The sequence below is a fragment of the Somniosus microcephalus genome, chromosome 8 (genome assembly GCF_052327205.1).
Source record: "Somniosus microcephalus isolate GS21.2 chromosome 8, FLI_Smic_1.0, whole genome shotgun sequence".
In the NCBI taxonomy this organism is placed as follows: Eukaryota; Metazoa; Chordata; class Chondrichthyes; order Squaliformes; family Somniosidae; genus Somniosus; species Somniosus microcephalus.
Genome location: NC_140994.1, coordinates 163,312,512 through 163,456,690, shown reverse-complemented (window position 1 = coordinate 163,456,690; position 144,179 = coordinate 163,312,512). Strand labels below are relative to the sequence as shown.

General features: G+C 44.1%; 1 protein-coding gene and 1 pseudogene across 3 annotated transcripts; one reads left to right on the top strand and one right to left on the bottom strand.

The window, feature by feature from the left end:
• The first annotated feature begins 48,385 nt into the window (after positions 1-48,385).
• Positions 48,386-116,361, top strand: csnk1a1 (casein kinase 1, alpha 1). Of its 3 annotated transcripts, XR_015079306.1 has the most exons (12): positions 48,386-48,702; positions 48,868-48,974; positions 62,745-62,871; positions 66,441-66,539; positions 72,142-72,225; positions 82,875-83,014; positions 88,715-88,793; positions 94,712-94,786; positions 95,507-95,613; positions 99,926-100,074; positions 101,320-101,447; positions 113,037-116,361. XR_015079306.1 is itself a non-coding variant. In XM_085995300.1 (11 exons), the coding sequence occupies exons 1-11, from the start codon at positions 48,580-48,582 to the stop codon at positions 113,042-113,044; spliced, it is 1,098 nt and encodes a 365-aa protein (XP_085851426.1). In that variant the 5' UTR covers positions 48,388-48,579; the 3' UTR covers positions 113,045-116,361. The 3 variants fall into 3 exon arrangements, 2 of the variants coding, with proteins under 2 accessions (XP_085851426.1, XP_085851427.1); XM_085995300.1 differs by lacking the exon at positions 101,320-101,447 and having other exon boundaries at positions 48,388-48,702; XM_085995301.1 differs by lacking the exons at positions 72,142-72,225; positions 101,320-101,447 and having other exon boundaries at positions 48,393-48,702.
• On the bottom strand, positions 56,045-56,164 carry LOC147113904 (5S ribosomal RNA; annotated as a pseudogene).
• Positions 116,362-144,179: the final 27,818 nt, after the last annotated feature.

Below are 144,179 nucleotides of genomic sequence, written 5' to 3'. Positions count from 1 at the left end.
CTGAAACTGCCGGTTCTCCACGTCCCTTCGGATGTTGGGCTTGACCAAATCCAGCCGGCATCTTAGGTTTCTATTGTAGAACATCATGGCGGGAGTTTGGTTTGTAACCATATGTGTTGCATTCCTATATGCAAATAAGAAGTTATCTACCTTGTGCTGAAGTTTTATGTCTTCATTACCCATGGCCTTTATGGCCTTCTTAAAGGTCTGGACAAACCTTTCAGCCAATCCATTGGTGGCGGGATGGTATGGGGCGGACGTGTAGTGCTTTACCCCATTGTTCTTTAAGAACTTTCTGAATTCTTCGGACACAAATTGCGGTCCATTATCAGAACATATCTGTTCCGGCAGCCCATTCCTGGCAAATATGGTCCTTAATACTGTGATGGTTTTTTCCGTGGTGGTGGAGGACATCTTTATTACCTCCGGCCACTTGGAGTGTGCATCAACTGCGATTAAGAACATTGAGTCCATAAATGGACCAGCAAAGTCGATGTGCACCCTTTGCCAGGGAGATGAGGGCCACTCCCATGGATGTAGAGGGGCCTGTGGCGGAGCATTTTGGACCTTCTGGCATCCTAGGCAGCTCTTGGTCATGTCTTCGATGTCTCCATCGATACCTGGCCACCATACAAACGCCCTAGCTAGGTTCTTCATTTTCACTCCACCCAGATGCCCCTCGTGAAGCTCCTTTAGCACTTTATCCTGGAGTTTGGGTGGAATCACCACTCTGGATCCACACATCAAGGTTCCTCGGCACACTGACAGCTGTTCTCTTCTTTGCGAGAATGCTGGCAACAGTGGTTCGCCATGTGCTGGCCATCCCTTCATTGTTAAATCGTAGACCCGTGAGAGAGTAGGGTCATTTCTTGTCTCCCTTTCAATGGCAGAATTTGTCACCGGTAGACATTCCACTATGGTAGAGTGGAATATGTCTACTGGGTCTACTGTAGGTGCCTCTTCTATCGTTGGCAACGGCAGGCGCGATAAACCGTCAGCATTCCCATGCTGTTTTGACCCTTTGTATTCAATGTTGTATTGGTGTGCCCCTAGAAAAAGGGACCACCTCTGTAGTCTTTGTGCCGTCATAATGGGGACACCTTTCTTAGGGTTGAATATGGAGATGAGGGGTTGATGGTCAGTCAGCAAGGTAAATTTTTGTCCGTGTAGGTAATGGTTGAATTTCTTCACTCCCCATACCAGGCTGAGTGCTTCCCTGTCTATCTGGGAATAGTTACGCTCAGCTGAGTTCAATGAGCGTGATGCAAAAGCTATCGGCCGTTCCGAGCCATCAGGGAATCTATGGGACAATACCGCTCCTATGCCGTAAGGGGATGTATCGCACGCCAGTCTGATTGGTAGTGATGGGTTGTAATGAGCCAAAACTTTCTCGGATGTGATTAAGTCTTTACATTTATGGAAGGCACGTTTACAGTCTTCGTTCCATTTCCAAATCACTCCTGTGTGTAGAAGATCATTAAGAGGGTGTAGAATAGTTGATAAGTTCGGTAAAAATTTATGATAGTAATTTATTAATCCCAGGAATGACCTCAATTGTGAAACATTTTCAGGTGCTGGGGCTTTTATAACTGCTTCAATTTTTTCAGGTGACTTATGCAACCCTTCCTTATTAATTATGTGGCCACAATATGATATCTGATTTTGGAAAAATTCGCACTTGGGGCGATTTGCTCGTAGGCCCCGTTCTTTCAGCCTAGTGAGCACCTGCTCCAAATTGGCAAGGTGCTCGTTGTCGTTTTCTCCTGTTATAAGGATGTCGTCTAGGTAGCACTGAGTCCCCGGAATCCCTTGCAGGACTTGCTCCATAGCTCTTTGCCAGATAGCTGGAGCTGATGCTACTCCAAAAACCAGTCGATTGTACTGGTACAGGCCTTTGTGTGTGTTTATTGTGAGATACTTTTTAGAGGTCTCCTCAACCTCCATCTGTAGATATGCCTGTGCCAAGTCAATTTTTGTGAAACGTTTCCCTCCGGATAGTGAGGCGAAAATATCTTCTATCCTCGGAAGAGGATACTGTACCGTGTGAAGGACCGGGTTTACAGTCACCTTAAAGTCCCCACAGATGCGAATTTTTCTCTGTTCCTCAGAGTTATTTTTCAATGCTTTTTTCATGACTGGAACGATGGGTGTTGCCCATTCGCTCCAATCTATTTTGGATAATATGCCTGCCTTTTCCAAATTCTCCAGCTCTGCCTCGACTGCCGGACGTATTGCGTATGGCACCGGTCTTGCCTTAAAAAATTTTGGAATTGCTGCATCTTCCACTTTTATTGAGGCGGTGATGCCTTTCAAGGTTCCTAGTTTCTCTTGAAACACTTCTTTGGCGTTGGCCAAGATGTCTTTTAATCGTTCAGGTATGATGTCATCATTGTTTTTTTCCTTACTGGTCACCGTCAGTGCCTGAATGGAGTGCCAGTCTAAACGTATCTTCCTTATCCATTCACGTCCCAACAACGGTGGACCACCATCTTGTAGAATGTATAAATACAACTTTTGTATTTCTTTGCCGTTGTATACCACAGGCACCTTTATTTTTCCTTTGGGGTATACTTTCTGCCCCGTATATGTTTTTAAGATAATGGATGTGTCTTTTAGAGGTATATGCGAAAATAGCCTCTCGTAATCTCGTCGATTTATTACGGTTAGAGCTGATCCTGTATCTAGCTCCATTTTAACTGGGGACCCTGCTATTATGAGGGTAACCCAAATGGTCTGGTAATCCTCATTGGCAATTACATTATGTAATTTGAGAGAGCTTAGTCTCTTGTTCCCGGAGTCGCTATCGCTCTTCTGGTCTTTGGAGCTACTGTCCGTCATCATTTGTACCTTTCTGTGCTTTTCCTTATTGATTCTTTTCCCATTAGTGGATTTTTTATTTTCAGATCGGCATACACGTGGAATGTGTCCCATCTTTCCACATCGCCTGCATGCTTTTTCTTTGAACCGGCAATCCCTCCGGTCATGGTTGGATCTGCCGCAGCGATAACATCTCTCGAAACCCCGTGTCATTTCATGGGTGCCGAAGTTCTGTGGCCTTTGCTGTATCTTTGCCGCTCCTATTGCACTGAAAGCCTTGTCCAGTGTTAAATCTTTTCCAGAAGATATCTTTTTCTGTGTTTCTACACTTAGGGGATCGCAGATGAATTTGTCTTGCAGAGAATCTGCCAGTCCTGCCTCGAATTGGCAGTGTAGGGTATCAACAATCTCCTCAAAATTCTTGTCCATCGGTTCAGCTGGAGTGATTAAGTTGCGTAACAGCTTGTATGTTTCTGCGCCCATTAGATCCAGAAGCACTGAAGCTATTTTTTCATCTTCTATTCCATTTGCGGTGCAAAACACCTCCACTCTTTCTACATATGTGGTCCAATCCTCTATCTTGTTATCAAAAACAACAATATTGCCAAAGTTAGGCTCTGTTTCGTTATCAAAAGCATCAATATTGCCAGACTTAGGCATTTCAAAAAAAGATATGGCGCTTCCCGCGCTTTTTTTTTTCTGTAGCAACGATATGGCGCTTCCCGCGCTTTCCCGCCGCTGCTACCGATAACAAGGCTGTTTTACTGTGGTTTCCGTTTATTCACTGTTGGAGACTCGTTCCCGACGGAGGTCTAAACGCTGACCTGCTTGCCGCGCCGGCCGTCTCCCGAGTGCACCCTCCCAGTCCGTTATTGCTTGCCTCCGATTTCGCTGCCTGTCTCAGCTGTAGAGCCCGCTGCTGGAGCCCCAGCCTGACGCCCAGGAAGGATTAGCGCAGTACCTGCCACCAGCTTGGCCAGCTGGTGAAACCACAGTTTCTAGTACTTCCTTGAGTCTTCTGGACGCTGGAGGAATCGATGTCCTTGAGGTGCTGCCGAATTGCAGGTAAGTCCGTTTCCACTTCGTCGCCACTGTCGTGTCTGTGTGTAGATAAAGACACTGAAGACAGGAGTTGGTTCATAGGTATTTACTAAGCAAGTCTGCGGGGGCGTTCTAAAGGATATACACAATACACAGGCTTATATAGCCCAAGTGGCAATTACCGGCATTACGCACACCTGGGACTCTTAAAGGCACATACACCACAGTATTGTGGCCACGTTATCGATAAAGAGGGGTTACATAAGTCCCCAGAGAAGATTGAGGCAGTAGTCAAGGCTCCAGCACCGGAAAATGTGTCACAACTGAGGTTGTTCCTCGGGCTGGTAAACTACTACCATAAGTTCTTGCCAAATTTGTCTACAATACTACACCCACTGAACACCCTACTGCAAACTGGGGTGCCATGGAAGTGGAGTGACGAATGTAGACGAGCTTTCCAGAAGAGCAAAACACTAATCACATCGAAAGAGGTATTGTCCCATTACAACCCGGCATTAACAATTCGGTTGGCATGTGATGAGTCACCCTACGGCATTGGAGCAGTGCTGTCGCACAAATTCTCGGACGGCTCAGAGAGGCCAATAGCCTTTGCGTCACGATCACTAACCTCAGCCGAGCCTAACTACGCCCAGATTGACAGGGAGGCCCTCAGCCTAGTGTGGGGAGTGAAAAAGTTCAATCACTATCTGCACGGGCAGAAATTCACCATGCTGACTGATCACCAGCCTCTTGTCTCCATTTTTAATCCGAAGAAGGGCGTTCCGGTGATGACTGCGCAACGGCTACAAAGATGGTCACTTTTTCTAGGGGCGCACCACTATGAGATTGAATATAAGGGCACGAAACAGCATGGAAATGCTGATGGGCTATCACGCCTGCCACTGCCTACTGCGGAGGAAGCGCCAGCAGTGGATCCTGTCGAAATATTCCATTCGACTATAGTTGAATACCTACAGGTAACTAACGCTTGTATCGAAAAGGAAACCCGAAATGACCTGACACTGTCTCGGGTATATGATTTCACGGCGAAGGGATGGCCAGCACATGGTGACTCACTCTTGCCAGCATTCTCGACAAGGAGAGAACAGCTGTCAGTGTGCCGGGGGACCTTGATGTGTGGATCCCGAGTGGTAATTCCACCCAAGTTAAGGGATAGAGTGCTCAATGAGCTTCATGAGGGTCATCTGGGAGGGGTAAAAATGGAAAGCCTAGCCAGGGCTTATGTGTGGTGGCCGGGAATCGATAAACAAATCGAGGACCTGACCAAGAGCTGCTCAGCATGCCAGAAAGTCCAAAATGCACCACCACAGGCCCCTCTACACCCATGGGAGTGGCCCTCATCTCCATGGCAATGGGTGCATATTGATTTTGCTGGTCCATTCATGGACTCAATGTTTTTAATAGCCATGGATGCGCACTCGAAATGGCCTGAGGTCATCAAAATGTCCTCCACCACCATGGAGAAAACTATTGCAATCCTACGGACCATTTTTGCCAGGAATGGCTTGCCAGAACAGATTTGCTCCGACAACGGACCACAGATTGTGTCTGAAGAGTTCCGGAGGTTCTTGAAAAAGAATGGGGTAAGGCATTACACATCCGCCCCGTATCATCCAGCCACAAATGGATTGGCTGAGAGGTTCGTACAAACCTTTAAGAAGGCAATAAAGGCTATGTACAATGACAACATTCCACTGCAGCACAAGGTGGACAATTTCCTGTTCGCCTACCGGAATGCGACACATGCAGTCACCAACCAGGCCCCAGCCATGATGTTCTTTAACTGAAGGTTAAGATCTCGCCTGGATTTGCTCAGACCAAACGTACGAAGAGATGTTGAGAGTAAGCAATTCCAGCACATCCATGAGAAGCCAACAAGGAGCTTCAATGTAGGGCAACCAGTCTTGGCCCGCGACTACCGAACAGAAAAATGGCAGCCAGGAACGATATGCACGCGGCAGGGCCCACTAATGTACACAGTGGACGTTGGGGAGAGCATCGTTAGATGCCATGCTGACCAGATCCTAAAGTCACAGGAACAAGTCAACCCCATGCCTCGCCCATACGCACCTGGTGATGAACCCGACGTACAGGTTGCATCTACCCCAGAAACAGTAGCATCGGAAGCTGATGAACCAACCGACGACAGGGGGCCAGAATCGCCTCCGCACCAAGAGCAAGACACTCGGGAAAGGCGCTATCCAGAAAGGATCAGGAAGCCTCCCCAAAGACTGAATTTATATATAGACCATTTTCAGCTAATGTTGCATGTTAAAAGTGTTAATTGTAATTAGTTTGATATTTAATTGTTAAATGAGTGTTATGGTACTGTTAATCTAAAAGGGGAGGAATTGTAATGTATGTACCTTTAAGGGGGGAACTACTTTTTACAGCTCATGTATACTGCAGTACCGGCAGTGACCACACCTGTATATAGCACTGAGTAGTAATCTGTACAGACCAGTTCCACTGTGAGCCACGTTGAGTAAACACCTGTTGTCCCGTTTCTCCTGCAGTCTGTGTCTTATTATACACAGACACAACAATAATGACCAGATAATCCGTTTTAGTGATGTTGGTTGAGAGATAAATGCTGACCAGGACACTGGGGAGAACTCTCTGCTCCTCTCAAAATAGTGCCATGGAATCTTTTACATCCACTTGAGAGGGCAGAAGGGGCCTCGGTTTAATGTCTCATCTGAAAGACAGCACATCCCTCAGTACTGCGTTGAAGTGTCATCCTGGATTATATGCTCGAGTTTCTGGAGTAGAGCTTGAACCCACAATCTTCTGACGGAAGCAGATAATAACTAAACTTGCTGTTTTTTGGAGTTTTGTTTTTGTTAATTTTATGTATTTTTTGTTGTAACCAAACTCGATTTAATCTATCTATCTATCTATATATATAAAAGGATCGTGGTGTCTGTCTGTCTGTCTGTCTGTCTGTTTGTCTGTCTGTCTGTCTGTATGTCCGGACTAAACTCAAAAGTTATAGCGCGTACCTATACATATGTTATATCAAAAGAAAGCTTATGATTAGGGGAGTGTCATAGGTATATTTACTTTTTGGTCAGACAGAAATTGTTCGGACAGTATACAAAAACATTCAAAAATCCGCTCATTAGCGGTTGGCCAATCATACGGGGGAATCCGCTCATTACCATTGAGTGACGTGAAGGTTGACCAATCCGACAGGGGGAGCGCACTGCGTCACGGGGGGCATTTCATGGCATGTGTGGGCAGGGCCTAATCTTTCAAACTGCCGTTAGTGCGGGAGCACGAAAAACCACAGACAACCACGTGGCGATAAACTAATAAACTGCGACCATACAACAGCCAGAAAAACATCGACCAAAATAAATCCAGCAGCGGAGCAGCGTCGGAGGCCCGCAGCGGGAGCTCATCTGGGCTCACTCGGGCCAGACCTGAGGCGATACTCTGCGCATGGGGGCTCCGGTTCACCGGAGCGGCAGGGGTCCATCGGGCTGGGCCTGAGGCGCTCCTTCCCCCCCCCTCTCTCCAGGCTAATCCTGAAATAAATCCAGCAGCAGAGCGGCGTCGGAGGCCCGCAGCGGGAGCTCATCAGGGCTCACTCGGGCCGGGCCTGACGTGATACGCTGCGCGCAGGGGCTCCGGTTCACCGGAGCGGCAAGGGTCCATAGGGCCGGGCCTGAGGCGCTCCTTCACCCCCCTCTCTATCCAGGTTAATCCCGAAATAAGTCCAGCAGCGGAGCGGCGTCGGTGGCCCGCAGCGGGAGCTCATAAGGGCTCACGCGGGCCGGGCCTGAGACGATACGCTGCGCGCGGGGGCTCCGGTTCACCGGAGCGGCAGGGGTCCATCCGGCCGGGTCTGAGGCGCTCCTTCCCCCCAGTCTCTCTCTCTCTCTTCCCCCCAGTCTCTCTCTCTCTCTCTTCCCCCCAGCCTCTCTCTCCTCCCCAGTCTCTCTCTCTCTCTCTTCCCCCCAGTCCCTCTCTCCCCCCCAGTCTCTCTCTCCCCCGTCTCTCTCTTCTCCCCCAGTCTCTCTCTCACTCTCTTCCCCCAGTCTCTCTCTCTCTCTCCCCGTCTCTCTCTTCTCCCCCAGTCTTGCTCCCTCTCTCTCTTCCCCCCATCTCTCTCTTCTCCCCCCAGTCTCTCTCTCTCTCTCTCCCCCCAGTCTCTCTCTCTCTCTCTTCCCCCAGTCTCTCTCTCTCTCGCTCCCCCGTCTCTCTCTCTCTCTCTTCCCCCAGTCTCTCTCTCTCTCTCTCCTCCCCAGTCTCTCTCTCTCTCTTCCCCCCAGTCTCTCTCTCTCTCTCTCCCCCCGCAGTCTCTCTCTCTCTCTCCCCGCAGTCTCAGACAAACTCATTTATATATCTAAAAATTATTTCTACTTTTTTCATAACAACATGCCCTCAAAAAACCCTCGGCACCGCCGGGCACTCCAGCTAGTTTAATATAATTAAAAAGGAGAAAATTGAAATAAAATAAGGTGAAAATTAGAAATCCTGAACATCAGATCTACCCTGTACAGCTGGGAAAGCAACATTAAAATGAAGCAGGGAGGTGGAGTGGGGAGCTTGAATTTTGTTGCTGTACTCGGCTTTTATTTTGCAGAATCTTCCTACCAAAATTAAAAGCTTATGATAGCTACATCAACAAATAATCATTGTATGGAGCATTTTAGTTTATTATGTGTACTGTATACACCATAAAAATTTAATCAGGGGAATTTTATCAAGTTTTATTGGCTTGGTGCAAAAACTGGAAACTCTAAGTAATAAATGTAACCTCCTGATATGGAGAGAAGATTTCTGCAGTTTGGTATTTATAACAAAACTGTAAATGCATTCTTTATACTCATATTTGTGATTTTTCTGTAACTGACAACAGTGGAAACCTTCCTCCCTGCTGAACAATTAAAAATTGACATTGTCAGAGACATATATAAGCAGGCCACCAATTTTGACTGAAATTGATGTCTAGCCTGGACGAAGCTAAAGATGTGAAAGAAAATAGCTTACAAAATTGGAGAAAGTGGAATACTTTAAGAATCAAAAGCAACAATGATTTATACAACGCTCCTTACAAGCAAAGCGATGTCTCATGGCACTTTATAGGGTGGTAGACAAAGGGTAGATACCAAGCAGTAGGATAAAAGGGATAAAGGGATAAAAGAGTGATTGGGGTGATAGGATGGTTAAAGAGATAAGTATTAAGGAGCCGTTTGAAGAGAGGAAGGGAAATTACAAAGCAAAGATGCTGGGGGAGAGAGTTCCAGAGCAGCTGAAAGAATGGTTTTCATGGTAAAACAGAAGGAACAGAGAACGAAGAGTAAACTGGTGGAGGGTATGTGCAGGGTGGGTGAGGCCATGGAGGGATTTGAAGGCAGGGAGGAGGATCTTAAAGTCAATTTGCTAGGGCACGGGTAGGTGGTAGGCATTAGCAAGGTTTAGGTAATGGGGATGTGGGCTTTGATGCGGAGGAAGCTACGTGCCGCAGCATTTAGGATGAACTGTAGCTTGGTGGAGGCAGGGAATTTGGTAAGGAGAACGTTGATACATAGATACATAGAAGATAGGAGCAGGAGTAGGCCATTCGGCCCTTCGAGCCTGCTCCGCCATTCAATGAGATCATGGCTGATCATCCAAATTCAGTACCCGGTCCCTGCCTTCTCCCCATATCCCTTGATCCCTTTAGCCTTAAGAAATATATCCAACTCTTTCGTGAATATACTTAATGAACTGGCCTCCACCGCCCTCTGTGGCAGAGAATTCCACAGGTTCACCACACTCTGGGTGAAGAAATTCCTCCTCATTTCAGTCCTAAATGGCTTACCTCTTATCCTTAGACTATGACCCCTGGTTCTGGACTCCCCGGCCATCAGAAACATCCTTCCTGCATCTAGTCTGTCCAGGCCTGACAGAATTGTATAGGTTTCGATGAGATCCCCTCTCAATCTTCTAAACTCCAGTGAGTATAAGCCCAATCGACACAATCTCTCCTCAAACATCATTCCTGCCATCCCAGGTATCAGCCTGGTGAATCTTCGCTGCACTCCTTCCATGGCAAGAACGTCCTTCCTCAGGTAAGGTGACCAAAACTGCACACAATACTCAAGGTGTGGTCTCACCAAGGCCCTGTACAACTGCAGCAAGACATCCTTGTTCTTGTACTCGAACCCTCTTGCTACAAAGGCCAACATACCATTTGCCTTCTTAACCGCCTGCTGCACCTGCATGCTTACCTTCAGCGACTGGTGTACAAGAACACCCAGGTCTCTTTGCACTTCCCCTTCTCCCAATCTATTACCATTCAAATAATAATCTGCCTTCCTGTTTTTGCCACCAAAGTGGATAACCTCACATTTATCCACATTATAGTGCATTTGCCATGTTTCTGCCCAATCACCCAACCTGTCCAAATCGTGCTGGAGTTTCACGACATCCTCCTCACAGCATACCCTCCCCCGCAGCTTTGTGTCGTCTGCAAATTTGGAGATATTACATCCAATTCCCTCGTCCAGATCATTAATATATATTGTGAACAGCTGGGGTCCTAGGACCGATCCTTGCGGTACCCCACTAGTCACTGCCTCCCAATCGGAAAACGACCCGTTCATTCCAACTCTTTGCTTTCTGTCCGCCAACCAGTTCTCTATCCAAGTCAATACCTTGCCCCCAATCCCATGTGCCTTAATTTTGCACGCTAATCTCTTATGCGGGACCTTATCGAAAGCCTTCTGAAAGTCCAAATACACCACATCCACTGGTTCTCCCTTATCTATTTTACCAGTTACATCCTCAAAAAATTCCAGTAGATTAGTCAAGCATGATTTACCTTTTGTAAATCCATGTTGACTTTGTCCGATCCTGTCACTGCTTTCCAAGTGCTCTGCTATTACATCTTTTATAATGGACTCTAGCATTTTCCCCACTACCGATGTCAAGCTTACCGGTCTATAATTCCCCGCCTTTTCTCTACCACCTTTTTTGAATAGTGGGGTAACATTAGCTACCCGCCAATCCATGGGTACCGCTCCTGTTAAGTCTGTGTGTCCCAGTTAAGCTTATTATAAATCACTGGACACAGACCACAAGAATAACTTTAACAGGTCTTTACTATTCGGAGGTCAGGGCTGAACTGCCCAGCAAATCCCTACACAACACTTATATACCGGTGTGGTCGCCACCGGTATTACAGTATACAGCAGCCAAGAGAAAGTAGTACATCTCATAAGGTAGTTCTCTTAAGGTGGAACAGGTTACATACACCACAATCCTCCCTTTTTAGCTTAACAGTTATATCCCCATTTAACATAACATAATAACATATATATATACAACTTCATGCAAAACAGTTCAAAGATTCAGTCTCTGAGGAGGCCTCCTGATTCGAGTTGGATAACGCCTTTCAGGGGTCTCTGATTCTCGTTGCTGGGTTGACTCATCTAGTTGGTCTCTTATGGGTTGGACATCATCATCAGGTACATTCACTTCTGAGGTAGATGCTTCAGGTTCACTAACTTCTTCCACGGTTGTCTCTGCCGTAACCATAGGTTCGACCCTTGTTCTCGATTCTACCAGTTGGTCAGCATGACGCCGTATTACATTTTCACCAATATCTACCGTGTACATCAGGGGTCCTTGTCTGGCCCGAATTGTTCCAGATTGCCATTTCTCGTTTTTATAGTCCCGGGCTAACACTGGTTGTCCTATTTCGAAACTCCGAGTGGTCTTGTTATTTATATGCTGGAACTGTTTGTTTTCAACTTCCCTCCGCACATTTGGTTTTAACAAGTCCAACCTGGACCGCAACCTCCTGTTATAGAACATCATGGCAGGACTTTGGTTTGTCACTGCATGAGTGGCGTTTCGATATGCCAGTAGGAATTTGTCCACCTTGTGTTGTAGTGGTATCTGATCTTCGCTCATGGCCTTTATTGCTTTTTTGAACGTTTGTACAAATCTCTCGGCCAACCCGTATGTAGCCGGATGATATGGGGCAGAGGTATGATGTTTCACCCCATTCTTCTTCATGAATTTCTGGAATTCTTCTGACACGAACTGCGGTCCGTTGTCTGAACATATTTGTTCTGGCAATTCATTTCTTGCAAATATCGTTCTTAGCACCGCGATCGTCTTTTCCGAGGTAGTGGTAGTCATCTTAATCACTTCTGGCCATTTAGAATGTGCGTCCACCGCAATTAAAAACATGGAGTCCATGAATGGACCAGCAAAGTCAATATGTACACGTTGCCATGGGGTTGAAGGCCATTCCCATGGATGCAGCAGTGCAATCGGAGGTGCATTTTGCACTTTTTGGCACCCTGAGCAGCTTTTCGTCAGATTCTCTATCTGTTGGTCGATACCCGGCCACCACACATAAGCCCTAGCAAGGCTTTTCATCTTGACTCCCCCCAGATGACCTTCATGCAGTTCCTTTAGAACTCTCTCTCTTAACTTAGGAGGAATAATCACCCTTGTTCCATACATCAATGTTCCTTGACAGACGGACAGCTGGTCTCGTCTTGCTGAGAATGCCGGTAACAGTGGATCACCATGTGCTGGCCATCCCTTCACTGTCACTTCGTAGACCCGGGACAGTGTCGGGTCGTTCCTGGTTTCTCTTTCAATACTTGCATTGGTGACTGGTAAACATTCGATGATGGTCGAGTGAAATAACTCAACAGGGTCAACCGTCGGTGCTTCCTCCTCTGTAGGTAGTGGCAGGCGCGACAGCCCATCAGCATTACCATGCTGCTTTGTACCTTTGAATTCAATCTGATATTGATGTGCCCCTAGGAAAAGGGACCATCTCTGGAGTCTCTGTGCTGTCATCACCGAAACACCCTGCTTAGGGTTAAAAATGGATACCAACGGCTGGTGGTCTGTCAGAAGCGTAAACTTTTGGCCCTGCAGGTAATGATTAAACTTCTTTACTCCCCACACAAGGCTGAGAGCCTCCCTATCTATCTGAGCATAGCTGCGCTCAGCGGAGGTCAATGATCTGGATGCGAACGCGAATGGCCTCTCCAGGCCATTTGGCAACTTGTGTGAGAGTACTGCCCCAATACCATATGGAGAAGCATCACAAGCCAAACGAATAGGCAGCGTTGGGTTGAAGTGAGCCAACACTTCCTCTGAGGTGATCAATACCTTGCTTTTGCGAAAGGCCCTCTTACAGTCCTCGCTCCACTTCCATGGTACTCCCTTCTGCAAAAGAGCGTTCAGCGGGTGCAGCACCGTGGATAAATTTGGCAGAAACTTATGGTAATAGTTAATCAACCCTAGGAACGACCTCAACTGGGATACATTATCCGGAGCGGGAGCCTTCACAACAGCTTCGATCTTGTCAGGAGACTTATGAAGCCCCTCCTGGTCAATGACATGACCACAGTACGAGATCCGCTTCTGAAAGAACTCACATTTCTGGCGATTAACTCGAAGTCCATATTCTTTCAATCTGGTGAGCACCAGTTCCAAATTTGCAAGGTGTTCCTCGTCATCATCTCCTGTAATCAAAATATCATCCAGGTAACATTGTGTGCCTGGAATTCCCTGTAATACCTGCTCCATGGCCCTCTGCCAAATTGCTGGAGCCGATGCCACTCCAAAAACCAGTCTATTATACTGGTACAAGCCTCTATGCGTGTTGATCGTGAGATACTGGCGTGACTCTTCCTCAACTTCCATCTGTAAGTACGCCTGCGCCAGGTCTATCTTGGTGAAGTGTTTCCCGCCAGACAACGAAGCGAAGATATCCTCAATCCACGGAAGCGGATACTGCACCGTGTGAAGCACCGGATTAACAGTGATCTTGAAATCTCCACAGATGCGAACCTTCCCCGGTTCCCCCGGCTTGTTGCTCGATGAACGCTTCATGACGGGAACAATGGGTGTGGCCCACTCACTCCAGTCTACCTTAGACAGTACTCCTGAATGTTCTAGCCCTTTCAGCTCAGCTTCCACAGCAGGTCGTATCGCATAAGGTACCGGTCTGGCTTTGAAAAATTTCGGGTTTGCATGTTCTTCAACCTTGATGTTTGTTGTAATTCCTCTCAGTGTTCCCAGTCCCTGTTGGAACACCTCTTTAGCATCGTCCAATATTCTGGACAATCGTTTAGGTTTGACATCTTTTTTACCGGAATCTACCGTTAGTGCTTTTAAGGAATGCCAGTCCATATTTATTTTCCTAATCCACTCCCGTCCCAGTAGTGGTGGACCTCCCTCAGGTAGCACATATAAGTCCATTCCTCGGCTTTCTTTGCCCTTGTGGACCACCTTTACCTCTATCTTCCCGATGGGGTATACTCTTTGCCCCGTGTATGTTTTCAATACAATCTCCGTATCCCGTAGGGGAATATGTGGGAATAACCTTTTGTAATCTTGCTTATTCATGACCGTCAATGCCGATCCAGTGTCCAATTCCATCTTCACTTGGACTCCTGCTATCTGAAGTGTGACCCAAATTGTTTGGAGGTCTGCTTCCTTACCAACATTGTGTACTCTTAGACTACCCAGTTCATTACTGCTGGAGTCTGAATCTGACTTCTGTTCGTTTGAACTGTTCTCTGTCACCTTGTGTACCTTTCTGTACTTTTCCTGCGGTGACTTTTTGTTGCTGGTCTTCTTTCCTGAACGGCATACTTTAGCTATGTGACCAAGCCTGCCACATTTTCTGCATTCCTGATTTTTGAACCAGCACTGGTTCTGATCGTGCGTTGTCTTTCCACAACAATAACATTTTACTGTACCCAAGACCATTTGATTGGTGCTGAGTTCCGGTGACCGTAGCTGCATTTCACCGTGCCTCTCGCTGCGGCTTCATGCGATGCTGCAATAGTGACAGCTTTATCAAGCGTAAGATCATTCTCCTCAAGCAGTCGCTTTTGTGTTCCTTCTTTTAACAATCCACACACAAATTTATCTCTCAGCGCATCTGCTAGTCCTGCTCCAAACTGACAGTGCTTTGCTAGCTTACGCAGTTCAATTAAAAATTCAGCGTTGCTTTCGTCTTTCAGCTGCGTTCTTCTGTAAAATTTAAAAATCGTTCCGCTATCATCAGCGGCGTGGGGTTTAAATGATTTTTCAGGACAGTAACAATATTCGCGAAAGTCTGATCCGCCGGTTTATTTGGTGATAGAAGGTGCTTCAATAGCCCGTATGTCTTCTCACCCATTGAGCTTAATAAGGTTAGTGCTTTCTCATCATCTGGTACCTTATTTGCTTTACAATAAACTTCCATGCATTCTACATACGTGGTCCAATCTTCGATATCGCTATCAAAGGTATTAATGTTCCCATGTTTAGGCATCCTTGCAAGTTTTTTAAATTTTTCTTTTTCTCAAAATGGCGGCTTCCCGCACTTGTCTTCTTCCCCCGCCTGCTAAGATGGCGGCTTCCCGCGCTTGGCGGTCTTTCCCGCGCTCGTCTTCTTCCCCCGCCGACTACAATGGCGGATTCCCGCGTTTGCCTTCTTCCCCCGCTGGCTGCAATGGCGATTGCCGTGCTGCTGCCGTTCTCGCCTCCCCAGCGGTTCTCAATTCCCCGACGCTGCTTTGCCTCACAGCCCCGCTTGCAGCCCGGTCCTTTACACCGGCTGCTTTTGAGTTCTCCGCGGCTCTCATGCCTTAAGCTGCCCCAGTCGCTGCGCCTCTCGGCCTCGATTGCAGCCCGGCCCTTTTTACCGGCCGTGGTCGAGTTCTCCGCCCTTTTTCCTCCGTTTTCCCTCCCCCACTCCACAGTCAACGCGGCCGACTTTCTGCTCGTGTCGCTGATCGGCTTACCCACCACCGTGGTAGAAGGGATGATCACTGCCTGTCGCTGATGGAGGGCTTCGTGGTCAGAATTTTCTTTTTAACCTGGGTTCTCGATGCCTCCCGTGCGATGGTGCTCAGCAGGAGGATGAGGGCGGATGCCTCTTCTCGACGCCCGTTCTGAGGATGAAGCTGCCTTGGATGTAAAACTGCCGCAGGGTAAGATCGGACTCGTCACCACTGTTAAGTCTGTGTGTCCCAGTTAAGCTTATTATAAATCACTGGACACAGACCACAAGAATAACTTTAACAGGTCTTTACTATTCGGAGGTCAGGGCTGAACTGCCCAGCAAATCCCTACACAACACTTATATACCGGTGTGGTCGCCACCGGTATTGCAGTATACAGCAGCCAAGAGAAAGTAGTACATCTCTTAAGGTAGTTCTCTTAAGGTGGAACAGGTTACATATACCACAGTTCCAGAGTCTATCGAGCTCTGGAAGATGACCAGCAATGCATCTACTATTTCTAGGGCCACTTCCTTAAGTACCCTGGGATGTAGATTATCAGGCCCTGGGGATTTATCGGCCTTCAGTCCCATCAATTTTCCTAACACCATTTCCCTACAAATACTGATTTCTTTCAGTTCCACCCTTTCATCAGAACCTATGTTCCCCGGCATCTCTGGGAGGTTATTTGTGTCCTCCTTTGTGAAGACAGAGCCAAAATATGTATTTAGTTGGTCTGCCATTTCTTTGTTCCCCATTATAAATTCCCCTGATTCTGACTGCAAGGGACCTATGCTTGACTTCGCCAATCTTTTTCTCTTCACATATCTATAAAAGCTTTTACAGTCAGTTTTTATGTTCTCTGCAAGCTTACTCTCATATTCTATTTACCCTTTCTTAATTAATCCCTTTGTCCTCCTTTGTTGAATCCTAAACTGCTCCCAATCCTCAGGATTATTGCTTTTTCTGGCCAATTTATATGCCCTCTCCTTGGACCTTATGCTATCCCTAATTTCCCTTGTTAGCCACGGTTGGGTCACCTTTTTTGTTTTATTTTTATGCCAAACTGGGATGAACAAATTCCGTAGTTCATCCATTCGGTCTTTGAATGTTTGCCATTGCCTATCCACCGTCAACCCTTTGAGTGCCATTCCCCAATCAATCCTACCCAACTCGCTCCTCAGACCATCATAGTTTCCTTTATTTAAATTGAGGACCTTAGTCTCCGAGTCAACTACTTCATTCTCCATCTTAATGAAGAATTCGGTCATATTATGATCGCTCCGACCCAAGGGGCCTCTTACAACAAGATTGCTAATTAATCCTTTCTCGTTACATAATACCCAGTCTAAGATGGCCTGATCTCTGGTTGGTTCCTCGACATATTGGTCCAGGAAACCATCCCGTAAACACTCCAGGAATTCCTCCTCCACAGTATTGTTACTCATTTGGTTGGCCCAATCTATATGTAGATTAAAGTCACCCATGATGACTGCTGTTCCCTTATTGCACGCTTCTTTAATTTCTCTTTTAATGCCATCCCCAACTTCCGCCTTACTGTTTGGAGGTCTATAAACCACTCCCACTAACGTTTTTTTCCCCTTAGTATTTCTCAATTCTACCCATACAGATTCCACCTCATCAGAGCTAATATCCTTCATTACAATTGTGTTAATCCCTTCTTTAACCAGTAATGCTACCCCACCTCCCTTTCCTTTTTGCCTATCTTTCCTGAATATCGAATACCCCTGGATGTTGAGTTCCCAGTCCTGGCCTTCCTTGAGCCATGTTTCAGTAATCCCAACCAAATCGTATTTGTTTACTTCTATTTGCGCAGCCAATTCATCCACCTTATTACAAATGCTCCTCGCATTAAGACACAAAGCCTTCAGGCTTGCTTTTTTAACACTCTTAGACCTATTAGAATTATTATTTACTGTGGCCACGTTTGATTTAAACCGTTGATTTCTCTGACTGCCACTTTTGTTTTTCTCCTTCCTATCTTTTGCTTTTATCCTTGTTTCCCTTTCCTCTGTCTCCCTGCTCAGGTTCCCAACCCCTGCCATTTTAGTTTAAACCCTCCCCCACAGCACTAGCAAACACTCCCCCTAGGACATTGGTTCCAGCCCTGCCCAGGTGCAAACCGTCCGGTTTGAACTGGTCCCACCTCCCCCAGAACCGGTTCCAATGTCCCAGGAACTTGAATCCCTCCCCCTGGCACCATTCCTCTAGCTACGTATTCATCTGAAGTATCCTTCTATTTCTACTCTGACTAGCACGTGGCACTGGTAGCAATCCTGAGATTACTACCTTTGAGGTCCTGTTTTTTAATTTATTTCCTAACTCCCTATACTCCGCTTTTAGGACCTCATCCCGCTTTTTACCTATATCGTTGGTGCCTATATGCACCACGACAACTCGCTGTTCACCCTCCCCTTCCAAGATGTTCTGGAGTCGCTCGGAGACATCCTTGACCCTTGCACCAGGGAGGCAACACACCATCCTGGAGTCTCGTTTGCGGCCGCAGAAATGCCTATCTATTCCCCTTACAATTGAATCCCCTATTACTATAGCTCTACCCCTCTTTTTCCTCCCATTCTGTGCAGCAGAGCCACCCCTGGTGCCAGGAAGTTGGCTGCTGCTGCCTTCCTCTGAGAAGCCATCCCCCCCAACAGTACTCAAAGTGGTGTATCTGTTGGAGAGGGGGATGGCCACAGGGGACCCCTGCACTACCTGCCTGCGCCTCGTACTCTGCCTGTTGGTCACCCATTCCCTTTCTTCCTGTCCAACCTCTACCTGCGGTGTGTCCAACTCCGTAAATGTGCTATTCACATTGTCCTGAGCATCGTGAATGCTCCAGTATGTGTCCAATCGCAGCTCCAGCGCCGCAATGTGGTCTGTCAGTAGCTGCAGCTGGATGCACTTCCTGCACATGTAGTTGTCAGGGACACAGGAAGTGTCCCTGAGTTCCCACATATCGCAGGAGGAGCAGATCACGGGGCCTGGCTGTCCTGCCATGACTTACCCTTTAATTAATTGAATTTAAATTAAATCAATCAATCCCACTAATTCCACTACAGTTAACTGGTTTACCAACAGTCCCTGCTACACCAGAGGGACCTTAGAAACCATAAACCAAAGTTAAAGTTTAAAAAAAAGAGATATACTCACCAACCAAATACTCACCAACCAATCACTTACCTGCTTCCTGGTGACGTCACACTTTGATTACTTTTAACCTCTCTCCCCTGCTGTTGAACTGGTATGCTGCTCCTGACTCACTGCCGCCGGTGTAACTGCCGCCGATGCTGTGTTCTCACACAGGCCCGCTCTAGTCGGGCTGCTCCTGACTCACTGCCGCCGGTGTAACTGCCGCCGATGCTGTGTTCTCACACAGGCCCGCTCTAGTCGGGCTGCTCCTGACTCACTGCCGCCGGTGTAACTGCCGCCGATGCTGTGTTCCCACACAGGCCCGCTCTAGTCGGGCTGCTCCTGACTCACTGCCGCCGGTGTAACTGCCGCCGATGAAATCAAGCCTCATCATGATAATAAAAGGATAGATATAGGGTTTTTGGCAGAATGGGGGGAGATGGAGGGGCAGAAGCAGGTGATGTTGCAGGTCATTACTCTTCCACAGTAGATGTTCCACTGTAAATTATTTTTGTCACTGGTCAAATGTCCATTGTGCGATTTTTAGGAGTTAAACTAATAGTGTTTTTTTTTATTTGTTCTCGGGATATGGGTGATGCTGGCAAGGCCACATTTATTGTCCATCCCTAGTTGCCCTGAGAACATAGTAGTGGGCCTTCTCCGTGTACCACTTCAGTCCACGTGGTGATCATGCTCCCACAATGGTGTTAGGTAGGGAAGTTCAGGATATTGATCCAACAATGATGAAGTAAGAAAGAACTTGCATTTATATATCGCCTTTCATGACCTCAGGATGTCCCAATGCTCTTTACAGCCAATTAAGAACTTTTGAAGTGTCGTCACCGTTGTAATTCAGGAAATGCAACAACCAATTTGAGCACAGCAAGCCCCCACAAACAGCAATGTGTTAATGACTACACAATCTGTTTTAATGATGTTGGTTGAGGAATAAATGTTGGCCAGGACACCGGGGAGAACTCCCCTGCTTCTTCAAAAAAATAGTGCCGTGGGATCTTTTACATCCACTTGAGGGCAGACGGGTAATGTTCCCCTAAGGTGCGTGGGCACACGACCACGCATCAATCGGGAGGTCCCATGCAGCTGCTCACAAGCTGTTGCCGCTGGAAGATACCGCGCATGCACGGCCACAGCAAATTTAAAGGGACTGCGCACGAAAAAAAATTAGAGGGAGCATTGCAGGCAGGGCCTTGGTTTAATGTCTCCTCTGAAAGACAGCACCTCCAACAGTGCAGCGCTCCCTCAGTACTGCACTGGAGTGTCAGCCTAGATTTTGTTCTCAAGTCTCAGGAGTGGGACTATGAACCCATGACTTTCTGGCTCAGAGGTGAGAGTGCTACCCACTTGTTGTGTATGTAATAGGTATGTTACTTTAAACCTATGGCCAGGGCAGCACTACTTTGTAGGGCGTAGTGATACCGTAGTACCACTCCTGGCCATAGGGGTATAAATAGTACTGTGGGTACTGATCTCCCCTCAGTTTCCCGCCTGTTGGTATTAAGTAAAGACCTACGTTGAATCTTCCAAGCTGTCTCGTCATTATTGCATTAAGTATAGACACATACTTTATACTGGCGACGAGTAAGGTTCGAACTCATCAGTACACGGTGCAACAAAGGAACGGTAGCAGTACGGAGAGAGAAGGAGAGAGGCTTCTTACCAGCCAGCCTGCAGAGTCCAGCGTCGACCGAAGGAGGCCGCCCAGCACTCCGGGTTCGGGAGGAGCGGCAGCAACGGAGCGAGAGAGAGAGGTTTCCAGCGGAGGTTGCGGCAGCTGAGAGAAGAGGCTGAACGGGCGCTCCAGCCATGGGGCAAAAGTCCACCCAGGGCCAGGTAAACTGAAATCCTTCCCGGGGAACGGGAGCTGCAAGGGCCAGAACGGGCAGGCGATCTGGGGAACAAACGGAGCCACAAAGACAAGCGGGCCACGAGAGGGGAAGGTCATTGTTAATAGCGGCGGTGGCAATAACAGGAGTTGCAAGGGCCAAAAATAACGACGCTGGAGAGAGGTCATTGACAGCAGAGGGAGAAAAGGCGGGAAAAACGCCATCTAGTGGAGAAAGCGGGAAAAGTTTTTTTTTCTCTTCAAAAGTTTAAAATGGCTAAAGAAGGTTGTTTGTCAGCATTTGTTGAGGACACAGAAGAGTGGGATGCCTATATCAAAAGGCATGAACGTTATTGCATAGTAAACAAGGTGGAAGATGACCAAAAGGTAGCAACCTTATTAAATTTTATGGAGGCAAAAGCATACGGTCTGCTGAGGAATCTTCTTACTCCAGAAAAGCCAGCAGACAAAACGTACGCCCAAATTGTTGATACGTTAAGGGAACATTTAAACCCTAAGCCACCATTTATAGCGGAAAGGTACCGCTTCTACAGACGCGACCAAAGGAATGATGAGTCGCAGGCAGCCTATTTAGCTGAGCTCAGAAGGTTGTCCAAACATTGCCAGTTTGGAGCCACATTGGCAGACGCGATCAGAGACAGATTTGTCTGTGGCATGTTAAATGAGAATACACGTAAACGGTTGCTAGCCAAGAAACAGCTCAGCCTAGATCAGGCGATTGAAATAGCATCGGTCCACGAAGCAGCAGCACAGGGTGCTGCTCAAATACGACAAAACACAACCGGCTATGACACCCATGAGGTGACATTTCACAAAGGTAAATGCTACCGTTGTAGCAAAACCACCCACAACCAAAGTAATTGTTGGTTTCGTGATAAAATATGCCGGCAGTGTGGGAAAAAGGGGCATATAGCGAAAGTTTGTCGGTCTGGTACGAAACCCAATCATGGGGGCAATCCGAGCAGTACCAAGGCAAGGACAAAAATACATAAGATGTCTGACAGTAGCTCAGACGAGTCACAGGAAGGCACAAAAGCAGAGCCTAAAGGTCTGGGATGTCTCAAGTTATATGGTGTAGACAAAACGGAGGACCACAGCACAATGTGGGTTAAAATGAAGATAGCAGGCATCGAAGTTAATATGGAGCTGGACACGGGTTCAGCCCTATCAGTAATTAATGAACAAGATTATAACAGGCTGTTCAAACGCATTCCCTTAAAGGATACGGAAATTAAATTAAAAACATATACGGGACAAAAAGTTTACCCGAAGGGAAAAATGCAAGTAACAGTTAAATACAACGGCAGAAAAGTGCCAGGACTTTATTTATACGTCCTACCAAACGGTGGACCACCACTTTTGGGTAGGGAATGGATAAGAAAAATTCATTTCGACTGTAAGTCGATACACGAGTTAAAAGTAGAGACCACCACGGATGATACAACCATTACAAGCAGGCTGTCGAAACTATTGGCAAAAATGCCAGAGGTGTTCCAACAAGGGCTGGGGACCTTAAAGGACATTAGAGCAATAATAACTATTGCTCAAGACGCAAACCCCAAGTTTTGTAAGGCCAGACCGGTGCCTTATGCCATTCGGCCAGCGGTGGAAGCAGAACTGGATGCCTTAGAGAGTGCAGGTGTCCTTACAAAGATTGAGTGGAGCGAGTGGGCCACGCCCATCGTCCCAGTTATAAAGAAATCTGCAAATAACACACCGGGGGAACCAAAGAAGGTTCGCATTTGCGGGGATTTTAAGATAACTATTAACCCAGTCCTGCACACGGTACAGTATCCGCTGCCGCGGATAGAGGACATATTCGCATCGTTAGCTGGGGGTAGACACTTTACGAAGATTGACCTTTGTCAAGCTTATTTACAGATGGAGGTGGAGCAGGACTCGAAAAAGCTCCTAACGATTAACACACACAAGGGATTGTACCAGTACAATCGCCTGGTATTTGGTGTGGCGTCCGCCCCGGCAATATGGCAGAGGACCATGGAACAGGTCCTACAGGGCATTCCAGGAACGCAATGCTACCTGGATGACATCCTGGTGACAGGACAAATGGATAACGACCACCTCGCTAACCTGGAGCGAGTACTTCTGCAGTTACAACAATACGGACTCAGGGCGAACAAGCAGAAATGTGAGTTTTTCCAGGAACGTATCTCATACTGTGGTCACATTATAGATAAGGAAGGCCTGCATAAGTCCCCGGAAAAGATCGAGTCAGTAGTGAAGGCCCCGCCCCCTGAGAATGTATCTCAGTTACGATCATTCTTAGGCCTTATAAACTATTACCATAAGTTCCTCCCGAACTTATCGTCCATTTAACATCCACTAAATTCATTGCTGCAAAAGGGAGTCTCCTGGAATTGGGACGAAGCGTGTAAGGCTGCTTTTAAAAAGGGTAAACAACTCATTACATCAAAGGAAGTGCTCGCACACTTTGACCCAAAAATGCCAATGAGGTTGGCATGTGACGCCTCCCCGTACGGTATAGGGGCAGTGTTTTCACACAAATTTCCCAACGGGACGGAGAGGCCAATAGCATTTGCCTCAAGGTCATTAACTACAGCCGAAAGAAACTATGCGCAAATCGACAGGGAGGCCCTCAGTCTGGTGTGGGGTGTAAAAAAATTCCACCACTACCTGCATGGGCAACGTTTCACACTACTGACAGATCATCAACCGTTGGTGTCAATATTTAATCCAACAAAAGGGGTGCCCCTGATGACGGCCCAAAGGCTACAGAGATGGTCACTGTTCTTAGGAGCACACCAGTACCTTATCGAATATAAGGGCACCAAACAGCATGGCAATGCGGATGGCCTGTCGCGGCTACCCTTGCCTGCCAAGATCGAAGAGATAGTACAGGAACCCGTGGAAATATATCATACGGCTGTTATGGAACACTTGCCCATCACCAGCCAATGTATTGAGCGGGAAACACGGAACGACCCGACATTGGCAAGGGTTTACGAATTAACCGTGAAAGGCTGGCCGGCGCAGGGTGACGCATCATTGCCGGCGTTTTCGGCAAGGAAGGACCAGTTGTCCGTCTGCTGGGGCACATTGATGTGCGGAGCCAGGGTGGTGGTCCCTCAAAAAGTACAACATAAAGTGTTGCAGGACTTACACGAAGGTCATCTGGGGGGTGTCAAAATGAAAAGCCTTGCCAGAGCCTACGTCTGGTGGCCCGGCATTGACAGGGACATTGAGGAAGTAGCAAAAGCGTGCCAAGGGTGCCAGATGGTACAGAACGTACCACCACAAGCCCCACTACATCCGTGGGAGTGGCCCTCAACGCCGTGGCAAAGGATCCACGTGGACTTCGCTGGCCCCTTCCTGGATGCGATGTTCCTTATTGTAGTGGACGCCCATTCAAAATGGCCGGAGGTCATAAAGATGTCATCAACGACAGCCGAAAAGACGGTCGCAGTCTTAAGGACCATATTTGCCCAAAACGGGGTGCCCGAGCAAGTCTGTTCGGACAATGGGCCACAATTTGTGGCAGAAGAATTTCAAGCATTCCTAAAAAGGAATGGAATGCAACATTATACGTCCACACCATATCATCCGGCTACAAATGGGCAGGCAGAGCGATTTGTGCAGACTTTTAAAAAGGCCAGCAAGGCGATGGGGGAGGAAAGGTTGCCACTACAACACAAGGTGGACAACTTCCTATTCACATACCGTAATGCTGCACATACGGTGACCAACCAGGCCCCCGCCGTCATGTTCTTTAATAGAAGGTTAAGGTCTCGCCTTGAATTGCTCAGACCAAACATTCGGAGAGATGTGGAAAACCGAGTATTTCGTAGGGCTCCTGACAGACAGACACGGAGCTTCGAGGTGGGGCAGCAAGTGTTGGCCCGTGATTATAGGAATGAAAAGTGGCGGTCTGGTGCGATAACGGCCCGCCAGGGATCCTTGATGTACACAGTTGAGACAGGGGAAGGCATAATCAGACGACATGCTGATCAACTTGTGGAGTCCAGAAACCCAACTGATTCACTACCTCAAACGTCTCAGCACATTGTTACAGCGGAATCATGGCCCAGCTCGTCGTTACAGAGGTCTCAGGATTGCGAGGAGTTCAGCACTCCAGTGATCTCCACGGCACAGGATGTGCCATCAGACACCGACGAGTCCAGCGATGAAGGGGTGACGGAAGTACCGCCGCCTACACCGAGACCGACTAGAGAAAGACGTTATCCTAGTCGAGACAGGAGGCCTCCTCAGAGACTGAATCTATAACATGTTTCTGTTTATATATATATAAGTAGACAACTCTTGATGTAAATATGTTATGTATATTGTGTTACCAAATGTTATTAGCCCTAGTTATGGGGCATCTATTGACATAATTGCACGGGTACGTTTTAATTAAAAGGGGAGGAATGTTGTGTATGTAATAGGTATGTTACTTTAAACCTATGGCCAGGGCAGCACTACTTTGTAGGGCGTAGTGATACCGTAGTACCACTCCTGGCCATAGGGGTATAAATAGTACTGTGGGTACTGATCTCCCCTCAGTTTCCCGCCTGTTGGTATTAACTAAAGACCTACGTTGAATCTTCCAAGCTGTCTCGTCATTATTGCATTAAGTATGGACACATACTTTATACCACTGAGCTACAGCTAACAGGAATGCGGATATTTGTCCAAATCAGGGTGGTGCATAACTTTGTGGGAACTTGGAGGTGATGGCATTCCCATGACATTGCTGCTCTTGTCCATCTCAATGCTCAAGGTCACAGAGGAGGTAGGTGCTGTCGAAGTAACCTTAGACTTGCTAAAAGTGCATCCTGTAGATTATACACACTGCAACCATACTGTGCCGATGATGGAGAGGGTGGATATTAAGTCCAGTGGCACCAATCAAGCAAACTGCTCCCTCCTGGATGATGTTGAGTTTCTTGAGTGTTGCGGCTATCCCCATCCAGGTGAGTGGTGAGTATTCCATCGCACTTGAGCCTTGCAGATGATGGAGTGAAGGTTTACGAATGACACAGCTGAAGATGGTTGGGCTGAGGTCGATTCCCTGAAGAATTCCTGTAATGATGTCCTAGGGCTATGATGACTGGCTTATGCCAACCACAACTATCTTCCTTTGTGTCAAGTATGCTGCCAGCCATTGGATGGTTTTCCCCTTGTCCTCCTTTGACTTCAGTTTTCCTTGGCTTCCTTCATGCTGTATTCGATCATTGCTGCCTTGATGTCGAGCTATTCTCGCCTCTCCTCTGGCATTCAGTGATTGTGTGCATATCTTGATCAAGGCTGCACACAAGATGAGGCCTGGCATCAAATGATTCTGGCAGAACACAAGCTTATATAAGTTGTTCATACTTTGTGCTCTTGTTTTATTTATTTTGGTTTCCATGTCTTGTTTTTCTTATTTTTAGTCCAACTTCTACATTCTCAAAAGAAGCATGGGGAGATGAGAAATAAAAACAGAAAGTGCTGGGGAATACTCAGCAGGTCAGGCAGCACCTGTGGAGAGAGAAACAGAGTGAACGTTTCAGGTCGATGACCCTTCGTCAGAACCCGGAAATACGGATTTCTCTCAGGTCCTGTCGAATTTAGCACAGGATCTGATTACCATTTTTGGAATCCATTTCCTCCTGCAGCCGGCTAGATTGAGAGGCTGGGTGCGAGAAACATGGGGGGTGCGGGGATCATCGGGGGGTGGGGGCTGGGTGCAAGGAAGATCGAGGGCTGGGTGCGAGGAACATGGAGGGTGCGAGGATCATCGGGGGGTGGGGGCTGGGTGCGAGGAAGATCGGGGGCCGGGTCCGAGGAAGATCGGGTGGGGGCTGAGCGCAAGGAAGATCGGGGTGGGGTGGGGGGGGGCGTGCAAGGAAGATCGGGGGCTGGGTGTGAGGAAGATTGGGGGCACGGTGGGGTCGGGGGGGGCATGTGAGGAAGATCAGGGGGCTGAGTGCGAAGCAGATCAGGGGCCATGTGCAAGGAAGACCTGGAGCCGGGTGGCGGCCGGAGAAGCGGGGGAGTGGTCGGAACCTCCAGAAGATTGGGTCTGGGAGGAGCCTGGGGAAGGCTGGAGCAGCGGGGGGAGGTCTCGTGGAGGCATTGGAGGCGGGGAGGTGTGATCGGAGGCCTTGTGAGGAGGGGATGGGTTAGGCAGGGACCAATGATCCAGGAGGTACACTTACCTTCTGGATGCAGCAGCCCTCGCCTTGCTGTTGTAATGATCAGTAACATGTCATTCTAGAATGGTACACTAGGTGGAGCTGTATGTTTAATAGTGGGCTACCCACAAGGCAGTAGTCAAGATGGATGCCTGTACACTAGTCCACATGGCTGAATAAATGACTAGCTCAAGCTAGCTGTTCATAATGAAAACGTCTATTTATTTATGAACATAACAGCTGTAACTGGCGGGTTTTACGAGGTGTGTAAAACTCAACCAGCTACAGTTAAACACAAAATGGAGGTTAAAGAAGAGACTTCTGTATTGATTTCTTTGTGGGTTCAATGACGAGACATTTATGAAAGAGAATGTCTTTTAATCTAAAGTTTGTTCAACTCATTTTAACAGCATTACAGGAGACACCATGCTAGTGATCCATTTAAACAAAAACAAAACTAAACTGCTTGTCTCTGTCACATGCCCTCTGCTGGTCAGACATAAGTAATCAATCAGGCAAACATGCTGGTAAAGCATCATAATCAAACAGGCAAATACCATCACTATTTGCTGATATCATTACATCTCCCTTTCTTAAAACAAAAGTATTTTACTTTTAACTAACAACATGTTTTCTTTGTATTAATCTGCATTTTAACTGTAACACTTAATGAACTTACATCAACATTATCATTATCAAGGTTTTTTAACCTTGCTTTGTGTGTTCACATGAAATATGTAAATACACTAGAACTTGAAGAAAGAATAAGATAACATTACTTCCTTCTATAACAAGAGTCCTTAAATTTGCTCAATGAGTCTCTCAGGAGGCTTCACGTGTCTTGAGGATTTTCTGATTGATTGTCCTTGAATCTGAGTTGTTGCCTCAGATGATGGTTTCTCAGCTGTGTAATCAGGTTGTTCAACAGTATCAGTCTTTTGACCTGCTGTGGCTGGTCCCATGAGAAGATCTCGACGATTTCTTCACAGAACAGCACCCTCATCTGTCTGAATGGTGTATGATCTTGGTTGAACTTCACTCAGGACAGTTCCCTTCTGAGTCCATATGTTTGTTTTGTCTTTGAACCTTACTTGGTCACCTATGTGGAGTTCAGGTAGGTTTTGTGTTCCTCTGTCATAGTAGTACTTTTGCTTTTCTTTCTGTTGTTCTTTGAACTTCCTCACTTTCTCCCCCTCTTTTGTTTTCAGGAGTTTCTCCGGGATGGGTAGGTTTGACCTTAGCCGACGTCCCATAAGGAGTTGGGCTGGTGACATACCACACTCGAGCGGCGTTGTGCGGTATACAAGCATGCTCTGGTAGAAGTCAGTTCCACTCTCTTTTGCCTTGTACATCAGTCTTTTCACTGTCTGGACCGATTTTTCCACTAGTCCATTGGACTGTGGAAAGTGAGGACTTGACGTTGTGTGGACAAAGTCCCACTCTTTGGCAAAGTGTCGGAAACTTGCATTGTAAAACTGGGGTCCGTTGTCTGTGAAGACCTCGCTTGCCACGCCATGTCTGGAGAATATGGCTTTCATACATCTTATCACAGCATCTGCAGTGGTGGTGTACAGTCTACTAACCTCTGGATACAGGGAGTAACAGTCTGTGACTACAAGATAGTCCTTCCCTTGACATACGAATAGGTCAGCGCCTACCTTCTGGTAAGGTCTGTCTGGCACTGGGTGTGGCTTTAGTGGTTCTACCGGATTGCTTGCTCGATATTTCAGGCATATTGTGCAGTTTGACACCTCATTTGTCACATCTTGGTTGATTCGTGGCCAGTACATCACCTCTCGTGCTCTTTTCTTACACTTTTCGATTCCCAGATGTCCTCCATGGATCCTTTTTAGCATCTCTTTTTTCAGACTCTTTGGGATAACTATTTTACTTCCTTTGTAGATGATGGCCTAGAAATTCAGTCGCGCCACTTTTGGGGCGCTAAAGTCGGGCGGTCGCTAAAGTTAGCGCCCGCCGGAAAGTGTAGGCCACTTCGCCGAAATTCAGTAGATTTGGCCAAGGAGTTTGGGCGAGCGCTGAAACTGGCGTTGCACTCCTATCTTTAGGCGCTAAGCCGGCGGTGCGGACTGATAACGCCGAGGCCGGGCGCAGCGCAGGTGCGGTCATGTTTTGACTGACAGCAGACACCCTGACGCCGGCCAGCTCTTAAAGGGGGAAGGGTCGACTTTGTCTGCTGCCACGCCCTGGATAGTGGAGCCCTGCAGCTAGGCCTCAACACTGCTGGTGGACCCAAATAGCGCCTGAAGCCATGCAGAAGGCCCGTGAACGAGCACAGCGCTTCTCAGAGCCTGCTTTGTGGGTGCTGCTTAAGGGTTTGGAAAAGAGAAGAGAGATCTTGTGCCCGGACAGTGGCAAGAAGGCTCCCAGGAGGCAGTTCAGGAGAGCCTGGAGGGAAATCGCCCACAGGGTGTCAGCCACCAGCGATGTCCCCAGGACTGGTGACCAATGCCGCAAGAAGTACAACAACCTCACTCAGTTGGTCAAGGTGAGTAGCCTTTCCAGTGTCCTCCTCATCCTTGCATGTGCACCTCGCATTATGGACAAAGGGACCTCAAAGGCCTAATGGCCATCCCTCCTCCCACAGCTATGGCACTGGCATGATCATCAATAGCACTTTCTGCACTTTACACACTGGCCAAGCTATTCGACCATGGGAGGCAGTGCACACAACAACAGGGCACCACACTGGCCAAGCTATTCCACCATGGGAGGCAGTGCACACAACAACAGGGCACCACACTGTACTTAGAGGCCGTCCTTTCTCTTGCAGGCCAAGCTGGCCCAGAATATGAAGAGCCGGAATGTCACCGGGGGAGGCCGTGCCCAGTTCCAGGAGCTCAGTGAGCTGGAGGAGCGCGTGGCTCGACTCATGCGTGGCCGGGTGGTTGGCCCCGTTGCTATTGGTGATGCGGACCCTGTGCTGGGCCCCAATGGTAAGGACATGACCGTTTGGACCTCTCTCGTTCCCCTTGCGCTTCAGATCTACATCCTTTGCCACTGTCCGACCAATGCGCATAATGCCACCACTCATGCCTCCCTCGCTGATGCCCTGTCCTCACTCTAAAGCTACTCTTGTGCCTTCCTGCTTTCAGCTGGTGAGGAGGAGGTCCATGAAGCTGAGAGTGCCAGTCCCTCGGAAGAGGAGGACGACGAGGACCAAGAGGAAGGCGGCACATCGGGGGAACCCTCATCCGCGCCAGGGGATGGCAATGGAGGGGAGACGTCTTGCCTGGAGGAGAGCCAGGGGGAAGTGTTGCAGGGGGGTGTAGCTCCTGGGCCCAGTGGCGTCCAGGCACGCGGGAAGGGTCGGGCAGCACGGCTGCCTTCTCCCCAGAGGGGGGAAGTGTTGCAGGGGAGGGCAGTTGCTGGGCCCAGTGGCGTCCAGGCACGCGGGAAGGGTCGGGCAGCACGGCTGCCTTCTCCCCAGAGGGGGGAAGTGTTGCAGGGGAGGGCAGTTGCTGGGCCCAGTGGCGTCCAGGCACGCGGGAAGGGTCGGGCAGCTCGGCGGCCTTCTCCCCAGAGGGAGAGTCCGCCCTCCAGTCCGGAGACGGTCCTCGCCCAGGAGGTGCGCCTCCTTGATGAAATGTCCGCGGCCTCGGAGAGGCGCCACAACGAGTTCATGGGGGTTGTGGGACAGATGCCTCAGGCCATTGAGTCCCTGGCTCATAGTGTGGCCGCTTTCGGGGACTCACAGGCCAGGGGTGTCGACCAACTCGCGGCAGCACAGGCCAGGGGTGTCGACCAACTCGCGGCAGCACAGGACGCGAGTCGCGAGTTCATGAGTGGTGCCGTGCAGACACTGGCTGATCTGATGCGGGCACAGACCAGGGCAGTTCGGGCACTCACTTCTGCCACACTCGCGGTGTCACGGAAGCATCGCCAGGGCACCCGCCGCCCTGCTGCAGCACAGCGGTCTGGCCTCCACCAGATTGCTGCGCTTGCTGCAGTGCCAGCCCGGCCGAGTGCCAGTGTCTCTGGCGACCAGCGAGCGCCTGGCATCAGCCAGCTTGCCCCCATTGCTGCAGCCGCCACTGCCACTCCCCCAGCCAAGGTGCGACGAGCTGATGCAGAGACTGATGCTGCCCAGCCACAGCTGCAGCAGTCAGCAGCCGGCCCCTCCAGGGCCGGACCTCGTCTAGGCCGACCCCCAAGGGCATCTGCCGTCACGCAGTGTGCCCCTCAGGCGCCTTCCCCCAGCCTTGCCACACCCACAGGGCCCAGGTTGAGGCGGAGCAACAGGTCGGGCAGGGGCCGGAGAAGCCTGCACAAGGACTCGCCCTCTCGGCACACCAAGTAGGGGGTGTTGCCAACTGTTTATTTTATATGGGGGTGTTTGTGTTCTGGGGGGGGGGGCTTATTTTGGGAAGGCCGAAGATGAAGGCAAATGTTTTTTTATATGGGGGTGGTTGTGTTCTGGGGGGGGGGGCTTATTTTGGGAAGGCCGAGGATGAAGGCAAATGTTATTGACAAGTTTTGTTATTCCTCCCCAGGTTGTGGGAGTGAGGTATGTTTTTGACTGTTTTTTGGGGGTCTTGTCTGTTTCTCTGTTTCATGTGGGAAGGGCCCTGAGTTTGTTAAATAAAGCTTTTTATTTATTCAGCTTGTCCAGGTGTCGTGTTTCAAGTGGTTGTTGCGTTAACCGGCTGAGGGCTTGCGGAGCGGCTGCATTCAGGTGCGTTCATTGCCACAAGCCATTCCCTGACAGGGGGCCTAGAAGTGCCGTTCAATAAGCCGCCGGCGGACTGCCCTTGGACCTTGTGGCTCCCTCCTGGGCTGGTACTCCTCCTCCTCCTCATGGTCCTCCTGCTCGTCCTCCTGAGGTGGTGGTCCAACGTGAGGTGGCAGTGCCTGAGTCCTGCGGATAGCCAGGTTGTGCAGCATGCAGCAAACGACGACGAACTGGGAGACTCTATCCGGCGAATACTGTAGAGATCCGCTGGAACAATCCAGGCAGCGGAACCATTGCTTGAAGACACCAATCGTTTGCTCTATGATGTTCCTTGTGGCTTGATGGCTTTCGTTGTATGCCTCCTCCGCAGGGGTCCTGGGCGCGCGGAGCGGGGTCATGAGCCATGTACACAAAGGGTAGCCCTTGTCCCCAATAAGCCATCCCCTTGGTGGAGGCTGTGCCTCGAACATGTCAGCCACAGTAGTCTGGCACAGGATAAATGCATCGTGGCTGCTTCCTGGAAAGCGGGCATTGACAGCTAGGATGCGCTGCCTGTGGTCACACACCAGCTGTACATTGAGGGAATGGTAGCCCTTCCGGTTGCGGTAATCCTCGGCATTGTCGATAGGTGCCCGCATAGCCACATGCGTGCAATCAATGGCGCCCTGCACCATGGGGAAGTCGGCGATCCTGGCAAATCCGACTGCACGCTGCTCCTGCCTCTCTAGGGTCATGGGGAAGGAGATGAATTGGTGTCTCCTTGCGAAAAGGGCATCGGTGACCTGCCGGATGCAGCGATGCACGGCGAACTGGGAGATGTTCGCTATGTCCCCAGCAGCGGCTTGGAAGGAGCCGCTTGCATAAAAGCTCAGAGCCACCGTGACCTTCACTTCCACCGACAGAGAGGTCCTGCACATCAGCTGTGGACGCAGATCTCTGTGAAGCAGCTGGCAGATCTCTGCAACCACCTCCCTTCTGAAGCGCAGCCTCTTAACACAATGCGCGGCAGTCATGGTGAGATAGGACACCTGCTGCCGGTATTCCCTGAGTGGGTAAGGCCTACGTTGCCGACGCCTGATGGCCCCTCTGCGTCTAGGCATGGCTGCCCCTCTCACACAGCGTCTGCGAGCCCTTCGCACATAATGCTGGAACTGAGGGTTGTAACCCCATGCAGCCCCCATAATAAACTTGCAAATAGTGAAATCACAAGAGTCAAATTTCCAAGCTCTGGCCAGAAGCCAAAAATACCTCTCCTATGTTGTCCCAAATCAGTAAGCTCTGTTCCTTGGTCTCTGTACAGAAATCCAAAGCACTGACGTCATTGCAGCAAAATGGCTGGCCTTTATAGTTCAGTGTAAGTACCCTTTAATTAGCGCTCCCCGAGGCCCGCAGGGCCTCTGCTGCATTCCACTTCACAGTTCTTAACAGCGCCACGCCCACATTGGGCGGGTGCCACTGAATTTCCGGTTTGGGGCGCACAAACAGCGTTGCACGACGAAATGACGTCATAAGCTGCGCGCGCAGCTGAGCGGGCGCAAACACTTTGCGCCGGCGCTAAATATCAACTGAAGTTGGGCGTAGGCGTAGATCGGCCTGCGCCCGGGCGCTAAGTGCCTAGCGCTGCAAATCTACCCCTCTTACGGCGTTAACGGCTGGCGAACGCAACTGAATTTCTAGGCCGATGTCTTCGACCACTGATAGTTCCTCCCTGCAGTTCCAGTACTCTGCTATGTCAGGTGAGCAGTCTTGCTTCATGTTGGGCCATCCATCCAAGATGCTTTTCCTCAGTCGTCTCATTGTTTCATCTTTGTTTGTCTCAGTCTTTATGAGCTCCATTTTTGCATCTGCTATGGGCAGTGCACTTGTGATCATGTCCACGTAGGCGTTCACTTTTTCATCCATTTTGGTGTTTGCGGGCTCCCTTGGGTCAACAGCTCTGGACAACGTGTCTGCTGTATACATCAGCTTACCCGGTGTGTACGCAACATTTAGTGTATAGCGTTGCAGCCTGATCATCATTCTTTGTATTCTAAGCGGACAGCTATTTAGTGGCTTTTGGAACAATGCAATCAAGGGCTTATGGTCAGTCTCTACACTGATTGCTTGTCCTGCCACAAACTGGTGAAATCTTTCACAGGCATATGTGATGCTGAGCAGCTCCTTTTCTATTTGAGCATATCGCGTCTCCGCGTCTGTCATTGAGCGCGATGCATATGCAATAGGTTGCCAGCAGTCATATTAGTGCAGAAGAACGGCACCGAGCCCACTCTGTGATGCATCTGATGATATCTTGATGGGTCTCGATGGGTCATAAAACCTCAGAACTGGTTCCTCTGTGAGCAGTTCCTTTAGATCGCTCCATGATTTCTCATGCTCATGATTCCATTCCCATTCTATGTTCTTTTCAGTTAGTCTTCTCAGTGGCGCCATCTTTTCTGAGAGGTTGGATATGAATTTACCCATGTAGTTGATCATTCCATTAAACCTCTGCACGTCCTTTTTGCATTGTGGCTTTGGCATATTCTCAATGGCGGACACCTTTCTGGGATCTGGTCTGATGCCCTCAATGCTAAGGATATCTCCCACGAATGTCAGTTCTGTCACCCCGAGCTGGCATTTCTCTTTATTCAGCTTCAGGTTTGTTTTCCTTGTTGCTTCCAGCACTTTTTTCAGTCTCTCGTCATGCTCAGTTCTCGTGGCTCCCCATACTATGATGTCATCCATTGATGTATCAACTCCCTCCGGGTGCTCATAGATCATATGGATAGTTTTGTGATACATTTCAGGAGCTGAGGCAATGCCAAATGGTAACCTTAGGAATCTGTATCTGCCAAATGGACTGTTGAACGTGCACAGTCTTGAACTTGCCTCATCCAGCTTCATCTGCCAAAATCCTGATGATGCATCTAACTTGCTGAAATACTTTGCATTTGCAAACTGTGACATGATTTCCTCACGTGTAGGAAGCTTGAAGTGCTCTCTCTTTATTGCTCTGTTTAGATCTCTTGGATCCAGGCAAATTCTGAGCTTTCCATTCTTTTTGTCCACAACGACGAGGGAACTCACCCACTCAGTTGGCTCATCTATCTTCTGAATCATGTTCAGGCTTTCCATCCTGTCCAACTCTGCCTTCAGTTGCTTTTGAAGAGCAAACGGAACTTTTCTGCATGGATGTATGACCGTTGGCATACTTTTATCTACTCTGATCGTGTGTTCTCCTGGCAGGCAGCCTAGACCCTTAAATAGGTCGTTGTACTCTTTCATGAGTTCATCATAGACTGTCTCTCCTTCGCTTTCCACAACGAGGACTCTCTTTACCAGGTTCAGTCTCTCACAGGCTATTAAACCTAGTATGGCCTGCATATCCTTTGGCACCACGATTAATGCTAGCGTGTGCTCTCTGTCCTTGTGTGTTACTTTGACAATGCATTTTCCTTTCACTGGTATATCAGTACCTGAGTATCCTGTCACTTTCACTTTTATTCCATGTATCTTTGGTCTGGGTCTAATTTTCTTAAAATCAGTCTCTGATATCACATTAACTTGTGCTCCAGTATCCAATTTAAATGGAATGTGTATGTCATTCACTTTTAGTGTCAACATCCAGTCTCTTTTTTCTTTTTTGTTTTCAAACACAACATCCACATTGAACTCCTCTATCTCTCTTTCATCTACTGTATGGACCTTACTTTGTTGCGCTTGGTTCTTGCAGCAACGGGCATAATGGTTGTTTTTGTTGCAACTATTGCATGTTTTACCATATGCTGGACACTTTTTTGGTGGATGCTGTGTACCGCATCGACTACATGACTTTCGATTGCCCCTTTCATTTTTGTTCGCTGGCCACGCCTCTTTTTTCACACTGGCGCTCTTTTTTTAAACGGTTTGTATCCGTTCTTTCTCACTGCATCCACGTTGCAGCTACTGTCACTGAACAGCTCCTTTGCCTGCGACTTCACAATCTCTGTAGCCCTACAGAGTGCTATGGCTTTTCCCAGGTCTAGATTTTGCTCTCTTAGCAGTCTTTCCCTTAGACCATTATCTGGAATACCACACACCAGTCTGTCTTTTATCAGCGAGTCTGTCAGTCCCCCAAATTCACACGATTTGCTTCTGTTTTTCAGTTCAGTCACATACTGATCAATTGTCTCTCCTGTTTTCTGTACGCATGTGATAAATCTGTGCCTCTCAAACGTCACATTACTTTTAGATATGCAGTAGGCCTCAAACTGTTCCATTATTTTATCTAGCTTCATTTTGTCTCCATCAGCAGCGAATGTGAAGTTATTATACACCTCCAGCGCTTCATCACCCACGACATGTAAGAACACTGACGCTTTCATTTTATCACTTTTCTCGTCAGCTCCGATTGCCGCTAAATACAACTCCAAACGTTGTTTAAACCTTCTCCAATTTTCAGCCACATTACCTGTCAACTGAAGCTTCACCGGTGGGTGTAATCCTACCATTTTTTCACTTCGTTAGCTATTCTCCAATGGTAAGTAACGATGTTCTCTTTTGGCTTGCTAATATGTGGAGAGCTGATTTAACTTCAGATTTTTCCTCTTCATCTCTTTCAATTACTTCTGACACCATGTATTGATTTCTTTGTGGGTTCAATGATGAGACATTTATGAAAGAGAATGTCTTTTAATCTAAAGTTTGTTCAACTCATTTTAACAGCATTACAGGAGACACCATGCTAGTGATCCATCTAAAACGAAACCAAAACTAAACTGCTTGTCTCTGTCACATGCCCTCTGCTGGTCAGGCATAAGTAATCAATCAGGCAAACATGCTGGTAAGGCATCATAATCAAACAGGCAAATACCATCACTATTTGCTGATATCATTACAGCTTCCAGTCTCATTATAATATTTAAATTAACATCCCACCTCCTGGCAGTGGGTTGGCTGCCAGCCCCTGCCCTGCCTCATATCCTGCCTCTGTTAAAACCGGAAGTGGTCGGGTTGGAGGCAGTTCCAGGTTGGGATTCCAATTTTTAACAATTTAACTACCTCTACCCATTTTTTTAGGTTAAAATTCCCCCCTATGCTTCTGAGTCATAGACAAGAGTGTTACAAACTAAATTAATTTGACACTTTAGTTCATCATTTTCTTTCTTTCTTCTGTTTTTATGTTATTTAATTTTCTCTATCATTTCTTTTTTTAATTTTCTTTGGATACAGAAACCCCTGGATTGAGTACTGTATTCAGTTGCTGCAATCAAACACAGGAGAAATATCCAAGCCCTGGAGGCAATGCAGGAAATGGCTAGGAGATTGAGCCCTGGTGACAGAGTACTAAGTTGTAAGAAACAGAAACAGAAAATGCTGGAAATACACAGCAGGTCAGGCAGCATCTGTGGAGAGAGAAACAGGGTCAATGGCCGGAATTTTCCCTACCTGGGCGAGTCTGGTGCGGGTGGTAGCCATGACGGGTCGTGACCCCGTTGCTGTCTCCATTCCGCTCCACAGAACAACTTTATGTTAATAGGGCCTATTAAGCCCGCTCTGCGCGTTACCCGGCCCAATTAAATGGTACGGGTCTGGTGACGTCATTCATGACGCGTTTTCAGCTGGGATCTTTAAAGGGGCCATGGCCACATTACATTTGAAGGTTAATATAACACTGTGCTGTCAGTGCACGACAGCATTGGAGTGCTACAAACACTTTGACAATGACTGCACAGAGGCAGAGGTCTGCACCCAGGTTCTCCGATGACTCTCTCCATATGCTTATGGAGGGAATCCGAGCAGGCAGGGCGGTCCTCTTCCCTTCCAATGGGCAGAAGAGACCTCCTCAGGAGAGCAAAACAGCCTGGTTGGAGATTGCAGAGGAGGTGACCAGCAGGGATGTGGTCAGGAGGACCTGGGTGCACTGCCGTAAATGTTTCAATTATCTCATTAGATCAGGAAACGTGAGTTCAAAGCCACACTCAACTTCATCCTGCTTTCATCACATCCCCATCACTCTGCCTTCCTTACCCTACTCCTGCACATCTTCACTCACACCAATATACCTTGCACGTCCACCTATCCCTCTCTCTCTATCTACACTATCACATCCCCATCTCACTAGCCACCTCTCACACTTACCCTCATCCTTGTGCAATCATACCAACTAACAACACACAAGGAGGCCACTTGGCTTTGGCACCCCACTCCATCATAGTCTCCCTCTAAAGATCTAACCCATCCATTCCTTACACTCAATCCATCATTCTCACTCAACCTTCTCTTCTTTCCCTCCTTGCAGGAAAAGAGTGCCCAAAATAAGAGGGAAAGGGAGAGAACTGGCAGTGGCCCTCCATCATTTGCAAACCTTACAACAGCAGAGGAGGCTGCTTTAGAAATATCTGGAGTTGCCGAGCAGCTGGAGGTGGGAGACGGAGAGATGAGGGACATCTCAGCAACCTGGTGCCAGAATTACATATCATACAGCTACATGGCATACATCAGTCACTCATATGGGGACTGATGTCAGCATCCAGTGAATGGTCATCATGTGCATAATGGTATCTGTACCCATTCTTCACATGGTATATCTAACTCATCTCTTTACTCTCCCACAGGTCCATCAACAGGCCCCTCCCCCCACCCCCCACTGTCCAGGAGGAAGAGGAAGATGACTCCTCAGAGGAGCCTCCAGCCTCTGAGGGCACACGGTCACCAGACATAAGTGCACCCAGCACCAGCGCAGAGACGCACACCTCGGTGGGTGCTACGCAAGATAGAGTAGTGTTGTCACCTGGTGTCTCACAACTCACAAGTGAGCAAAAGCAGATGGTGGAGACAGGGACAGCAGTGGAGACTCCTCGCTGGAGGGCGGAGGACACTCCTAGCTCTGCTCAGCTGCCATCCAGAAAGAGGGCAATCCTGGATGTATAGGAAGAAGTACTCTGATAGGTTTTGTGAGCGTGATGTCTGCAGATGTTCAGAGAATGGAGGAGTCCATCTCCAACATGAGCACCACCATGTTGCAGGCGATGGCAACTGTAGGCTCTTCCATGGATAGGATGGCCACCTACATGGAGCAGCTAATGCGCCACTCACAGGAGTGCATGGTCTCTATGGAGAATAGATGGCTATCTATGGAGGATAGATGGCTATGTATGGAGAATAGATGGCAGAGGCTCATACACCTCCTCTCTAGGTGGGATGTCAGCCTAGAAGTGGGTCCTCATGGCCCCACTGATGTGCAGCAAGGTGCTCTCCAGCTCCTTGGCAGCAGGGAAGTGAGTAGGCTGCCTCTATCTCTGCTGAAGGTACAGGGCTAGCATCCGGTAGAAGCATGCGGAAGAGAAAGATGGCACACAAGTAGATTCACAAGGATAGCCATTTGGGTGTTTCATCCAATGTTTATCTAAAGTTTCCATTAATGTGCTGTCAAACATAAAATTCTTTATTTTCAACACTTTCCGGTCTTGGACAGATTTGTGTGCACCTTTGGAAGTGGCTTAGTGAGTTGCAGTGCATGGTGAAACATAATGTTACCTCCAGCAATGGTGGTAAGTGTGAAAGGAATGGCTTGGTCATTGTAGGGATGCTTTATGGTGTTGCTGTGGGGTGGTGCCAACCTGGCGCATCATGTGGCATCATGTACAGCGTCAAGTTAAGTAAATCTGGCCATGATGAGGCCATCCCTGGCCTCCCTGGTAGCAGTGTGCTCAGGTGCTGATGCCCTCTGTCCTATGCAGCATCAGGTGATTGCGGAGAAGGTTGGTGATGTTGTTGTTTGTGCTGCTGTTGTGCCTGGTGCTGCTGGTGTTGGGGCTCATCGTGGTCTGATTCTGAGGACCAAGGTGAGACAATATAAATGGCACCTGTTATAAATCTCATCATTTATCAAGAAACTTCTCGTGAAATAACGCTGGACGGCCAGCTGGTGGCACTGTCCAAGGAGTATAAATACTCGGGCGTCGGCCTCAGCTTGCCAGGGACGTTTTGTAAGACAAGGAACTAGTGAAGTACAACTAGACCTCCATGTTCTGAAACAAGTTGATTAAAGCCTTGCTTTATGCTCAAACCAAGTGCGTAGTGAGTTTTATTATGTCAGCACCCATGTTGATGGAATAAATGGCAGGTGAAGTTGAGATGACAGAAGCATTCTGTCAATGGTGAGAGAGGTTCTTCCAATGAGGTGATACTGGATGGAGACTTTGCTGGAAAGACTTGCAGCCTGCAGAATCTGTGCTGGTAATGCAGTGAGCAACAGCTTCTGCCTGAGGAAAGTGATCAGCTGTCAGGTGGGAGCTTTTATAGTACATTTCATGCTGTCAACTAATCAGCTGGAGCAATGGCCACTGAACTCCCACCTGAGGTTGACAGATGTGGTTCCCGAGCAGCGTGGTTCCTGTGGCCATCCAGGTAACTTTAAAATGTAGGGGGGGAAAGGTTCTTAAATGTCTGTAAAGAAAGTTATAATGATTTCAATTAGGTCACCCACCTCTGGCGGTCAGGTCGCTGCTGCACCGGCAAATGTGCTCAAGGGAAAGGTGCGTGGGGGCGGGATGACGATGAGTTCCCAACCCGCTCCCACTTTATTCAAATTTTACACCCGACCCGCCTCCATTCCTGCCCGCATGGACCCCAGAAAATTCTGGCTAATGTTTCAGGTCGGTGACCTATCGTCAGAATTTTTGTCAGGTCACCGACCTGAAATGTTAACTCTGTTTCTCTTTCTGCAGATGCTGCCTGACCTGCTATGTATTTCCAGCATTTTCTGTTTATATTTCAGATTTCTAGCAGCTGCAGTATTTTGCCCTTGTACTAAGTTATAATGATTGGCTAGAAAAACTTGAACACTTTGAGGAGGTGATTGAGCAGGCACACTATAGAGGTAAAGGTACTAAGCAATATAGAAAAGTTTATACTATTTTAAATTAAACTTGAACTGAAGGAGACATGGACCTAGATATAAACTATTATGTCCGTGTATAATTGAGACACGGACTGCAGGAGTTGGTTATAACAGGTCTTTACTGAATGGAGGCAACCTGGAGCTACTATGCAAATGTTACTACACAGGCTTATATACAGGGGTGGTCACTACTGGTACTGCAGTATACAGGGGCTGCAGAATATAGTTCCTTCTGCAAAGTACATACACTACAATTCCTCCCCTTTTAGCTAAACAGTACATAACATTCAATTAACAATGAAATAACATATTTACAATTACAGTTGCGAGATACATTAGTTGAAGTTAAGCAATTATAAGTTCAGTCTTTGAGGAGGCTTCCTGATTCTGTCTGGATAACGCCTCTTTGGGGTATCAGGTTCTTCTGGCAACGTTGAGTCGGGATCAACGTCGTTGTTTGGTTCGTCTGCTTCCAATATCACCGATTCTGAGGTAGATGCAATTGGTACTTCGGTTTCATCGCCAGGCGTATCAGATCGTTGTGTGGAGTTGACGTTTCCCAGTGACTCTAGAATCTGGTCAGCATGGCGTCTTACAATGCTCTCTCCAACGTCCATGGTATACATTAGAGGTCCTTGCCGTGTACAGATCGTTCCTGGCTGCCATTTCTCTCTGCGGTAGTCCCGGGCCAAAACTGGTTGACCTATCTTAAAACTCCTGGTCGGCCTTTCATTCATATTCTGAAACTACCTGTTCTCCACATCTCTTCTGATGTTTGGCTTAGCCAAATCCAAGCGGCATCGTAGCCTTCGATTGAAGAACATCATGGCTGGAGTTTGGTTGGTAACCGCATGTGTCGCATTCCGGTAGGCAAACAAGAAGTTATCCACCTTGTGCTGTAGAGGTATATCTTCATTACACATTGCCTTGATAGCCTTCTTGAATGTTTGAACGAACCTCTCGGCCAATCCATTAGTGGCCGAATGATATGGGGCAGATGTGTAATGCTTAACACCATTGTTCTTTAAGAACCTCCGGAACTCTTCAGACACAAACTGTGGTCCATTGTCGGAGCAAATCTGTTCAGGCAGCCCATTCCTGGCGAATATGGTTCGTAAGACTGTGATAGTTTTTTCTGTGGTGGTTGAGGACATTTTTATTACCTCTGGCCACTTTGAATGTGCATCCACCGCAATTAAAAACATCGAGTCCATAAATGGACCAGCAAAATCAATGTGCACCCTTTGCCATGGAGATGAGGGCCACTCCCATGGATGTAGAGGGGCTTGTGGTGGGGCGTTTTGGATCTTCTGGCATCCTGTACAGCTCTTGGTCATCTCTTCGATTTCTCTATCGATTCCCGGCCACCACACAAACGCTCTGGCTAAGTTCTTCATTTTTACCCCTCCCAGATGACCCTCATGAAGCTCATTGAGCACTCTATCCTTCAATTTGGGTGGAATTACTACTCTGGATCCACACATCAAGGTTCCTCTGCACACTGACAGCTGTTCTCTTCTCGGCGAGAATGCTGGCAGCAGTGGTTCGCCATTTGCTGGCCATCCCTTCACCGTTAAATCATAGACCCAGGAGAGTGTCGGGTCATTTCGTGTTTCCTTTTCTATGTTTGCATTCGTCACAGGGAGACATTCGACTATGGTCGAGTGGAATATCTCCACTGGATTCACTGCAAGTTCTTCTTCCACCGTCGGCAACGGTAGGCCGACAATCCATCAGCATTCCCATGCTGTTTAGTTCCTTTGTACTCGATGTCATATTGGTGTGCCCCTAGGAAAAGGGACCACCTCTGTAGCTGTTGTGCTGTCATTATCAGTACGCCCTTCTGAGGGTTGAAAATGGAGACAAGAGGTTGATGATCAGTAAGTAGAGTAAATTTCTGACCGTGCAGGTAGTGATTGAACTTCTTCACCCCCCCCCCTCCACACCAGGCTGAGGGCCTCTCTGTCAATCTGGGCGTAGTTACGCTTGGCTGAAGTTAACGAGCGTGATGCAAAAGCTATCGGCCTCTCTGAACCATCAAGGAATTTATGTGACAGTACCGCCCCAATGCCGTAGGGAGACGCATCACACGCCAGTCTTATCGGTAGTGATGGGTTGTAGTGAGCCAATACTTCTCTTGAAGTGATTAGGTCCTTACTCTTCTGAAAGGCCCGCTTACATTCATCGCTCCATTTCCATGCTACTCCCGTTTGTAGTAGGGCGTTCAGTGGGTGCAGAATTGTGGACAAATTCGGCAAAAACTTATGGTAGTAATTCACCAATCTGAGGTATGACCTCAGTTGCGACACATTTTCAGGCGCTGGAGCTTTAACTACCGCTTCAATTTTGTCAGGGGACTTATGTAACCCCTCTTCATCAATCACGTGGCCACAATACGATACCTGTTTCTTAAAAAACTCGCACTTGGGGCGATTGGCCCGTAGCGCATGTTCACGTAGTCTAGTGAGCACCTGCTCTAGGTTGGCAAGGTGTTCACTGTCATCTTCACCTGTCACTAGGATGTCGTCCAAGTAACACTGAGTCCCCGGAATACCTTGCAGGACTTGTTCCATCGCTCTTTGCCATATCGCCGGAGCTGATGCTACTCTGAATACCAGTCGATTATACTGGTAAAGACCTTTGTGAGTGTTTATCGTGAGATACTTCCTAGAGGATTCTTGAACCTCCATCTGCAAATATGCTTGTGCTAGGTCAATTTTTGTAAAACGCTTCCCTCCAGATAGTGAGGTGAAGATATCTTCTATCCTTGGAAGAGGATATTGTACTGTGTGAAGGATTGGGTTCACCATCACCTTGAAGTCCCCACAGATGCGAACCTTCCTTGGCTCCTCAGACTTATTGTTTAACGTTTTCTTCATGACAGGAACGATGGGTGTCGCCCACTCGCTCCAGTCTACCTTAGATAACACGCCTGCATTCTCCAGATTCTCCAGCTCTGCCTCGACGGATGGGCGAATTGCATATGGTACCGGTGTTGCTTTGAAAAACTTGGGAATTGCATTCTCTTCTATTTTTATCGAGGCGGTTACGCCTTTAAGAGTTCCCAGTTCTTGTTGAAATACCTCTTTGGCGTTAGCTAAGATTGTTGACAATCGTCCAGGAGTGACGTCGTCATCCTTTTTACCAGCCACCGTCAGTGCCTGAATGGAGTGCCAGTCTAAACTTATCTTTCTGATCCATTCATGTCCTAATAACGGTGGTCCACCATCTTGCAGTATGTACAGATACAATTTCTGTCTTTCCTTGCGGTTGTATTCAACAGGCACCCTTATTTTTCCTCTGGGTTATACTTTTTGCCCCGTATACGTCTTCAAGACAATGGATGTCTCTTTCAAGGGTATGTGTGAGAATAGCCGCTCGTAGTCTCGTCGATTCATGACGGTTAGAGCTGATCCTGTATCCAATTCCATTTTGACTTGGGACCCTGCTATCATGAGGGTGACCCAAATGGTTCGGTGATCCTCTTTTGCGATTACGTTGTGAAGTTTGAGACAGCTTAGTCTCTTGTTCCTGGATTCACTATCGCTCATCTGGTCTTTGGAACTACTGTCCGTCATCTTTTGTACTTTCCTGTACGGTTCCTTAGTAGCCTTTTTGTTGTCGTTGGTCTTCTTCCCAGACCTGCAAACTCATGCAATGTGTCCCATCTTTCCGCATTGCCTGCATATTTTGTCCTTGGACCAGCAGTCCTTCTGGTCATGGTTTGTTCTGCCGCAGCGGTAACATTTTGCAAATTCCCGTGTCATTTCATGGGTGCCGTATTCCTGTGGCTTTTGCTGTATTTCCGCAGCTCCCCTTGCTGCTGCTTCGTACAATACTGCCATGCTGAAAGCCTTATCTAGCGTCAGCTCTTTCTCTGAGAGTAACCTCTTCTGGGTTCCTTCACTCAGGAGTCCACAGACAAATTTGTTCCGTAAGGTATCTGCCAGTCCTGCTCTGAACTGGCAGTGCTTTGATAGCTTGCGTAGTTCTGTAAGGTAATCAGCATTGCTCTCATCTTTATGCTGATTTCTCCTGTGGAATTTAAATCTTTCTGCTATCAGCAGCAGTGTAGGATTTAGGTGTTCCTGTAGGATAGCAACAATTTCGTTAAAACTCTTCGCCTTCGGTTTGGCTGGAGTAATCAGGTCCCGCAATAGGCCATACGTTCTTGCACCCATTAAGTTTAGCAGTACCGATGCCTTTTTCTCATCGGCTACTTCGTTTGCCTCGCAATATACCTCGACTCTTTCCACATACGTGGTCCAGTCTTCTATTGCCTTATCGAAGGCAGTGATATTGCCAGTCTTTGGCATCTTGGAAATCTAAGATGGCGCCTCCCGCGCTTCGCCTTCTTCCCCGCTGGATTAAGATGGCGCCTCCCGCATTTTCTGTCTTCTCCGCTGTTGCTAGCGCTGTTGCTGGCATTTTATGCCTTGATGGCGATGCCCTATGGTCTTCGCGCACTTCCCCCCGCGCTGCTGCTAACGCCGCTCTCCGCAGTTCCCGTGGCAAACTGCAGCTCCTCGCGGCTTTCTGCGCGTTTAATTTTTATTATTTCCCCATCGTCGGAACAACCCTGCGGACTCTTGCCTCCCTCTTCTCGGGTCTGTGCGCTGCCCGGCTTCGTAGCACCGGCCGCGCCCTGTGTGCTCCACCCTCTCTCTCTCTCTCCTCTTCCCGACAACGCTGCTCGGCCCCGTTGCAAAGCCACCCGCTCGAGCTCTAGACCGCCGCAGCCCAGGAAGGATCAGTGTACTACCTGCCACCAGCCCGATTAGCTGAAGCACCATCGACAGGATAACCAAGCCCTGCTCTCGACAGCCTCTCCTGCAATTCTTCAACTCCGCTGACTCAGAGGCGGATGCCCACGGTCGACGCCCGTTTCTTCTGTTTCTTTCTTCCTTCTGGCCTCGACCTCTGATAACTTCGCTTCAGGGATGGATCCCCATGAGATGGTGCAGACTGTAGGTAAGTTCGTATCTGCTCGTCGCCAGTATTATGTCCATGTATAATTGAGACACGGACTGCAGGAGTTGGTTATAACAGGCCTTTACTGAATGGAGGCAACCTGGAACTACTATGCAAATGTTACTACACAGGCTTATATACAGGGGTGGTCACTACTGGTACTGCAGTATACAGGGGCTGCAGAATATAGTTCCTTCTGCAAAGTACATACATTACATAAACTGTTAAAATAAATTCAGGGCTGATGTCTGGAAAAACTTCTTCACCAAGTGATCAATATCGGGATATGTCTTCGGGAAGGGTTTGAAATTATTCAAGATGCATGTAGATGCTGTAATGTTGCGCACATGGGTTTCTGTGGAAGGATGAGATTGTGGGTTCAAACCAGATTCATAATACAAGCTGACACTGCATTGAAATACTGAGGGGGTGCTGCATTGTTGGAGGTGCTGTCTTTCGAAAGAAAAGTTAAAGCAAGGCCCCTTCTGCATATTCAGGTGAACGTAAAATATCTCATGGCAATTTTTTGAAGTAGAGCAGAGTTCTCCTGGTGTCCTGGCCAATATTTGTCCCTCAAACAACACCACCAAAAACAGATTAACTAGTCATTCGTCATAGTGTTTGTGGGACCTTGCCCCATACAAATTGTCTACAATGTTTGCTTATATAAGTGATTACACTTCAAAAAGTAATTCACTTGCTGTGAAATGCTTTGGGATTTCCTGAGGGCATCCAAAGTATTATTTAAATGCAAGTCTTTATTTTTGTATAGGCTGAATGGCTAATCTGATCCGTAAAAGATTCATGAGAATTTTAGAACCTTCATCTCAATTATTGAGATTATGGACCAATGAGCAGTGTCACTGGTCCATTTCATTAAATCCTATGAAGTTTAATATTTCTCAACTTTGAAGAGCTGCAGTGATGTTTTGGAATTCTGATGCATTGTGTCTTAGAATGATGGAATACAGGTCCATGTATTAAGTTCCAGATTCACCTACAGTCACAGAGAGGTATCCAGGACACTCTTTCAAATGTCAAAGTGCAAGGAAGCCCAAGAAAGGAAAAAAACCTTTAACTAAGTAAGTGTCGCTGTAAACAACCCAAAATTTTCATTACAATAGTTCCCACTATGGGGTAGGAATAATAGGGCTCTTGTTAAAGGAACACTGCCTTCGTGAAAAATTTTGAACTTTTTGTTGGAGTTGTTACAAACGCAACACAATTAAGTAAATCTTATCAAAATTGCCTCTCTTGGGTGTGATATAAAACAATATGGATGCCAGTGCTGTTGTCCCTTTCCAACAACAACAATTTGCATTTATATAGTGCCATTAATGCAAGAATACATCCTAGGGTGCTTCACAGGAGCGTAAAGTAGACACAAATTGACATCAAGCCAAAGAAGGAGATATTATGATGGATGATTAAAAGCTTGTTCAAAGAGGACAATTTTAAGGAGGGTCTTAAAGGAGGGGCAGGTGGAGTGATGGAGTGCTTAGGACCTAGATGGCTGAAGGCATAGCAGCCAATGGTGGGTGAGGGGACTGGGGGATGCACAAGAGACCAGAGTTTGAGAAATGCAGAGTTCCCGGAGGGTTGTAGGGCTGGAGGACATAATAGATATAGTGAGGGGTGAGGCCATGAAGAGGTTTGAACACGAGGATGAGAATTTTAAAATTGAGGTGTTTATATTAGGAGTGCATAGGGGTGAGGGGGACTTAGCGCGCGTTAGAATACGGGCAGGAGAGCTTTTGGATGAGCTGAGATTTAAGCAGGGCAGAAGATGGGTGACCAGTCAGGAGAGCATTGGAACAGTCATGCCTGGAGGTAGCAAAAGTATGGATGGGAGTTTCAGCAGCAGATGGGCTCAGGCAGGCTGGGGTGATGCTTCCAGCTAAAATAAAGAATCATAGAATGGTTACAGAACAGAAGGAGGCCATTCGGCCTGTCGAGCCCGTGCCTGCTCTCTGCAAGAGCACTTCAGCTAGTCCCACTCCCCCACCCTTTCCCCATAGCCCTGCAATTTTTTTTCCTTCAGATACTTATCCAATTCCCTTTTGAAAGCTACAATTGAGTCTGCCTCCACCACCCTTTCAGGCAGTGCATTCCAGATCCTAACCACTTTTTTTCCCATGAAGTCAGCAACCCTTTAAAAGATGAGCATAGGAATATAGGAACATGAGTATGCCATTTAGCCCCTCGAGCCTGTTCTGCCATTCAATGAGATCAAGGCTGATCTGCGACCGAACTCCATATACCCGCCTTTGCCTTTAATACCTTTGGTTAACAAAAATCTATCGATCTGAGATTTTAAATTAACAATTGATCTAGCATCAATTGTCATTTGTGTGTAGAAGTGTTTCCTAATTTCACTCCTGAAAGGTCTGGCTCTAATTTTTAGATTATGCCCCCCTAGTCCTGGAAACCCCAACCAGCAAAAATAGTTTCTATTTACCCTATCAGTTCCCCTTAATATCGTGAAATCACCCCTTAACCTTCTAACTTCCAGGGAATACAACCCTAATTTGTGTAATCTCTGCTGGTAACTTAATATCTTGAAAACGTCAATCATATCACCCCTAACCTTCTAAATTCCACAGAAAACAACCCTAATTTGTGTAAAATAACAACAGAAAATGCTGGAAAAACTCAGCAGGCCAGGCAACATCAGAGAAATTAGAGTCGACGTTTCGGGTCTAACCCTTTTTCAACCCTAATTTGTGTAATCTCTCGATGAAATCACCCCTCAACCTTCTAAATTCCAGGGAACACAACCCTAATTTGTGTAATCTCTGCTGGTAACTTAATATCTTGAAAACTTCGATCAAATCACCCCTCACTAACTAATCAGCCAACCAACCAAGGCAACCAAAATCCGCGGCCTCATGGGAGGGAGTAGTCTTTATTGCGCGCTGGACTACAAGTCCCACAATGCAATGTGACCCGCCCCCAAAGTCACCGCGCTCGTCATGACCGGGGAGAGGAGGTGCTGGGGCGGGTCATATCACCATGGCGATAAGCGCGAGAACGAGATGATGATTGTAAAAAAAGCGATGACGTAGATTTCCGCCCCCCCCCCCCCACAAGCCTTTGCAAAGAAGAAAGAACTTGACGGTGATAAGATGGAGCATTAGGGAGAGTCAGCGCTCGGGGCAAAGCAGGAAACGGATCGGGATAATTCAGAGAGAAAAGTGACACAACTCGGTGGCTTCTATATGTTCGCGTCCCGCCTGTCCTTGTGCTGAGAGAAAATAACGAAGAGGATGGCCAGCGCCAGTGGTTCGAAAGCGGAATTTATCGTCGGTGGAAAATACAAACTGGTCAGGAAAATCGGCAGCGGCTCGTTTGGAGATATCTACCTGGCGATTAACATCACCAACGGGGAGGTGAGTGTCGATGGAGGAGGAGGAGGAGGAGAGAGACGCTGTCGAAGCGGGCGATTCCGCCCTTATTTTTTTTACCGCTAATAACGCCTGTGGTTGTCTTTCACCGACTGACGAGGTTTTTTTCTCTTTCCCTCCTTTTTTGCCCGTTTTTCGTAACGTTTCTAGGAGGTGGCAGTGAAATTGGAATCACAGAAAGCGAGGCATCCTCAGCTTCTCTATGAAAGCAAACTGTACAAGATCTTACAGGGAGGAGTCGGCATCCCTCACATCCGGTATGTTATGGATAAACTTTTTGTTTTGTGTGTTTGTGTGTGTGTGTGGTTTTTTTGTGTAACAATTGCCCTTTTTCGCGTTTGTGCGGTAGGCGACCTGCTCCCTCCCCTTCCCCCCTCCTGCTCCTCCTCCTCAGCTGAATCAAAAGGCCTGTGAGAAGCGTGTGACGGAAAGATCCCAGTCTCTCGTATAATACTTACTTTTAATTTTTTTTTATATATTGAAACTAACTATGTATTCGTGTATGAATATCCTAGTTTTAAATAAAGATTGAGGTTCGTCCCAGCGATCACTTTTTTTTCAGCAGTTACTTTGTGGCCTACCGACGGTGTCTTTTTCTGTGCTGCAATTTTCCCCCCACTCTTGTCGCAGTCAGCACCCCATGCTTTTGAAAATCAATCCATAGCCAATACATTTAAAAGCTGCATTTTGAAGGTTTTAATTGTGCTCAGACATATAGAGTACGGATGGCTGCGTGGAATGGCTGCTCTTTTGTTGTGTTTTGCACGGACATGTCATAAAATGGCGGATCGACGTGATTAGGAGCAAGTTTCATCCTACAGGATTTATATATTTCCTTATGGTAGCCCCGGTTATTCCATGTATTTCCGACTGTCAGGGTGCTTGCTTTTAATCAGAGTAAGCTAACTTTCAAAAAGAAAGGAGGCTTTTTTGTTGATTTAACTTGAAACAACACTCTGCAACTTTTTGACTAAGTTTAGGGACTGAGGGAGCAACTTGGTCTCACCTGTGATTGTCTATTATTTAATAACAATTGAAACTCCTTTGCACGTTTTGGTCGACAAATGAGGTAAGATATAGCATCATCAAGCTAAAATAAAATACTTCTAACATTGCAGGGGAAAATGGAAATCCAGCAGACTGGGAGAGCTATAGAAAGCAAGGGGAAACAAAAAGTAATGAGAGTAGAAATGATGTATGAAAAAAAATCTTTTAATGGATATCAAAGCTAACAGCAAAAGTTTTTCATAAATATGAGAGACAGAGTGGTAAAGGGGAATGTGGGCCCATTAAATACAGATACAGGCAAACTATAATGGACAATAAGCAAATGCCAGACTTATTAAATGAGAACTTTGTAGCTGTTTTCACAGTTGAGGAAGGGGGATCAAAATTACAAGGGAACCTAAAAAAAAGTCAAGGACAGAAACTTGGTGGATCTAAAGTTTTTTTAAAAATTGAGAAAATAATGGGATTTGAGATGGTTTCTACCTCACAGTAATCAAAGAAATAGGGAGAAAAGTTCCAAAGTCCTAGATTCAGGAATTGTGCCTATGCATTGGAAAATTGCTCATTATTTAAGAAGGGAGGGAGGAAAACCAGGTAACAGGCCTGTCTGTTTAACATCAGTTGTTGGAAAGTTACTGGAATCTTTTATCAGACGGTGACTGAGCAGTTGGACAAATATGAGCAGATCAGAGTCGGCAGGGATTTGTGATGGTTAAGACATGTCTAGTTGAAATTTTTTGAGGTCGATGGCATGGTGTATGTTGTCTATATCGCCTTCGAAGGATTTTGATGCGATACAAGAGATATTTAGTAAAAAATGATAATGCACGGAACTGGTGGTTTTTTTGTGACATGGATCGGTAATTGCGTGGGAGGTAGGAGACAGAGTAGGGGTAAAGGGAACATTCTGATCGGCTAGATTTGAAAAGTGGTGGTCCCCAGAGATTTGTATCTTGAATATAGAGTTGAACATCCAGATTTGCAGATGACGACAATTTGGGAGGCACAGTAAGTTGTGTAGATGGGAGCAGAAGTTTCAAAATGACACACACTTAAGTGAATGGGCAAAACTATGGCAGGTGTGAGGTCAACAAGTCAAAGCAAATTCTCCAACATATCCGGAGCTTCATGTCACTGAATAACCACCCCGACCAAGCAGCCATACTTGTGCCCAAGACATTCAGATGGCAAAAAGAATCTCTAGCAATGTCTCCAACATTTATACTGCCTAAACTCATATAGTGGGTTTTTTCAGCAGGTAGATATGAAGGGATGCCATTGAGCTATCCCAATGGAAATTAATTCCACAGGAACTTTTTTGTATCACAACTAGATGTCACCCATAGGCTCTGATGTGGCCCCGTCCAAGATGGAAAACAAGCAAGAAATACAATCTACATCCAAGTCTCTTTCCCCATCTGTTACAGGACAGCAATGTCCACCATAAATGTGAATGAGAGATAAATTGGTATATTGTCTTAATGGAGCGATTAAAAGCTGTGGAGGAGGAAAGGGATTTAGGTGTCCATGTACGCAAATAACTAAAAGCTAATGCACAGGTAGAAAATGTGATCAAAAATGATTGAGACTGAGATTGATATGGATATCCAGGGATATGGAGCAAAGACAGATAAATGGAGTTGAGGTACAGATTAAATGGGGGAACGGGATCGAGGGGCTGGATGGTCTACTCCTGTTCCTATGCAGTAACATAGGCTAATCTCGTCTGAGACAAAAGGTTTGTGTATTCTTTTATTATAGGGTTCTAAGAATATTGAACAATTATAGTTACTATACAAATGCTTTGCCTAAACTTGTTCAGTGAATGAAGTTGTATTTGAAGGAGAAATGTTTTGGGTTGCTGTAATATAGCCTGAACAGTATTCTCCATATTCTGCCTTTGAGAGAGAAATCAGTTCCACTTGTGAGAGGCTATCTTCTGGTCTTTCTGTCTTTACTAGTAATTCACTATTTTGTGTTGTAAAAATCGATTTGGGAATCTGCCTGCTGTGTCTTCCAAAAAGTAATTTGCTTTCCTGGAGGCCCACTATGTATCATATTTGGATTACACATTTATGGTGGACATTGCTGTCCTGTAACGGATGGGGGAAGAGACTTGGACGTAGATTGTATTTCTTGCTTGTTTTCCGTCTTGGACGGGGCCAATGGGTGACGTCTAGTTGTGATACAAAAAAGTTCCTGTGGAATTGATTTCCATTGGGACAGCTCAATGGCATCCCTTCATATCTACCTGCTGAAAAAACCCACTATATGATGAGTTTAGGCAGTATAAATGTTGGAGACATTGCTAGAGATTCTTTTTGCCATCTGAATGTCTTGGGCACAAGTATGGCTACTTGGTCGGGGTGGTTATTCAGTGACATGAAGCTCCTGATATGTTGGAGAATTTGCTTTGACTTGTTGGAACTTAACAATACACTCCGCTAATGAGTTGATAACTTGGTTTAAGGTAATTTGGGGCAGAGAACAGTAGTAGACTGCAAATAGGTTTATAGTAGGTTAGTTAGACCACAAAATTGTTTTGTCCATTTGTCATATCAAAAAAGAGGTTCCATTGTTAATCTGTGTTGGCTGATATGAAGTGGATAAGTGAGGAAAGGGGAAAAATTAGCCAGGGTTTCTGTTCTTCATAGCTATCCAGTTGTCCCAGCTAGAATGTTTTATCATATCCTCTGACCATACAGCACTCAATGGGCTGTATTTTCCGATCAGGCTTCCCGCGTGCGGTAACCTCCGATGTGGGAAAAATCTACACGCTTACCTGAGGGCTCCCAAGGTGCGTAAAGTTCCGATGCTGGGCCTCTCCAACTCCCAGGGGCGCATGCGGTTCGCAAGCGTCCCTGGGATCACGTGGGCCATGGGGAGCCAATCAAAGAAGGGAATCTCCCTTCATACACTTGACAGATAGACCTGTCAAATATATGAATGGCGATCAATGAAAAAACATAGTAAAACTTTAAATACATTTTTTTAAATCACCTGTTTAAAATTAGTTGAAATTACAATAAATATTTTAAATAAATTTAAGTTTTTTGCAGGGCTAAAAATAAACATTAAAAATTTTTTTTTTAAATGATAAATGACAAATTAAAATTAAACTTTTCAATGCTTATCCTGGTAAAAGCAGGCCTTGCGCCTGCTTTTACCAGGCGTAAGAATTCGTAAGGGTTTTCTGCGGGCGGAGGGTCTCCAGAAAGTGGAACTATCCTCCCGCAGAGGCCCTTCTCCAGGGCAGATGTCTGATCTGTCAAGAGCATTCTTGACGGATCGAAAATGCTGGTTTTCAGCGCATGCGCTGTGCATGCCTGAAACCGGCATTTCCGATGTCCCTAGGGGTGTGTACACAGCGCATACCCACCCGTAGGGATCGGAATATCCGGGCCTATCTCTGCAACCTCCTTCAGTCCTGACTCTGCCCTTTCTTCCTCACTTCCTTGGAAAAAAAATTGACTGAGCTTTCAACTGTCTGCCCTACACCTCTGCAACTTTCTTCTTGGCTTCTGTTTTTTCTGCCTCCTTTCTTTCCTCACCTTTTTGAAAGCCTCCTTAAAACTCCTCAACCAAGCCTGCAGTTATCATTGCTCCCTTGTGTCTGTTCCTGTTGTGCGAAGTGCAATGGATATTGGGCACCATGTTCTACAAACGAGCTCTGCAAGTTTTACAATTCAGTCTGATGTTTTATTTAGGTTGGTCTAAATTCTACAGTATAATGACGATCACTTTTTGAAATCTAAACTTGGATAGATATTTTCAGGTTCAAACTGGATGTCATGTGGTTTCATGACCATTATGGAGCTGTTAATAGTTTTAAGATATTGCGAGAGCATTTTTATGCAGTGTTTTTGGCCGATGGGGAAATAGTTTGAAGAAAAATTGTTAGCAGCATTCAATGTGTTATGGGCCTGGTTGTGGATTAGTCAATTGTTTTTTTGACTGTTTTGGTGGAGATTTGATATTTTGCCTTTAAGTTTATGGCCAAGGTTGCTTACAGCCCATGTAATGTGGATCAGTAAGAAGCCCAGAAATGGTTTGCCAATCAACTTTCTCTGTCTATTACTCAGTGGACCCAAAAGAAGTCTCCAACATGGCCCATAAAATTCTTTGTAAATTTTAATTTATAATTTTTATATCTTAAATATAAAAATATTTACTGCCTCACACATCCTGATATCGGCATAATTAACTGAAATAAGAACCTAAACTGCAGAATTGTGGATTCAAATATGTCCTACAACTGTATAGTGTAGTATGTTGAGCTCTAATGCACTTTTCTGATACTGTTGCAATTCTGATGGTGCTATAAACCTTTTTTCCTTGGTTAAAGGGAATGTAGCGCAAGGATATGTCTCCGGTCAGGGTTGCTTTTTTTTCAACGTGGGAAGGTTAAGGGAGTTGCTGCATTTTTATGCACCTGTATTCTAGCAATGAGTACATAGACATTGGTTACGTTGCTTGATCTAGAGACTGGATAAAGGGAGGTGGTAGCACCTGGTTTGAATAGGAGCTGAACTTAAAATACCCTTGAGGGGAAATAAGGGTACATGTGAAGTGCTAAATTAATTTAAGGAATTGTGCTGTAAAGCGCTTTTCACAATGTCTCGCCGCTTTACAGCCAATGAAGTACTTTTGAAGTGTAATCACCGTTGTAATATAGGAAATGCGGCAACCAATTTGCACATTGCTGTTTGTGGGACCCTGCTATGTGATAATTACCAGATAAGCTGTGTGTTTTATATATAGCGATATTGGTTGAGGGATACTGGGGAGAACTCCCCATCTCCTCCTTTTCGATTAGTGCCATGTGGTCTTTTACGTCCACCTGAGGGGGCAGATGGGGCCTCAGTTTAACATCCTGTTGAAAGGCAGCACCTTCGACAGTGCAAGTCTCTGTAGTCAAGGGTGCATGGTTTAATGCATATTGTAGGAATGCTGTAAGTTGTGATTGCAAAGAAATAAAATTCTAGTAACAACTGTTTGGAGCCCTTTTGTTATTCATTCATGAGATGTGGGTGTCACTGGCCACGCCAGCATTTATTGCCCATCCCTAATTGCCCTTGAAGGTGGTGGTAAACTGCTGCCTTGAACCGCTGCAGTCCATGTGGCGAAGGTACTCCCACAGTGCTGTTTAGTAGGGAGTTCCAGGATTTTGACCCAGCAGCGATGAAGGAATGGTGACATATTTCCAAGTCAGGATGGTGTGTAACTTCATCGTCGCTGGGCCAAAATCCTGGAACTCCCTCTAACAGCGCTGTGGGAGTAACTTGTAGTCCGTGTTGTGAAGGTACTACAACAGTTCAAGAAGGCAGCTCAGCACCACCTTCTTGAGCACAGTTAGGGATGGGCAATAAATACTGGCCTTGCCAGCGATGCCAACATCTTATAAATGAATAATTAAAAAAAACTTGGAGGGGAACCTGGAGGAGGTGGTGAAGGGAGCGAATAATTAACGTGGTGGATGCAGTGCCAGTCAAGTGGGCTGCTTTGCCCTGAATGGTGGTGCTCTTTTGGTTAAATAAAACTTAAGTTGCAGTTAATTTGTTTAATGTTTTCTTAACAAATTAAATTAGCATTTTGTTGGCCGGGGTGATGATGCACTCCAGTCCCCACGATGCCCACCGATCACAGAGGGCCTCAAGTGCGGATCACGGAAGGACACCGCGTGCTCCATCTCCGGGGCCTTGCGGGCGCGGACATAGCCATGGAAGAGAGGCAGGCAATTGGGCCGAAAGACCCCTTCGACCGCCCGCTGCCTGGACCTGTTTATGGCTATCTTCGCCAGGCCCAGGAGCAGTCCTACAAGGAGGTCCTCCGACCTGCTCGCTCCCCTCCGCACCGGGTGACCAAAGATCAGGAGCATGGGACTGAAGTGCAGCCAAAAATCGAGGCGCAGCCCCTTCATAGTGGTTAGCACTGTTGCCTCACAGCACCAGGGACCCGGGTTCGAATCCGGCCTTGGGTGACTGTCTGTGTGGAGTTTGCACATTCTCCCCGTGTTTGCGTGGGTTTTCTCCGGGTGCTCCGGTTTCCTCCCACAGTCCAAAGATGTGCGGGTTAGGTTGATTGGCTATGATAAATTGACCCTTAGTGTTAGGGGGATTAAATACGTGGGGTGACGGGGATCGGGTGGGATATGTGTCGGTGCAGGCTCGATGGGCCGAAATGGCCTCTATCTGCACTGTGGGGTTTGTGAAATAGTGAGGGGCTGTAACCTCTCTCATTCATTCAGTCTAAATAAATGGTGATTGATGAACTGCAGTTTGAATGTGTGGAGCTGTGAGCAGCCTCTGCTGGCAGCAAAAGCCTACTGCACCTGGTATTCCCAGGCGGTCTCACATCCAAGTACTAACCAGGCCTGCTTCATGCTTAACTTCCGAGATCAGACGAGATCGGGCATTTTCAGACTAGTGTGGCCGTAGGCCTGAATGGTGTTGGAGCTGCAATCATCCAGGCATGTGGCTAGTATTCCATCACACTTCTGACTTGTGCCTTGTAGATGGTGGAAAGGCTTTGGGCAGTCAGAAGATGAGTCACTCGCCACAGAATATCCAGCCTCTAACCTGCTGTTGAAAGATTTGCTATAAGGGACAAATTAGCAGTAGTTATAACTTGCCAGTACTCATGACTCTCAAGGTTAAAAAGGTATGAAATCTAATAATTACTTTTTGCTTTTCCTTGCCAAATATTCCCTTCTCTCAGAGACATTGAACTTTTCTGATGTATGGTTCCATAGGTGCTGCTTGCCCTCTAGTAACCCACTGGTGGCCATTTTTAAATTGAGTTTTAACTCGAGTGCGGCATCCAAATTTACCAGTTCACACTACTCTCTGCCAATACATAGTTTCAGCAAACATTACTGGATAAGGGAAGGACGCTGACCAAGTTTCAGCTGCCTAACCTAGGATAGTGGGGTCAATTGTGTTCATATCACTGTCCTGACTGAGAATATTGTGAAGAATGAGAACAGGTGAACTGTATATCAAACTTCCTGTGTAGTTCAGAAGCGCTTGAGTTTGAGGACAGAATGCAACAAGCTGCAAAAACTGCTAGTACGATAGCAAAATACTGCAGATGTTGGAAATCTGAAATAACAACAGAAAATGCTGGAAAAACGTCAACTCAAATTTCTCTCCACGGATGTTGCCTGACCTGCTGAGTTTTTCCAGCATTTTCTGTTATTTTGCAAAAACTGCTGTTGGATAAGGATAACCGAGTCAAAATTGGGATTTAAAAATTAAATGTTGGAATAATAAATATTGGTGCTTGCACCTCAAAATAATGGGACTGACTGACTTGGAGCAGACAAAGATGATTGTTTGATGTCATGCCAGTGGAATATACCTACTTGAATAGTGTTTGAGTTCAATTTCTAAAGCATTGGTTTGTCTTTGTTATAAATGTAGATCCTTATCTGTGAAAATGCATGAAACTAGTGGTGTATTACTTGCCTAGGTTTTTGATTTGCTGTTAATTTGTTTTGAGTTGCTGATTAAATTGAATAAATGTTGGACAACTAGTCTGTTCACAATTTGAGCCCCACCCAGATGAGTTGTCAAAAGCAGCTATGTATTGGTGCTATGTCAGGTGGTTTATGAACATTTGAATGTAATGCCATGTAGGTGGGTCAGTGTCATCTGGGGAAGTACTACAGAAAATCCTTTGCGCTCATACAGGTTATCAAACCGGATGTAATAAAAGACAGTACGTCACTGTTTGAAGGGTTTTTCACTTTTTATTGCCAGAGTCCAGGGTGGGGATCATGATGGAAAGCCATCAAGTGGGGTCTTTTTTTAAGGGTGAGAGGGATGCGATTTGATAACATGATGTACTACTTTTAAATATAACTGGATGTCCCATTGCAGCTGTAGAACCAGTGCAAAGTGGTTTTTGTGTTGTACTAAGACTGCAATTACTGTAGGTGTAACCTGAATCCAATCTCCGGGCCTGACCTGTCACGAGATTGCTGTATGGCGAGAGTCCTTGACTGATTCTCGCTCTGCTTTTGCGTTGATTCAGACGTCAACTCCTGATTGACATTACACAAGGTTGGTGTCGGTAAAATCCGAAGTGCTTTGGAGCAAAGCTACATTATATGGTGACTGTATCATTAAGACTTCGGAAACACATTTTACTTGAGTTATAACTTGTCCGTAATGGGTCACTGTCCTGAAACTTTTTATGGCCAAAGCACTTCCCTGCTTTGAAATTTCTTCTATTAAGAATTTATATAAGAAATCTTATTAGAAACCTGGAGCTTTAAACATGATGTAATTCGTTTTGAGTGATTCCTCGGTTGTCCTATTTTAAATTGTAGATTACATTGGTTTCTTCTGCAGCCAAAACAAGCTCGAGCTCCAACGTGTTTTGTGCAGTTTAATAATCCTTAGTAATTACAACTGCTAGAAAATTATTTTGCAAATGTGCTATCTTAACTTTAAACTGGGATTTTCAGTTTCAACATTTGGCTTGCTTGGGAGAGGAGTGAGGGGCTTGTCTTTATTGGCCCAGAAATTCGGGTCAGGGGCTTCCTGCGGGTGTAAGCCCCTGACCTGCACTTACCTTGCACGCCGGAAGTTGAGCTGTAGGGCCCCATGGAATTCCGATCTGGGGCCTGGCCCAGCTGCCGGCGCGCAGTGCTTGCGTGTCCCAGGGGCGCAGTTAGTTTGACGTGTCCCCTGGGATCACGTGGGCCATGGGCAGCCAATCGGAGGAGGGAAAAGCCCATTCATAAGATTGACAGGAAGACCTGTCAAGAATTATAAATGCTACGGCCCCAAAATAGCAGTAAACCTTCAAATAAATTTAAAAAAAACATAACTTTTTAAATAAACTCTAAACTACATTAAATAACTATTTTAAACAATTTAAATTTTTGAAAAAATAATTTTATATTCTAACGGGGCAAAAAATAAACTTACCTTGCTTTAAAGTATTTAAAAATAATAAACCTGTGGAAAAAATGTTTTAATTTTAATTAATTGACCACTTACCTTGTAAAAAGCAGGCCTTACAACCTTACGCCTGCTTTTTACATTTCTAAATTCTAAAGACTTACCCTCCCAGAGAAACCTGTTTTTAAAAAAAAAACAAACAAACAAAAAAAAACGTAAGTTCAAAGCGCACGTGCAGACTCCCCCGCGCATGCATTCGACCTCTGAACCCCTGCTTTCAGAGGAACGGAAGTGCCGGTTTCCCGCGCATGCGCAGTGCATGTAGGAAACCGGCACTTCCATCGGGCCCACGCGTGAGTACCCAGCGTGTACTCACCCGTGGAGACCCGAATTTCTGGGCCATTAATATTAAAGATGGTAGTACTAGGGAAGGGTGGATTAGATATAGAGCAAACATGCTTCTGCAGCAATATGCCTTAATCTGTTGTACACCAATATGATGTATATCTATCTCGCACATCAGCCTTTTAAGTGAGACTTTCCTAATTAGGGACAGGAGTAGACCATTTAGCCTGTTCCACCATTCAATGAGATCATGGCTGATCGGTGACCTAACTCCATCCGTATACCTGCCTTTGCCCCATATCCCTTAATACCTTTGGTTAAAAGAAATCAATCACTCAAATTTAAAAGTAACAATTGACCAGCATCAATTGCCGTTTGCTGAAGAGTTTCAAACTTCTACCACCCTTTGCGTGCAGAAGTGTTTCCTAACTTCACCCCTGAAAGGCCTGGCTCCAAATTTTATGTCCCCGAATCCTAGATTCCCCAACCAGTGGATATAGTTTCTCTACCTTATCATTTCCCCCATATATCTTAAACTTCGATCAAATCTTCTAAATTCCAGGGACTACAACCCTAGTTTGTGTAATCTCTCCTTGTAATTTAGCCCTTGGAGTCCAGGTATCATTCTAGTAAATCTACATTGCACTCCTTACAAGGCCAATATATCCTTCCTAAGGTGTGGTGCCCAAAACTGAACACAGGACTCTAGGTGTGGTCTAACCAGGGCTTTGTATAGCTGCAGCATGACTTCTAGCCACGTGTATTTTACTCCTAGATATAAAGGCTAATATTCCATTTGCCGTTTTAATAATTTTTTTGTACCTGTCCATGACATTTTAATCTATGTACATGGACCCCTAAGTCTCTTTGGACCTCCACTGCTTCTATCTTTTCACCATTTAGAAAGTACTATAAAGATCTATCCTTTTTAGGTTCAAAATGGATGACCTCACATTTGCCTTTATTGAAATCCATTTGCCACATTTTTGCTCATTCACTTAATCGATGAATATCTTTGTAATTTTATGCTTCCATCTATACTGCTTACAATACCGGCCATATTTGTGTCATCGGCAAATTTGGATGTGTGGCTCTCTATCTCCTCATCTAAGTCGTTAATAAATATAGTGAATAGTTGAGGCCCCAACACAGATTCCTATAACTAGTCATATCCTGCCAATTAGAGTACCTGCCAATTATCCTGACTTTGTCTCCTGCCGCTCAGCCAATTTCCTAACCAGGTCAATAATTTGCCCTCAATTCCATGAGCTTCAACTTAAGTTAACAGTCTTTTATGAGGGACTTTATTAAATGCCTTCTGCAAGTTCATATAAATAACTTCCATAGACATTCCTCTGTCCACTACTTTAGTCACCTCTTCAAAAAATTCAATCTGGTTCCATCAGGCATGACCTATCTTTCACACATCCATGCTGGCTCTCTGATCAGCTGAAAATTTTCAAGGTGTTCAGTTACTCCAGCCTTAATTATAGATTCTAGTAATTTCCTGACAACCGATGTTAGGCTAACCGGTCAATAATTCCCTGGTTTCCCTCTCTGTCGCCATTCTTAAATAGCGGAGTGACATGTGCAATTTTCCAATCTAAAAGAATAGCTCCTGAACGTGAGACATTTGGAAGTTCATAATTAGGGCATCTGCAATGTTCTCACCTTCCTTTTAAAACCCTGGGATGAAAACCATCTGGTCCTGAGGATTTGTTACTCTTTAGTGCCATTATTTTCTTCATTACTGTTAATTTGCTTATGTTAATTTTGGTGAGTCTCTGACCCTGATTCAGTATTAGTTTCCTTGGGATGTCCAGCCTGCTATACTCTACTGTAAATACTGAGGCAAAGTAATTATTTAACATGTCCACCATTTCCTTATTTTCATTTGTAATATCACTATTAGCAGTTTTTAAGTGGCCCCTGTTGCTCTTAACCACCCTCCTTTTCCTAAGATAATTGCAGAAGTTTCTTTTCGTACTCCCTTTTTGTAGTTCTTGCTATCTGTTTTGTCACACATTGCTGTTCTTTGTATCTCTCCCATTCACCAGGATCTATGCTTTTTTTTTTGGCTTTTCTTTTCTTTTAGTATTACAGGAAACTTTGTGCTATCCGGCACCGACGGGACCGAGCTGTTGCCGTTCCCTCAAAACTGCCGGACACACCAGCGTTAATGTTGAAGCATACGGAGCTTTTCATCTCCGTATCTGACAACAAACACTGTTGCTTAGCAACAGCTTCTAAACAGTCGGCCCGTACCTTGGAAGCGTCTCTCTGAAGCTGTTGCTAAGCTACAGAGACTTTGCAGAGCCTGACTGTTTGGGCGGGGGGGGGGAAAAAGCCACGAGAAGAAAAAAAAGCTAACAAAACGGCTCCTGATTTTTGTCGGTGGCTCGAGCTTGCCGGACATTTAGCCTCCGGATAACACAGTTTCCTGTATGTTGTCCCTTACCTCTTTAGTCATCCATGGCTATTTTTATTGGCAAGTAGAGCTCTTGCCCCTTATGGTATAAACTGGTTCTGTATCAGGTTAAATTATTCCTTGAACACCTCTCGCTGATCATCTGTCATTTTACCTATTAACGGATTTGCCCAGTTTACTATGGACAGCCTCTGTCTCATCGCATTGAAGTTGGCCATACCTAAATCTACAAGCTTAACTGTTTTGTGTTTCTCCCTTTCAAACACAACATTGAACTCAATTATATTATCGCTAGTCGATAAATGTTCACATTGTTAACTAAATGTGGCTCATTGATCATTATTAAATGTAATATGGCCTGTCCATTTGTTGGTTCTAGGACATATTATTGCAAAAAAAACTACCCTGAAAACACACAAGAAATTCGCTACATTCTGACATGAGCTCATCTGCTTATCCCAATCTACAGTATATGGAAATTAAAATTCTGCATTAAAGTTGGCGATGATATTTGTCCTGTGTCCCTATGTCCACTGGAAACATGATTTAGGTGTCAAACACAGCACACATGGTTCCCTAACTTCTGATTAGAGACTTTCGTTCTCAGTCTGAGCTGGAATTCAGCCCAAATCCTAAAGGTGAAAACATGCTGCACCACACAGTCCCTCTTTCCTGTCATTGAAGCTGTTCTTGAGGTTGCTACATGAAATTGCATGATGCTGTTTGCTGTTATCTACTTTCAAATGTGTTAACCTTTAATGAGAGAACAGTTTGCTGCAGTTTCCCCTTTTATATTTTCAATTCAATCAATTTTAAAGCTAGTCAATATAGTTAACTTTTTGTATAATGTGGCTCTAATTGTAGTTTCTGACTTTGTTGATTCCATACCCTAGACTGCTTTTCAGCATAGTAGTGGTAAAGATAGACTTGCTTTGCCTTGCAAGAAGCCAAATTTGTATTCAATATGCATTCACAAATGTTGTATTACACTTTATTTCCATAATAAAATATTGCTGATATCATTAAAAGTACTGTTTTAATGTAATTGACTGGTTTTAGATTTTAAGCATTATGCAAATCCTAATGCCCTACTAGTTTCGAATATCCACTCGTTTCTTTTAATTCAAATCCTAAATCGAGGATGTGTTTCATTATATTTAATTATCTTCATTGAATACATATTCTACAGAGTAACATTTTTCTCTGACTACCTGTAATTTCAACAGGCTTGTTTACAATTAAAAATGTTTGAATTAAAGAATTGACGTGCATAAATGTTAAGTCACAGCATATAGAGATAAATGCAAGCTAAGGATTTGTAAATTGTTCACTTACAGGTGGTATGGACAAGAAAAGGATTACAATGTCCTAGTTATGGACTTGCTTGGACCTAGCCTTGAAGATCTGTTTAACTTCTGTTCTCGCAGGTTCACGATGAAAACTGTTCTGATGTTAGCTGACCAGGTAAGTAATATGCATGCAATAAATCCTGAGTCTTGGATTCGTACATGCAGCTGCTAGTTTTGACTTGAGTACCTGAGAATCTAAGGAAGGTTTGTTGTGATTGCTATAGTTTAGTTTTGGAAAAAGTAACCCATATGAAGTATTGGGAGTACCTTTATAAGTTATATATTAGAATATGCATGGGAATGGATAGTTTGCCCATACATACCGATCTGAACAGCCAATTTGAGACCTTGGAAACCTTCTGGCAGAAGCATTAAGACAGCTTTGGCACACTATGTAAAGGTGCAGCTGGCAGAATCTGAAACCTCAAATCTGACCCTTGTAATTGTTGGAGCACAAAGAACTTGATGTACTGCAGTAGCAATGGGCATGTCCGATTTACATTACCCTAGTGAATATTCTGACGAACCTAATTCATGGCTTGTGTGGAGCTTAAACACCAGCACAGACCTGTTGGGCTGAGTGGCCTGTTTCTGTGCTGAAAATACTAAGCAACACCATTTAACAAGCGGTGACCAGTTACATCTTGCAGTTCTGTGTGAGAGTTCCAGGTGGTGGTACTATCTGAGTGAGCCAGGAGTGAAGTTCCTCAGACTGTTGTGTGCAGATTATAGGTTGATGAGACTGAACTGCACCTCCAGCAGCTGAAGAATCCTATCTTGTACTCATCTATTCCATTGTAGATGGGATGTGATTTCAGCTCTGGTTTGGTAATAAGTAAAATTGTAGAGGTAGGTGCACTGTATCAGCCTCTTTCACCATTTATTGACTGGTCAGGGTTGAGAGCATGTCTCTGCACTGCCTGGAGTGGTTTGGTTAATGATTGTCTTTTAGATGAGAAATTGGATGCTCTATCATGGGCCCTGTTACCAGTGAGGAAAGTGTCACTTGGTCGCAGGCAGCGCACTCCTGAAAATGAGGAACTGAGTTGGGGTAATGAATAACCCTATGTAAAACCTGGTAACATAAGAAATAGGAGCAGGTGTAGGCCAAACAGACCCTTGAGCTTGCTTTGTTGTAAGATCATGGCTGAACTTCTACATGAACTCCACTTTCCTGCCCTATCCCCATATCCTTTGATTCCCTTAGTGCCCAAGAATCTAATGCTCTGTCTTGAATATACTCGACTGAGTATCCACAACCCACTGGGGTAGAGAATTCCAAAGATTCCCAAACCCTCTGAGTGAGTGAAGAAATTTCTCCTCATCTCAGTCTTAAATGGCTGACTCCTTATCCTGAGACTATGACCTCCTAGTTCTAGACTCTCTAGCCAGGGGAAACAGCCTCTCAGCATCTACCCTGTCAGGCCCTCTAATAATTTTATACATTCTTCTAAACTTCAGAGAATATAGGCTCAATCTCTCCTTGTAGGACAGCCCTCTCATCCCAGGAATCAATCTAGTGAACCTTCGTTGCACCCCCTCTAAGGCATGTATACCCTTCCTTGGGTAAGGAGACCAAAACTGCACAGTATTCCAGGTGTGATCTCACCAAAGCTCTATATAATTGCAGCAAGACTACCATACTCTTGTACTCCAACCTCCTTGCAATATAGGTTAACATACCATTTGACTTCCTAATTGCAAATGTTTACTACTTCTGAATTGATGTTTAGTTTAATAATTTACTCTGGGTCAGAGGAAATCTTGCACCTCAAGATTCTTTAAATGTCAAAAGCTATTTATACTAGTCAAGATTCGGTTTCTGGTTCATGAGATTGATAAAAAGTTGACCGATTTGGCTTAGAGACAAATTAGCCATAAGATTTGTGATTTGTGGTTGGTTAGTTTATTTGCTATAGTTTCAAGGAGCTTCTGATTGGCAGTAGGCATACTGGTCAGTATCAGTTGAAATGTCTCTTTCGTTACTTGTGGACTGATGCAAAGTAATCCTTTTGGATGCACAGCCATAGTAGCCAACATTAATAGCAGTTCTGTTTTTTGTCTCTTCAGTATTCGTCTTTTTTTTTCAAATGAGCACATTTTAGATTTACATTTCTTATCTAAGCTAAGTGGATTTCAATTTTTCACACACGTTAGGGTAGAGTTTCAACTTGCCGCCCAGGTGTAAAATGTGCGTTGCGGATCAGCCGCCTGTTCTAGAAACTGCCCGATTTTCATTTCCATTGATTGCGAATCCGCAAAGCCAGTTTTTTGCCTGGGTGGCAAGCTCAAAATCTACCTACCCCCTTGTATTTGTAAACTTACAAAAGTTAGTGCTCATCTATGCTTGTGAGTAAGCCTTGATTTTTTTTTGCTGAAGACTTGGTTTAGTTTCCAAATGCCAGAGAATGAGTTATTTCCCTTAGTTTTTAGTTGTGAACTCATTATAAAAGCAATTTGTGCCTTAAACCACATCTAGTAGTGTTTGGTTCTTTTATTTATCCCAGTATTACTTAGAAATTATACATTTGTGTTGCCCATTGGTCTCTGCCAGATGTGCTATTTTTTGCAGCAGTGCTAGCTTCTAAATTGAACTCTTTGCCATAGTTTGTGGCACTGATCTCAGTGGAACTGTGTGGCATTAGACATGGGTTGAGTGAGATGATTTCACAAATTCTTAAGCATAATTACTTTGGGAAGAAAGGTATACTAAAGCTGCAGGCTACTAAATATGCTATGTGCTCATTTATTCAGTGGTGCAGTATAATACATTAGCTTCACAATGGGATCATTGGGTTACTATCTGCTATACATGCAAGTGGTCTTTTTTTTTGTGGCTAGTTCGAAGTATACATTGCGAGTCAATTAGCTTTTTATAACCTGATGATTTTCATTCCGTACCTTAAGATGCTATTTTATTAAGAAAACAATTTGTGCTTTAGCAAATACTTTAGTTGATAAGCTTATTTTAGATCAGGATTATGAAATTCAGTGATGCCTGCTCAAAATATTCTGGGGGAGAGAAATAAATATTGCAAAATCTGTCCTGCATATGCTTTGAATTCCAAAATAATCCTATGGTTTTGTTTGCAAATTAAATTTGAGGGAAATCAGCAAAACTCTGATGTAGGGGTGTGTGTTTGCACGCTTCTGGCCAGAAGTTGACATTTGAAAAGTACAAACCTAGTGCATGCTCTTGCCTGGGTGTTGCTGTGGGAGCAAGTAGAACTAGAAGCTGGAATTGGGAAATTCTGCACTGTACAGCATAGCAGTGAACCCAGTGTGAAGAAATCTAATTGGCTCTTGCTGTGTGATGTGCACACATATGCAAACCATAATTAACATTCAAACACTTGTAGTTTTAACATTAGATATTTAAGCATTAACTTGCATAACAAATGTAATTTGGATTGGCAGAGCTTTAAATGGGAAGGCAAAGTACACGACAGGAAAGAAATAGAATTAAAGCCTAGTATTAGACTTTTTCCCAATATTTGGCAATACACATTAAAGCACTTTTTACCTTTTTTTGAGGCAGTCATGATTCATAGCAAGCTCTGTGCAGCTTTTAGTTCACTATTTTTGTGACATAGGTGTACAGAATCATTTGAGCCTTGAAAAGTAATATGAATGTAAATGTGCCTTTTTGTTAAGATCTTCTCACATTTGTTTTCTGTTTTTCAGATGATCAGCAGAATTGAATATGTGCATACAAAGAATTTTATTCACAGAGATATCAAACCGGACAACTTTCTAATGGGTATTGGACGTCATTGTAATAAGGTTGGTATTCACATTAATGTGCTTATCATATCTGGGACAGTTTAGCAGAAATCTAATTTAATGGAGAGGACAGCCAAAGTACTTTCAAGCCTTATTATTACTATAAATGCCTTCATTGTTTAGAAGGAACTTATTTTCAATAATACCTTAAATACCTGTTTTGCGAACAGTAAACTAGCCTGTTCATTTTTACTATGATTCCATTTAATTTTGGATGTTCTGTTTTAAAACATGATCCTGAAAATTGCAATAGATCTGAAGATGTGTACTTCAAAAATAAGATGCTTGAAATGTTATCATACTATTCCCATCTGGGCCAGTTAAATGAAGGCACAAAGCACTAAGAAGTTATACGGATGTTCTTAAAATAGTGTACTGTGGATTTAACTTTACATGTCAACATACAATAGATCATGTAAAATAAATGAACAGGTCTTTCAACCCCCCCCCCCCCCCCCATCCCCATAAATTGTAATGTCTTAAAACTATTGATGTAATAGCATTGGGTCGTCTGGAAAGTAAAACAACTACAATGGGACAGGTCGTTTACTAGTTCTTGATACTGGCTTTATGTTGCTGCCTTCTGGCTGAACCTAAATACTTGCAATGGAATTTTTGCAATAAGAAATCTCCAGGTGTTTCTTTTTAAGTGTAAATAACATAGTAACGGTTTCAAGCAGGAGAAGACCATTGGTCTATCTAGCTCACCTGGCTACAGTATTCCCATGGTACATTTCTAATAATCCTAAATTCCATTTGTCAACGAGAACCTGCCGAGTTCCTCCTTGAAACCAATTAAAGTTTTATGTTCCACCACCTATGCTGACCATCTGTTCCACATACGAAACCACCATTTTAGTTTTAAAAAAAAAAGAAAGTTCCTCCTTTGACTATTTTCTTTTGTCTTTAATTTGTAAATATGACCCCTTGTGCTTAAGTTCTGTACATGGCAGAAAAGCTTACTTGGATCCAATTTACCCAAACATTTCCTAATTTTAAACACTTCTATCATATTCCCTCTGTCTTCTCTTTTCCATAGAGGACAGACCTAGGGTAATTCATATTCCCTCGAGTTCTGGAATCAACCATATTGCCATTCAATAACAAATATCCTTTTTGAAATGGAGACCAAAACTGTACTCTAGATGTGGTCTTGCAAGGACCAGTTTTAAGATGACCTATCTGACTTTATGTTGTACGCATTGCTGTGCACCCCAACATTCTGTTTACTTTTTTAACAGCCTGGGAACATTGTGCTGATTGTTTGTGACCTGTCCACTAACATCTCTTTCCTGTTCCGATACTTCAATATGTTCCCATTTAGCACCTGCATCAGCCTGCCATCTGCCAATTCTCATAATCTTGCATTTCCCTGTATTAAATCTCATCTGCCATTTCTCCACCCATTGATTGAGCTCATCAAGGTCCTTTTGAATTTGTGAGCATTGTTCATAATTTCCTTCCTCTAAATCATTTATTTTTAAAAATTATAAATCACAGTCCCGTTACTGAAACTTGTAGCAGTTCACTGGTAACTGGCTGCTAAGCAGATGCTTGCCCATGCACTTAAACTTTGTCTACCAACCACTTGTCAATCCATTTTGGTGTATTGCCGTCTATCCTATGGGTTTGGACCTTATAAAATCCAGGTAAATAAGTAAAAATGGGAGAAGGTTAAGCAAACTGTTCATTTATTTCACATGGCTATTGTGGTTGCTTGCCCCATATATATTTTAGATGGCAGATATGTGACTAAAATCAATGTGTACAAAAGTGCAAGGAGTTAAATGTGTGAATTCTAGTCATTTTTGAAAAATCTATAAATTATGGCACCAAGGTAATTAGTGATGTTAATTCCACTTTCATTTCATAAGGAATAAATTTGAGCTTTGTATGTTTGTGTGCTTGATTGAAGTTTGTCATTTTTGAGCTTGAGCAGACAGGCAGCATTGGCAACATTAAGCATGCTGCATTTGAAGGTATATTGGATCTGTTTATAGTGACAGATAACTTTTGGAGCGCCAAACAGCCTTTTTTTAAAAATAAATTCAAATGGTTTTTCTAGTCACATTGATATACATCAGCGAAGCATGTTTTTTTTATACCATTTTAGGTGCTGCTATCCCCTTCAAAAATGTTTACCAGAGTCTGCCTGTATGAATGCCAACTTGGGCCTATTAACTTTAATCTTAAAGGAAGATTGTCTGCAAAGATATTGCTTTCCCCTCTGATGAGCAACAAAGTTCTTTATTTCAGTCGTACCGAAGAGACTATATTATGCTATTATATACGAAAGCTGCTGTACGCCTTATGGGGACTTTTTCTGGTGTGTACAGGTGGCATTAAAAAACATGTTGGGGTTTTAGTTTTCTGGGAATATTTCATTGTCTTTTCTCCTTCTATGACCCTTGCCATCAGTGGTAACTTGTCCGGGGTAGAGTTCTGTAGATGTTGGTAGCCCCTGAAATGGCACTTTTTCATGCAAACCTGGACAGAATGCATCAACAGACTAGTTACTTGTGGGGTTTATCATAGTGGGCCCAATTTTATCTTCATCCAACATCCACGTGTGCATTTTCCTTTCCAGAAGGAATTACTGGATAGTGAGGAGGAACTGACTTTTTACCCTCCATAGTCCAGGGGTGCTGAGACTAATTCTGTTGTCCCTTCTGAGATCAATTAACTATGACCAGAGATTGAACCTGGAACTTTCATGGTTTGTATGTCTCAGTACCACACCCGAAAGAAATGTTATTGTACAGCTGAGCTACTGGGCATTAATTTCTGTAATTTTGTTCATCTTCCTGATGATCATCTATTCTATGCATCTTTCTGCACAGTTTCTCGGATAGAAAGGTGTGCGAGAGATGCATTGATTTTTTTTCTTCCTGCTTTTAGGAAGTGTATGACTTGCACTCTGTGTCCCAATAGTTCAGGTGAAGCTAGCTCTGTCTGCGAATTGCAAGGGTTAATCTGCCACTCTCTGGGACCAGGTGGCTGTGCCACCTGTTCTGGCAAATTTGAACTTGGAGGAGGTGAGATGAGGTAATTTTGGATTGTGTAAATGAAACATTATTACTAAAATCTGTGTATTGTAAGTTTTTGTCAGCATTTTATATTTTGTATCTCAAAATTACATCAAAGATCAAATGGAATTTGTGGTGTTGAACTGTGATTTATTGGTTGCTAGGTTTGGCAGTGTTCAACCCAGTTGCTTGTTTACCCAGAGCTGGCATTTAAGCAACATTTTAGTTCAGTGTATGTTTTTGTAGTATAACTGCATATAGTGTTGAAATTCACCCTAATGGCAACACTACGAGTATAATTGCAACATATCTTAAACAGCAGCTCAGAATAAAAGTTCATATGCTCCAGCAGACAGACTTCCTTTAATAAAGACAATGCTTTTATTAATAAGTAGCAGTCATAAGTAAACTGGCATAATACAGTATGTACTACATGATAGATTACAGTGCATCCCTTATTACTGTCAGAACCTAAACTTTTACAGTCCAATACATAAACTGATTCTGTATTCTAGTCCTGTCTACAGTTCCCTACTTTGTAACTACTTAGATTGCTGTTATTCCAGTTTGGAGTATCCTTCTTGGATGGTGTTAGGCCAGTTCTGGTTTCTGTGAGCTTTCTCCCTGGTAACTTAGACTTTCTTATAAAATCTAGTTATCTGGGCAGCACACATTAACAAATAATTATTCCCTTCTATGTTGCTTTGAATAGCATCTTCAAAGATTTAGTGATTTCTTTATCTCAGCTGCTTAAGGTGCTTGTAGTTGAACCATACACAGTAGCTGGGTTCCCGGTTAACTCCATGTTAAATTAGCTAATCTGAGTTAGGTGGCAGTTAGGAAGCTACATTCGACCTCGGCACCCTTGGTTTGAAAGGTGAATGTCAACTAGGGTTTCCATTCTTGATCCCTCCAGGGATATCTGCATGTGCAGATGTTGCGTGAGGATGGGATCAGGCTTGGTTGTGGTACCCTTTGGCTGAATAGCCTTATGTTCCCTTTCTAGGTTCACAAGTGTTACTGGAGGGTGACTGCCTCTGGAGCAGTACTCGAACTTGAAATTTGTGTCTTTGAAGGAGAAGAGGAAGAAATGTGCAGTTTCAAAGCTCAGGAAGAAAAAGGTGTTTGCATCCTATTGATGAGGATATATAGTCAATGATAAATGACCAATATTGACTTTGAATTTAATGTAAGGCCATATATTGTCATGGTTTGCACTAAGATTTTGTTCCAATTCTGAAGATGAGATAATACTGTAAAGAGACAAGTTTGACATGAGCTTCAGGAAACTTATTTTGGAAAATCTGCAAAGGTAATAAAAGCCTTGGTCGTCAAGTGGCTTTAAAAAAAAAAAAAAGTAGCATGGGAGGATTGAGTGACAAAATTACTCCTGTTTCTCTCTGCAAAAAGAAATTGGAAATGCTAATGTAATAAGCAGAAAGCACTGTAGTCCCAGTATTGTGTAGACATAATGTTACTGCTAATAATAGCTTGGAGAATTGTATGGAAATAATTGTGTTTAAAGAGCAAGCAGACACAATTCTGTAGATGTGACTTGTAAATAATGGCATTAGATCTGTGTCTAATTGAGGGAGGAATTTTTGCCTGTGATCCAGTGAAATGCTTATTTCAAAAAACTTCAATTTAGCATGCCTATCACCTAATATTAACCATTCTGAATATTTGAAAAAAACTATTTTGCCTAAATGCCTTCTACCTCTTCCTTACTGAAGGTCTTGACATTCATTACATAATACATTTGGAGAAATTTCCATTTTAATAAAGGTTGCAATGCTGTTGTGGTCTTGAACTTATTTAGCATTGTAATCCTTGGAAATTGTAAATTCCGTAAGATTAAACATTCTCCTGTGTAGTAGCTGTTTACTGTATTTGCAATGCCATTATGAAAATTGATGGATCCATATTCTTGAAATGTTGCATTAATGGTAATCTATTAATGTCTCCTTTTAGTAGTTTTGCGTTCTGAATTTGGAGATGCAACAAAATAGTTAAAACCAGAACAGCAGGAAAGCACAAGTTTCAGATCATACAGAATTGTCTGCAGTACCTGCAGGCTTGACATAGGTGCATGATATTGATCCTCTATCTTCTGACCTTGCCTGGGTGCTTTGTACATTATTAACTTAATTTAAGGCCACGGGACATACTTGACTAAGCTTGCCAAATGTCCGCTAATATTGTACTAATACAGGCACAGTGCTCAGTATTTTTCTTCAACTGCCACTTGTGCTGTACTTCAACACACAATTTTGCAGATGCAACCATATAATCTTGCTCCCCTGCTCATTAAGCTTTAGATTTAAATGGGGTATTTTACTCCAATCCTGGAACTCATTGTTTTTCTAAGCTTTTAATGGTTTTGCATTCATTTTGAAAGCACTGTGGTGGTTTTGCTTTTAATGCTTAATTTAGAACACAAAATTGATAGAGCTGATGTTGGGGAGATGGATGGCATTTGGCTACCCCTTCTTAAAAGCGTCCGTGTTGCCTGTCTGCGCTGGCCTTTCTATGTCAGCAATAATGTTCATGCACTGCCACAATCTTCATTTGTTCAGTGTTTAGAATCTCCAGTGGGGAAGAGGAAAAGAAGCATGACTGTTAGTCCTTCTCACGACCCAGCTTTCTCAGGATTAAATCAGGTCTGAAACTGTCTCCTACTCAAGCCACCCCAAAATTCATTTTTCCAATCAGATTTAAGGCCACTACCTATGTTGGCATTATTCAGACATACATGGTAAACATGTGTTTGTTTTCTTGCTTGGAAATAAATTTCTTCTGTTAACGAGTGGATTGACCTTCAAATTCTTTTCCAGCTATGGTGTGCTATTAGAATTGGGCTGAAGTTTCACCCACTTATGTATAACCTTTATATTTCTATGTATCTGTGCACTCGTTTTGTTTTAGCCTTCCTCCCTCTGACTGAATTCTGGCTGGGAGAAAACAAACACGTTTGTTCGACCCCTTTGGCACTGGTGCTTTGTGAACCAGCTAGGTAGGAGGTGTGTCCACCTTGAAGTCTGGATTTGTTAGCTTCCCACAGTGAGAACTGGCAAAATGGGGGCAGGTTGGAGTGTTGGCCTTCACTGGGACTCAGACCAGCCACCATGGAGGTGTTGGGTGAGTGCTGCACTAAGTCACCATGTTGCCTATAGTGACTTTACATTCCTTCATGCTTCCAGTAATATTTCTTTAATTGTGACTGGAATTAGCATCTAAAGCTTAAATGGGGATTATATATTATAGCGTTGAAAGGGTGTTCAACGAAAACAATTGAAGAGAATTGCTTAGAACTGAACGTTTTCTTCCCTAGACAATAAAATTGCTTATTGAATAATTAGTCTTTTATCTTGGTTTCCTATACAGCAATTTTTGAGGGATTAACATGGATGTTTGTGGTAGATGAGCTGTATCGGTACCATCCAGCATAGTTTAGCCATTTTCCAATGTGTGGAGGTTTGGTTTAGATTGTGTTTGGAACAATTTAGAGTGTATGACTTTTTTAAAGCATGTGAAGTATTTCATTTTGAATAAGTGGATGTTTTGTCAGGCAAGTTCAAAACAAGGATGAGAGGAGCATAGTAAAGTTACATAAAACAGGTGAACTTAAAACACCATTAATTGTTACAAGGAAAATAATCCGAGTCGAGCAGTGTTGGGTACGATGCTGAACATCAAGCTAATTGTGCACTGGAATCCACATGTTTGTGTGCTTCCAAGCTCACAGTCTGAAGGTTTGCTGCTTTATTTTCTCTCTCTGTTCTTTCTGCCTTAATTGAGTTTGTCTAATTGGTGACTGACTGACTATATTTGTCTTATTTGTGATCTTTGGTTGTGTCCTGAATTTGGAATTGTTCTGCATTTGGATTAAGCAGATTAGAATTTTACAATAAAATGCTGCGTGCAACACAGAAACCTGACCATAAATACTGGACAGATGCTTGCTGTTTAATTTGCCTGGTCAGATACTTCTAATTGACCTTGTTTACACTAGCCTATTTTATCTCAACTGGGGCTTCCAATGAAAAGAGGAATTGGAAAGCAAATAAGGTTTGTTCATATGCATTTCCACACTTAAACAGAGAGATGTACTGATTGGCTGGAACCTTGGAAAGGAAATCACATTGTTTAAGAACCTATTTATACTATAGGTTTGCCACTGATAAGTAGGCAACTCGGTAGCATTGAAGTTTAAATACCATGCAGGAAGCTGCTTGACCCATAATTGCTTGTTGCTCACCTATAACTTTAGATAATTGTAGTTGTCAGGCATTTGATCTCGGTCATTCTTTGAAATTATTGGTAGCATTTTTCCAGCAGTCATTTTGTGACTCTGCTCATGTGAAGCCTCATGGTATTTCAGAATATCTTTAATGGGGCCAAAAAAAATAATTTTGAACATGTTTGGGCTTGTAAATAGAAGGTGGGGAGAGGAATAAATAAACGGGTGAAATGCATAGTTTACACTTTTTTAAAGTATACCATGTCCCCTTGGAGTTGAGTAGTAATGATTTATTCATGATTAGTCACAGCTATGACTGCTCTTAACTTTATTGTCCACTGACCAATTTAATTTCAACTGATCCATCTTTATCACTGTTACCATGTCAAATGGTTGCCTTGTCCAAAAGGAAAACTCTTAACTGTCTTAGTTAAAATGATATCCAGATGATATTTTTGAATGCTGTGTATCCATCTTTTTAGTACTTTTGTCATAATCTTAGTTGAGCTTTACCAAATAGTAATACATAGCTACTATGTTGTTGGTTCTGGTGTGTGTGTGTGTGTATAGTAAATTAAAGAATGCAGCACTCAAATAAATCGAGCAAATATTTAGTAGTGGTAATGCAGACATTGGGGGCCTGTAGTCTAGTGAACTGGCTACTTTGACCCGTCTGTGAATTTTCATTCCTGTGTAGTGAACGGATTCACAGATTTGGATGTTTAAATTTGGCATAATTTGAAGACTTGGCTATTAGTCAAAGCAACTGAATTGATATTAATTTCAAGCCAGCCAGATTACCTGATGTTTGTTTTGATATACAAGTGGGATTGATTGTTTTCAGTTTGGTGATGGGCTGATGGCTATATAATTTTAATGCTGACAGTGTCTTATTTTTGCTCGGAACATAGGAATCAATAATGCATGTTGCTGCAAAATGTCACTGTTGCATGTTGAAGCGTTGATGGTATCTGACAATATCACCGTTTCAGAAATATCTAGCCTTAGTACTCTTCCTTCAGCATCTGGTTTCAGTGCTTCAAAGCAAGATGAATGTGGATCTACAATGGTCTAGTCTTGGTTTGATGTGTACTTTTCACATTGGTTTCTTTTTCCTTGATCACCTTTCTCCTCCCTCTTGCCCCCAGTACTCATTCAATTACAGTACTGATTATCTTAAATTGGTTTCTGAAATGTTTAATTGAGTCTCTTGCAATTATAAAAAAAATAAGTATGAGCTGATCTAGCTAATGGCAAACCCTTAGCAGTGTATTTCTAATTTGTGGAACACTAGTTTAATCACTGTGTTTAGCTATCTTTTGGCTGCATAGGTGGAGTTGATTTGTAATTAGAGGGGGATTTCCATGACCAGATTGTAGCAAAATTTCTGGATGTCTAAATTTGCAACTTTGGCCAATGAGCTACTTTTGGCTCTTTACTTGCATTCTAGGATCCTTGGACATTGCTGTGTTTAAACTTTCAACTATTTATGATTTTGAACTTGCATTGACAGTGGTCTTAGTTGAGTGAGTGAGAGTAATTTGACTACGCATTTATACTAAACTTGCCTTGTACATTTCCGGAAATTGAATTTGCATGTTTAGAAATAAATTTATCTAACAAGCTATGATTAATTTGCACTTCACATGGGTGAATGATTTCATTTTAAATATGATTATAAAGCTATCTTGAAGTAATCCCAGGATAAGGCATTGAAAATAGTGCTTGCTAAAGCCAAATGTGCAAATGCTTGTTTCTAGGGTGACTAAGCATAGTTTGGTTTTACTTGAGTAACCTTTAAGAGAATAATAGAGCTGAGATTGTTTAGTAGACAGGATGGCAAATGAATGACTTAGCAGTCTCCTTGTCAGCAGATCATTAGGCCAGTGGATGATTTTTCAGAAGTTAGCTTTAAAAGTTTTTAGTATAGTGCATTGGAAACTGGCGTTTATTAGAGACCTGCAATTGCTCTTTATTATATATTTATTCTGACTTCCCAACTTATTTTTTAATTCTCCTTGTTCGCTTGGCGCATTGTGTAGATAACCAATAACTTAGTGGTTAAAGTGCAATGTTTTTTGAGTGGTGATTGCAAAAGGGATGACTAAGTAGAATGGGCTTACTCTTTCCACTTTTTTTTTTGATCACCTTAAGCTTGTCATTTATCAATGTAAAAGAACTTGCATTTATATAGTGCCTTTAACTTTCTCATGAAGCCAATGGTGTACTATTGGCGTGTAGTCACTCTTGTAATGTGGCAGCAAGGTTCCACACAGCAATGAGATAAATCACCAGGGATAAACGCTGGCCAGGAGACCAGGTGAGTTTGCTACTCCTCTTCGAACAATGCTAAGGGATATTTTACATCCACCTGAGGGGGCCTCAGTTTAATGTCTCCTCCAAAAGATGGCAGTCCCTCCCTGCACAGAAGTGCCAGCCTAGATTATGTGTTCATCTCTCTGGAAAGAGACTTGAACCCACAACTCTGACTCGGGCAAGAATGCTGCCACTGAACCAAGGATGGCGCTTGTAAATGTAATATGTGCCCTCTGTATTGTAAATCTAATGGCACAGAAACTTAAAATTAGGTGTGTACATGAAGTGTCTCATTTGAAATAACTTGTTTATTCAAATTGCAAAATATTCCTTTAGCAGTTCAGACATCTCTTGTACCCCAAAAAATTGGTTTGCATTGTAGCTCCCTAGTAAAATTAATGCCACTGGATACTTTTATGAATGGAAAATTGTAATTTTGGCCATGACGTTTAAGTAATTAAGTCTTCCGATGCTGCCACAAATTTTCTATTTTTTTGCAGGGGATGGCATTTGTTAAACATGCCCACTGTGTCTGTTGGGAAAGTATTGACTTGATCAGTAGTGATCAGTAATTTTCACCCTTTACAAAGAAAGACTTACATTTATATAGCGCCTTTCACAACCTCAGGACATCCCAAAGCCCTTTACAGCCAATTAAGGTTTTTTTTTGTGTGCGGACTGTTGTAATGTAGCAAACATGGCAGCTGATTTGCACACAGCAAGGTCCCACAAACAATAATGTGATAATGACCAGATAATCTCTCTTTTTAAAGTGATATTGATTGAACGATAAACATTGGTCAGGATGACTTCCCAGCTCTTCTTTTGAACTAGTGCCATGGGATCGTTGACATTTATCTGAAAGGGCAGACGGGGCCTCAGTTTAACATCTCATCCAAAAAATGGCCTCATTCGGTGCAACCCCCCCAATTGGAGTGTCAGTAATGCAGTATTGCACTAGATTTTGTGCTCCATTCTCTGGAGTGGTACTTGAACCCACAACCTTTTGACTTGGAGATGAATGTGCTATCTCTGAGCTGCGGATGAAAGTACAACAAAAACAAAATTGTATGGTGCTGCACTAGACTTGTTTTTCAGACAGCACAAGTATAGGAAGGGCTTAATTTTTGTTCGAGCTAACTTTTTGACCAAAATTAGGTTAAATATTAATTTTTCCAACTAATTTTTTGCATTTGGTTACAGTATGCTAATTATGGTCCATACAAGGGTAGCAGCCTTTTTTTGAGGGGGGAGGGAAAGAGGACGAGAGGTGTGTGCGGGAGCAACATCCAGTCTATTTGACACAGCGCAGCTTCACTACAGTTGAGGCAGCTGTGGCTTTTCGGAGAGATTTATGGTTTGGCATAACAGACCATATTCCTGAATACTTAATATTAATTTCTGGTTGTGCCAGGCCCCTAGTACAAGCCATGCGGTTATTGACCATATTAAATTCCTATCCTTTCCATCTGAGGAGAAATTCTATTTCAGTTCTCTGAGCAGCAGCTATCTTTGGTCGATAGATATTAGAAGAGGAATGGGCGGCCATTGGCACTTTCTAACATGTCAACAAGCAGTCTTCATGTCATTCAAAATAAGGGTCAATTTTACTGTGGCTCCAGTACGTGCAACAGTTGAAGAGTCTGCTTCTTCATGCTTTTGGACTGACTGCTATATTTTGTGGCTAAAAAGCAGTATTCTAACGTTGCAACAATTGTACCTGATTAGAGAATGAAGGTTCACCCTTGGGCTTAGATGAGATAAATTCCTACAGCATGGTCTATCCTGAAGTATTGCCAGTTATTTTAATTCCTACGGTTTTTCTCCTGACTATATCTAAACCTGGGTCAGTTGTCCTGAACTTAAACTTAACTTGTCATTGCTAGGCACCTCTAATAGTTATTATGAAGGTAGTAATTTGATCGTTCTGTTTCTTTGCCTCCATTCCCAAATGGTTGTAGATCCTTAAGTGTCCATGTTCACAGGGCATTCTATATTTTTCCACTCTACTTTCTTCTTTGAGTTCCTATGTTAAGGGAGTATGAAAAGAAACTTGCAAGCGATATCAAAATCAACACACGCAATTTTTACAATTATATTAGGAAAAGGAAGGTGGTCAGGACTCCGGAGCAATGTTGGCCCCTTGAAAACTGATATTGGTGATATTGTCAATGATAAGGAAATGGCAGTCATGTTGAATAATTACTATGCGTCAGTATTTACAGTAGAGGAAGGAAGATAGCATGCCTGAAATCCCAAGGAAACTAATATTGAATCAGGGACAGGGACTCGACATAATTAACTTAAGCAAAATAACAGTAATGAAGAAAATAATGGCACTAACGAGTGACAAATCCTCAGGACCAGGTGGTTTTCATCCCAGGGTTTTAAAAGGAAGTAGGTGAGAACGTTGCAGGTGCCCTAATTATGAACTTCCAAAGTTCTCAAGATTCAGGAGCCATTCTTTTAGATTGGAAAATTGCGCATGTCACTCCGCTATTTAAGAATGGCGACAGAGAGGGAAACCAGGGAATTATTGACTGGTTAGCCTAACATCTGTTGTCAGGAAATTACTAGAATCTGTAATTAAGGCTGGAGTAACTGAACGCCTTGAAAATTTTCAGCTGATCAGAGATCATCATGAATGTGTGAAAGATAGGTCATGCCTGATGGAACCAGTTTGAATTTTTTGAAGAGGTGACTAAAGTAGTGGACAGGGGAATGTCTATGGAAGTTATTTATATGAACTTGCAGAAGGCATTTGCTGAAGTCCATGAGTGAGATGGTTAACTGAAGTTGAAGCCCATGGAATTGAAGGCAAATTATTTACCTGTTTAGGAAATTGGCTGAGTGGCAGGAGACCGAGAGTAGGGATAATGGGCAGGTACTCAAATTGTTTGGATTTGACTAGTGGTTTCCTCCAGGGATCTGTGTTGGGGCCTCAAGTATTTATTGTGTTTATTAACAACTTAGATGATGGGATAGAAAGCCACATATCCAAATTTGCTAATGCCACAAAGATAGGCGGCATTGTAGGTAGTGTAGAAGAAAGCATAAAATTACAAAGCAATATTTATAGATTAAGTGAGTGAAACTGTGCAAATGGTGTTCAATGTAGGCAAATGTGAGGTCATCCACTTTCAACATAAAAAGGATAGCACAGTGTAGTTTCTAAATGGCGAGAAGTTAAAAACTGGAGATCCAAAGAGACTTTGGGGGGGTCCAGGTACATAGTTCATTAAAATGTCATGAACAGGTACAGAAAATAATCAAAAAGGCTAATGGAATGCTGGCCGTTATATCTAGAGGATTAGAATACAAGGGAGTAGAAGTTATGCTACAGCTATACAAAGCCCTGGTTAGACCACACCTGGAGTACTGTGAGCTGTTCTAGGAACCACACTGTAGGAAGGATATATGGGATTGCAGTGTAGCTTTACCTGAATGATACCAGGACTCTTAAGGGTTAAATTACGAGGAGAGATTACACAAATTAAGGTTGTACTCCCTAAAATTTAGAAGGTTAAGGGTGATTTGATTGAAGTTTTCAAGATATTAAGGGGAAAAGATAGGGTAGATAGAGAGAAACTATTTCCGCTGGTTGGGGATTCTAGGGCTAGGGGCATAGTCTAAAAATTACAGCCAGACCTTTCGGGCGTGAAATTAGGAAACACTTCACACATGGTGTGGTAACAGTTTGGAACTCTCTTCCACAAATGGCAATTGATGCTAGATGAGTTCATTTTAAATCTGAGATTGATTGATTTTTGTTAACCAAAGCTATTAAGGGATATGGGCCAAAGGAGAGTATATGGAGTTAGGTCACAGATCAGCCATGATCACATTGAATGGCAGAACAGGCTCGAGGGGCTAAATGGCCAACTCCTGTTCCTATGTTCCCTTGGTAGGTAATGGTCTTTTACCACCTTGGATCTTTGCTGTGTCTGCACTATCTGCTGCTAAAAAGAAACTGGGGGTCTAGACGAACATAGTCCAATCTTTCACCGTGTGCACAATATTGTATTAATAATGCCAACCTTGCTGAATCTGCACATGTCTTGGGTGAAGTGTATCTGTCCATAAAGCCGAAGCTCAAAAGTGCTGGTGTTTTGCTAGAAATGAAGTGTGGCATGTTTTTCCCCCTGGAAATAGATGACTTGATGTCGGGTGCATTTTATCGAATGAACCTGATTGGCAATTTAGTGTTCCATATTTTAAGATCTGAGCAGAATGCACATCCAACATATCCTATGAGCAAGGTCCTGAAGAGTGAGTCTGAACTATATTGATGCTTTGAACCATTCAAGCTGTATTTGCAAAAATCATTTGTAAATTGATTGAATTATTGCCCTACAGCTCTGTTCAGGTATGCATTTTATGTATGTTGATGTTGCTGCACAATTGCCAGAACGTACAGATGAATCTAAAATTCAGGTGGTATGATATAAAATCTAGGGTATTACTAAACATATAATATGGAGCTGGTGGAGCTCTTTGGTTTAAAAAAAAAAAAAAAAAAAATTAGCTGCCCAATTAAAGCTGATTACTGATTGTTGGTATCTTAGCTGAATTTTTGGGTGTACAAGGAGCCAGGGTGTAGATTGATCAAAACCAGTAGTGTATTTTACAGATATCAAAGTAATTGAGCTGAAGAATGACTTTCTTTATAAAATATAGAGGTAACTCATTCTTGCTGAACGTTGTGTAAATTGTACCTCCATTGGTATGAAACTAATTCCAGCATTGTCATTCAGCTTATTTAGCCAAGTACCGGTGCAAACCTAAATGGTGATACAGGAAACTTTGGTTTATCCGGCGGTTGTATGTCCGGAAACCTCAATCTACCGGCAGAAATCAGGAGCTGTTTTGTTAGGTTTTTTTTCTTCTCGTGGCTTTTTTTTCCAACAGTCAGGCTCTGGAAAGTCTCAAGCTGTTGCTAAGCTACAGAGACGCTTCCAAGGTACGGGCCAACAGTTTAGAAGCTGTTGCTAAGCAACAGTGTTGTCCGATACGGAGATGAAAACCTCCGTATGCTTCAACATTAACGCTGGTATGTCCGGCAGTTTTGATAGATCGGTAACAGCTCGGTCCCGTCGGTGCCGGATATAACAAAGTTTCCTGTAATTGGCAGGTTATTTGAACATGGAGTGGAATTAGAACTGAGCCTAGTTCTATTCTTGCTCAATGCTCATACATGCAGCAGGAGTCGCTGCTTAGCATTTAGGAGCCTTGGGTGGCTGTTTTCCTAGATGCCAATAACTGAGATCATTTAACTTGGAGTACACCCTCCAGTCTTCTGGTTTGCATGGCTTTGTGCTATACTGGGTGGTGTTTATCTGCTTGGCCATCGGAGAATTAGGAAGGTGACCTTATGTTTCAGTGGCTAACCTTGGAAATGTGACAAAGATGGTACATTTAGAGGGCAGGACTGCATGTTGAAACTTTAGGTCAGTTAAACTTGATATATGGAGATATATTGCTCAGATGAATAAGTGAGGGAAAAGGCCATTATAATGCACTTGCTGCCATTCCTTCATTTGCTTAATGTTAGGAATGGATGTGTGTTAATCATATAAAATGTGAATGAGCTCCATGTGTAATTTTATAGTTTTTCTTTCACAACTTCTGAAGATGTAGGCAAACTGCACAAAGCAAAAAGTATTGGAATAATTAAGTTTAATCCTATTCAATTGCATTTTGGACATATCTGAAGTCGTCTTTTGGTTACTGATGAGTGTTGGGAGATTAAAACGATGATTTGTGGTGGTGGGGGGGGGGGGGGATTCTGCAAACACCAGAATTGTTGGCCTACCCCCGAACCCCTAAAGAAAGTGTTGTTTCCCGCCCCCCCCGGGCCACCAGCATGAGTCACCATTTTCTTTGAGAGGAGGGGTTATGTTTGCAAGTTGATTATTTGTTTTATTGGTACTGTAATTTGTAGTAATACTGAATTTTTTTGATTTTATTCAGGATAATGTATCCTAAATTTGAGAAATTGGCAAATGTTATGCTTTGAACCGTTCCCAGCTTAACTTTTGCAGCTAACATCCCCCCATTAGCAAATATGTTTCTATTCAAATTGGAAATCACATGGGCAAAGGATTTCAGCAATCAAGGTTTCACAGAAACCCCACAGTGCAGATAGAGGCCATTTCGGCCCATCGAGCCTGCACCGACACATATCCCACCCGATCCCCGTAACCCCTACACCAACACATATCCCACCCTATCCCCGTAACCCCATGTGTTTAACCCCCCTAACACTAAGGGTCAATTTGTCATAGCCAATCAACCTAACTCGCACATCTTTGGACTGGAGGAAAAATGTCTAAATTTTTAGTAAAGTTCCTGAAAATGAAGCATATTACTCCCTAATTCAGGCCCTTCTCTCTCAGCTTTAATACCTTTTCTGATTTGGTATTCTGCATACTATCACTTTCTTTAAAATAAAAAAGAAAATGGTTATAATTGTGGGGTGGGTGGGGGGGTGGGGGAGAGCTGGGGGAAGAACTATGTGAACAAAAGATGGGTGTGATTTTCCACATGAAGTAAGAATCCGATTTTACATAAAGTACAGTCTTATTTTGAGTTTCCTATTTTGGAACTCAATATTCCTGCTGACAAACTCCACTGTAGCACAAGTTTTACAATATTATAATTTTGCTATTTTATTAGGAAATGAGTTATCATGTATTACAAAATTGAACCGAATGCTGGGTTTCACTTTATATTGTGTTGTACTTCATGTTACAGCTGTTTCTGATCGACTTTGGTTTGGCCAAAAAATATCGTGACAACCGAACAAGGCAACACATACCATACCGAGAAGACAAAAATCTTACAGGGACAGCACGTTATGCCAGCATCAATGCACATCTAGGTATTGAACAGAGGTAAGGGTTTATTAATATCTTTAATTCTAAAATTATTTTTTTAAATGTCCGTAATGTAACTAGGCAACTTATTTTTAAGAAAATGTAATGGAGTTTAGGCTGTGCATGAATTTTCTTTTCGAAAGGAGAAAAATGGTTATTTAAAAGGTCAGCCTCGGCAATCACTTGCATAATTCTTTCGTTTAGTCAAACTGGGTTTTGCTGCTTCATTTGGCATCCATTGAAAGCAAGATATTCCACCAAATGCGTTCCCTACGCGTGCCTTCAATTGGACAGTATAATTATTTCAGTAAATTAGCTGTGCCTGATCAACTTCCAGTTGGTAATCAACACATGTAGAAAGACATTTCAATATTTCAGTGGTGGATGTCTAGAGCGTGGGGCCTAGAATGCTGAAGGTACTGCTTACAATGGTGGGTGAAGGGAGAGGAGGAGCACAAGAGGCAGTAAGTGTGTTTTGTGGGGTTGTAGCATTGAAAAAGGTTAGAGTTGGGGAGGGATGAGATCAGGAAGGGATTTAAACACAAGGAGGATGATTTAAAATTTTACGACATTTAAGGGACCACGAACCAATGAGTAATTGAACCACTGTGATGGGTGAGTGGGAATTTGTGCAGGATAGGATACAGAATTTAGAATAGTAGAATTTTTGATGAATTGTTTACAGAATGAGGGGCAGGCCAGAAGAGCACTGGAATAGTGAAGTCTACAGGTGACGAAGGCATGAACAAGAGCTTCAGTGGCAGATGAGTTGGGGTCGGGGTTTAGGTAGGCAGTGTTGCAGAAGTGAAATTAAGCGTTTTGTAATGGAGAGGATATAGGGTTAGAAGCTCAGCTTGGGATTGAGTAGGACAAAGATTGTGAACAGTCTGGTTTAGCTCGATCGTAGTTTGGGTGCGGGGTGGAGTCCGAAGCATGGGTACTGTGATGGGGGACAAAGACAATAGCTTCAGTCTCCCCAATGTTGAAGTGGAGGAAACTGGCTCATCCATGACTGGATTTCAGGCAAGCAGTCTTGACAGCAAAGAGGCAGTTGAGAGGTCGGGCGAGATAGTTGGGTGTCATCGGCACAAATGTGGAAGCTGATGCCGCTGAGGGGGCAGTCTATAGATGAGGAAGACGAGGCGGTTAGGATAGATTCTTGGGCACTCCAGTGGTGAGTGCGAGGGTGGTAGAGATGCAGTGGCTATGATTGGCTAGGTAACAGGGCAGCCCCACTAAGCTGGGCAATGATGGAGGATGGTGTGGTTCACCATGTCAAATGCTGCAGCATGTTCAAGGAGGAATAATGCACTATGGTCAGACATAACAAATATTGTTCTTGACTTTGGTGCTGAGGGCTGCAATTTGATTGGCAGGATTAAAATCGAAATGTGGAAGAGATGGGCATGGAGGCAACAATATGTTGAAGGGCTTTGGAGAAGAAAGGGAGTTTGTAAATACGGTGGGGTGTCTGGTCGGGAGGGATGGGTGTTCAGAGCAGCAGAGGCAGCTGAATGGATGGTCCATATCCTGGTGACAAAATTCTGTTCATTCCTTGCACTTGTTGGAGGTGAGAATGGAGAAGATTGGGAGAGAGACACAGTTAGTATTGGAGAAAAGCCAGGGATGATCTTTGACCACCAGGAGAATCCTAGAGTGGTTTTGTTGGGAGAGTGAGGGCTGGTGGAGCTTGATGCAATCCAGCCAGATCTGGTGATCGAAGATGGCTAAACCAGTTATGTGCAAGAGACTTTCAAATTTACAGGGTAGATTTTCCCGAACCTGTCGGGAAGAAGGCGGGACTACAACTTTCGGGTTTTTGACCCGCCTACATCGACGTCTAGCCAATCCGCGCGATTTTCCCTTGATTGACCTTGTTGAGCACGCTCAGCAGGCCAATTAAGGGCCACCCGGCAACAGGTGACGTCACGGACTGCAATTTCATTTGTCAGAGTTCTTGACAGATGAAATATCAGTGTTTTACAGCTGTTTGAAGCTGCTGACAGTCTGAGTTCTAACATGAGTCCTTCTGCACAGACTCAGTTAGAACTCTCAGCAGCACTCAAAGCTGAAGGCTGTCACTTTTCACAGATCGCAGCCGTTCAGCTTTAAGTGCCGGCTGAGTGATGGACTCCCGATGCCTACAGGAAGAAAGGCTGTTAAGGTAAGTAAAAGTTCTTTACACACTTTAGACACACCAAACACACTTACCTTTGCACTCATGCACCCATCACTCACCTGAGCGCCGACATCGCGACCCTGCCAACTCCTTCAACCCGACGGCCCGCCTGCTCTAACCTGGCGTGGATTGGAGCCGTCGGGAATCCCACACGACACCCCTCAAAATAGGGATTAGGCAGTTAATTGGCACTAATCCCTTCCCGCCTGGTTTCGGCGGGTCCCAGTGCGGGGCGGGTACCCGCTGCCCCTGAAAGTTGCATGGGGTGGGGTTTTGGGCGGGATGGTGTCGGGACCCCCAAATTTGGGACCCCCCCCCCCCCCCCCACATGCCTGAAACCCCGCCTGACGGGTCCAGGAAAATCTAGCCCTACATCTCCGACTTGAGGGAATGAAGAAATACACCTTACTGGAGGAATGACTGGGATGGGAGACGGGGACTGTTTTGTTGAGGATAGGAGAATCAATGGTGGAGGTGTTGAGCAAATCAACAGCTGCACTGGTATTGTAGCAAGTATAGGGCAAAGGCTAGGCAGTTGGAAATTTGAAAGTGTAGATGTAAATAACTTGGGAGTTTTTGCAAGGGTGGATGCAGAAGGAAGTGGGTAGGGGACTATGTCTCTCGGGATACGAGGAAATGGTTGGAGATGGCCTTGCCAGTGATTAAGAGTGGGAGTTGAGAGGCCACGTAAGATGGTGAGGTCATGATTGCAGCATTGATTTTAAAGTGGCTGAAAATGCTAGATACTGTAATTGGTAGCAAAACAAGTCCACAACAAGCTACTGTAGTATTTATTTTCCAGTTTTCTTGAATGTGCTCAAACAGTAAGATACAGGTTTTTAAAAAAAAAAAAAAATACTGTTTTTTGGAAACCATTTTGGCAGGCCAAGCTTTTTTTCAGAAAAAGGGGAACAAAATCAGTTTAGTGGGTGTATTTATCTACTTTAAACCAAAGCATGTAATAACATGAAGGGGCACGAGTATGGTTATTGATTAGCATTGGTATTTCAGAACTTCTCTTAGAAATTTCTGACTGAATTTAATTTTCATTTATTTGGGTCTCTAGCTTGAATATGCCACAACTCTACTTTTTAAAAATATTACGTTCTCCCTCTTAGAAACTTAACTCTTGGGGAAAATGTCTGGGATAGAATGTATTTTATTTATCCCAACATGCTGGTAAAGACAATCGAGATTTATTGGGAGCCATGGGAAGTAAAGTTTTTTTAGGGGCGTGAAGGGTGCTTTTTCCACTGAAGGTAGAGTTATTGGCCTTTAGGTACAGTATATAAAAAAAGTGGAATCTCTAGATATATAAGTTGCTTTAGCCATTGAAATTCTTTGTAAAGTGACATATTAACTTTCACGTGCGGTAATTGGGTTTGTCTAGCAGCTCAATATAAAAACATTCTGGGGCGATGTTTGCTGGAGGTTTTTGGCTGTACTTGTTTGCACTGACTTGATTTAATTTGAAAAATAAAACACGGGTACTCAACTGCACTGCATTCAAACTGCCTCTAAAGCACTGGATGTTTTGCATATGAAGCCAATAGTGTGGGGCTGATATATTCTAGTCCACGTTATGTCAACTTAGAATTAGGATCACTTTTTTGATTCGTTTTAAAATGATTGGAATTAACTAGTGGCATATTTAAATTGGTAACTTTTTTTGGCAATTTTTTTTGCATGTTTTCCCTTCCTTTGAAATACAGGGAACAGATGAAATTGGTATAAAGGGCATGCATAGTACTCTTATTTACCTTTTTCATTGGTTTTCCTAGCTGTAGTCAAGAGGATGGTGGGGTGGGGGTGAGAATTTCATGGTGGGTTGAAAACAACAGAGATTTATTTTTTAAGATTCTCACAGGATTAATGAGTGTAGTCTCTGGGTCTGTATTGATTTGAAGTTTACAACAATTACTTTTTTCAACTGGAAAATAAATATGACGATTTAAGCTTGCAAAAGTGGGTATAGCTTGAGGTAAACAATGAAAATGGGTGTCACTGAAGGTAATAATAGGTAGCAAAACCTAATGAGTATATTTAATAAAGATTTTTTTAAAGAGATGTTTGTCTCATCTCGCGGCCTTGAGTTTTTAAAAGAATGGGCAATCAAGTGACCGCTCGCTGGTGGATTGGTGCAGTCAGCTGTTGTCTAATAGAGTTGAAATGAGCCCAGATGCTCTGCATTTTTTGCAATCTGCTCAACTAAATGCTTACTGGGCGGGGATAATATTTTCAGTACAAAATACTTGCCTACATATACTTTCAAAAATTCATAATATTGTTCATTATGCCTTGCATTGGACTCTAAATTTGCTGATGACACCAAACTTGGAGGTGTGGCAAACAGCAATGATATCAATCAACTGCAACAGGACATAGAAAGGCTAGCAGAATGGGCAGACAAGTGGCAGATGGAATTTAGTACAGCGAAGTGTTAGGTGATACATTTTGGTAGAAGGAACAGGGAGAGGCAATATACACTTAATGGCACAGTTTTAAAGAGTGTGCAGGGACAGAGGGACATGGGAGTTAATGTGCATAGGTCCCTGAAGGTGGTGAGACATATTGAGTGGTTAACAAAGCATATGTGATCTTGGGCTTCATAAATAGAGGTATTGAGTACAAAAGTAGAGAAGTTATGCTGAGCCTTTATAAAGTGCTGGTTAGGCCACAACTGGAGTATTGTGTCCAGTTCTGGTCACCACACTTCAAGAAAGATGTGAAGCCCCTTGAGAGGATGCAAAGGAGATTTACCAGAATGGTTCTGGGGATGTGAGATCTTGGCTACAAGGACAGGTTGGAGAAGCTGGATTTGTTTTCATTAGAGCAAAGGAGGTTGAGGGGTGATTTGATAGAGGTGTACAAGATTATAATGGGTTTGGATAGGCTAGACGGGGAAAGGCTGTTTCCACTAGTTGATGGTACAAGGACTAGGGGACACCGATTTAAGGTTTTGGGCAAGAGATACAGGGGGGAATGTGAGGAAAATCTTTTTTACACAGCGAGTGGTGATGACCTGGAAGTGGTGGAGGCGGAGACACAATGTTTTCAAGGGGAGACTGGATAGGCACTTGAGGGAAATAAACTTGCGGGGGAATGGGACTGACTGGATTGCTCTACAGAGAGCTGGCACAGACTGGATGGGCTGAATGACCTTCTGTGCCGTTATGACTCTGACTCCTATATTGTGTTGTCTCTTCCTTGGAGCTGCTCCTGTGATGTGGGTTGTGAAATATCAGCTGATATTCTCCCTGGCTTGGGTGCCTCTAGGTCAGCATCCCGGTTGGATTGCACTACTCATTTTCTGGGTTAGTTTTCTGGACTTGCTCAAGGACCACTTGCAACCTATATCATTGAAGCAGCTACTGAGTGCAAGAAAATAATTAAATTAATGGTGCTCGCTATGTGGTACTATTTAGTTTTGTAATTATTTAAGGCGGATTCAAGTACTTTCAAGGAGAAGCAGTTAAAGTACTGGTCACTCGATATGTTTTGTATCTTAAGATATTTAACTTTGTCTTTTTTTCTACAAGTCGTCGTGATGATATGGAATCTCTAGGATATGTACTGATGTACTTCAACAGAACAAGCCTTCCTTGGCAAGGACTGAAGGTAAATTCAGAGCAGACCCTTGAAAGAATTCAGTAGCAGCATAGGTCTGCCTTGAAGTAAATTGCGTGGGTTGAAATTTAGCTCTTGGTTTTGATCTGAACTTTGTAATCAATTCTTCAGTAAAATCACAGTATTTTCAGTCTGTAGCTGAAGAACTTGGAAATGTCATTTAAAAAAAAGTTCTGCATCTTCAAAGAGGAAGAGAAGCTTGTATACAAGTTTGAAGGAGTAGTAGTCCTGGATAGAATTTGTATACCATATAAACTTTTGTTGCAACATTCTGAATGCATTAGGTTTGTAATGAATTATAGAGGAAAATCACCAAGGATATAGACTTTTTTAGGAATCCATTTTACTTGTATATCCTTCCCTTTATGTAATTCATAAAGGCATTCCTCTGCTTACTGCCAGTGGGGCAAGAAGTTCTTGACACTTGCTGCTGATCAAGTCTGTAAGAAGGTGCTCATCAACTGTTGCACATGGAAAGGCACCTATGGGGTATTTACCAATCAGCAAGTAATGCAAAAGGCAGCAGGATCTTGGGAAGCATCATAGAATATGGTGCCGGTGTGGCCCACAACCTGTTCCCCACTTATTTCACTTCCTCCAACCTCAGCCAATTATCCACTAAGATACATTATCCTAGCTTCATCCCCACCTTTTCCTTCCCATCCCCACTGCAATTGATGCTTTGTCTTTCTATGCACCTCCATACAATATGGAGCTGGAGTGCCTTGTGTACTTGGTGAATACCAGAAGCATATTGTCCTAATTTAGGCAGAAATAAACACCCAAGACTCTGGCGCAAAGTACTGTTTACTTTTTAAATGTAAGGTGGTGGCTGGATTGTTCGGATATCAGTAAATTTAAGGAAAGTTAAAAGTTGTGGTCTGCAACTTAGTATTTAGATGGATCTAGAAACTAAACTTGTATGATTAAAGCATATTTTGTCCACAAATGTTCCTGTTACATTTATAATTTAAAAAAAAAACATGCATTTCTAATATTTGCTGTGAAGGTTTGTTAACGAACCCATTGAATCACGCAATGGTTTTAAAAAAAAAAAATCTATTTTCATGTCTGAAATAAATTCATTCAGAATAGACATATTTTGCAATAACAAAACATTGCAACTGGATGTGAAATGATTCCAGCAGTCTTTACACCAGTGATGGATTTTCTTATTCTTTCATGGGATGTGGGTGTCGTTGGCAATGCCAGCATTTATTGTCCATCCCTAATTGTCCTTCAGGAGGTGGCGGTGAGCTGCCTTCTTGAACTGCTGCAGTCCATGTGGTGAAGGTACTCCCACAGTGCTGTTAAGTAGGGAGTTTGAGGATTTTGACCCACAGACGAAGGAACGGTGATATATTTCCAAGTCCAGATGGTGTGTGACTTGGGAGGGAATTTGAAGGTGGTAGTTTTCCCATGTGCCTGCTGCCCATGTCCTTCGAAGTGGCAGAGGTGGTTGGAGGTGCTGTTGAAGAAGAGGCCTTGATGAGTTGCTGTAGTGCACCTTGTAGATGGTACACACTGCAGCCATGGTATGCTGATGGTGGAGGAAATGAATGTTTAAGGTGGTGGATGGGGTGCCAACCAAGCAGGCTGCTTTGTCCTGAATGGTGTCGAGCTCCTTGAGTGTTGTTGGATCTGCACTCATCCATGCAAGTGGAGAGTATTCCATCACACTTGTGCCTTGTAGATGGTGGAAAGGCTTTGGGGAGTCAGGAGGTGAGTCACTCGCCGCAGATTACCCAGCCTCTGGCCTGTTCTTGTTGCCACAGTATTTATGTGGCTTGACCAGTTGAGTTTCTGGTCGTGACCCCAGGATGTTGATGTTGGGGGATTTGATGATGGTAAAGCCATTGAATGTCAAGGGGCGGTGATTAGACTTTCTCTTGTTGGAGATAGTGATTGCCTGGTGCTTGTGGTGCAAATGTTACCTGCTACTTAACAGCCCTAGTCTGGATGTTATTATGATCTTGCTGCATGTGAGCCTGGACTGCTTCATTGAGTGCCATTACTTCCTACAACTAATCGCCATCCATGTATTCTGAAGTAGTCATGTTTGCCTAGTAAAGCGATTAACACCACCAGACAACTACTGTGTCTGTGATCTGCTCCAGTTTACTTCCTTGTTACTTTTATCTCCTGTCCAGTAATGTTCCCTCTTTTGGTGCGTGGTGCGTGGTCCCTTTAACTGGCTGCGCAGCCCATTCAAATTTTTGCATATAAAAGCTAGTGAGCGGCCTGCGTGGGACCTCCAGACTGCTGCGGGAACATTGCTGTCCAACAGAAATAGTGATAGTGTACATCTTGCATGTTCTCTGTTTATGGCCACTCAGCTTGTGCAAACACGTTCAATTGTACGAAGTTGGTGTATATTTAAACAAAATGTGTTCCTCCCTCCATTTTTTTCTTCATCTGTTTCCTCTCTTCGACGATCCAATTGTCGTGCCCCACTATTCCCTGCCCAAGACTAGCTAATGGCATAGTCCAAGGATTAAATCAGATACTTAGGGCTGGATTTTCCTGGGGGGGTCAGCGGGCGCATTTGGTGGTGGGTCGGGTGGGGCCACGCGCCTTTCCCCGATGTTAGGTCTGTCGGCGCTGAACAGACCAGACACGCAGCGGCTGGTTCACAGTGGGAGACCCAATTCAGGTAATTAGTGGGTTGTTTCGAGCCACTTAAGAATGATTTTCAGCTCACCACCTGCATTTGACAGCTCGTCCACGCTGGTTGTGGACCACGTCTGTCAAGCTGAAGCGGGAGTTCAGTGGCCATTGAATCGGCTGTTGAGTTGACAGCTTCAAATGTACAGTAAAAGCTCCCACCTTAGAGATATCTTCCTCACTGCATTTCCACAACAGATTCACCATGCTGCAACTCTTTACACCAGTCTCCATCCTGTCTGACCTCATTACCTCTCTCACCATTGACAGATTGCTTCTGTCATCTCTACTTTACCTGCCATCTATTCCATCAGCATGGGTGCCCTTTATACTCTCTCACCTTTGTCCTCAGAATCCCACCACGATCAGCCCCAACACCAGCCAGCAACAACACCAACCTTCTCCATAATCACCTGATGCTGCACAGAACAAAGGGCATCAGCACCCGACCACATTGCTGCCCAAGAGGCCAGGGATGGCCCCAACATGACCAGATTTACTTGTTTGACTCTACATCCTGGCTGCCACATGATGCGCCAGGTTTGCACCACCCCACGGCAACACCATAAAGCATCCCTACAATGCCCAAGCCATTCCTTTCACACTCCTCACCATTGCATTGGGTACCATTATGTCTCACCATTCACTGCAACTCACTAAGCCACTTCAAAGGTGCACACAAATCTGTCCAAGAACGCAAAGTGTTGAAAATAAAGGTTTCAATGTTTGAAAGCACATTAACAAAAACTTTACATTAACATTGGATGAAACACCCAAGTGGCTACCCTTGTGTGTTGTTAATTGGTAGGATTGCACTAGGATGAGGGGGGGGGGGGGAAGGAGGAGGAGGAGTGTGAGGGGTGGCTCGTGAGATGGGGATGTGATCGTGTAGATAGAGAGGGATGGGTGGAGGTGCAAGGTAAGTTGGTGTGCGTAAGGCTGTGCAGGAGTAGGGTAGGGAAGGCAGAGTGATGGGGATGTGATGAGTGGCACATGAGGGCGAGTATGGCTTTGTACTCGCATTTTGTGATCTACTGAGATCGTTGAAATGTTTGCAGCACTGCACCCAGGTCCTCTTGACCACATCCCTGCTTGTACCTCCCTCTGTGCAACCAGGTGTGTTGATTTCCTGGGGAGGTCTCTTCTGCCCTTGGGAAGGGAAGAGGACCTCCCTGCGTGCTGTGACTCCCTCCATATGGAGGGAGTCATGGGAGAACCTAATTGCAGCCCAGCACACCTCTGCAGTGCTTGTCAGTGTTTGCAGCACCTCATTGCTGTAGAACACTGAAAGCACAAATGTCAAAATAAATTTGGACATGGTCCCTTTAAGGAAACAAGCTGATGACACGTCATCAAAAGACACCACCAGTCCCACTTCTTCTAATTGGCTGGCAAACGCGCTGGGTGGGCTTAACAAGCCCAATATAGGAAAATTATTTCCGAGGCTGGGATGGAGATAGCAGTGGGGTCGGGACCCCCCCCACCGACGTCGCCCGCCAAGGTCAGCAAAATCTCGGCCTTCGTGTTCTGTACGCCTCAGTACATCACTAGATAATACATAGAAACATAGAAGATAGGAACAGGAGTAGGCCATTCGGCCCTCCGAGCCTGCTCCGCCATTCAACGAGATCATGGCTGATCATCCAAACCCTAGCACCCGGTCCCTACACCGACAGCCATCCTACCCAAGCCGTAACCCCATGTATTTAATCCCCCCTAACACTAAGGGCCAATTTTTATCATGGCCAATCAACCTAACCTGCACATCTTTGGACTGTGGGAGGAAACCCACGCAAACACGGGGAGAATGTCTGTGTGGAGTTTGCACAGTCACCCGAGGCCGGATTTGAACCCGGGTCCCTGACGCTGTGAGGCAACAGTGCTAACCACTATGCCACCGTGCTAACCACTATGCCATACATCTCTCCACTGAAAATTTAAAAGATCCCAGAATGTATGTCTACATATGGTCAGCATTGAATGCATATAAGAAACCTCATTGGTTTAATGTAGTTTGTCAGTTAATTTAGCAATGGCAACAGTTTGTATCTTTGCATCAGATTTTAACCTTTTGCATGAGCTCTTCCGAATGTAATTTTTTTTAGCCCCTTCACTAACTACTTTTAAAGTTGTTACTCAGAACACAGTAATCACTATTCAATTTAGCAGCTTTTTTTGCCAACTTGGTCTTTTTTGGAGGCACCTACCCATGTTGTGGTATAGTACTACAGGAAACTCTCGCTTTACTGGCACCTAAATAACCAGAAATCTCGGTTAACCGGCAAAATTCAGGAGTAGGTTTGGGTAAGTTTTACTTCATATTAGTGGCTGTTCCTTGAGCTGTGGCTGTGCAATCAGGGTTCCTGCACATATGTTGCTAAGCAACGGGGAAGCCTGGATTTGTTGCTGTGTACGGAGTTCTCGTACCTTTTAACTATACCTCTCTGTAATCCGGACTTTTTGATAAACCGGCACCACGCCGGTCCCGTCGGTGCCGGATAAAAAAGAGTTTCCTGTACTTGGAGGGCAGCTTAGCTGTTTGAGTAACAACTGGGTGGTGAACTGGAGCAGGGACCCTTGCAGTCGTTTTTTTTCTGCCTCTCTAACCCAGAGGTACTGATGCCAGTTTGTAGCCGTGTTCCTACCTTGTCCAAGATTAACTAACTCCGCACATACCAGTAATCAAAATGAGAATCTTCAGGGTTGTGTGGCTTAGTACCCACAGGGCCAAAAGTCAGACAGTACACATAATTTTTAACTCTGCTTTGTCCCAATCTTCCTTCATTACTCCAGTGTTCTTGCTGAAAATATAGCTGTTCTTGGGATGGAATGGGGTTAGCAGTGATTGTATTTGTGTCAACAAACATGACTTTTAACTTGTTCACGTACTAGTGTTGCCCTTTTTTTTAATAGCGATCTTTCTTGGATGATTTAACAGTGAGAATGTAACAAAAGCATAAATGCATGCAAGCTGTGACCAAGCCCATATGATTAAAATAAGTATTAAGGGGCAGGTCCTGGCTTGTTTCAGCATTTGATCAATTTTTTAAATGTTGAACTTAATGTCAATGTTATATAAATTTTTTTAAGCCAGATTGACCTTCAGGACTGTAAGCAACGGGTGTTTTTCTACTTGAGGCGTTACGAATTGGCTTATAAAATAACATGTTTATTGCTTGGTTTCTTAAACTTTCTGCGTAACTCGCATGCTCAATTTGAACCATTCTGAAATGTTTGTTCCACAGGCAGCCACGAAGAAGCAGAAATACGAGAAGATTAGCGAGAAGAAGATGTCCACGCCAGTTGAGGTTTTGTGTAAGGTATGTTTTACTTTGTTCAAATCTGGTATTTTTTATGTTCTTAACATTTTCTTTAAAAATATCAACTATGCTTAATTGTCTTTTTAAATCTTTAACTGGGTGCTTTAATTAAGATCAACTGGCATTTTGAACAGAGTTGATGCTGGGTGGCATAGTGGTTAGCACTGTTGCCTCACAGCGCCAGGGACCCAGGTTCGAATCCGGCCTTGGGTGACTGTCTGTGTGGAGTTTGCACATTCTCCCCGTGTTTGCGTGGGTTTTCTCCGGGTGCTCCGGTTTCCTCCCACAGTCCAAAGATGTGCGGGTTAGGTTGATTGGCTATGATAAAAATTGACCCTTAGTGTTAGGCGGATTAAATACGTGGGGTTACGGGGATAGGGTGGGATATGTGTTGGTGTAGGGGTTACGGGGATCGGGTGGGATATGTGTCGGTGCAGGCTCGATGGGCCGAAATGGCCTCTATCTGTACTGTGAGGCTTCTGTGATAGGAGAGGAATAATCTTTTGCATTGCAAGAGTTGAGATCTTTCAGGCTAGTATTACCTAAGCAACTTGCTAATGAAATGGTTACAGGACAAGGGGCTGGCAAAGAAAGAAAATCCAGAAAATTGAAATTTATTGAAGTTTACTTTTTAAAAAGGAATTCTGATCCTGGATTTCCTGTTAAGTAGAGAAATGCATTGTGAACAGAAAGCTAACACTTTTCACCTTTCAATATTAGGGGTTCCCCGCTGAGTTTGCAATGTACTTGAACTACTGTCGTGGACTACGTTTTGAAGAAGCACCAGATTACATGTATCTCCGACAGCTTTTCCGCATTCTTTTCAGGTGACTTGTGAAACCATAATGTGCTTTTTGGATATGTCCTAATAAAATGTAGGATTCAGCTATTGTCCAAAGGATTGCTTTCATATCTTGCTATTGATATTTTCTGTAATTTGTCTTAAATGTATACTTGGGCACATTGATATCTTTTTACCTTCCACATATTGGGAAGAACTGCAATTAGAATCATAGAATGATACAGCACAGAAGGAGACCATTCGGCTTATCGTGCCTGTGCCGGCTCTTTGAAAGAGCTATCCAATTAGTCCCACACCCCTGCTATTTCACCATAGCCCTGCAAATTTTTCCCCTTCAAGTAATTATCCAATTCCTTTTTGATGACTGCTATTTAATCTGCTTTCACCACCCTTTCAGGCAGTGCATTTCAGATCATAACCACTCTGCATAATTTTCTCCCCATCATGTTGCCTCTGGTTCTTTGCCAATTACCTTAAATTTATGTCCTCTAGTTACCAACCCTTCTGTCACTAGAAATGGTTTCTCCTTATTTGCTCTATCAAAACCCTTCATGATTCTGAACACCTGTATCAGACCTCTTAAGTTTCTCTGCTCTGAGAAACAACCCCAGCTTCTCAGTCTCTCCACGTAATTGAAGTCTCTCATCCTCTACCATGCTAGTGAATCTTTCTGCACCCTCTCTAAGGCCTTGACATTCTCCCTAAAGTGTGGTGGCCAAAAGTGTTTTATGATGGTTTAGTATAACTTCCCTGCTTTACTTCTAAAGCCAAGGATTCTACTGTATATGCTTTTTTAACAGCCTTCTCAACTTGTCCTGCCACCTGTAAAGACTTGTGTACATACACCCCAGGTGTCTGTTCCTGCACCTCATTTAAAATTGTACCATTTAGTTTATATTGCCTCTCCTCATTCTTCCTACCAAAATGTATCACTTCACACTTCTCTACATTAAATTTCATCTGCCTCCTGAAGTCTATTACTATCCTCCTCATTTTTCACTACATTTGAGTTTTGTCATCTGCAAATTTTGAAATTATGCTCTGTATACCCAAGTGCAGGTTATTAATATATGTCAAAAATAGCAGTGGTCCTAATATTGACCCCTGGGGAACACCATTGTATACCTCCCTCCAGTCTGGGGAAAAAAGTACAGTTCACCACTACTCTCGGCTTTCTGTGCTTTATCAATTTTGTAGCCACGCTCCACTGTCCCTTTTAATCTCACGAGCTTCAATTTTGCCAACTAGTCTATTATGTGGCACTTTATCAATGCCTTTTAAAAGTCCATATACACATTAACCGCACTACCCTAATCGACCCTCTGAGTTCTTTGATGAAGTAACAGAATCAGGTTAGTCAAACAGGATTTGCCTTTTAACAAATCCGTGCTAGCGTTCACTTATTAACCTATACTTTTCCAAGTACCAATTAATTTTGTCCTGGATTATTGTCTCAAAGTTTCCACACCACTGACATTAGACTGATTGGCCAGTAGTTGCTGAGTTTATCCCTCTCCCCTTTTTTGAACAGGGGTATCACATTTGCAATTCTCCAGTCCTCTGGCACCACTCCCACATCTGTAATTTCCTTTTGCTTCTTTCAGCAACCTAGGATGCACCCCATCCAGACTGGGTCACTTTTCTACTTTGAGTACTGACAACCTTTTTAGTGCCTCTTTATCTATTTTTATCCTATCTGATATCCCCAGTACCACCTCCTTTACTGTGACATTGGCAGCATCCTCTCGTGAAGACAGATGCAAAGTACTCATTTAGTACCTCAGCCATGCCCTCTGCTTCCACAAGTAGATCTCCTTTTTGGTCCATAATCGGCCCTACCCTTCCCTTTTACTATTTATGTTTATAAAAGACTTTTGGGGTTCCCTTTTATGTTGGCTGCTAATCTGTTCTCATACTCTCTCTTTGCCCCTCTTGTCTCCTTTTTCAATTTCTCCTCTACTTTCTGTATTCGGCTTGGTTATCTACTGTAATAATAACCTGATATTTGTCTGAAACCTTTTCGGTTTCATGTTAATCTGTGTTTAGTAATCAAGCAAGCACTAGCTTTGGATACTGTTCCTTTCCCCCTCATGGGAATATGTCTACTCTGTACCTGAGCTATCTCTCCTTTTCAAGGTCTCCCATTGTTAAGTTACTGTTTTGCATGCTAATCTTTGATTCCAGTCCACCTGGGCCAGATCCCTTTTCAACTCACTGAAATTAGCCGCCCTCCAGTTAAGTATTTTCATGCCTGAATGTTCTTTGTCCTTTTCCAGAACTACTCTAATCCTGATATTTTGATCACACTTCCCCAAATGCTCCTCCACTGCAACATTGCTAACCACCACCCCCCAGGCCTCCTTATTTTTCCTTCCCTATATTTCCTGAATATCTTGTAGCCAGGAATATTAAGTTTCCAATCCTCCCCTTCTTTGAGCTACGCCCCGGTTATAGTCCCATGTGGCTACTTGTGCCTGCAGCTCACCAATCATATTTACCACGCTCCCATGCATTTATGCACATGCACTCCAAACCTATCTTGGTCTGCCTCTCATTTCTCCCTGTCTGATCCCTCCTATTTCTCTCCCAATCCTCTGTGCTCCTTGTAGCTCCTCTCTAATGCTTCCTCCTGGTGTCCCTTACCCTGCCAAATTAATTTAATCCACTAGTTAACCTCCCCGTGAGGTCATTGGTCCCAGCCCTGTTGAGGTGCAACCTGTCCATCTTGTGCAGCTCCCTCCTTCCCCAGGAATCTGCAGCCCTCCCTCCTGCTCCAGCTCTCCACGCATTGACCTGTCTTGTCTTACTGCTAGCGTGTGGCACTGGGAATAATCCAGAGATTTCTACCTTTTTCGAGGTCCATCTTTTTAACTCCCCTCCCCCCAGCTCCTGAAACTCTGCCTGTCGGACCTCAGCCCTTCTTCCTAATCCGTTGGTTCCCACATGGACCACGGCATCTGGCTGTTCTTTCTTGCCCCCCCACAACCCCCAAAATGTTCTGCACTCTCCATGATATCCTTTACACACCACGTAGGGCTCACGGCGGTTGCCAAAACGCCCATCTGTCCCCCTGACTATTGAATTACGTGATCTTTTTTCATGTTACAGTATATGATATGAAAGATTACAGTACTGAGCAATTCGGTTGAGGGGAGGAATTCAGAAAGTTATGCTAAGGAGGCAGGATATGGATTTGCATTTGCATTAGTGAGATCCCAATCCCCGGGTGTGGGTAAACTCACTCCTAAGCACACCAGTCACTCGGAAGCCAGTGGGGGTTCTTTCCCCTTTTCCCCCCACCGTTCTCAATTTCTTCTGATCGTTCTTGTGTTTTCTCCCCCTCTGTTTTCCCATTCTCCCCTGTGCCAGTGCCTTACAACAATGGGTTTCCATTGGCATGGGGTTGAATCTGGATTTCCCCCCCACCCCCCCCCCAACCTCCTGTTGCATTTTTGATGATCATGTGCCCTGTAGTGCATTCAGACTTTTCTGTTTCAACAAAAAATGCTTTAGTGTGACACCGGTCTAGCCCCACAACAGTGCATCTTTTCCCACTATTGATTATGGAGAATTTTTTGGGGGTAAACCTTGTTCTTGGTAGCAGTAGTGGAGCATATGAGATGACAAAAATTAACACATGGCAGTCTACCTTTAAGTTTTGAGAATCTTAACTGTGCCAGTTCCACTGTTATGCTGCAGAAGATTTTGAATCGGAGGGAAAGTGATGGTTTCAGTGAGGTGAAAGATGCACTTTATTTGGAGCTAGTATGGAGAGTCCTGTATATCATTTAGGTAGGAATGGTAAATCTCTACGCTTGCAGCATAATTATTTCCGAATGCAATTTGTGCTCTCTCTTTTTTAATGCATGTAGACTGAGGGACATTAAGTGACTACAGCTAAAATATAGGTTGGAGAGGCAAATTAAGGCACTTGCTCTAGAATAGGAACATTAAGAGGAAAAAGCTAGGAATTAGGGAAGGAAGAAAATTGCATTAAAAATTGAGGGAGATTGCATTGGACATCTTGACTGGAGTGGTTTTTCCAATGAAAACTGAGAGCTAGGCTAAGTGGAAATTTGGATGGTTGGGTGACTATAGATAGTTGAAATTTTTCTTATCAGCTATTGCTGTTCCCAGTGTTTTGAGTGACTTTGTTTTGAAACTGTTGCTTTGTTTTAGTATTATAGTGCATGAGTTGAAAATAAAACCAAGTGACCCAGGAAAATGAGTTTCTCTGAACCTGATAATCTACGGCCAAATTATAAAATTGTGACAGAATTATCAACGTTTTAAAATTTAGTCACAGCATTTAATGTACTATTTTTTTCTTTCTTTAGAACTTTAAATCATCAGTATGACTACACCTTTGACTGGACAATGTTGAAGCAAAAGGCAGCACAACAGGCAGCTTCTTCTAGTGGGCAAGGGCAACAGGCTCAAACACCCACAGGCAAGCAAACTGAGAAATCCAAGAGCAACATGAAAGGTCAGTAGCCAATAGCCATGTAAGTTATGCAAATAGTTGGAGACTTGCATATTTTATAGTGTTCGATCAAGCAGGTAGTCAAAAATCTAGTACAAAAGCAAAATACTGCAGATGCAGGAAATATGAAATAAAAACAGAAAATGCTGGAAATACTCAGCAGGTCAGGCAGCATCTGGGGAGAGAGAAACAAGAGTTAATGTTTTGGGTCAAATGACCTTTCATCAGAGGGTTCTGACAAAAGCTCATTGACCTGTAACGTTAACTCTGTTTCTCGCTCCACAGATGCTGCCTGACCTGAGTATTTCCAGTATTTTCTGTTTTTATATTAGTCAAACATCTTTTTGGTTCAACTACTAAACTAAATCATTTTTTTACATTGTCGTTTGGAGAGGGCGGAGTATGGCTAATTTAACTTCGGTACTTTGTATGAAATTCCCCTTTTTTAAATTGTTGCATTGGCAGTGATGTTTGATTCAACTCCTGTGCTTGGACCTGATATTTATATACCTAGACACCTTTTTTAAGAGGGGAAAAAAAACTATTCCCACCGCAAAACTTGATAGTGAAGCAAAGAAAAAACACACATGATTGAGGTTAAGGTAGCAACGGCATAACCTTTTTAAAAAAATTAAAAAAAAATTAAATAAATAAATAAATTACAAAAAATGGAATAGACAGAAAAAGGAATGACAGCAAGTACAGGAAACTTTTTTACTTGATGGCTAATACTGTGGTAATAAAGCTAATCCAAAAGTTTGAGCAGTGTTTTGCACTGTTGCACTGCAAGCTGAAGACCATGCCAGTGATCCCACTGCTTTAATTGATAAATGCGCACACTTGAATCTACTTTAGAATTGAATATTGTTTGTATGTTTGGAAAAGGGTTTCTGTCTAGAACTTGAGCATACACTTCTGGTTACTATTTAGTATCATAGTGGCCCACAAGCTGCAAAGCTGAGTGCATTTTGAGTGCTGCACTTACGGACTGGATTTGTATCCAAGAGGACATCGGTTCCTTTTCTTTAAATTCTAACTTAATGGACATAGACTTCATGCTGGAATAACATGTCAATCTGGCATTTAGTGCTGTGGAGTTGTTGAAAGGCTGAATGCAAGACATTGCTCAGTACTCTGATTTAAAAATAACAGCATTATGGTTAACTGGGGATACATATAATTTGCACAAGAGAATTTAATTTTGCCTTTTTTTTTAATCTTGATCAAATGAATCAACAACTATTTTAGACTAAAAGAAGGAAGTGAAACAGTGGTTTCTTGGCTACCCTGCAGTGTTTTACAGGAAACTTTCAATTTACCGGCACCTAAATAACCGGAAATCTTGGTTAACCGGCAAAATTCAGGAGTCGGTTCAGGTAAGTTTTATTACTTGCCTTCCTCGATCTGTTGCTGTGCAAGGGTGTGGCTGCAGCTGTTGCTAAGCTACAGAGACGCTTGGAACTTGTGGCCATTGTTCTGAACCTTTAGCAACAGGGTTTGTTGCTTTATACGGAGCTCTCGGCTCCGTATCTTTTACTATAGCTTTCGGTTATCTGGATTTTTTGATGAACCGGCACCACGTCGGTGCCGGATTTTAAAAAAAAGTTTCCTGTAACTGTGTCTCTAAATGGTCATTCGCTTCTGTGATGGTAAACAATGTGTGAAATTGGTCAGGGTGGGGAAAAATCCTATGAGCCTATAAAAATTGCCTAGGAACAATGTTCCCTTGAGAATGTTTCTATGTCTGTGTTAAGTTATTTTATGGTCTTGTTCTAGACTGGTGTCCTGACTAGGGAATGCTAGAATACTCCTGGCACATCTGCCCTGGTGGTTCCATTTCTGCACACAAGGACTCTTTCAGGTCAATAGGAAGTTGGGAGAATATATTCCCAAAAAGAGTGCAGTTCATCAGGCAGATTGACTTGCACAGCTAGGACAACTGTGTCCGGGCTTTCAATGCCCATGTAGCCTCCAAGGGTTACATATGTACCCAGCCTTCAAGTTCACCAAATGCACGGAGGGTCACTGGTTGCTTGGCTGATTTTTACTTCATGGCAGTCTTAAAGCCCAGATCTGACTAACACCAACACTTAATACGCAATGATTTTCAACACACTAGCATGCATCTCATCAGGGAAAAGCATGTTTTTTTCCCCCCAAGTCCAGTTCAGTTTCAGGTGGATTTTGTCTCGTCTCTGGTGAAAAGGTTGCGGGGGTGGGTGTAAGGCTTCCCTCGTGGGAGCTATCTCTAGCCAAAAGTCGGAGTCACAGCATTCAACTGCAGTTCACTAATTGGGGGTCGCCTTACCTGCGCAAACTGGTAAGGATTGTGGATATTGTGTAGTGTTTTCTGCTGGATAAGCATCCATAGGTTTTCATTTGCACCTTTTCACTTGACTTGTATGCCGCAAGAATTGTTTGCAAAAACTTCAACTTGGCCAAGTTTTGTGTTCATAAGATGGGGGGGGATGCTGTGATTTGTATAACCTACAGTTCTTGCTGCAAAATTATGGCAGCAGTCTGGGGAAGCACTGTTACTGTATAGTTTTCATGCAGTGTTTTCTATAGCAACTCTGGCTTTGGTAGATAATAGAAAGATTTAGAATACAGCATATTTTAAAATTTGAGTTTATGCATGTCATTTTTAAAAACTAGATCAAAAAATAGCAGTATTGGGTATTATAGAATCAGTGATACAGCACAGAAGGAAGCCAGTCGTGCCTGTGCTGGCTCTTTGAAAGAGCTATCCAAATAGTCCCACCCCCTGCTCATTCCCCATAGCCCTGCAAATTTTCCCCCTTCAAGTATTTATCCAATTCCCTTTTGAAAGGTATCAGTGAATCTGCTTCCACCACCCTTTCAGGCAGTGCATTCCAGATCATAACCACTATGTAATTTTTTTTTGACGGTTCTGGTACTGTTACCAATATCTTAAATCTGTGACGTTTGATTACCAGCCCTTCTGCCATTGGAAACAGTTTCTTGTTATTTACTTCATAAACCCTTTATGATTTTGAACACCTCTATCAAATTTTCCCTTAACCTTCTCTGCTCTGAGGAGAACAATCCCAGTTTCCCTAGTCTCTCCACGTAACTAAGTCCCGCATCCCTGGTACCATTCTAGTAAATCTTCTCTGCATGCTCTCTTAGGCCTTGAAATCCTTACTATGGTGTGCTGCCCAGAATTTACCACAGCTATACTAAGAATTAGGAGCAGTAGTAGGCCGTACAGCCCTTCGAGCCTGCGCCACCATTCAATAAGATCTTGGCTGATCATCGACCTCAAATCCACTTTCCTGCCAGATCCCTTGATTCCCCATTAGTCTAAAAATCTATCGATCTCAGCCTTGAACATACTCAATGACTTGGCATCCACAGCCCTTTCAGGTAGAAAATTCCTAAGATTCGCAACCCTCTATGAAGAAATTCTTCCTCATCTCTGTCTTAAGAGACTGCCTCTGAGTTCTAGACTCTCCAGCCAGGGGGAACAACCTCCCAGCATCTACCCTGTCAATCCCCCTCAGAATCTCATGTTTCAATGAGATCGCCTCTCATTCTTTGAAACTCCAGAGAGTATCGGCACAATCTACTCAATCTCTCCTCATAGGACAACCCTCTCATCCCAGGGATTAATCTAGCGAACCTTAGTTGCACCGCCTCTAAGACTTGTATGTCCTTTCTCAGATCAAAACTGCACAGTACTCCAGGTGTGGTCTCGCCAAAGCCCTGTATAGTTGTAGTAAGAGTTCTTACTCTTGTACTCCAACCTAGGGTTGCAAAGGGGTGGAAATTTCCGGAAATTTTCCACGGGACGTTTAGCTTGGGAATTTTGCCCAAAAAAGCACATGCTAGCATAATATTGTTTTTTTTGTATTTTTTTTTCCACAGGTCCTCTTAAAATTACTAACAGAGATGGAATCTTAATTATTAAGGAATTTCTTAATCAATATATGTTTCTTACTTGGCTTGTTTTAATAATTACAAGTTTTGTGTGTGACTGTGAACAAATGTGTCCTGATTGGTTGGATGAGCGATTAGCTCCCTCTATTTGTAATATTTGCATATCGAATTGTGATTGGCCTGCAGGCATCTGTAAGACTGCTATAGTTTTTTTAAGATCCAGGTTAGGGGTCCTGAGGGAAGTCATTTTGTTTTCTGCTGATGTTGTGATGATGCAGTAAGTAAATCAGACTTTATACCTCTGCTTCCATTCAAGAAGATGATGGTTCTCATTCAGCGTCAGGCTCCTTATCAGCAACTCCTGGCCCACTTGGAAGGTTCTTTGATACAATGAATAACCATAGCCAGAAGAATGCAGATGAGTGCCTTGCTTGAGCTGTATATGCAACAGGCTCACCCCTTGTGCTCACAGCCAATGTGTACTGGAAGAGATTTTTCAATGTTATTCGCCCTGCATACTGTCCTCCCACCAGACATGCTTTGTCTACTTATTTGCTGGAGGCTGAGTATAACAGAGTCCAAGGAAAGCTCAAAGAAACGATAGCGATGGCAGACTGTGTTGCAGTTATCTCAGATGGGTGGTCAAATGTACGAGGGGAGGGCATCATAAACTACATCGTCTCCACTCCTCTCCCAGTGTTCTTCAAGAGCACAGACACGAAAGACAACAGACACACAGGCACATACATTGCTGATGAGCTGAAAGCGGTCATCAACGATCTTGGATCACAAAAGGTCTTTGCAGTAGTTACTGACAATGCTGCGAATATGAAGGCTGCTTGGGCTCAAGTGGAGGAGGCCTACCCTCATATTACGTCTATTGGGTGCGCAGCTCATGGGCTTAACCTGCTCCTCAAGGACATCATGGGTTTGAGAACCATGGAAGCACTGTACAAGAGAGCCAAGCAAGTTGTTAAGTATGCCAGGGGAAAACAGGTAGTTGCAGCAACCTACAACTCCAAGCAAATGACAGAACAAGAACACCACACTGAAGCTGCCCAACAACACTAGATGGGGTGGTGTTGTCATAATGTACAACAGCCTTCTGGAGGGTAAGGAGTCGCTGCAAGAAATGGCAATATCCCAGTCTGGGGATATGGAAACCACCATCAAGAAAATACTGCTGGATGATGTGTTTTGGGAGAGAGTGGTTAGCAGCCTTAAACTACTCTCACCAGTAGCATCTGCAATTGCTCAGATTGAAGGAGATGACGCTGTCTTGTCAGATGTTCTCAGGCTTTTTACTGATTTAAAAAGAACAAATCGGCATTGCCCTACCCACATCCCTGCTGCTCAAAGCAGAGGAGAAGGCAATTGTTCAATTCATACAGACGTGTCAAGAATTTTGTGTCAAGCCGATTCATGCTGCAGCATACATGCTGGACCCACAGCATGTTGGGAGACCAATACTTTCTGGCGAACAGATCAACAGTGCTTACAGTGTGATTTCTACCCTCTCACACCATCTCAATCTGGATGTGGGCAAAGTTCTGGGAAGTCTGGCAAAGTTCTCTACCAAGCAAGGTCTTTGGAATGGGGATGGGATATGGGAATCATGCAAGCATATCAGTGCACATACCTGGTGGAAGGGACTTTGTGCATCTGAGGTCCTGTCACCTATTGCATCGGTGATACTCCAAATCCCACCTTCATCAGCGGCCTCTGAACGAAACTGGTCACTTTTTGGGAATACGCATACAAAGGTGCGCAACAGGCTGACTAACAAGAGAGTGGAGAAACTGGTGGCTATCCGGGCGAACCTACAACTTATTGAGCCAGATACAGAAGTGTCCACCACACAGCTAGACACTGACACAGAGGAGGAAATGGACACGTCAGAGTCAGAGAATCAGGAGGAGCAATGAGGAGTAGAAGACTCATGAGTAGAAGACTCAAAGGGACAAAATAAGGACAAATTACAGGCTAAATAAGCTGACGCTCTTTTTATTTTATTTTAGATGGGTCTTTTTTGTGGGTGTTCAATAAAGTTCAAAATTATAACCTAAATAAAGTTTTGAAAGCCTGTTTTTATTTGTATGGAACAGTATGTCTATTTTGACGACAAAGATAATATAAGGGTCAGAGACAAAAACCATCAGTGTGCAAAAAAACTCAAAATTCCCATGGAAAGTTTCCTTTTTTAAAAATTCCCAGAATTTTGCAACCCTACTCCAACCCCTTTGCAATAAAGGCCAAAATGCCATTTGCCTTCCTAATTGCTTGCTGTACTTGCATGCTAACTTTGTGTTTCCTGTACGAGGACACCTAAATCTCTGAACACCAACATTTAATAGTTTCTCATCATTTAAAAAATTCTGTTTTTTCTATTCTTCCTACCAAAGTGAATAACCTCACATTTCCCCACATTATACTCCATCTGACACCTTATTGCCCACTCATTTAACCTGTCTATATCATTTTACAAGCTCTGTGTCCTCCTCAAAGCTTAATTTCCCACCTAGCTTTGGATTGTCAGCAAACTTGGATACACTGCACTTGGTCCCTTCATCTAAGTCATTACAGGAAACTTTGGTTTATCCAGAGGTTGTACGTCCGGAATACTCAATCTAATGGCAAAAATCAGGAGCTGTTTTATAAAGTTTTTTTAATTCTCTTTTTTTCCCCAGTCAGGCACTGCAAGGTCTGTAGCTATAGCAACAGCTTCAGCTAGAGACGCTTGCAGCTGCAGCCGACTCTTTAGAAGCTGTTGCTAAGCAACAGTTTGTTGTCCGATACGGAGATGAAAACCCCCGTATGCTTCAACATTAACTTTGTATGTCCGGCAGTTTTGATAGATCGGCAACACGCCGGTCCCGTCGGTGCCAGATATCACACAGTTTCCTGTAATATAAATCGTAAATCGCTGAGGCCCAAGCACTGATCCTTGCGGCACCCCACCAGTTACAGCCTGCCCATTTATAACTACTTTGTTTTCTGTCCATTAACCAATCTTCTATCCATACTAATACATTATTATCCCCAACCCTGTGTTGTGCCCTTATCTTGCGTAGCAACCTTTTAGTGGCACCTTATCAAATGCCTTTTGGAAATCCAAATATACTACATCCATTGGTTCCCCTTTACCTACCCTACTATTTACATCCTCAAAAAAAACTCTCATAAATTTGTTAAAACATGATTTCCCTTTCATAAATCATATTGACTGTCTAATCATATTATAATTATCTGAGTGCCCTGTTATGACTTCCTTAATAATGGATTCCAGCATTTTCCCGACGACTGATGTCAGGCCAACTGGCGTGTAGTTCCCTGTTTTTTCTCTCCCTCCATTCTTGAATAGCAGGGTTACATTTGCTACCATCCAATCTGCTGGGACCCATCTAGAATGTAGGGAATTTTGGAAGATCCCAACCAATGCATCCACTTTTTATCTGCAGCCACCTCTTTTTGAACCCTAGGATGTGGGCCATCAGGTCTGGGGGGACAGTGCTTGGGCCTCACTTTCTTCTGACCACTCTGAGCCATGTATTTAACTCTCTGATCTGCTTGACCCTATGCCAATTTGCTCGCTGCTCAGGTAACAATCTAGAGATTATTACCTTTTGAGGTTCTGGTTTTTAATTTGGACCCTAGCTCCCCTCTCAGCAGAACCTCATTCCTAGATCTACCTATGTTGTTGGTTCCTACATGGACCACGACAGCTGGATCCTCCCCCCCCCCCCCCGCAAATTTTTCTCCAGCTGCGAAGAGGCATCCTTAACCCTGGCACCAGGCAAGCAAGCTTCTTAACGTCCTGCCACCTTCAAAGGCTTGATTATATACACCTTCGGGTCTCTGTTCCTGCACTCCTGTTAAAATTGTACCATTTTACTTTACATTGCCTCTCCTCATTCTTCCTATCAAAATGAATCACTTTACTCTTCTCTGTTAAATTTCATCTGCCATGTTGTCTGTCCTCCTGAAGTCTATTATTATCCTCCTCACTGTTAAACTGCATTTCTGAGTTTTGTGTCATCTGCAAACTTTGAAATTATTCCCTGTATACACATGTCCAGGTCATTAATATATAACAAAGAGCAGTGGTCCCAACACTGTCCCATGGGGGCACCACTACACACTTTCTTCCAGTCTGAAAAAGAACTGTTCACCAATACTCTCTACTTTCTGTCCATTAACCAAATACATATCCATGCAGCCACTGCCTGCTTAATTCCATGGGCTTCAATGGTGGTACTTTGTCAAATGCCTTTTGAAAGTGTATATACAGATCAACAACACTGCCCCCATCAACACTCCATTACTTCATCAAAGAACTTAATCAAATTAGTTAAACAGGATTTACTGTTTACCAAATCCATGCTGGCTTTCATTTATTAATCCATACTTTTCAAAGTGCCAATTAATTTTGTCCCAGATTATTGTCTTTGAAAGTTCCCCCATCTCTAACGTTTGGCTGACTGTTCTGTATCTGCCAAGCTTATCCCTCTCCCCTTTATTGAACAGGGGTGTAACATTTTCCATCTCTCTGGCACTGCTACCATATCTAGTGAGGGTGGGAAGATTGTGGCCTGAACCTTCGCAATTTCTATATTTACTTCCCTCAGCAACCTAGTATGTATCTCATCCAGACTGGGTGACATTTCTACTTTGATCGTTGCCAACCTTTTACGTACATCCTCTTTATCGTATCCAATTTCTCTGGTACCTCCTCATTTACTGTGACATTGGCAGCATCCTCTTTTGTGAAGACGGGTGCAGAAGTACTCATTTAGTACCTCAGCCATGCTTTCTGCCGACACAAGAACTCCTTTTTGGTCCATAATTGGCCTCACACTTCCTCTGACTACCCTTTTACTATTATTCATGGTTATAAAAGGCTTTTTGGTTCCCTTTTATGTTGCCCACAAATCTATTCTCGGACTCTCTCTTTGCCCCTCTTATTTACTTTCTCAGTTCTCCGCTATACTTTTTGTATTCGGCTTGGTTCTCTCCTGAATTATGAACCTGACATTTTGTCATAGGCCTCCTTTTTCTGATTTATCTTAATCCACTGTGTATTGCCATCCAGGGAAGCTTGAGCTTTGAATGCTGTTTCTCTCTCCCCCCCCCCCCCCCCCCCCCCCCCCTTTCATGGGAATGTATCTACTCTAGCTGATCTATCACCTCTTTGAAGGTCTCCCATTGCTCATTTATTGTGTGCCAATCTTTTATTCCAATTCACCTGGGCCAGATCCCTTTTCAACTCACTGAAATTAGCTCTCCTTCAGTTGAGTATTTTCGCATTTGTTTTTTTCCTTGTCCTTTTCCATAACTACTCTAAACCCGATGATTTTGATTAATTGCTTCCCAAATGCTCCCCCTTTGAATCATGCTCCATTTGCCCCACTTCATTCCCCAGAACTAGATTCAGCACTACTTCCTTCCTCGTTGGGCTGGAAACATACTGATCAAGAAAATTCTCTAGTACACATTTCAGGAATTCCTCCCCCTCTTTGCCCTTTACACTGTTATTTTCCTAGTCTACATTAGGATAATTGAAGTCTCCCATTATCACTCCTCTAAAGTTCTTGGGTCTTTCTGGAATTTGCCTGCAGATTTGCTCCCATTTCCTCTCTCTCTATTTTCTGGCCTATAGTATACACCCAGTGGCATAATAGCTCCTCTTGTTAATTCTAGCCAAATAGATTCTGCCTTTTAACCCTCAAGTAAATCATCCCTTTCTAGTGCTGTAACAGTATCTTTGATCAATACTGCCATCCCCTTCCTTTTTTTCCCCTTCCTTATCATTCCTGAATACATTGTACTGGCTTCATCCTGGTGTCCCTTTCTCTGACAAATTAGTTTAACCCTCCCCCACACACGAGTTAACCTCTCTGTGAGGACATTGGTCCCAGCCCTGTTGAGGTGCAACCCATCCATCTTTTACAGCTCCTTCCTGCCCCAGAACTGGTCCCAGTGCCCCAGGAGTTGGAAGCCCTCTCTCCTGCACCATTTATTCAGTCTTTCATTAACCTGTCTCATCTTACTGCTCCTTTACTCAGTGGCATGTGGCACTGGGAGCCATCCAGAGATTGCTGTCTTTCCTCCCTAGCTCCTGGAACGCTGCCTGTAGGACCCTTTTCATGTCTATGCCGTTGGTTCCAACATGAATCACGACTTCTGGCTGGTTCTCTTGCTCTCTCCTTCCCACGCCCACCACCACCCCCCACCCCCCCCCCCCCCCCCAAAAAAAAAATGTTGTGCACCCATTCAGTGATATTCTTTGGTATTTGACAATTTTTAACTTGTTGCAGCATACTCACTTTTAAATGTGTGGCATTTATTGCCTGACAGATTTGTTTCAATCAACTGTTGGAAGGCTGAAAGTGTTCATAGTAACTATTTTAGCACTCTACTTCATCTTGTGCTAAAATATTAATTATTGTTGTGTGGAATAGTATGCCTTAGTGAAGTTTTCACTTGGGGAAACACAAAAATTTACAATTATTTGTTCCCTAATTAATGGAATGAAAGGGTATTGGTGTACTTCATATAAATATTATGGAAAGTCTATAATGTTGCTGACTTTTTCCACATGTATAAAAACAGATAGTAAGAAAAGAAAAAGGGTGGCTAAAGTAAATGTTGATCCCTTAGAGGATGAGACCAGGAAATTAATGGTGGGAAATATGGAGATGGCAAAAACACTGAATGACTATTTTATATCAGTCTTTACAGTAGAAGACACTAAGAATATCCCAACACTGGACAAACAGGGGGCTAAAGGGGGGGGAGGAGCTAAACACGATCAAAATCATTAAGGAAGTGGTACTCGGTAAAATAATGGGACTCAAGGCGGATAAATCACCTGGACCTGATGGCTTACATCCTAGGGTCTTGAGGGAAGTGGCGGCAGGGATTGTGGATGCATTGGTAATTTTCCAAAACTCCCTAAACTCAGCAAAGGTCCCGGCAGACTGGAAAACTGCTAATGTAACACCCTTATTTAAAAAGGGCAGTAGACAGAAGGCTGGAAACTATAGACCGGTTAGCCTAACATCTGTGGTAGCTAAAATTTTGGAGTCCATTATTAAGGAGACAGTAACAGGACATTTGGATAATCATAATTTAATAGGACAAAGTCAGCATGGTTTTATGAAGGGAAAGTCATGTTTGACAAATTTGCTGGAGTTCTTTGAGGAAGTAACATATAGGGTGGATAAAGGGGAACCAGTGGACGTAGTGTATTTAGACTTCCAAAAGGCATTTGACAAGGTGCCACACAAGATTATTGCTTAAGATAAAAAATCACAGGATTGGGGGTAATATTCTGGCATGGATTGAGGATTGGCTATCTAACAGAAGGCAGAGAGTTGGGATAAATGGTTCATTCTCAGACTGGCAATCAGTAACTAGTGGTGTTCCGCAGGGGTCAGTGCTGGGTCCCCAACTCTTTACAATCTATATTAACGATTTGGCGGAGGGGACCAAGTGCAACATATCAAAGTTTGCAGATGATACTAAGATGGGAGGGAAAGTAGTGAGTGAGGAGGACATAAAAAACCTGCAAGGGGACATAGACAGGCTAAGTAAGTGGGCAGAGATTTGGCAGATGGAATACAATACTGCAAAGTGTGAGGTTATACACTTTGGCAGGAAAAATCGTAGAGCAAGTTATTATCTTAATGGCAAGAAACTGGAAAGTACTGAAGTACAAAGGGATCTGGGGGTCCTGGTGCACGAAACTCAAAAGGTTAGTATGCAGGTGCAGCAAGTGATCAAGAAGGCCAATGGAATGCTGGCTTTCATTGCTAGGGGGATAGAATATAAAAATAGGGAGGTATTGCTTCAGTTGTACTAGGTATTGGTGAGACCGCACCTGGAATACTGCATACAGTTTTGGTGTCCATACTTAAGAAAAGACATACTTGCTCTCGAGTCAGTACAAAGAAGGTTCACTCGGTTAATCCCGGGGATGAGGGGATGGACATATGAGGAGAGGTTGAGTAGATTGGGACTCTACTCATTGGAGTTCAGAAGAATGAGAGGCGATCTTATTGAAACATATAAGATTGTGAAGGGGTTGGATCGGGTGGATGCGGGGAGGATGTTCCCGATGATGGGTGAAACTAGAACTAGGGGGCATAGTCTTAGAATAAGGGGCTGCTCTTTCAAAACTGAGATGAGGAGGAACTACTTCACTGAGAGGGTGGTAGGTCCATGGAATATGCTGCCCCAAAAAGCTGTAGAAGCTACATCATTACATAAATTTAAAACAGAAATAGACAGTTTCCTAGAAGTAAAGGGAATTAAGGGTTATGGGGAGCGGGCAGGAATTTGGACATGAGTCCAGGTTCGGATCGGTCATGGCCCTGTGGGTAGCGGAGCGGGCCCAGGGGCCGTGTAGCCTGACCCTGCTCCTATTTCGCGTGTCTAATTCTGTTAGATTCAGGAGATGGTTCTGTGATAGTGGATTGGCGGTTAGGATCAGATCAGCCATGATCTTATTGAATGGCGGAGCAGGCTCGAGGGGCCGATTGGCCTACACCTCCTATTTCTTATGTTCTTATATGCTGATAAGTCATACTATACCGTCTGTCAATACAGGTAGACTATCCTTTATCCGAAATTCGAAAACCTCTGAAAACCGAAAGTTTTTTCGTGGAGCATAACTAGAGTATTTATGGTCTACATTTATCCCACTATTTAATTTACCAAATTATTACAGTACAAAAACTAATACTATTTATAGTCTTTATTTATCCCACTCAGTGTGAATATTCATAAGGTTCGCTGCAGAAATATTAATGTTTGCTTACGGGGTGCTGCCCAGACCCCCGCTAGGGTGTTGCATACTGATTCTGAATACCATTCTGAAATCCGAAAAATTCCGAATTCCGAAAAACATCTGGTCCCAAGTGTTTCGGATAAGGGATAGTGCACCTGTACTGTATATGGAAACATATTTTCTATTGCTAATATGCATCTGCGGTCAAAGAATTCAGGCACAATGACTGACTAAAATATGCAGATCATTTAATGACTCATCCTTTTGTTTTCAACAGGTTTCTGATCTCAAGGTTGAAACGAAGGAGCAAAGCAGCATGTGAGAGCAGGTTGCCTTTTGTCACTCCCCTTCTGATTTTTGTTTCACATGTACATGCCGTTCAGTGGACAACCATTTAACTGATGAATTAAACTCTACTGGATACAGCTGACTCTGTGGGAAGAGCATATAAAAACTGTACCTGCAACTGTAGCAGCCTTTAATCAAACTAATTCCTGGAAAAGCGCAATTTCATCTTTCAAAATAGAGCAACTGAAGCAGACTTGCTGGTGTTCAGTTTTCTTTATTCAATAAATGGGATGTAAGAAAGTGGTTGACACAATGGAGAAAAAATTAACATTGTGCATTTGCCAATTTTTTCTTTTTTTTTGTTTCTGCACTGCTTGGAAGTTAAATGATGTTTAAGTGGCACATGGAAGCTGTTCCGTAAGCAGTCTCTGAATTTCAGCCCAAACTTGTACTTGAAAGGTGCACGGCATTGCCTATCTTTTCCCTTGTATTGTTCCAAATCTCCTGTTGTCTAATGGAAAATGGTAAATATCTTAAAGGCTGGGATTTCTCTCTTAAAGCACCTGCAGCCAGTAGTAAACCGATAGCAACCAAAGAATCCATGTTTTCTGTTGGAAGGACTCTGCCTGCTGTCTTATGCTAGAGTGGCATCTAATGTGAAGAAATGACAAAAGTAGTGACTACTAGATAAACCTAGAACTCTGCATTAAGTATATTGTACTTGGTTAAAAGAAAAGCTTAGTCATCGCAAGCTTAGCTAACAACTTAAGACTGAACTTGTATGTAAATTGCTTAGATAGCATTGTAATCACTGTACACATCTACTCTCTGACCTGAGATTTACAGTGTTTTTTGAACGTCAGCTTTTTTGTTTACATGTTAATTGAATAAGAAAACACAGTTCTTGTAAAAGAATAGGGTTATTTTATATTGCTGTGCTGAACTTCCCTGTTTGCAATGCAACTTCCCTCAACTTTCACTTTTTTAAAAAAAATCAGTAAACTTTCAAAAACCAGTTCATTTAAAAATGTTGCATTTCTTCACAGATAGCTTTAGATTTGTAGACGGATGTACCTTTCTCCTTTTTTAATACAGTGGTTATTTTGTAATTTTTTTGGGGGGCATTAGCTTTGTTCTTGCTGCAGTGAATTGATTGGTTATAGAAAGAATATGTATCCAAGATGGAGCCTCTGCAGCTACTAAGCAAATGCCATTGTATACTCAACAGTGGCTGAACTTTGAAGTTTCTTTGAAATTTAAAAAGCGTGTTGGAGGTTTTTTTTACTTTTCTTTTGATCTTGTAAAATGAATGAAAATTAACTAATTGCAGTCGAGGTGTACAGTGCAGAAATGGCAACTGTTGCTGGCTGTGATTCTGGCCCAGCTGAAATCTTTTATTGCTGGAAGTACTTTAACAGTGTAATTTATTCCTTTTTAGCATGTAAGAATAAATTAAAAAATTACTTGTCGGAACCACCTGACCAGTCTTAATTTTTGCCAATTCATCGTGCAAGATACTGTCAAAGGTGTAATGTTCATATTTCTAATGTAAAATTTTTCACACATAATCCAATTACTTTAATTTGAATTCATTTGGTTTCTTCTGCAGTTTACCAAATTGTATAGTAACCTTATTTCTTCTCTTTCCCCCCCCCCCCCCCCCCCCCCCAAAAAAAAAACATTTTTGGAGCAGATTTTTGGTAGGAAGGTTAGATAGAGTACTTTTATTAATTGTACTGCCTTTATGTAGAAGAAAGTATGACTGATAAATTTCTTTCAGGTTTAGTTAGCAGCGTGGAGACCCTCGAGTATGGTTTATCTCTGCTCCAGTACTGTCTCCAACTAGTAGCTCCATAGCAAACTGCTTGGGGATAATAGGACTTCAAAACAGCCTGTGCATTGCTCCAGAATCAACGTATCTTAAATGTAACTTCGTCTAGTTTGAAATAGCACCCCATGTGTTTTACAGGGAGTAACTCCAGGATGTGCCCTTTTGATGACTGGAGTGACCAGGGAAGGGTTACCTTTCTCAATGGACTCTGCTGGCAATATAATTCTTTTACTGAAATGTCAGCGACTTGATAGTTATTTTCTGCTGTAAAAAGAAACTAATTTTGAAGAGAAAGTACTACCCTGAACTTTTCCTTCACCATTAAATAATTTGTGACCTATTAGCTCTTACTTTTAAACTGGACATTGTTATTTTATGTTCAAATAGATGTGCTTTGCAATTGTTCTGGATGCACATTCTCATGTTGGAGTCCAGTTTATTCCCAATCCTGACTAAAGCTTTTTTTTAATTCATTTTTTCCTCTAGGCTGGGGTGTAGTGTAAATATTTTAAAAAGCAGTGACTGACTAGCTTAAAATGTGCCTATTACTTTTGATGTTTGGCTACAACCGAGTGGTGCATACAGAAAGTTAAGTGCATGTCTTAAATAAGTCTGACTGCAGGTTGGCTCTTGGGATCAGAAGGTATTTGGCATTCTAAATACCGATGCCTGCTGCTGGAATTATTAATAACCTTGTCACTCAAAGTGCGGAAAGAATTGTAAAACTTATGCAGGCTCGTGCACTCAAAACCAAACAGTCTTATGATTGTGTTGAGATGTATTTTAATGCAGGTATATTGCTCTCTCCTTCTCTTGCACCCCCACCCCCTCCAACAAAAAAACTGTAAAAGACCCAATGTCAAGGCATTTTGACAAAAACTGAAAGTTTGGTAATTGAATTTTTTTTTTAAATCCTGAGTCATGTGCAAAATGATAGCTGAATAAAGATGTGATTATTTCTTTTGACAGTGCAATACATTGTCAAAAGTTATACTGCCAAATGGCATTTTTCTTGATCATATTCCCTGTTGAAAGACTGAGCTACTGCTTTCTTAATCATTTTTGTTCTACTCTAGTCCTTATTTTTTATCATTTTGTTTTTCAGAATGAGAGTACAATTATATGGGTTTTATATATCAAATATCTGTATATACTGAGATATTGTGACATCCAGAGGTGGGACAGTAACGTGTTTGCCAATCAGCATGCAATTTTTGAAGTGTAGTACAGCTGTATTCCTTCTGTTGCATCTATTTGAAAGTTCTGAAATAAAATACAAATTGTTTTGAATGAACATGAAAGAATTTGGATATTAACCTGTACATATTGATAAAATTGTTGGTGGTCTGGTGAATATTAACTTGGGACCAGCTAGTGTGTGTCCTTAGGTATGTGGTTCTGGCAAAACAAAAAATGCACCTGAAATGTTTGAAGAACATTGTCATTTTATTAAATATACTGTTTGCCATGCTGGCAACTTATACTTGTGGTAGTGAAGTATCTGGTTTATCACTGCTGTATAAAATCACCGCTTGGTAATGCTGGTTTTAATTTATGGAAATTATACAGATGGATTGCAGGTTTCAAGCACAATGTGTTTTAACTTTCCCATCACATACCTTTACCCTGTAGTTTTTGACAACCGTATTACAAATAAGCTTGGTATTCATGTGAGGAATTTGATAAGTTGCATTTATGAACATTATGCATTTTTAAATGCATTTCTTGAAGCATGTGCTTACTAAAATATTTTCAGTTAAGAATGTAATGGACATACTGAAATATTTCTGAATGCAGAATCTGTCTCCATAATCACGTTTCCTTTACTTTCATCTGCCATTGAACAAAAACAGTTAGTGTTTGCTCAAATTCTTAATGGAAATCTGCATTTGTCTTTTTTTCTACATCTACAATTGTTCTGTAAATGATACCAGGATGAGAAATACAAATCCAAACTGGAATTAAACCAGATTACAGGAAGTAACTGTCCAGCAAATTACAAAGATTGTTCACAAGTTTGTTTAGCAATTCAAATGTTATACAAAGCTATCTTGTTCAAAATGCCAGATGAATTTGTTAAGCAGAACAATTTTTAGTTTGATCCAGTACTGTAATTCAAGGAATTGGTGTACAGTTCTAATGTTTTATCCAGTATCATTCCCACAGAATTTTGTGATATTAACTACATAATTGTTTAGTTGCTAGTGACTGGTAAAATAGTTTATGCTAAAGGCATTACATTTCGAAATGCAAAAGATTTTCAGATGGTAAGTGCTTTCTTTATAAATTGTGTATGTTAAATATTTATAGGAGTTACATAAAATCTCTTGTAGCAATTGATGATCACAGATTTGAAAGGAATGTTTGAGAGTGCATCTGAACTTTTTTTTGCTTGGGATTATAAAATGTGTTTGGATAACTAATATTCTGGATTATAGGTAGTACTGTAGTTATGTAGGGCACAGGATTTCAAACTTGGTTCAACATACCTTGAGGGGGTCTCCATTATTCCAGGGGTCTGCAAGGTCATCTGACTATTTTCCATCTGGGATCAGGTATACTGTGTCTCAAATTACACACTTCTGTACTTTTCTATAATTCATTGACTTTAATGTTACTTCTGTTGCTGTATAGTAATGTTTATACTATTGTTAGTAACTGGCACTGATTCTCAGAAGTTAGAGAAAGGCACTTCCAGGAGTGTCAATATTTACCAGGAATTCCCCTACATCAAAGTTTAAAAACCATTGTTAGGTACAACTGTGTTAAAGTTAAATTTCTGCTCAAGTTTTTATTGCCTTAACAGTTTTGATGCACCTACAAGCCAGTTTTGTTTCATGTTTTTAATGTATGGAATTAAGTAGTTTTAAATTAATAATTGCATTTCTATTGATATAAAATAAGCATCGGGTTGAAAATTAACAGACAATTCATTGGAGTACTTTGGCATTGAGAGTTAACTTATTTTTCATTTTGCAGAATCTGGCAAGACTGGGTTTGTCTTCAATCACTAGTATACTTTTTGCATTTTACGCAAATTCTTCGGAAGCTACCTGGAAACAAACCACATCAAAGGAACTAGTTTGAACCTGTTAAATGCATTTACCACTTTGAATTACCTAAGATACAAATAGCAACATATTAGTAGGTTAAAGGAAGAGCAATCTAAACAACTGGAATTAGTGTCTTTTGCCTCTGTCAGTAACTGTTTCTGGACTAAGTGTTGTAGCAAGCAAATGTTGATGTGTGAAGCATTAAATAACCAAACTTTTGCCCTGGAAATTTTTGGCAGTAATGCACCAACCCAGTGTTAAACTGCTGTACAAAGTAAGGAATTGCTCATCTGAAGTCCTACTCTGGTGTGGAAAATGGCCATTGTAGTATTTTGAGAAATCTTTAGGGCATTTAATAAAAAAATATATAATCTAGATTGAAGTAAGTTAACTTTTTTCACTCGAGGGGACCCAAATTCTGGGAGTCCTGCTCAATCGGTGGAAGTGTGGCAGAGCAAAACTCTTGCCTGCCATTGGATCCTAAAGCAGACCCTTGGCCAAATTGCAGGGATGGGGTAATTGAAAGACTCTGGGTGGGTGGTCAATACACATGTTTGCATATAGTGACGGCTGCATGTAGTGACACCCAACTATTCCCGGCCAGAATGGAGATGACTGGGTAAATCCCCTGTCGATCGCACCTGGAAGTGACTGGAATTGATTACGCATATGGGCACATCAGGTATTTTGCCTTAATGGCCAGGCAATTTAGAGCAGTGTTGCATTGAGGGCAGGCCTGGGATGGGCAGAAGAGGAAGACCCTAAGTTTAAAAATACTCAAGGTAGCACGTTGCCTCTCCATATCAATCAGTACTGTTTGGGATTGATCACTTTTGTACATTCCTGGGGCTTTTATTAGGCTTAGAATTGAACTTGCCAGTTCTCATCCAGAGAATTTTGTTGGGTTTAATGGGGGTGTAAGTGGAGGAATTCCTTGGGTAGACCAAGAACTCCAGACATGACCCCTTGATGTTTGAGGGAGAAGGGTGGAAGACTCTTCCTGCTTTCTTGCTCCCTGGTCTGGAATACAAGATGGAAGTTAAACAGGGCAGATACTTAACATAACTGGGTTCCACCCTCAATTTCAACCTGGCAGGCATTTGGCCTAGTCTGATTCCCCAGCAATTGAAGGTCTGAGGTCTCTGCTGCAGATGACCTTCCACTAGAAGAACAAGCAAGAAAGAAAGAGCAGGAGTTCTGATGAGTTGCTCTGCCAGCTCAAGATAGTCTTGCTGTGGATCAAGAGCTTCACTTAGCCTGCTATATTGCAAAACAGTACTCCAGAAATGGAGAACATGGTTAGCAAATTTTTTTTTAAATTTGTTCATGGGATGTGGGTGTCGCTGACAAGGCCAGCATTTATTGCACATCCCTAGTTGCTCTTGAGAAGGTGGTGGTGAGCCGCCGCCTTGAACTGCTGCAGTCGGTGTGGTGACGATACTCCCACAGTACTGTTGGGGAGGGAGTTCCAGGATTGTGACCCAGCGACGATGAAGAAACGGCGATATACTTACAAGTCAGGATGGTGTGTGACTGAGGTGGTGGTATTCCCATGCACTTGCTGTCTGTGTCCTAGGTGGAAGAGGTCGCTGGTTTGGGAGGTGCTGCTGAAGAAGCCTTGGTGAGTTGCTGCAGTGCATCTTGTAGATGGTACACACTGCAGCCACTGTATGCTGGTGGTGGAAGGAATGAATGTTTAAGATGATTGACACCCCATCCATCAAGTGGGCTGTTTTGTCCTGGATGGTGTTGAGCTTCTTGAGTGTTGTTGGAGCTGCACTCATCCAGGCAAGTGGAGTATATTCCATCACACTCCTGACTTGTGCCATGTAGATGGTGGAAAGGCTTTGGGGAGTCGGGAGGTGAGACAATCGCTGCAGAATACCCAGCCTCTGACCTCTTGTTGACACAGTATTTATGTGGCTGGTCCAGTTAAGTTTCTGGTCAATGGTGACCCCCCGCCCCCCCCCCCCCAGGGTGTTGATGGTGGGGGAATTTAGCAATGGTAATGTCATTGAATGTCAAGGGGCAGTGGTTAGATGCTCGCTTGTTGGAGATGGTCATTGCTTGGCACTTGCGTGGCGCAGATGTTACCTGTCACTTATCAGCCCAAGCCTGAGTGTCGTCCAGGTCTTGCTGCATACAGGCATGGACTGCTTTCATTATCTGAGGAGTTGCAAATGGCACTGAACACTGCCGTCATCAGGGAACATCTCCACTTCTGACCTTATGATGGAGGGAAGGTCATTGATGAAGCAGCTGAAGATGGTTGGGCTTGGGACACTGCTCTGAGGAACTCCTGCAGTGATGTTCTGGGGCTGTGATGATTGACCTTCAACCACCACAACCATCTTCCTTTGTGCTAGGTATGACTCCAGCCAGTGGAGAGGTTTTCCCCCCCCCCCCCCGATTCCCATTGACTTCAGTTTTACTAGGGCTCCTTGATGCTGCACTCCGTCAAATGCTGCGTTGAGCTTCCGTGAAACAATGCAAGAGGCCAAGGATGGTGAGGTCCGAGTGGGAAACGTAAACTCGAGGAACAGCACCTCATCTTCCGATTAGGCACTTTGCAGCCTTCCGGACTCAATATAGAGTTCAACAATTTCAGATCATAACCTCGGCCCCATTACATTTTAACTTATATCTTTTATCCACCCCTTTGTTTTGGTTTCCCCCCCCCCTTTTTTTTTCTCTCTCCCACATGGTAGCTGTCTCTCATTCTGCCAGAACATTTCATACCTAATCTGAGCCGTCTTTTGTCTCCACTAGTCCTATCACCATCTCGTCTTGTTTTGACTACCTCTTGATGTCTCTTCCCTTTTGTTGTCTCCCACCCCTGCCTTTCGATCTATTTCATTTCCTTTCCAGTTTTGAAAAAGGGTTAGACAGAAACATCGACTCTTAATTTCTCTCCATGGATGTTGCCTGGCCTGCTGAGTTTTTCCAGAGATAATAACAGAAAATGCTGGATTACTAGTCCAGTAACATAACCACTATCCTACCGTACCCTTGAGCGGCCCATGTTATTTTGCTTGTGACCTAAAATGGCTTTCTACCTTTCTAATTCTTACGGTTCAAAGATTCTGGTTTTTAAAGCGTATTTGTGATGCAGAACAGAGAACCAGTTTTAGTAATTAGGTGTGTCAATTGCACAGGTTTGGTACCTAAATCTCATTGATATTGTGAAATTTAGTTGGTAGGTGTGGGGGTCAACCTAGCTGGATACCTAGACAAGTAAGCTGGATAATTTTGCATTTCTTTATAAAACATGCAGAAAAACAATAGCGGAGAGCAAGTAAAAGGCAGAACTGTAATGCTTGACTGGAGAACTTTTCCTCACAACTTAAGTAAGATGAAACTGCATACAATGTACAGTAAGATGTTTTTGTAACATTTTGGTTTTAATGTGATTCTACAGCAAAGAAAATAAGAGCGTTCATCTATTTAACTATTGAAAAGTTTGATATACTATAATACAATCACTTGGTCTTACGCGCTGCATGTATTTATATGCATTAATATATACTTTATATTAAGGGATGCATCCTTTAATCCTCCAGGTCAACTGGAGTGATACATTTGCTAATGTCCTGGCACTGGGAAATGTATTTGGCTGTAGTATGATCAGCCTGCCCATGTGTAAATTGCAAGGTAAGAAGTATTGCCCCATTTAAAGACAGACAGAAGTGCTACAGGATTTCTCAATGTCTTGTGCCTCTCCCTTTCAATGAAAACTGGAAATTGAAAATGTGGTTGAACTGGTATAAAAATGCAAAGATCTGGTAAACATGTTTTGCTTTGGTTGAAAGTATGTGCTCAACATGGACTTGTTAAGTTGACTGTAAATAGGAGAGACTTTTCTGTAACACTTGAGTGGTGCATCTATAAACAAACTTGGAAAGTTTATCAGAAACTTGCATTTTAAATATACTTGGTATCAACCTTAGTAACCAAGCTATTTGCCAATTTTTTTTTTTACCAGTCTTGATATATGGCTCAAAATCTGTTTCTTTCCAAATAGAACAGTTAACTTTAGCTTCTAAAAAGTTTTTACTGTTTTGCCATCTTTCTGTAAAGTCAATAAATGCTTATGAGGAAGTAAAAACTTGCCTCTGTAAATCCGAATTTGAACTAGCCACGCACCACCTATTGAAAAACAATCATTCCAAAAGCTCCCCAATGGCTGAGAGTAGCAGAGCCACGTAGACCAGGGCAGACTTTGGTTCATTCCTAGTTTGTGCTGAGTTAACTGAAGTTAGCTGGGTGGTGCTACAATTGGTACCAATGTGTTTGGGTTAAGGAGGGGGAAATCTTGGTGCTATTCAGTGACAAAAGCACATTTTTGCCACTTGGCCTCAGTGCCCAGCATCCTTATTACTCCACTTAAAAAAAAAGGAACAGCATGGCAGTGTTGCTGAGGCTAAGCAATGAAGTATCTTTTCCACCTAACTGATATTATCTCTCTGATCAAGAGCTTGCTTTTAAAAGTGGCATACAGTGGTGTACTTGTCAATGTAGTAAGCAAAGACATTATTCTGGAATATGTTCCTTTTAACATTTTATTAATTGTGGAGTGGATTCTCACTTTTGATTCCTCAATGAACACCACAATTCATGCATTTTTAAGCTGTCCCATGTTAATGTTCAAGCTTCAAGTGTGTTTGATATGATCGACATGGATTTTGACAAGGTCCCACCCACATGGCAAACTGGTCAGAAAAGTAAAAGCCTGTGGAATCCAAGGGAAAATGGCAAGTTGGATCCAAAATTGGCTTAGTGGCAGGAAACAAAGGAAATGGTCAATGGGTGTTTTTGAGACTGAAAGGCTGTTTCCAGTGGGGTTCCGCAGGGCTCAGTACTAGGTCCCTTGCCTTTTGTGTTCTCTATCAATGATTTTAGACTTCAATGTAGGGGGCATGATTAAGATGTTTGCAGATGACACAAAAATTGGTCATGTGGTTGATAGCTTCTTGCAGTCTACAACTTTCTATCAATGGACTGGTCAGGTGAGCAGAAAAGTGGCAAATGGAATTTGTTTCGGCGAAGTGAGGGTTAACCAGACAAGGGAATACACGATAAATCATTTCTTCTTAGGAAGCCCCTCGGAACCGAGGATGACTTGCTTCCACATTAAAAATGAGTTCGCAGGTGACTGAGTCCAACGTGGCACCTGCAGTCTCTCTCAGGTGGGGCAGATGGTGGTTGAATGGGCAGGTGGGTGGGGTGCTTGGGTTGACCTGCGCTGCCTGCGCTTGGCTTCCGCTTGCTCCTGGCGAAGAGACTCTGTGTTCGGCGCCTTCCCGGATGCTTCTCCACTTTTTGCGGTCTTGGGCCAGAGATTCCCAGGTGTCGGTGGGGATGTTGCACTTTTTCAAGGAGGTTTTGAGGGTGTCCTTCAAGCGTTTCCTCTGCCCACCTCACGCTCCCTTGCCGTGCCGGAGCTCAGTAGAGCGCTTGTTTTGGGAGTCTCGTATTGGGCATGCAGACAATGTGACTCGCCCATCGGAGCTGATTGAGCGTGGTCAAAGCTTCGATGTTGGCCTGAGCAAGAACACTGACGCGTGCGCCTGCCAGTGGATTTGCAGGATCTTGCAGAGGCAGCGTTGGTGGTACCTCTGCAGTGCTTTGAGGTGCCTGCTGTACATGGTCCAAGTCTCTGAGGCATACAGCAGGGTGGGTATCACTGCTGCTCTGTAGACCATGAGCTTAGTGCGGGTTTGAGGTCCTGGTCTTCAAACACACTCTTCCTCAGGCGACCGAAGGCTGCACTGGCACACTGAAGGCGGTGTTGGACTTCGTCGTCGACGTCTGCCCTTGTTGACAGTAGGCTCCCGAAGTATGGAAAGTGGCCCACGTTGTCCAAGGCCTTGTCATGGATTTTGATAATTGGGGGGCAGTACTGTGTGGTGGGGGCAGGTTGGTAGAGGACCTTTGTCTTACGGATGTTTAGTGTAAGGCCCATGCTCTCGTACGCTTCGGTGAAGGTGTTGACGATGGTTTGGAGTTCGACCTCCGAGTGAGCGCAGACGCAAGCATCGTCTGCATACTGTAATTTGATGACAGAGGTAGGATACTGAAGTATAGAGGAACAAAGAAACCTTGAAGTGCATGTCCACAGATCCATGAAGGTAGCAGGACAGGCAGATAAGGTGGTTAAGAAGGCATACGGGATACTTTCCTTTCGATGAATAGAATACAGGAACAGGGAGTTTATGCGTGAACTGTAATAAACACTAGTTAGGCCACAGCTAAAGTTCTGGTCACCACATTACAGTAAATATGTGATTGTGCTAGAGAGGGTACAGAGGAGATTTACAAGGATGCTGCCAGGACTGGAGAATTTGGCTTTGAGGAAAGATTTTAGATAGGCTGGGGTTGTTTTCTTTCGAATAGAGGAGGCTGAGAGGAGTCTTGATTGAGGTGTGTAAAATTGAGGGCCCCAGATAGTGGATAGGAAGCATCTATTTCCCTTGGCAGAGAGGTCAATAACCAGGGGGCATAGATTTAAAGTAATTGGTAGAAGGATTAGAGGGGAGTTGAGAACTTTTTTCACCCAGAGGGTGGTGGGGGTCTGGAACACTCTGCCTGAAAGGGTGGTAGAGGCAGAAACCCTCATCACATTTAAAATGTACTTGGATAGGCACTTGAAGTGCCGTAACCTACAGAGCTACGGACCAAGAGCTGGAAAGTGGGATTAGGCTGGATAGCTCTTTTGGCCAGCACAGATATGATGGGTGCCTACTGTGCCATAAATTTATAATTCTATGATTCAAAGCTTCTAAATCTGGTTTATGATGATGCATAAGGAAGGCTACATTTCTATCCATAATGACTTGTAGGATATTACAACTGTCTGCATTGCACCTTGACCTTTTAACTTGTTTCAGTAACTTTTCTGATTTTGCCCAACTTCATCAGTGACTCCCAGAAAAGACCACTTTTGGTTCATCTAGCCAGCCCTGGAATTAAAAGCAAAAGCTTAGTTTGCTAACTATAATCCCTCAATGCCAGTACAATGCTCTTAAAATTACTGATTTTTATCTGCTTCAATTGCCTATCTGGGCAATCCACTCCAACATTTACCATCCTCTTTTTATAAAAAAAAAAAAAAAAGTTAGCTTTTTGTCCATTCACCTTCCCTTGTTTGATCTTAATCCCATGCTCCCTTAGTTTTGAAAACTATCAGAACAATTGCTTCTCTGGGTTCAACTTGTTGGTAGCCCTAAAAATCTTAGAGGTATTCAAAATCGTTTTCAGTCTTTAGTGCAAACAGACTCTGCTTCTCTAGATACATTGCAGCTCAAGTATCTGATGCCAGCTAAAAATTTGAAGGATAGCAACTTTGTATCTTTCCTAGTCACCTGTCCTTTCTATATTGAACTGTAATGTACTCCAGATGGGAATGAATCTGCTGATTTTGGGCTCAGTTTCACATCCTAGGATTTTATATTGCAAATCACATTTGCCCTACTGTACATACATTTTCAACGATTTGCCCAAAATTCCATTGCCCACTCTCCATTTTGTGCTAATCATGTAGCCTAATGCCACATTGTTTCTAGTTCCTGACCAGGGTGGTTTTTTTTGCTTTTGCCAGCGCATAATTTTCTGTTCATTAAAATGAATGAGAGGAGAAATCTCAGGCTGGCATGTGCAGAAGCAGAAAACCCTGACACCCTGCCCCCCCCCCCCCCCCCAGTGTTCTTAGGCTTATCACTGTGCACTTTTTGACATTGAGAAATGGCAAATTGCAATTCATCCCTAAATACCTCTGCACCTGATCAACTGTCTCTTGATTATTTGTAACCTTCCTGCTCTTAAAATCATCAACATTTGTTAATGATATGATCTCCATCCCCATTTCCAAATTATTGATATGTAATCCAGCACTCTGTTTTAGTGCACTTCATTAACCACTTCCTGCCATTCCAATGAAGCTCCATGCATGATTGTCCTCTATCTTCGCAGCAAGTTGCCAATCCAATGCCAAACATAGGAACAGAAGTAGGCCATTCAGCCCCTTGAGCCTGTTCAGCCATTCAGTGAGATCATGGCTGATCTGTATCCTAACTCCATCCACCTGCCTTGGCTCCATATCCCTCAATACACTGGGCTAGTAAAACTCTCTTGCTCTCAGATTTAAAATTATTAATTGTGCTAGCATCTACTGCTTTTTGTGGGAGACAGTTCCACCCTTTTGCGTGAAGAAGTATTTCCCAACTTTTCTCCTGCATGGCCTGGCTCTAATTTTAAGGTAAAGTCCCCTTGTCCAAGACACTCGCATCAGCAGAAATAGTTTCTTTCTACCCTATCAGTTCTTTTCAAAATCATAAAAACCTTAATGAAATCACCCCTTAACCTTCTATATTCCAAGGAATACAAGCCTAGTTTATGTAATCCTCCTCATAATCTGACCCCTGTAGCTCAGATTCAGGTGAATCTGCGCTGCACTCTTTCCCAGGCCAACATAGCCTTTCTAAGGTGCGGTACCCAGGACTGTACACAGTACTCTAGATATAGTCTAACCAGGGCTTTGTGTAGCTGTAGAAAAACTTCCTCCCCTTTATATTCTAGCCCTCAAGTTATAAAGGCTAACATTCCATTTTTAAAAATATTATTTGTACCTGACTACTACATTTTAGTGATCGGTGTACATGGACCCCTAAATCTCTTTGGACCTCCACTGTTGCTAGCTTTTCACCATTCAAAAAATACTCTGATCTATCCTTTTTGGTCCAAAATGGATGACCCAGCACTTGTGTTGAAATCCATCTGCCACAGTTTTGCCCACTCATTTAATCTATCAATGTCTCTGTAAATTTTATGCTCCCATCACTGTTCAATAAGCATTCCCTTACTGTTAGATTATGAACTAAGTCTGGCTCATTTATCATTATTAAATCTAGTGTGGCCTGCCCTCTTGTTGCTTCTAGAACCTGTTGCTCCAGAAAACTATTTTGAATGCACTCAAGAAATTCACTACTTTTTCTGACTTGAGCTACTCTGCTCTTCCCAATCTATATGAAAATTAAGTCTCCCATTAAAACAGCTCTGCTTTTGCTACAAGTCTCTATATAATCTCTGGAAAAACTGTAATACATTATGCCTCTTCGTTGTTGCTATCAGGAGGCCTGTAGACAACTTCCATCACAGTGTTAAATCTCTTATTCCTCAATTCTATCCATAGAGTCTGCTGATTGCTTTCCCTTACCTATATCCTTCCTGACTTCAATAACTACCTAACTACTTTTTCCACACAAGGGGTATTGGAAATCTGGAATTTGCTCCCAAAAGGCTGTGGATACTAGGTCAGTTGAAATTTTCAAGACTGATATCAATAGATCTTTATTAAGTAAGGGTGTCGAAGTACATGAAAAATGGCAGGTAAATGGAGTTGAGGTACAGATCAGATTGAATGGCAGAACAGGCACATGGGGCTGAATGGCCTACTCCTGTTCTTGTGTTCCTACCTTTGTGGACCAACCTCTTAAGTGGCACCACCAAAAGCCTTGCTGAAGTTTAGATAAATAATATCTGTGGAGTTCCATTTATTCACAAGCTTTTTAAAGAATTATAACAGGATTGTTGAACATGATTTCTACCACTCCTATAAAGCCATGTTAACTTATTTTAATGACTTGTACTCCTGTTTCATGAAACACTTCTCAAGGATAACGTTCCCTGTGACTGGATTATTTTCCTGTAATTTTCATGTCCTTTTGCTCATTTAAAATATTTATGTTCTCTCTTCTCCAGTCCTTTGTTACAATTTCTTCTAATGATTCCCTAAAGATCTGTGGTAGGGCATGACCAATTTTGCTGGCCATTTCCTTAAACATCCTTGTGTGCAGGTCTTCTGACCCTGGAACCTTCTCTCTCTTTTTCCTTCACCGTCGTTAAAATTTCCTCCTTGTTTCCCATAAAACCGACCCTCGCGTCTGGGGGAGAGTCAGCAGCTTTATCCATGAATAATATAAAGTTGCTTAGATATCTTTTTTTGAAAACTAGTGTGTTGGGAATGGCCATTTGAAAATTGAAGTTAATGTGGAAATATTTCCTTGACTTTTGGTTAAGTCCATAAATCTACTTGTATCCCTCAATCTGCAATATGCAACATCCAGCAGATGACTAAGACATCAATATTTGGGGAGCAGTGATCAATTATTTGGGGACATTAGTCAATGGACTCTCCAAACACTACTGTGATTGTTTCTGGGTGTATGTACATTTGTGTGTGTACAAGAGGCTTCATTTCTGTTGGATCATCAATCCAAAAAGAATGATGCAGGGCATGAGTTGTATTTGTGGCTCGAGTAGAATAATTTCTCTCTTTTTAAGTGCATCTAATACCGGACCCCTCATCTGGCGGAACTCTGACAGACTATCTTTTGAGGACCTTGCAGCAGCTGAGGCCTAATGTTCCACGCAATTAATTTGTGAATAAGACCCAGGTAAGTGTACTCCTCATAGTTAAGACTTGAACGCTTTATCAAACCAAAATTTAAAGTATTTAAAAAGACTGCTGCAATTTGTGATCTATTTCATCATATACAATATTGAAATGTACAACCGGACTTAAATAGCCTTTATTGCATTCTTGGATGCTGTTCCTGATTTGGCTGCATGGTATTTGTAGCCCCAACCAGACTTTACAATCTAGTAACAGCAGCCAGAAAAAGATTGTTTTATAATCCCATAGTAAAATGACCACTAACCTTTAATTCTGTAAGACATTTATTTGATCAAAGCTTGCAGGTCTAACAAATGGCAAGATGCATTTTATAAAAACATTTCACATTAAATGCTCATTTAAAGCTGAGGAAAGAATTCTTGCTTTGTGTAATTTTTGTATACCAGGTGAGTTAGTACCAAGAACTCTAGTTGAGCATTGGGCAATCCACTGCAAAGTAAAGGTTAAATACGGTGTTCCTGCAATGATCTAGGAACAACACTCCCTATTGTATGAGATAATTTAATTGCAATTTATGCCAAAATTTGGTAGGTTGGGCACATATTTTGATGCAAATTACTACCATACTCATTCTGCACTTAGGGCTGCCAAAACGTCATGTAGGACCTTTGCAGTTAGCAAAGATTTCATTCAGTAAAGAAAGGTAGAAAGTGATAACGTATATTGGGGTGAAAAACTAAACGTACAGGGTCATCCAAGTGTGTGCATCTCTCTCTCTAAATAATAAAAGTGTCTGTCTGTCTACTCAAAAGTTATAGAGCGTACCTACACATGTTATATCAAAAGAAAGCTTATGATTAGGGGAGTCTCGTAGGCGTATTTACTTTTTGGTCAGACAAAAATTGTTCGGACAGTATACAAAAAACGTTCAAAAATCTGCTCATTAGCGGTTGGCCAATCATACGGGGGAATCTGCTCATTAGCATTGAGTGGCGTGAAGGTTGACCAGTCCTACGGGGGAGCGTGCTGCGTCACGGGGGGCGTTTCATGGTGTGAGTGGGTGGGGCCTAATCTTTCAAACTGCCGTTAGTGCCTCACAAAATGGCGGCTGACCCTCTTCACCCGCAAAATCTCCCTCCGGCTCTCGCTTTTAGCGGGGGAGAGGCTGCTTTAAATTAGACATCTCTTTTTCTTTTCTCTGGCCGGCTGCGTGGGAAAACAGACAAAAGTCGGGATTTTAATTCTCTCCTGCCTCCCTCTCGCCGTTAATGCGGGACCAGGAAAACCGGGGCTTTCCAACGAGCCATCCCCAACCTAAATCAGACACGGGAGTCCGGAGCGAAAGGCCTTTCGCTGTCGCCCGGCCAACCGGGTCCAAAGGCCCGCCTGGTTAAACATGAGGAACCCGGGCTCGCTTCTGAGCAATGGGCACCCGGCCTCCCGGTGTCGGATATACTCCGTTCTGGTAGAGAGAGAGAGTTGCCAGGGTAACCCACCTCCCCCTCCCGAGCCTCTCCTGAGGCGGCTTGAGACAGCCGATTGCGGCTGGCCGAGCCTGATTGCTGGGTTAACAACCCTCTCCGCTTCCCGAGCCCCTCCCCCCCCCCGCTAACCTGCTCGCTTCCCTCTGCCTGCGCTCTCTGGGCCCTGTGGCCAGCCTTTACCAAGATGGCTGGCCGCTGGTTTGGAATCGGGCCCAGCGGGACGGCCGGTGCGTAGCTCGGGTGTGGCTGGCAAGGAGAGGCCCAGGCTTCAAGGCCTGAGGCCTGCAGACAGCAGACCTGGAAAAATGAAACAGATAATGGACTCATTTATTACACACACATTATATAAATAGTTAGTTGGCTCCTAAGTACCAAATTTGTGGTGGATAAAATGCCCTCCACACACAGACAAACTGGGGGGAAAAAATCAAGATGGCGGTAGCTCAGCTCAGGTCAGAACGATTAGGCCCGCCCCCACACTCAATGTGACGCACCGATTGGTCAACCGTCAGGTCACTGAAGTGTAGGATTGGTCAATCGTCCTGTCACTCGACTCCAGGAGGGCCCGCCCGCAAGCGCTATGAACCCGCCCCCATGACGCAGCGATTGGTCGACCGTCTGGTCGCTCGACTGTACGATTGGTCGACCTTGACGTCACTCACAGAATCACAGAATCCCCACAGTGCAGATAGAGGCCATTTCGGCCCATCGAGCCTGCACTGACACATATCCCACTCTATCCCCGTAACCCCACGTATGTAATCCCCTAATACTAAGGGTCAATTTATCATAGCCAAATCAACCTAACCCGCACATCTTTGGACTGTGGGAGGAAACCGGAGCACCCGGAGGAAACCCACGCAGACACGGAGAATGTGCAAACTCCACACACAGTCGCCCGAGGCCAGATTTGAACCCGGGTCCCTGGCGCTGTGAGGCAACAGTGCTAATGAGCGCAATTTTGAACGCTTTTTGGATACCGTGGGCACAATTTTTTTCCGAACGAAAAGTAAATACGCTTATGACCGTTCCGGAATCGTAAGCTTTCTTTTGATGTAACGCATGGGTAGGTACGCTCTATAACTTGAGAATGTATAGCCAGACAGACCGAAGTAGCGCTTTATAGATAGAGATAATTACTCTTCTGTCTGTCTGCCCTCCTATACACAAGTTATAGAGCGTACCTACACGTGTGTTACATCAAAAGAAAGCTTACGATTCTGGAACGGTCATAAGCGTATTTACTATTCGGTGAGACAAAAATTGTTTTTTCCACTTTGTGTGTTTATTTTTCCCACTTTCTGTGTGTCCCCCTTTAGGATCTTTTGTGCAGTTGTCTTCTTAGCTATGGGGTGCTTAAAAACCTGAACTTTGATATTTAGGAATCTCTCTTTATTGTAGTGGATGCGCGGAGCCGCGGCCTAGCAGCGCGGGAAGCCTGGGCCTCGAGTTCAGAGGATTCCCGGCGCGCCCGGAACCTGTCGAGCCTGCTGAAGGCCCTCGGCCTCCCTCTCCCTCTCCCTCTCTCTCTCTGACCCTGCTGAAGGCCCTCGGCATCTCGCTCTCTTTCTCTCTCTCTCCCCGCCCCCCCCCCCCCCCCCCGCCCCACACGTGCATTACATCGAAAGAAAGCTTACGATTCCAGAACCGTCATAAGCGTATTTATGTTTCGGCCAGAGAAAAATTGTGCCCGCGGTATCCAAAAAACGTTCAACATTCCGCTCATTATCCACTCATTAGCATCGAGTGACGTCGAGGTCGACCAATCGTATGGTCGACCAATCACTGCGTGGCGCTTGCGGGCGAGCCCTCCTAGAGTCGAGTGAAGGGACAATTGACCAGTCCTACGCTTCGGTGACCTGACGGTCAACCAATCGGTGCGTGTGTGGGCGGGCCTTATCGTTCTGAACAGAGGTGAGTCACCGCCACCTTGATTCCAAACTTTTCATTTCTTTTTCCCGCGTTCTGTGTGTTTCCTTCCAAATCTACATTTCCAGCAAAAAAAAAAGTTGCTTTTGAAAGACAAATTGTTTTTAAAAAAAGTTAATTTAATTTGTAAATCTTTTGTCTAACCTCTATAATTTTCCTACCTTTCACCGTTTTTCCAGGCCTCAAAGCCTGGGCGTCTGTTGACCAGCCACGCCCGAGCTAGGCGCCTCCCGTCGCGATCGACAAAAGGCCAGCGATCGCTGCCATCTTTGTGAAGGCTGGAGGGGGTGGGCCTGAGCTGAGCGTTGCCACCGCCGCCATCTTTGTAAAGGCGGGCTGGGCGGGAGTCAGCATCCACGTCAACTTCCGCCTGGAGCGTGACTTGAATCTGGCCGGGCCTCGCGGTAGGTTGCGTGGCGGCGTCTCTGGTCTTGAAGCCGGCTCGGGCGGGAGGGCGGGGCTCCTGAGAGCGGGAGGGCGGGGCTCCTGAGAGCGGGAGGGCGGGGCTCGGGCTGAGCCATGTCAGTGCGTGGGGCGGCACGGAGCTCCGCGGAGCCATCGGGTCTGCTAGCTCCCCACGTCCCTATCTTTCCCCTCCTCCCCCACTCCCCTCTCTTTCCCCCCCCCCATTCCTCTCCCTCTTTTCCACCCCCCCCCCCCGTCGCGCGCTCTCTCTCTCCCCCCCCCCCCCAAGTCGCGTGCCCTCTTCCCCCCCCCCCCCCCCCCCGGTCGCGCGCTCTCCTCCTCCCCCCCCCCCCCCCCCGGCCGCGCGCTGTCCTCCCCCCCCCCCCCCGGTCGCTCGCTCTCCTTCCCCCCCCCCCCCCCCCCCGGCCGCGCGCTCTCCTCCCCCCCCCCCCCCCCCCCCCCCCCCGGTCGCTCGCTCTCCTTCCTCCCCCCTCCCCCCCCCCGGTCGCGCGCTCTTCCTCACCCCCCCCCCCCCCCCCCGGTCGCGCGCCCTCCTCCCCACCCCCCCGGTCGCGAGCTCTCCTCTCCCCCCCCCCCCCCCCCCCCCCCCCCCCGGTCGCGCGCCCTCTTTCTCCCCACCCCCCACGGTCGCGCGCCCTCTTTCCCCCCCCCCCGGTCGCGCGCTCTCTTCCCCCCCCCCCCCCCCCCCCGACAGGTATATATATTATTTCTACTTTTTTCATAACATGCCCTCAAAAAAAACAAAAAACAAAAAAAACCTCGGCACCGCCGGGCACTCCAGCTTGTCTACTTATATAGTAATATGTGCATGATAATAGTAAAAAAATCTTTAGGTTTACTGCTGTTGGTGTTGCAGTTAGCTTGGAACTGCAGAATACAGCAAACTGTCATCTGCACTTCACTGTGGTTTTATTAATGTTATTGTAGACATTCCAACTTAAATTGAGCTTTGAAGTTAAAAAAAAATTAATCTTTGATCTCATTTGCTCAAATATTATTGTAAAGCATGTTTGGTGTTTTAATCTTGTAATTTGTGCTGTTGGCCACCTGCTATTGAGTTTCTAAACAACCAAATAACCAATGTAAATGATTCAAATTTATTCTTGACTAGCTTTCTAGTGGTACTTAAATTCAAGGCGCACAAAGAAAATTATAATCCTCTATGTTGCTGCTCTTCTGTGCCTTTCAAAATTTTATGTTTTTAAAAAAAAAAAAAAAATGCAACTTTCTACTAAGGCTTGCAAAGATCATTGTATTGTTTTGCCTCCCTAGGCCATGCCTATTATGGCCATCTCCAAAGCAGCAACGGACACATTGGTTCTGTTCCTTTGCAGGTAATCTGAATAAACTATGAAAATTAAAGACAATTGCGAGGGAAGCAAGATAAAAGGGACTAAATGGTCTCTAATAGAATGCAATGCACACAAGGAGTGGCTGGCTTGCCATCTAAATATTTGATTAAATAAATTGGATTTTAGCACCATTGCATACTTATTTGTAGTTACAGCTGGAATTTTTAAGACTCGAGCAGCTCTTCAGTATAAAATCAGTAGCAAATGTTTTCCTGTTATTTTATTAGAAATGGCTAACTGCAAAGATCTAAACATTTTGTTCACTATCAAATATCTTGGAGCCAGAAGTATTCTGTCACAAACATGCCTAATGAGACAGGAGCCTTGTATTGCAAGTGGACCATTTATATCCAAGGAACTGGTTGTGTAAGCACTAACTTGTGCCCTTTGGAGTGTTTTGAAACTGCAGTTAATGTTATCAGATTTTTACACCTTGATCTTATGATTGCATTTAAAGCTTCCATAGAACCACAGTTTCTGTGCAACTGGAGAGCTGTACTTCCTGATTGAGCTAACTATATGGAGTTACTAGGTGACTGTAGAGTAGAAAATCTCTAGTTTTCACAGACCAGCTTTACCTTATCCTCCACTACTGATTCTGTTTCACAGGAAATATTCTGAATTTCAAAATTACTGTATTAACAGTAGAAAAATGTATTTTCTGGTGGTGAGACAAAAATAAAGCCACTTTGCCTTGATTACACTTTGTACTGGTCTCATTAGTTCAGTGACTAGTCATAAGTTTAAAAAAAAAACTAGCTACTGTCAGGGTCTTATCCCAAGCTTAACTTAACAATATTTATTTATCTGCAAAGTTATGGGACGACCCAAACTACTTTCAAAGTGTGACTTGTTTAGTTATGTGCGCAATGGCCAGTTATTTTTGAAGCTGGTCAACAAGTTATTCAAATCCAGGAAGTTCTGGTGACAGTTTTGGGGAGTAATTAAGAAGCTGTTAAAACTTGAGTTAGTTCCAAGCACCACAGCTCCAGCGTGGTTTGAAGTGCAAGAGTTGGAACACCATCTATATTACTTACAAGAGTAGCATAGCATTTAGATTGCAACCTTTTCACTTTTTTCAAGGAGCTAAATTGAAGGATTTCTACCATAGAGATATATTCACTTGTTCATCACTTATTAAATAAACTCACAATTTGCTTAAGATTAAAGCTACAGTGAGGTCTGATGTGAGGCTTTACTGATTGAAAGTGGTGAAGAGATCCTGTGAAAATGTTGGGTAATTCCAGTAGTTAAAAGAATTGAATGTTTTTGGTTTCTTGGGCAGTCATCCAAAACGTTCCTATGCATCAAAACTAGTAAAGATTCTGTCAAAGGCATGGGTTGTTAGAACTTGCCTATGACAGTGATCTAATGCATATGGACAAAGGAAAGACCCAAAGTAGCTTGTTCTTGATCAGATTTAAATTCTCTGTGTCCATGTTTTGAGATTAATAATTGTTCCCAAATTCAACATTTATCTCAACATTGAATTCATACCACATTATAAGCATAATAAATTCTGTGTCACTGTTCTCCACTAGAGCTATGGATTCTTGTTTTGGATCATCTTATGGAATAAAAACTGTTTACCATAGCTTTCTGCTGAATGTTTATTTTATGTCTTTATAATGCTGAATAAATTAGAGATTGCCACTTTTCTGCACTCTTGCATGATTATCCTCAAGTGTTTTATGGTTTGATTTAAACATATGTTTACATTTTTACAAATGTACAAGGGATTGAACATGAGTTAGCACACTGAACACTGGGATCTGGGAGCAAATTCAATGCAAACAGACCTGATGAGTCTGCAGGGTAAGAGTTCTCCATGATCAGTTCAGGCTTGGGCCCAGAGCACTAAACTGTTAATTCTGGATTAATGAGCAATCTCACTCAAAACCCCCAAGGATGGATAATGTTGAAATTTGAAAATTCACACTGAATTCATGCTTGTTTGGTCCAAGTAGAAGGGGCTTTGCTGTTCATCTAACCAGCCATTTATCCTGAAAGTACCCGATCCTGGCATATGTTCAGTACTGGTGTCCTTCACCTTGAGCAATCCTTTGTGGTAAGTTTTAATAATTCCTTGCATGATTCATATTGAAGGAAATGTGCATATTCCCAGTGTTTAAATACATTGGTGCATCTTTGATCACTTATGTGGTAATGTATTCAGAAATAAATGGAACATGTTGGGAAATAAGTAATTTTGGCTAAGATGTACATCCAGAAATGCATATTTTATTTTGCAAACTAATATACTTTCAAGCTGCATTTCCAAAGTTAGGTAAATGTATAAATACCATGAAAGTGATCAAATATTCCAGTGCTTTTCTTCATTCACATGCCATGTTTATTTCCTCAGCCAAATTTTACTAGGGGCTTTATTATTCCCTTTCCCTTCCAACCCCCCACTCCATTGTCCCCTAAACAGAGTCCAGGAATCTGCTTTCAAAGCTTTAGGAACAGATGCCTAGACTGAGTTTTGAGAATGGAGGGGGGAACTGTAGATTTGTACGTTCTTTCCTCTTCCCTCCCCCCACCCCCCTCCTCCTCAGATTAGGTAAAAGAACATAACATAAGAAATAGGAGCAGGAGTAGGCCATTCAGCCCCTTGAGCCTGCTCTGCCATTCAATGGCTGATCTTCTACCTCAACTCCACTTTCCTGCATTATCCCCATATCCCTTGATTCCCTTAATATCCAAAAATCTATCGATCTCTGTCTTGAATATACTCAGCGAATGAGCCTCCACAGCCCTCTGGGGTAGAGAATTCCAAAGATTCACCACCCTCTGAGTGAAGAAATATCTCATCTCAGTCCTAAATGGCTGACCCCTTATTCTGAAACTGTGACCCCTGGTTCTAGACTCCCCAGCCAGGGGAAACATCCTCTCTGCATCTACCCTGTCGAGCCCTGTAAGAATTTTGTATGTTTCAAAAAGATCACCTCCTAAACTCCAGAGAATATAGGCCTAGTCTACTCAATATTTCCTCATGGGACAATCTCCAGCACCGCCCCCCCCCCCCCCCCCCCTCCCATTCCAGGAATCAGTCTGGTGAACCATCGTTGCATTCCCTCTATGGCAAGTATATCCTTCCTTAGGTAAAGAGACCAAAACTGTACATAATACCCCAGGTGTGGCCTCACCAGGGCCCTATATAATTGCAGTAAGACGTCTTTACTCTTGTACTCAAATTCTCTTGTAATGCAAGCCAACATATCTTTTACTTTCCTAATTGCTTGCTGTACCTGCATGTTAATTTTCAGTGATTGGATGTGTTCGGCGAGTCGGGCGGAGGCAGCACAGCACATCGAGCAACAGCCACGACAACTCGCAGTCTGACTGGGAGGAGGGGAGCCGGGAATGGTGGCCAGAGGGTGAGTGGGAGAAGCAGGCCACCACACGTGGAGCCGAGCCGGCAACAGTGAGGAGGAGGCCGTGGTGATGAGGAGGACTGAGCGGCTGAGGGACATCGTGCTCCCACTGCCACTGGATGCCAAAGAATTGACTTTCTGAACACGGCGCTGTAAAAATAGCTGACGTGTCCCTACGGGGAGTAAGCATTCCATTGTACTAGTACATATGGCAAATAAAATTGAATTGATTCATGTACAAGGATACCCAGGTCCCTCTGAATACCAACATTTCCCAATCTCCATTTAAAAAATACTCTGCTTTTCTATTTTTCCTGCCAAAGTGGATAACTTCACATTTCTCCACATTATATTCCATTTGCCATTACTTAGCTTGTCTATATCTCCTTGAAGCCTCTTTGCATCCTCACAACTTACATTCCCACCCCGCTTTGTATCATCAGCAAACTTGGAGATATTACATTTGGTCCCCACTAGTTACAGCCTACCAACCTGAAAATGACCCGTTTACTCCTACCCTGTTTTCTGTCCGTTAACCAATCCCCAATCCTAGTATATTACCTCCAATCCCATGAGCCCTAATTTTGTTTAATAACCTCTTGTGTGGCACCTTATTGAATGCCTTCTGAAAATCCAAATCCACTGGTTCCACCTTATCTATTCTGTTAGTTACAACCTCAAAAAATTCACGAACAGATTCATCAAACACGATTTCCCTTTATAAATCCGTGTTGACTCTGCTCAATCCTATTACTGTATTATTTTCTAAGTGCCCTGTTATCATGTCCTTTAATAATAGATTCTAGCATTTTCCCTACTACTGATGTCAAGCTAACTGGTCTGTAGTTTCCTGTTTTCTCTCTCCCCTCCTTTCTTAAATAGTGGGATTACATATGCTACCTTCCAATCCATGGGAACCGTTCTAGAATCTATGGAATTTTGGGAAATTACAACCAATGCATTCACTGTCTCTATGGCCTACATCCTAGGGTTTTGAAAGAGGTGGCTATCGGGTCCAGGGGATTTATCGGCTTTCAGTCCCATTAATTTCTCCAGTACTATTTTTTACTAATTTCTTTCAGTTCCTCATTCTCGCTAGACCCTTGGTTCTCCAGTATTTTGGGGAAGTTTTTTGCGTCGTCTTCTGTGAAGACAGGCACAAAGTCATCAAACATCAAGTGGCTTGTTCTGGTTTATCCTTTTCTTTACTCTGGCAACCCTTCAGTCCTCTGGAACAACTTCCAAATCCAAGGATGTTTGACTCATTTGTGGTCAGAATTACCAAGGGCGTTATAGTTCACACACACAAAAATACGATATCCAGAGTGTGCTGTTAAAATACATCACTTCATGGCCAGAGAGAAAATTTACGAATAACCGATGCACAAGTGGTGGAATAAAAAAATGGAAATAATAAGTTTATTCTTTAGTGCAGCTAAAGCTGTTTGGAAATTGATGTTTGAGTTGGGGCCAGAGGAAAATATTTAAAGCAATTTGCTGATCTTTGATAGAGCTATTCATTTGCCCTGGAACTTGGCGAATGACTGCCTGTTTTTTACCTACCAGAATTTTTAGTAGTTGGCGGTTTTGATCTGGGTTAGATAAACAAGTTTTCTGGTTCAGTGATGGGCCTGAGTTTTGCGCCTGTTGAATTCAAACTGACTAGTTAAACGATGTCCTTGTGGATGAGCATGTCATTAGAGACTCCGGGAGGGGGAGTTTCCTGTTGCAGTTCTACATCAATGGCAGCTTTAGCAAAAATCACAGAGATGATGGGACGAAAAGAGCAAAAACTTTATAATCATGGAAATAACGAAAAAGGTTTCTGGGAGGGGGGAATGAAAATAAACTGCAGGCTACGCAAGTACTGAAAATTTGCTATTGGAAATAGAGCAAAAAGTAAATAACTGAGGAGGGTTTGGGGCAGGGAACATCCAAGTTACTTGTATCTTAAGCAAATTTTGTAGATAAACAGTGATATACCTATCAATTCATTCCATGAAAAGCGACAAGTTAAGATAGTAACTATAGGTTTTTATTGGCTAAATAACAGAGCCCACCCTCGTGGGCGATCGGGTCCAACAAGGGAGAATACTAGCCAAGCGGTCACCTTTATACCTGGGCAAGCAGGCGGAGCCATGGGCGGAGTCAGCTGAGGTAAGCCCAGGTATAGCAGTGTGCGTGGCAAGAGGTAACCTTGTGTAGCGATAACAACAGTGTAAACAGTGATAACAACAGTGTAACAATAGTGAACGGTAACAGTGGTTTACCACATTCACCCCTTGTTTAAGATTGAGTCCGGCGGGGTGAAGTGTACTACCAGTTCGTGTATGTCAGTCTCTCAGGAGGCCTCGTAAGCCTTTCTGATCGGCGCGGCGGCGGTGGTGCAGTATCCGATGGTAATGCTGGTGTCTGCGTGGTCGACGAAGGCTCCTGGGGTTCCGGCATGCCGTCTACAGGAGCTGGATTTGGGGGAGTGGTGGGGGGTAACGGTGGTATCTCGGGGGTGCCCGAGGGTACGAGGTCTCGCAAGGAGACAGTGTCCTCCCGCCCGTCTGGGTATGCCACATAGGCGTACTGGGGGTTGGCGTGCAGGAGGTCCACCCTCTCGACCATGGGGTCCGTTTTATGGGCCCTCACGTGCTTCCGCAGCAAGACGGGCCCCGGAGAAGTCAGCCATGTTGGTAGCAAGGTTCCCGTAGTCGACTTCCTGGGGAAAACAAACATTCGTTCATGGGGGGTGGCATTAATGGCAGTGCAAAGCAGTCACTGGATGGAATGGAGTGCTGCCGGGAGGACTTCCTGCCAGCGAGAGATTGGGAGGCCCTTAGACTTTAGGGCTAAGAGGACGGCCTTCCAAACTGTTGCGTTTTCTCTTTCCACCTGGCCGTTCCCCCGGGGGTTGTAGCTGGTGGTCCTGCTCGCAGCAATACCTCTCGCGAGCAGGAACTGGCGAAGTTCCTCGCTCATGAAGGATGCGCCCTGGTCGCTATGTATATAGTTCGGGAACCCGAACAAGGCGAAGAGGTCGTTCAGGCATTTGATGACCGTGGTACTGGTCATGTCTGGGCAGGGGATGGCAAAGGGGAAACGGGAGTACTCGTCAATAATGTTGAGGAAGTACACATTACGGTCAGAGGACGGGAGGGGCCCCTTAAAATCGATGCTCAAGCGCTCGAAGGGGCGGGTGGCCTTGATCAGGCTTGCTCTGTCCGGCCTATAGAAATGCGGTTTGCATTCGGCACAGGTTTGGCAGTTCCTGGTCATGGTCCTGACCACCTCGATGGAGTAGGGCAGGTTGCGGGCCTTAATGAAGTGGTAAAGTCTGGTGACCCCGGGGTGGCAGAGGTCGTTGTGGAGGGTCCGTAGTCTATCAACTTGCGCGTTTGCGCAAGTACTTCGTGATAGAGCATCCGGGGGGTCGTTGAGTTTACCAGGCCGGTACAAGATATCGTAATCGTAGGTGGAGAGCTCAATTCTCCACCTCAAGATCTTGTCGTTCTTGATTTTGCCCTTCAGCTTGTTATTAAACATAAAAACAACCAAACACTGGTCGGTGAGGAGGGTAAATCGTTTGCCTGCCAGGTAATGCCTCCAGCGTCGTACCGCCTCCACAATCGCCTGGGCCTCCTTCTCGACAGGGTCCTTGAGAAGAAGGCCACAGGTCTCCCCGCCTGGTTAAGGGTTGCCGCTAGGGCGAAGTCGGAGGCATCGCTCTCCACTTGGAAGGGGATGGACTCATCCACTGCGTGCATTGTGGCCTTCGCAATGTCTCCTTTTATGAGGGAGAAGGCTGCTTCTGCTGTCGGGGAAGGAGGTGGACTTCATGAGGGGTCTGGCTTTGTCCGCATAATTCGGCACCCATTGGGCATAGTAAGCGAAAAGCCCCAGGGTTCTCTTCAGCGCCTTTGGACAGTGGGGGAGGGGAAGCTCCATGAGGGGGCGCATTCTTTCGGGGTCGGGGCCGATGACTCCGTTCCCTACTACGCAGCCGAGGATGGCAAGGCGCGAGGTATTAAACACACATTTATCCTTATTGTAAGTGAGATTCAGCCGTTGGGCCGTACAGAGGAATTTCTCCAGATTAACATCATGGTCCTGCTGCTCGCGGCAGCAGATGGTGACGTTATCTAGATAAGGGAACGTGGCCTGAAGCGCGTTCTGGTCGACCATCCGGTCCATCTCCCTTTGGAAGACCGAGACTCCATTGGTGACGCCGAAGGGAACCATAAGGAAGTGGTAGAGGCGGCCGTTCGCCTCGAAGGCGGTATACTGCCGGTCCTCAGGGCAGATAGGGAGTTGGTGATAGGCTGACTTGAGGTCGATGGTGGAGAATACCCGGTACTGTGCAATCTGGTTGACCATATCAGATATGCGGGGAAGGGGGTATGCGTCCAGCTGGGTGTACCGGTTTATGGTTTGGCTGTAGTCGATGACCAGGCAGTGTTTATCGCCGGTCTTAACGACTACGACCTGGGCACGCCAGGGGCTGGTGCTCCCCTCGATGATGCCCTCCTTCAGGAGTCGCTGCACCTCAGAGCTAATAAAGCTCTGTCCCCGGCGCTGTACCGCCTGCTCTTGGTGGCGACGGGTTTACAGTCACAGGTGAGGTTAGCGAACAAGGAGGGGGGCGGGACTTTGAGGGTGGAGAGGCCGCAGGTGGTACGCGGTGGGCGGTTTAAAATTTGCTGGTTGTAGACTGTGAGTGGGGGGAGGGGTCCACCGTAAGCCAAAGTGACACTTTGAAGGTGGCATTGGAAATCCAGCCCTAGTCGGACGGCAGCGCAGAGGTGGGGCAGGACGAGAAGTTTAAAATTTTTATATTCCGTGCCCCTAACCAACAGGGTCACTACACAGTAGCCGCTAATGTCTGTTGAATGGGACTTCGCCGCCATCGAGATCCGATGGCGTGCTGGCCGGACAGTGAGGGAGTAGCAGCTCACAGTGTCTGGATGAATAAAACTCTCTGTGCTTCCGCTGTCGAACAGGCAGGACGTGGCGTGGCCGTTTACTTCGATGTCCATCATGGACTTGGACAGATGATGCGGGAGAGCTTGGTCAAGCGTGACGGAGGCCAGTGTATGGCTGAGCGAGCTGCTGTAGTCTGCAGGCGAGGCGGTGGTCGGGTCTGGAGGCAAAATGGCGGCCGAGTGCGGCGAACAAAATGGCGATGCCCATGACGCGGGTCCCCACGAAGTTGGACAAAATGGCGGAGAAGATGGCCGCCCCCACAACTCACATGAGGCAATGCTGGCGTCTGTGGCCTTGATCAAAGATGGCCGCCCCCACAACTCACATGAGGCAATGCTGGCATCTGGCTTTCCCCCTGCAGGCGTTTACAAAGTGGCCTTTCTTTTTACAGCCGGAGCAGGTCGCGTTCCTTGCAGGGCAGCGCGCCCTTTGATGTTTCGCCTGGCCACAGAAGAAGCAGCTGGCGGCCCGATCGCGGCGGTCCGCTGCCACAGCGGGTCCCGGGGGTGGCGGTCCCGATCGATTCCGGGACACCGACGCCGTGGTGGGTCCCAGGGGCGGCGGTGCGAGGGGAATTGCGGCCGGAGTCGGGCCCGAGTCCCAGGGTCGCGCAGCACAGTACCTGGAGTACGCCTCGAGGTCCCGATGGGCCACTTCCAGAGAGCGAGCGAGGGCTGCAGTTGTATTCAAGTCGAGGTCCTTTGATTCGAGCAGTCTTTGCCGTGAGTCGTTGGACCGAAGGCCTTTCACGAAGGCATCGCGGATATTTCCTTCAGTATTTTCTGCAGCCGTTACAGCTTTAAAGTCACAGTCCCTGCCGAGTGTTTGTAGCGCCCGTAAAAATTCATCTACAGACTCTCCTGGCTGTTGCGAGCGGGATCTTAGGAGATGTCTGGCATACATAGAATTTACAGGGCTCCGGTACTGCTCTTTTAGCAGGTTGAGGGCGTCCTCGTAAGTAGCAAGGTCCCGGATGAATGCAAATACTTTAGGGCTCACCTGGGCGGTCAGAACTCTTAGTTTGGATCCCGGAGGCACGCCGGATTCTCCCAGGTAGGATTCGAAACAGCTCAGCCAGTGTTCGAAGTCGAGGGCTGAGTTCGCTGCCTGTGGGTTTAGATCCAGGTACGGCGGTCAGAGGGCTCGCAGCCAGGCCGGCTGCTGTGGCTGTTGTAGCTGGCCGTTTGGCTGGTCATTTGGCTGCTCCGATCCACTCATTTCAAAATTTAGCCAATAAAATTGATATACCTATCAATTCATTCCATGAAAAGCGACGAGTTAAGATAGTAACTATAGGTTTTTATTGGCTAAATAACAGAGCCCACCCTCGTGGGCGATCAGTTCCAACAAGGGAGAATACTAGCCAAGCGGTCACCTTTTATACCTGGGCAAGCAGGCGGAGCCATGGGCGGAGTCAGCTGAGGTAAGCCCAAGTATAGCAGTGTGCGTGGCAAGAGGTAACCTTGTGTAGCGATAACAACAGTGTAAACAGTGATAACAACAGTGTAACAATAGTGAACGGTTGTGAACGGTAACGGTGGTTTACCACAAACAGTATTTTAAAATATTGTAGGTGAGGCCTGTATCTTTCAGTATTGGTAAGTTGTAACATTTTGACTTCAACAATCATGTAATATATTGCTTGAATAAGTTTGCTGTATTGCAGCCCTGCGGAAACTGTTGTGTTTAGGCTTCAGCAGGACTGTGGTAAACACCAGAAACTGCATCTAGGGACCAGGCTACCTGTGAGCAGTATCATGGGAGATATGCTTTAAATGTGTTGGCCTGTGATCCTTTTGTGTTTCATCCTTAGCAGTCTAGTAAGAGGTTCATGAACTGTTGAAACATGTATTTGGCAATCTAGAATTTTTAGTAGTTGGCGGCTTGGATCGGGTTAGGAAAATCGGTTTTCTAGCTGTGACGTAACTGAATTTGAAGGACCTGAGTTTTTTGGGCCTGTTGAATTCAAACTGAATTTAGTTAAGTGTTCATTTTTAATTAGCTGTGCTTAGTCTCACTTTGACCCAGTTTAAAACAATCTAGTTGAACCTCACCTTTTGGCTCATGATTGTGGCATCAATGCTTTTAAATATTTGGAAGATGAGTGAAGCCCACGTTGGAGGTAGGTAATTTTTTGTTTATCGTACTTAAGATATCAATAAACAATTACTCATACAACTGTTTCACTAGAAACTACCTGTAGGTAGTAGGTGTAGTTCTGTTCCCAGATAAATATTGACACAGATTGACGATGATCTGATTGAATGGCGGATCAGGCTTGAGGGGCTGAATGGCCTA

Coding starts and splice junctions, on each gene's coding strand:
- csnk1a1 (XM_085995300.1), top strand. CDS start 48,580: ATGGCCAGCGCCAGTGGTTCGAAAGCGGAATTTATCGTCGGTGGAAAA. Junction 88,794..94,711: donor TTCCTTGGCAAGGACTGAAG/GTAAATTCAGAG, acceptor TTTGTTCCACAG/GCAGCCACGAAGAAGCAGAA. Junction 95,614..99,925: donor CTTTTCCGCATTCTTTTCAG/GTGACTTGTGAA, acceptor TTCTTTCTTTAG/AACTTTAAATCATCAGTATG.